The sequence below is a fragment of the Eschrichtius robustus genome, chromosome 2 (assembly GCF_028021215.1).
Source record: "Eschrichtius robustus isolate mEscRob2 chromosome 2, mEscRob2.pri, whole genome shotgun sequence".
NCBI classification, from domain to species: Eukaryota; Metazoa; Chordata; class Mammalia; order Artiodactyla; family Eschrichtiidae; genus Eschrichtius; species Eschrichtius robustus.
The window spans coordinates 77672354-77816532 of record NC_090825.1 but is presented as its reverse complement, the minus strand read 5'-3'; the positions used below and the strand labels follow the sequence as shown (position 1 = coordinate 77816532).

Below are 144179 nucleotides of genomic sequence, written 5' to 3'. Positions count from 1 at the left end.
CACTTCAGCTACCCAAATCCTCTTAAACACCATTTCCAAGTTAACAGTCTCATGATTTTCCTTCAGTCTTATCACTCTCCAACTCTAAAATCTGTAATGAGTCAAAATTATTCACTGAATAAACTATAACCCCTTAACAAAAAAGCTGTTTCTTCTGGTAGTTAGCTCCGTATTTCTAAATGATACTTTAAAACTTCCTGATTTTTGACATTACCTCTTTGCTTCTGTGATGATGAATGAGGATTTACTTCCCTTGCATGATTCCGATTCCCCTTTCCCCATTTTTTTCAATAGAATTATACTTGCTATGTTAATTGGTATTTCCTTATAAGAGTTAGTAAAATGCTAACACTTTCAAATTCTTATTCCATCAACTACAGATAATATCATTTGACTTTTTGTGATGTGAGGGAATTAGTGCTCCTGTTCTTTATCTCTTCTTTCCACTTCTACCTCCCACTTTCTGTCTTCTGTACTTGTTCTATTGATAAAGCAAGGTTGATACTATTTACCATCGGTTCTGTAACAATAATTAGGCTTATGTTGATTCTAAAAATTGCAAGTCAGTAAAGTGCTTACATTATTTTGACATCACATCAATGCAGTTTTCATACTCTGTTACACTAAAATCTATTGATCTCATGCTTTGAGGAGCTCTTTTGCTCATGTGTGATATAAAACCACGCACTGGTTATTTAGAAAATCTTGATTCAATGAGTTATGCAGGTCTTCTAAATGTTGATACATTTTATTTTACAATATCAAAAAATAATATTTGTTAATGTCACCACGGATCTCATCAGGAAGGTCTTTAAGTGTCGGGAATCTGTCAGGCTCATAGCAGTGGATACACGTTTTCCAAAATTGTCATTTCTGCTTGACACTTTGTATTTTATCAGTGGCAATAAATACTATCAGTTGTTTTCTTTGAAGCGACAGGCTCATTTCATTCATTTTTAGGAAATGTCTGCCAAAACTCTAAGTTTGAATAACCATGGTTTGTCTATCAGTTGTTCAGTCAAGTAAAAATAGTACTTCATGGCAAAAGCATCTAATTTAGCTCACAAACAGCTGCACAAGTGCTTGTCCCCAAGAACACCTTTAAACTGTGGTAGATAGAGGATATATATAATGCACACTCGTTTTGATATAAAGAATATTAAAAGGACATGTGCTCAAGGGTCAAGATTAATAAAATTAATAATTTTAACTGCTTTGTCAATGACATTTTAAAATAAAAAAATTTGTTGTTGTTGTTGTTGTTGTTGTTTACTGGCGTGCACGGTAGAGAAGAATTCAGTGCCTGCTGGTACCGCTTGGTAGCACCACACTCATTTATGCTAAAGTGTCAGCAGTTTTAACCATCTTTGCTTATGCAAATGTCAAAGCAGTGCAAAAGGCATATCTTAGTATTATTACGAAAATAGTGTTGATCTCACTGACTCCCTGAAAAGGTCTTGTGTTCCCCAGGGATCCCTGAAGCCCAATTTGAAAGTCATTACCAATTTGAAAGTCATTAATGTAGTCTGGTCCTGGGGACTTCCCTCTGAGAACCCTCTAACTTCCTTCTCTCCGGGCAAAAGTCCTAGACTTCCCTTCACAGTCATGAGTTAGAGCTCCTGTTTTCTGGATCCCATGCCATCTTTCTGTTGTTGTTTACTCCTTGGTTTTAGTACCACACAAAAAAAGTCATATGGGAGGGAAAGTTTTCTGAGTCCTTGCATATATAAAGTATCTTAATTCCACCTTCACACCTGATGGTTTAGCTGCATATGGAATTATGGTTTGAAAATCATTTCCCCTGAAACTTCATGTTACTCTGCTGTCTTCTAGCCCTTGGTGTTGCTATTGCAAACTCTGATGAAAGGGTGATTCTTATTTCTTTATAAGTTGTTTCCCCCATACCCGCATTGAGAAAGCATTTCAGATCATGTTTATACTCTTGCTGTTTCTACATTTCAACAAGATGTGCCTAGGTGTGGGTCTTTTATTTTTTCATTCATTGCAGGACCTCTTTAGACCTTTAAATCTGTTCCTCTGAAATATCCTTGCATTATTTCTTTGTTAGTTTATTCTTTATTGTTTTCTCTTTCTGGCACTTCCATTAGTCAGTGGTTGGGACATCTGGATATATTCTCTAGTTTTCTTTCTACACTGCTAATTTTATTTGTAAATAATATTTTCTATCTCTTTGACTTTTTCTTCTACTTTCTGATATTTCCACTTTGATTTGTAATCCTTCTATTGAATTTGTATTTTGGCAGTCATATTTTATTATTCAAGACATCTTTCCTCTGTTTTGATTATTCTTTTTTTCACTGCAATCTTTTTTTGAAGATTTCTCTGTTCCATATATTAAAATTTCACTTCCTCCAGTGTCATCTTTACCTATTGATTCATCTTGATCTCTTTCTTTTGTGTTGGAGACTTTCTTAAAATCTAGTGATCTTTAATTGTCTATTCATATTTAAGAATGAGGCAATAAAAAGTTAATTGGGCACTCTGGGTACATGGGAAGACCTTGTCATCTCACAGATTTAGACTGAGATTAATGTGCTTATTCGGAAGGTAGATTTTTTAAAGGAGGTTAACTTCTAGAAGCTGAAGACTACAGGCCTTCAATTTCTAGAGAGGAGGTTTTATGTGTTTTTTGGGCCAGAGATTCAGAATGCAGGGGTGGGTGTGGTGGAATAGCAACAGTTATGTATACTTCCTTTCAATCCATTCCTCTGTGTTCAGCTGCTAGCCTCATTTCTGTTCTCTGTGGTACCTGGCACACCCTGGGCTCCAGGATTCTGCAGGGCAGGTTGGGTCTCCCCTTAATCCTGTCTCTTCTATGTGTTCTCTGAGCTGTGGCTTCCTCTGTCATACTCAGTCACTCCTCCATCCACTTTCCATCCTCCAGAAATCATTAAAATCATTGAAATGAAGTCACTGATGGCTCTTCCTGGTATCTTTGTTGTTGTAGGTTTATGTCTTTTCTAAAAGTTTGTTATCATTTCCTAGGTCTTGGTATAGAAAGGGGAGAGAGAGATGTGCTCATCATTCCACCATCCTTAACCAGTAACTCTCTTCTTTTGGCTTCTATGATATCCCTTCTCCCAGTTCTCCTGGGCTGTCTCTTTTACTGGCTCCCCCTTCTGTACTGACAGCTTAATGTTAGAGTTTCTCTTTTCTCTATACTCTCTTCCTAGACAATCTTATCCACTGGATCATTTTTAAATGTTTATCTACATGCTGATAGTTTCCTAGTTTGTATCTCCCTCCCTGACCTTACTTCTGGACTCCAGGTTCTTTATCCAACTGCCTACTTGAAATCTCGAATGTTTCACAGATACTTCAAAGGTTAGTTTCCAGTATCCCCCTCTCCACCTTTACCCTATCTCAGTAAAGGGCCATTTCCCTCTGCAGGGCTTTCCACTCCTGTTTCCTCTTCCTGAAATGCTGTTGCCTTCTCTACCTGCCTGGTTACTTTCTTCTCATCCTTAGGCAAAACTTCCATAACTATATAAAGCTGCTCCCTCCTTCCCACACTGTTATTTTGTCTCTTGGCACCCTGTTACCAATCCTCATAGAACTTTTCAAATTTGAAATTATTTATTCATGTTTATTTTTACCCCTTTCTTATTAGGTGGTAAGGCCCACTGCAGGTAGTGACTGTGCTGTCATATTTATCAGTGCTTTTCCAGCACTACCATAGTGCTTGACCCATAGGAAGAACTTAACAAATATGTGTAGAATAGTTAGATACAGTTTGAAATGAATGCTGAGATCTCAAAACACTTTCTTATTTATAAGAAAACTGCCTTAAAGGACTTCAAAAATACTCTAACAACTCATCCTCTTGCTTATTTAATTTTTAATTTTTTAAACTTACTTGCAAACTGAAAATGTAACTTAATTAAAACAGAATACTGTAATACTTGTGAATACAGTTTAGTCCAGAAAACGATATGAGTGCCTTTTAACTGGCATAGATCACCTCTTGAAGGACTCTTAGCCATCTATAGGCTTATAACTCCAAATGAATTTCCTCTCAGTCTTTTCCTTTTGTCCTTACTTGACCAACTTTATGAAATTATCATGGCATGTTTGATAAGGGCCATGAATGTTCAGTTCAAAATGAATTATGAATCATGACACCACCTGAGAACACAGGAATAAAAAAGAGGCAAGACTTTCCTGTTAAAGCCAGACAGCTCTCTATATTTCACTGCTTTAAACCTGCCAAATAAAATGTCATGAAATAGATCAGATGGATCTAGGGGATCTCGCTGTCATGAAGAGCCATATTCATCAGGTATATGTCAACTGTCCTGCTACAGATTCTTGGCTTGATTCCCAGTACCCACTTCTTCAGGGAAGAAACAGAAACACAAAACTGGTTATGCAGAGAACTAAGTCCTGTGAACTGACAGAGTAAGATATTATTAATGACTCTGGATGTGATATTTTGGCCAGTCTAGACATGACCACAAGATCCTTCTATTATCTCTGGGTACTAGAAATAATCACTTGGGCTAACCTTACAAATGCTATTAGCTATCAAAGGAAAAGAATATTTTCTATGCTATAATTCTTGGTTCTAATGAAAACATTCTTAGAAATTATCATTTATCCCAATTTTTGAAGTAAAGTACATATTTGGTTTAGTAATAAGAGCTATTTCTGTGTAGTAATAAGAGCTTATCTTATCACATCCAGAGGAAACCGACTGCTAGGGGAGAGCCTCTTTCTGTCTCGCTCATCCTGCAAGACCCTTGAAACATCCTGCAGGTGGCTCCTATCTTGTGGGAATGTTATTCACAGAAAATCATATCACCTTGTAAGGCCTTTCTCTGGTCTCAGGGAAGGTACAAAGGAAAGTAGGAGGGGCTGGACGGAGGGGTCGATGGTTGCCTGGAGAGGTGGCTGTTGACAGAACCACAGGTGGGGAGGAAGCTGCGCTAATTAACTGGATCTGGCTCTACAGCTTCCTTGGTCTCCTGAGCCCAGGATGACACCTGCCTCCCTCAGTGTGTCTGGCTAAGCTTAGACATGCTTCCTTAGGAGGAGACTGAATAAGTTTGAGTTTTGAAGTCAGACGTCCCAGATTTGAATACCAGTTAAGCCACTTCCTGGCTGGGCAACTCTACCAATTTAACTTAGCCTCTCTGAGTTTCAATTTTCTTACCTGAAAATGTGCATAAAATCAGAACCTCTCTTTGTGGATTTTTGGTGAGGATTAAGTGAAAAAGTTCTCAGAACTGTGAAAATATAAAATGAGTGCTAAATAAATATTGTTAGTTGCTGTGGGCATTGCTGCTATCTTTCCATCATTCACCCTCCTTCTCCTGGAAACTACCCCATTCTTGTTTGGGTTTGCATAACCACTTTTATAGGGTCTTTGTATCTGGAGTAAAACTCGACATACCCTTGGCTCAATATCCCTCTGGCTCTAGGCATGAGGCACCTGGCTCAGGCCTAAACTGATCAGCAAAGTCCCACCTCCTGGTCACGGTTCTCGGCCCTAGGGTGTGTTTGTGATCTAATTTGGTCCAGTGAGACTTGAGATGATTGCTGGGGAATTCTGAGGAAGAAACATCCTTGCTTTTCTGAGAGAAGTTTCAGAAGGGAGGTGGCATCATCATTATTATTGCTATCTCTTTTATTATTATTGTGGATGACAGTTCTAGGTTTTCTGGGGGCCCTGACGTTCACCTTTCACCACCTGTGAGCCTGCTGTGAAGGGAGGGAGTCAGACTGCACACGGAATAGATCCAAGGGGTTTACTAAACTTCTCCATGAGCACAGGGACAGGGTTAGAACCTCCACAGATTCCTCACAGGTTAGAGTCTGAGATCACAGCCAAGGAGCTGAGTAACCTGGGGTCCTGTGTTGTATTTCAAGAGCCTTCTAAAAATGTTTCGTGAATTTTGGGGGCGGGGGGGGAGAGAGAAATTAGGAGTTTGAGATTAACATGTACACACTGGTATATATGTAAAATAGGTAAACGACAAGGATCTACTGTATAACATGGAGAACTATACTCAATATCTTATAATAGCTTATAATTCTTTTCCATTGAAAAGAATCTAAAAAGGAATATATATAACTGAATTACTTCGCTGTATACTTGAAACTAACACAACATTGTAAATTAACTATACTTCAGTTAAAACAAAGAAAGGAAGGAAGGAAGGAAGGAAATGCTTCATGAATTTTTAACTGCAAGAGGGCAGCAAGTTATGTGCCATTAATGATCTTGAAAAAGCAAGTTCTCCAAGGTCCTTGCCTTCCTTCCAATAACTTGGCCACCAAAGAGGGAAATATTCTGATGTCTTTTTACCAGTTTCTAATAGCAAAAGCAATGGCATCTCAGAGAATACTGCAGTGGCAAAACTTGCTGTTTGAAACCTAGTACCTAATGAGGTACAAATGTAGGCACCAGCAATCTATGGCATGTGGGCCAAGTATGAGACAGACCAGTTTTCATTGTCAGGGGATCAACTGCCTCTCACTTTTTCTTTTCCCACTGGAACCAAAGTTCCCTCTGATTGAGAGAACTATCAGGGGCAGGAAAAGTAGTAGCTGGCAAATGTCTCCAGCCTCAGGTTTGCAGTTGGTTTATCCATCTTGGGGAGACAACCTTGGCATGCCAATTTTCAAAGATTGCCAACTTTTGTAGCAAAGCACAGTAAAACTAACTGACATTTATATTTTGTTTTGTTGCTTGGTTCCCTGTAATGCTTATATTTTTCTTTAGCTTAACTAAATGATAACCAGGCCCAACATTTATTCATGATTAAGCAGAAACACCAAATTACAACTCATTGGCAAAAGTGAAGACCTACAAATGCATTTAATCATGCAGATAATATTTGTGTAAGGAAAGGGTAAGAATGTAACTAAGCCTGATTCTCAATAGCCTTTGGAAAATACTTCATGAATTTTTAACTGCAACAGGGCAGGAACTTGTCTTTATGACTCAGCTGAAGGATGAATCCTCATAACCCACTGGTTTCATTTGAAGTTCAGAAAAAAGAACATCATCTATTAAATCATCAGTATCAATGGCTATAACACTTTGGGTTTCCCTTGGAGACTTGGTTCTGGCGTATAAATCTATAGCAAGCCCCAGATTTAGGGAAAGAAACATGGTGAGCGCCCTAATGAATTTCAGCAGCCATGATGATATGAGGAAGGGTCGATGCAATGACAGGCTGTGTGAGCAATGGAACACACGTTGGTCCATGTCATAGACTAGACTGAGTACCTGCCTTCAAGGAGTTTATAGCCTAAAAAGTGACTAGGTAGGATTAAATCAATGCGGGAAAACAAAACAAATGATGAGCCAAGGCAGCAAGCTGAGGAGTTAGGATAAATCACTCTTCAATATCGCTCCCACTTCTATCCTTGGCCCTCAGAGACAGCAAAGCTAAGCAGAATACTACAAGGTTAATACCCAGGAGGCCCGAGTTCTACTTCCAGCTCTACCCTCATAGCAGGATAAATATTAACTGACAATATGTAGTTTTAAAAACACTATATTGGAAAATAAGATTCTCCCTAAGCTCATATCTGCCTGTGGTGGCAAATTCACACTCGATCTCATTTTAGGGCACTGCCTCAGCTTCTCTAGGGTTAAATGATAGTCTCAGTTCACTCGTGAGTCCGGAATACAGAGGGGCACCCTACTGTTGAGTTCCCCTTAGTCATGCTTTCCGGGAAATGGGCTGTTTGGGCAGAGAAAACATTTCCAAGCTTGGGAGGTGCTTTAGGGCTCACATCTGGCTGCCCGAGCCACATCACATGGTTGTTCTTCTTAGGATGCATGTGTGTCCCAGAGTGCTATGAATGAGCACAGCACGGGTCCCTACTAACTGCCAGACGGCCAAAACCCTGGTCCCTTCCGCCTCAGGGAAGCTTTAACAGCTCTCTCCAATCTACTTCTGCTTTCGCCAAACTTTGGAGCCCCTTTCCCCTTACAGACACTTTGCTGTCATTGTTTCCAGGAGTTTATGCCTTGAAAACAAAAGCTGAGGCCAGGTTTACCTGCCGGGTACCTGTCAACTTTGGCTCTTGGTACCACTACACGAGAGCCTGTTAGACATGGGGACACAGGCGGAGCTACCTTTTCATGATGGGGAAGGGAAACATACCAACAGCAGCAAGAATGAAACATGAATTAAATTATCAGTAGGATGCCCTGTCACACATCGGTGTGGATGGCACAAGCAATTCAAAGATCCGTTCCTCTTCCACAAACCAGTTTGAAATCTATAAAAAGAGCAGGAAAAAAAACCCTTCTCTTTGTTGCAGAGACTCCCAGCTCTCCTTGAATATATATTCTCTGCTTCCTTCTTGGGAGCAGAACTGCTGATGTAGCTGGAACCCTGGATACTTGTAGTAAAGACTAAATTTCCCAGCTTCTTTTGCAGCTAAATGTGCCATTGCAGCCAAGTTCTGGCCCATCGGAGGTAAGTGGAAATGTGGTATGTAAATTCTATGAGTGTAGAGTGTCCTTAAAGAGAAGGGCCATGTCTTTCTTTGTGCTTCCTCTTTCCCACTGGCTGGGATGCAGTTAGAGTGTCTGAGGCTCCAGCAGCAACCTGGGGCCCTGCGGTGGACACTGCATGTTGAGAATGGAAGACCAGAAAGATGGGTGTGGTCCAGGCCCTGGTGACCTCACTGAGCTTCACCACCAGTCCTGGACTGGCCTACCTTCAGATTTCTTCCACCCTAAAGAGAAATAACCTCCTATCTTGAAAAGCATAACTATTATTTTAAGCTATCGCAGCTGATGTTCCTCAAGGTAAACTTAGCTTTTCGGAAGAATTCCACAATGCCAACAATTTCACAATACCAGGGGAAAATAGAGCAATTTCACATTATCAGAGAAAACATGTGAGTTTTGAGTTCTCTCTGACACTTTCAATAAGGACATGTACCTATGTATGCATGTGTTTCCTTACGTTTGTAGAAGGGAAACTCGCTTGAGTGTTTAGGGTGAAGCTCTAGGCTGGCCCAGCGCGTGTATGTGCTTGAGTGGCTGTGGAGCTTCTGGGTCTGAGCTCATCCTAAGCAAGGAATGAGTCAGGTCCGCAAGCTGGTGTGGTCACTGGATTAGAGGGAGGAGTATGAGGATACTCCAAATGTAAAACTCAGCAGGTTTCCTAACTTGCTTGGCTTTATACTCAAGCCACAGGTGAGAAGGATCTAAAAGTTAAAACTAAAATACCTAGGTTCCTTAAAATGTTTGGTGAGATTGGGAATTGAGTTTTGGGGTCTGCATAGTATAACCACGGGCGTCAGGAGGAGGGCAATTCTGGTGGTGGGTCACGTTAGGTGGTGGCAGGAGGTGACAGCAGGTGGTGGCAGCAGCATTGGGAGCAGCAGTGGTGCAGTGTACAAGCAGACAAGGCATCACCTCATTGGCATCAATAACCCAAGAAAGAGCATGGCTTCAAAGGCAGCAAGAGGCATTGCTAAGCGTTGCCGTTTTCCAGGGGCATTGGGAGCCATGGAAGGTGGCAGAGTTGCCCTTTGACAGCAGGAGTTGTCAAACAACCTGGATGGCAGGAGCTGGGCATCTGTAGCAGCAGATACCCGTGGAAATGAGAGGAGAGGCCAGGAGAAACATGGTGGAGGCCATGTGGATGCTGAGAAGACTTACTGTTTTGAAACATTTTAATCATTTCTTAGGGCCCCTCAAAATTATCTAAGGATGGAAGAGAAGGTTTTACAAAAAGTCTGAGACCCTATAATATTAAGCAGGAGTCAGAGCAGAGAAACACTTTTTATTACTATTAATGTGAACTCGTTTTACCCTGAGGTTCACGCAGCCGGGGGAAAACATAGGTTACAATTTTTAAGAGGCTCTTTACAGCTGACTCTTGCTATTTTTCACTTTGCAACATTCAGTTAACCAATATATGGGCTTGAGACAGGCTAAAATGATCCTTTCCAACAACTACCTGAAGGCATTTTAAATTAGATAAGAGAGATTTGCCTTCAGGAAACTAATATCGTCTTATGTATGCAATGTGTAGGAGGCAATAAGTAGGTGACAGGACTGACATACCGCTCTGCTAGAAATGGGAAAAAACACTCCAAGGATGGATTGTTTACTCCTTTATATTTGAAAAGCAAGAGAAAGGAAGGGTAGGTGGTCAGCACTTGAAAATAAATTTTCTAATTTGCTTTCAGAATAAGACCTTGAATTCTACCTTCTGCAGAAACATTTAATAAACTAAGGTTTGACCCTTCTCTTGCCATCCTATGTAGAATAATGAAGAGTTGCAGAAATCTATTCATTAAGTCAAAAATTACCTTATCATCTGCTATATTCTAGGAGTTGAGATATACGCCATATGAAATTAGAGAGAATTCAAAGATCAATAAAATATAATTCTTGCCCTTGAAGAACTCAAAGCACATGCAATAAGTAGGGGGAGAGACAGACACACATAAATAGATGATTACAATATAATGTGGTAAATGAATCTAAGTGACTATGTGGGTACAGGAGTGACAAGTCCTAGGCATGAATATGTGATATATGAGGATGTGTGATCTTTGAGTTGGTCATGAACAACAAATAAGGTTGTATTAAAGGTAGACTAGTTGCGTAGAGCATTTTATAGTAGGTCTTAAGAAATTACAGAGAACATTGTTTTGGGAGCATGAGAAATAGTATGGTGTGGCTGGAGCAAGAGACGCATGACTGAGGACTGGGGAATGAGAGGCCAGAAGGAGAGGCTGGGGCCAGCCTGAAGGGCACTGTGTACCAAGCTAAAGAATTTGGACTCATGCCTTTAACAGTGGTGACTCATCAAAGGATTTTAAGCAGCGGAATGGCACGATCAAATTTGCTTAGCTTGACAGTTGTTCAGTCAACACTTACTGAGTTTTTCTTAGGTGCCCAACACTGTTAGAGGGATAAAAGGAAGAGTACAGCTCAGGGAACTTACAGTTCCATGGCAGAGGCGACCACACAAACATCCTGGGGTCATGGTCCATATAGGATGTGCTGGGCTTAGCCAGCCTGGGAGATGCAGATGAGGTTCAGGAGGAGCTACGCTGAACCTTGAAGGATTCATTCAGCTGATGCGTGTCTCTTACTAGAATGGAATCTCATGGAGTCTAGCAAGGGCTCCTGGCATACAGTAAATGTAAGAGAAGTGCTTGTTAAATTAAATACATCCTTAAAATGAGAGCAGGGACTTATCTGTTTTGTTCAGTGTCTGGAACAGTGCCTGCACATAGTAGGTGCATCACAGGTATTTGTTGAGAAATGAAGGAAGGCAGGAAGGAAGGGTGGACTGAGGTGAAGAAGAGCATTTTAAGTAGAAGGAACAATATGCACAAAAGCACGGAGGCATGAAAGAACAGAGGGTGTATAGCTGAAAATAAAGTTTGAGTATTGAGGACGAGAGAGTATTGAGGCAAGTGAGGTGCTCTGTGGTTAAAGGAAATACTACTCTAAAGGGCTGAGACTCACCAAGTAGGCCCCTGGAAGCCAGAAGGATTTCTAGAAAGGTGGTACCTTTCAGACAGCTCACTTTGGATACAGCTTGGAGAATGGGCCAAAGGGATAAAACTGGATTCTGTTCTGCTATAGCAATAAAAAGATGACACGGAATGCATAAATCTGAATATTTAGGATGTGGAATAGCTAAGGGCTTGGACATTTATTAGGTGAGAGAGACGAGAGAGGGAGAGCAGCCAGGATACAACACACTTTCTTTTTTGGCTATACAAGGAACACACACACACACACACACGCGTGCGTGCGCACACGTGCACACACATTTGGTGGAGGTGACGTGCTTATTTCGGACACTGTGAGTTGAGGCTCCTGTAGCACGTCTGAGTGTACGTGTTCAGAGGGCTGTTGGCGATACAGATCTGGACTGAAGAAGGGAGGAGGGGCTACCATGGGAAGATGACACATGAGCACATATGCCGTTCTTCCTGACTCACCTCTAGCAATAGCAGAAGAGACTAGAAAGTAAAATAAACTCAAATCAGTGCTGGGAAACGGCATGGAATACTCTTAGGGATTAGAAATCATGAGAGATCTTTGAGAGATGAAAGCAGATGGATTGGATTGAAGATGAAAATCACAGCTGACCTAAAACTCGGGGGAAAGTGGGAATAGTTTTGAGGGGGCCTTGAGCACAGGCTGAGCAAATGTGGCGACCGGAAGGGGCTTCTGGAATAATATCAAAGAGGCTGGGTTATCACAGGAATGGCCAAGGGGTTTGCTACTTTTTTCCAAAACTGGATTTAAGGATGAAAAGATGCACATAAAGCAGTGAGATGGGATACAGATAAATAGTTTTTAAAAGAAAGAAAGAGAAAATAAAGATTAGAAAGATGAAATGAGGTGTGTAGTATGTTAAAAATCATGCCATGAAATCCCACGTACTTGCTAGAGAGAGGTGTGTCATAAACGGGGCTATAAATTTTCAATCAGTGAGAAAAGGAAAACAGAATCTCTTTATATAATTACAGCATCCAAAGGGTTAAAAACATATTAGCTGCTTTTAATCTGATTTCCACAAGTTCAGTCCAGAATCTGTTCACCTTCAGAAGAGCCATGGGGTTAGCGGTAGTGGAAGAAATGAACTATCAGTTATAACATGTCTGCTTGGTGCCAGGCACTACTCCCATATTTTCTAATTTAACATTCAAACAACTTTGTTCTTAGTCCAAATCCAGTGCGCTTTACATTGTCCTTTGCTTCCCCTCAGAAAAAGAAGCTCCTGTGTACTTTGCTGTCTGCTGAGTACTTACTACAAACTGAAGGTTGATTCCCACAGTGTGTATCAATAATTTGTAAAGGAATCTTCCACAAGATTATTGATACTCACAGCCATCTTTTAAGATTACAATATATTCTGTTGATCCTTGTTGTCAGGCAAGGCTCAATACCACTCCTTCTCAGGGAGGGTTGATTGGCCCAACACAAAGCTTCCTGGAATCACCAGGAATCCCTTATCCAAAGCTTTGTAACAGAACAGCACGGCCATGGGATGCTGTCCACAGGGGTTCTACGAGGTATTGGAGCTTATAGAGAGAAGCCAGTGTTATTCCAACTGAGTCCAACCCTTGCGTCAATCCACCTGAAAGCCTAAATGTACATTTTAAGGTAAACTTGATATAAAGGCCTATTAACAGCCCAGATGTAAACTGAAATAGGAAGATGGAGTAATTTGGGTTCTGTAGCTTTCAAGTATGATTCTCTGATCCTCCCAAGATATCCCATGACTAAATTGATACCCTTTAGTATATTCCTTTTCTCTTTTAGCTAGCTAATGTGGATTCTGCTCTCTGCAACTAAGAACCCCAATGGTTGAGATATATACATATATATATATATGTATATATATATATACATATACATATATATATATATATATATATATACACATATACATATATATATATATATCTGTAGAGGAGAAAGAGGTAAAGGAATAAGATTCATGTTGGACATTAAGCTATAATTAAATACTAGGTAAAATGTGTATAGGTACTAGAGATACATATTGTTGCCCTGGTGTCATTCGTCATTACTTTATCTCCTTATTTAGATTTGAATTGCCTCAAAGACAAGGACGTCATCTTCTCATCAGAGTAGAGTATTTAAGAACATGAACTCTGCCACCAGACTGCCTGATATGAATCCTGGCTTCACCATTTTCTAGCTGTGTGACCTTGGGCAGGATACTTAAATTCTCTGTGCCTCAGTTTCTTCATTGGTAAAATGAGGATCATATTTGCATTTCCTTATAAGTGTTCAGATTCAATGTGATAATAAACATAAAGAGCTTATCACAGTCTTGGCAATGTGATAAGACTAAATAAAGACTAGCTGTCATTATTATCACATCCTAACTCTACAGAACTTGCTATAATGACAGTGACAGCCAGTGTCAGCAAAGGAGTAGAACAGTGAATGGAAATCATCTTAAATCGTGTAGTATTTTAGCAGCTGCTGAAACACACCCTTCTCACCCTCTGAACTTCGGGGCTTTCCCTGAAGGTTTTTTCCTGCTCACTGATGGAGCAATGGTGAGTGCAGAAACTGTCAACTTGCTTTGACATCCCTAGCCTTCTTACACAACTCACTCCAGCCATACAGCTCCATTTGTATATCCTCCTCCCCAAATCTCTTCTACATCTGATCTCACATGGAAATCATTACAGGCAGAGTGTTTATGCAAGTCTCCATGGTGACAGTCCATTCTCTGGTCTCCACAGTGACACTTGCAAATACTCATAACCTCTCAAATTCATTCTGTTTTATTTGAAATGTCTACTGATTTATCAGCCTAAGCCATGTATAACAACACAAATTTTGACTTTCCAGGAATAAAAAGAAAGGAGAGAATAAAGTGAAATAATATTTAGGGCACATGGGGATAATCCTCTAAAAAAATGTACAGGAAAACCAAAACCCAAATTTTTATGTCATCCCTTAAATATATAGAGAATGCATAATTAGCACTTACAATTATTTACAAATTATCTTTAATGGTAGAACAACTATAATCTCAGTAAAAACAAAGATGTGTGGGACAAACATCACTGAGTCAGTAATCAGAAGACCTGAAATTTAGACCTGATCTTAGGCTGACCAACCACTCCAGGACTGAGAGGTTTCCTGGCACATGAGACTTTAGTGCTAAAATCGGGACAGCCCAAAGTGTCCTCACTTTCTTCACGTTATTGAGGGGCTGGAGAAAATCTCTGCTGTGGTTCCTTCCGGATTGAACGTTTTGTGATTGTACAAAATAGAGCTGGGTGTTCTCCCTAGGAGCACCTAAGTTCACTGTGAACATGGTAAATCATGCTTCATTTCCCAATTATAAATGCATATTGGAAATAAAAGTGCATTTCTTTTAGAACTGAGTATGCTTAGATGTGATAGAGGTCAAGGAACTAGTCAAGCTGTAAATTCTAGCCAACTGCCTTAAACTACATGTATTCTTCTTACTTGGGTTTGTTCCCTAACATTTTCACCAAATACGGAAAATCTGTTTTGGGGATTGAGTAGGAGTGAGTAACATTTATTTTTCAAAGCAATTGTATTGTTTAGGGCACATCGGCCTTCCATTGCAAAACACCTCTAACCACCAGTAAGAAACTCACTAGTGTGCAGCCTTCCGTGTTCTCCTAATTCTGCCTGAGAAAAGAGAATGGATGTTAAAAGATGCAAGGTCAGTATATCTCTTTGCTTCATAGCAAGAGAGAAAACAACATGCGAAAAATAAGGAATTATTCAGAACAAATCTCCTCTTTTATTTTCCCACAGCTGGAAAGTTCACCATGTTATTCAGGAGTGTGGAGATAGGTGAGCTGAGCGGAGATATTTTGAACAGAAACAACCTACTGGTGTTTCCATTTCAGTTCACAGCATTTGTATGTCTTTTGCAACCATTCCTATGTGAAAAAAGATAATTGCTTTCGTAGAAAGCAAAGACTATGTGCAAGTTCTTTTATTTCCCTGAAATGCATGTTTACCATGTTAGGAGAGGCTTCTTTCTTCATAGATAATTCTTTTGCAAATTGGTGACTCTGATGTGAAGCCCTGCTCACCAGCACAGTTTCATAATTGATAGGCTGGGTCGTCCTGTAGGTTTATCTATCTATCTGTCAACCTCTAGCTGTCTGTCTATCTTAAAGAATGTTATTTATAAAACAACAGTTATACAGAGAAAGATTAAATGAAAAAAGACACTTTAATTATAAGGGTCTTTCTTAGAAATCCTTTGGACGTATCTATCTCTGTTTATTCCAATTCTATTTTCCCTAAAACTTTCTAAAATTAATTTTACTAATTTTTCCTCATTATTACAAAATTAATCCACTGCTTATTGTCTTCTGTAGCAGGATGGAGTCTGCTGTCACCTTCAATTCCTTTATTACTCCCCATTCTTGCCCTTGAAGGGAGAGGGCAAGAACATGCAGACACTGAAGTTATGTTATGAGAAGTGGTCAATATTAGCAAAAAGAGTTTTGTTTGTCTTATATAAGTGCTGCCCACTGAAGGATTTAATGATCTAGCTTTGTTTTCTTGGGCTAGAAAGAGGGACATGTCTTGCTGGCCTTGATCACAAGGAGCAGCAAAGATTGCAGTCAGGGCAGAGAATGCAAAGGGAAAAACAACTTTCTAGTGTAAGCAGCTGGTCAATTCTGTATGGTTTGAAAGGCAACCTGCATGGAAATAGGAATTGAATATTTGAACAATCTTCTAAACCGTTTGCATGTTTGTGATCACTTATGAATAAATTTGAGTTCACTCTTGTGATGGATTATACCTTACGAATATGGGAGGGGTGGCACTGTCGAACTACGGTACAGGGACTGGCCATGCCAAATGAAATAAGCCAGGACCGCTGTACCACTGTAGTCAAATGATGGGCAAACACAGTCTGAACTGTTGGTGTACTTGGTGTATCCTTTCATGAAAAGGAGCATCAATGGGGCAGGTGATCCAGCACTGAAAGTTGCTTTGTGGGGCTGTAAGATAAGAGAATGGAAAAGGTCTCAGTAGAAATCGAGAACTATGATTTAATGTGAAGCCTCATCAGTATGATTCCACAAAAGATCTCCTACAGAAGATGTTGGAGGAATGGAGCCTCTGAACTCTTGTATCATCCAATACAGAATTTAAAGAAGGTTGAATTAGTCCTCGGCAGGATGAAAAGTATACAAGTAGAATGCTGGAATTAGTGGGAGGGCCTGTCACCATCAAATCTGGCCTCCCAGCCTCCAGCACACTTGCCAGGACCCTGGTACAGGGAGTGGAAAAGCAAGGAATCCTGTGCTCCAGAGCAGCAGGTCCGAGACAGCACAAGCTGTAGATCAAGTGCCAAAGGAGGATTATATACCATTGCTTGAACACATTTAGGAAATATTCTAGGAATAGACTGTCTCAAAGAGCAGAAAACGTAGGAAGATTGTGGTGAGATGAGAGGATCCCACCCTCCACCTGGTCCAAGGGGCAAAATAGGAGAAGGAGGGTTCACATTGGATTGTCTGCTGGCTCCAAGGAGAGTCTCTGACAGAGATGTGATTGCCAACAGCATACACTAAGCACTGCCCAGCAAAGAGAAGACGAGACCTTTCAGTTTTGTTTTCTTAAATTGGTTCAGAAGATTCAGGAAAGGCTGCAGTCTGGCTAGCAGAAGCCACCAGTGGCCAGGATCTGTGGGCTTAACTGCAGCATCGATAGACCTTAGGTCTCAGAGGTTTCTCTCTGCTGCCTCCACGAATTCTGAAGGGAGATATAACAGGCAGGCATTGTGTTCAGCTGGGAGAAACAGAGTCCCTCTCTCCTGCAAAACTCAGTGGCTGGATCATTCAGTCAGAATATAGAAACTAGTCTTCATATTTCAAAAAGAGGCCATTTTATACAGGAATCTGTTACACAGATGATGAAAAAGCTGAGAAGCCAAACAGGATTCAGTGAGGAAACCTACTGATTAGCAGCTGGAGAAAGCCCCTCCCACTGCCAGATGCAGAGATGAGGGGAGCAGATGGTGATCTTGGGTCCCAAGAGTGGGGACTACTTGGCAGAGATGGAGGTTTCCCTGGGGAGAGAAGGTTGTCTGGGGCAAGTTAGTCCCTCGCCCATTGCTTCTCCTGAAGCAGAGAGAAAGGAGAAGACACCCTCTGGCTCTTCCCCTCCTTTTGCCCCCCGGTATTCAACCAGTGCCTCCCATTAGCTGACTTGCTCTGGAAAGCAGAAGGCAAGGGAGCCTGGGAAATGTCCTTCTCTGAAATACAGAGCAGAACTGAAAAGGGAAGGAGAAAACAGAAATATTATGTGCACTATGGTTGAAACAAATCAGAGGTTTGCTTTTCTTTTCACATGAAGGAAGTCTGAACGTCAGCCGTCCGATGCTATTATGGGAACTCCAAGATACTAGCAGGAAGGCAGGCTGCTTCTCTCTCGCCACCGCCCTCACTGTATAGCTTTCGTTGTTAACATCCCTTTATGGTCCCAAATGACTGCTGTTGCTCCAGTTGTCACGTTCACCTTCTAGCATGAAACAGGATGGTTGGACAGGACATAAAGAGCTTTCCAGAAGCCTGGCCCCAAGACTGCCACTTACATCTAATTAGCTAGTCTTGCTGGTCAAGTAGGCTTTAAAATGTTGTTTTCCACTGGGCAAACTGCCCTTGCATTCTGCCTTGAAGGAAAGGGAAGATTGGATATTGGGCAAACCACAGGCAATCTCGGTCACAGAAAAAGAAAGACTGGCATTTAAGATCGAGCAAAAAATAGAACAGCGTGGCTGAGCAGCATCTCAGGGCAGCGTCTCAGACACAAGCCCAAGTCTCATGATACAGAGAAGTCCAAGGCAGAGGAAGGAGGAGGGGGAATGGGGGTTAGCAGCAGGGGGTTACTATTACGGATAGCTCTGTTCAAATGTGAGTAGAAACTTGCAGAAAGTACTGAACATTGAGTACAGTGTTGATCAACTGCAAGTGAGGTTAGATTCTTTTTGTAGTAATAGAATAGCGTTCCAGATTATTGGGTACATAAAAGAAATATCACCATTCATTCATTTACTCATCATTTCAGCAAATACTTGGGCAGGCACTGCACTATGAGCTGGGGTCTCAGAGGTGAACAGACAGAGCCATGACTGTTCTAATCAAGCTTACAGTCCTTTCTGTAGGCTCCTTAATTTCTGGCCTAAAGCTCCCAAATGATTAACCTGTGAGCCACCTATATGATTTGTTTCCTCCAGAGTGTTAACTAATGCAGTATTTTTTAAATGCGTACTAACTGATAGCTGTTATGAGTTAAATTTTGTCCTTCCATGCAAAATACATGTTGAAGTCCAAACCCTCAATACCTTAGAATGTGACCTTATCTGGAAAGAGGGTCATTGCAGATGTAATTCGTTAAAATGAGGTCAACTTGTAGGACAGGCCTTTAATTCAATATGACTGGTGTCCTTATATGAGGGAAAGAAGAGACACAGATGCACGAAGGGAAAATACTATGTGACCACGGAGACTCAGACTGGAGTGATGCAGCTGCGAGCCCAGGAATGGCAAGAACTGTGGGCCGCCACCAGAAGCTAAGAGGCAAGAAAGGATTCTACCCAGAGTAGAAGAAGCATGGCCATGCTGACACCTAGATTTTGGACTTCTAGCCTATAGAACTATGATAGAATAAACTTCTGTTTTTTTAAGTCACCTGGTTTGTGGCACTTTGTTATTGCATCCTTAGAAAACTAATATAATAACTAACATTAAAATTTTTTAAAAGTTTTACATAAAAATCAGATTTCCTAACCTATAATGGAAAAGAATTGAAAAAAAAGAATATACATATATACATATATATGCACAACTGAATCACTTTGCTGTACACCTAAAACTAACACAATGTTGTAAATTAACTATACATCACCAAAAAAATAAGATTTCCGATTTCTCTTGGAAGATAGCAGATCTGGCAACACTGGACCCAAATCTTACATTACCACAGTGCTGGAGCTGAGTAACCGCTATATTCTCCAGTTACATCAATTGACTGGTTTACTTTTCCATGGCTCTTACAGGAATTTGTATTTGTACCCCACTGTCTCCAGCTTTATTTTCTGCTTTTGGCCACAGCCTTACCCGATAGACCTGACCTCTGAATTCTGTGTTGTCAAAGGGCAACAAGTACTTACTTAAATGTCATTGGAGATTTCTCTGCCCATCCTATTTAATATTGCTGCCCCACACTCTATTCTCTGCTTTATATTTCCATCTATCTATCTATCTATCTATCTATCTATCTATCTATCTATCTATCTATCTACCTACCTATCTATCTATGTATCTTATCTTCTTTACTTTTTATTGTCTATTTTCAGTAGAATATAAGTTCTCCAGGGGAAAGTATTTGTCTGTTTTGTTCAATGTGGCAGCCCCACTGTCTAGAGCAGTGTCTTGCCTATGAATAAACTATGGAATGCGAAAGCTGTAATGAATCCCATACATTAACTAATTCAATCTCCATTTTTTAACTCTCAAGGAAACTAACCAGGCCAAGAGAGGGTACACGATTTGACAAGGGTCATATAACCAACTGATAGCTGACTGAGTCAGGATTAGGACCTAGGTTTTCTGCCCCCAAGTCCAATGATTGTTCTGTGGTTCCAGGCTGACTCCCTACTGACGTAATCATAGTGTTTGGATTTTAAGTACAGAAGTATCAAAATGATAATAGAGAAATTATAACTTTTATGTATTCCATCTAATTATTTATCTGCTAAATGCTTTCAGAACTGAAAAAATCTTAATTCATGTTTCTGATATCTGAAAAGGTGACGGGAGATTTACTGCCTCTTTTATGATTAGTTGTATCAAAGATTTAATTGTTAGAGTTTAGTAAATACCTTTTTTTGTTGTTGTTGTTTTGTTTTCTATTTAACTTAATTTTTTAAAACATTTTTATTGGAGTATAATTGCTTTACAATGTTGTGTTAGTTTCTGCTGTATAACAAAGTGAATCAGCTGTATGTATACGTATATCCCCATATCCCCTCCCTCTTGCATCTCCCTTCCACCCTCCCTATCCCACTCCTCTAGGTGGTCACAAAGGACCGAGCTGATCTCCCCATGTGATTCAGCTGCTTCCCACTAGCTATCTATTTTACAGTTGGTAGTGTATATATGTCAGTGCTACTCTCTCACTTCGTCCCAGCTTACCCTTCCCCCTCCCTGTGTCCTCAAGTCCATTCTCTACATCTGTGTCTTTATTCCTGTCCTGCCCCTAGGTTCATCAGAACCATTTTTTTTTTTAGATTCCATATATATGTGTTAGCATACGGGATTTGTTTTTCTCTTTCTGACTTACTTCACTCTGTATGACAGACTCTAGGTCCATCCACCTCACGACAAATAACTCAATTTCATTTCTTTTCATGGCTGAGTAATATTCCATTGTATATATGTGCCACATCTTCTTTATGCATTCATCTGTCGATGGACATTTAGGTTGCTTCCATGTCCTGGCTATTGTAAATAGTGCTGCAGTGAACATCGTGGTACATCACTCTTTTTGAATTATGGTTTTCTCAGGGTATATGCCCAGTAGTGGGATTGCTGGGTCATATGGTAGTTCTATTTTTAGTTTTTTAGGAACCTCCATACTGTTCTCCATAGTGGCTGTATCAATTTACATTCCCACCGACAGGGCAAGAGGGTTCCGTTTTCTCCACACCTTCTCCAGCAGTAAATACCTTTTTTGATTTCAGCTTCAGAAGAGAACCCAACTGATTTCTTGACAGCTATATTCTGTGTTTCTTGTTAATGAGGTAGTTAAAAACAAACAAACAAACAACAACAAAAAAACACTACATTTCCACCCGCAGGTTTGAAATATAATATAATGCCAGAAAGTCAAATGATGGTTTTTCATTAATTAACCCATCTGACCTGTATAGGAAAATTAAGCCTGGTTGTTGAAAAGAGAATACCACGTCACAAAGAGGCTGGTATGTGTTCACCGCTATATGTCAGTCATGCATTCATTCAGCAAAAATGTAATGAGGTCTTGCTATGTGTCAGATTTCCCTAATGACTAAATCCAGATAAGGTACCTATTAGGTAAAGCTTATGTTCTAGAGCAGTGTTTTCCACAGTTGCCTAATGGGAGGGGTCTCCTTGGCACTTGTAAAACATGCAGATTCCTAATCTCCACCCTAGACCTACAGAATCAGAATCTCAGGGAAAAACTGGGAATCAAGTGTTTAGCAAGCATTCAAGTTCGCTTTTATCAGGCAAGTTTCAGCAAAACTTTTAGTGGGAGATATTGACATCAACAAAGTATTTACACTAATGCGTGTGTAATTTGCAAAATAAGTGCTATGGAAAACTGTATACAGCGATTGTTCATTAACTGTTTATTTAGTATAAAAATATTGGCACCTAATATGTGCCAAACACTGCTTTAGGTGCTGAGGATACAGCAGTAAACAAAACAGATAAGATCTCTGCCCTGGTGGAGTTTTCATTTTAGTGAGGGAAACAGACAATGAGCACATACTCAAATGAGATGGTTGCCTGTGGTTGTAAGTGCCATTCCCTTTGGGGAAGACTTTCTGTGCCAGGTAACCAGGCTAGGAGGAAAAGGAAGAGAAGGGCAAGAGTTTGGATATGAAGTGCTTCCCTGCCACTCTGTGGGCCAGGCCTCAGGGATGGAGGAGAAGCACTGATGTGTCTGAGCTGATTTCAGAACGAGTTCTGGTCTGTCCTCCTCTAGGCCCATCTGGAAAGAGGGCATGCTTCCCAGGGAAGCCCAGGGGGTAGCACTATCCACTATATCCAATAGGCACTGGGAGGAGAGCAAAATCGGCTGAGAAAAGTGCTTAAAAGATTATATGGAATGTCCTTTCTACTCCATTGATTCTCCACAGCTTTCCCCTGGAGTGTCAGGGATTTAGAAGTTTCTGTATGTCTGGGGGTGAGGAGGTGGCATGTGGAAATAACTGAAGGTATCAGCTGGTGAACTCACTGGACAAGAGGGATCGCTGTGGACGGGGCAATATGGCTTTGTAGCTGAGAGCCACAGCATGGACTACCCAAGCCAAAAATCTACTGGGAATCAAAGCCAGGCCTCAAAGCATCAGTAGCACAACCAAAAGCAGAGATAAGAGACAAACGGGCAAGAGGAAACCATAGGGCCTCAACCATGATGGGCTAACCTGACTCAATTACATAAATTACAGTCCCTTCAGAGGCAGATCCAGTTAGGACCCAGACAAGAGAATGCCTTGAGGGTCAGACTCTGTACCATCCTCTATTCCAAGAGGATATACTAGCCATCCTTACAAGGCACTATCTTGGAAAAGAGGAGAGAGAGACTGTTTTGGGTTAGAAGAGTTTTTTTTTTTTTAATTATGAATATTCTCAAACATATAAAGAATAGAATAGTATAATAAATTCCATATATCTATCATTCATATTATAGATTTTTGTCACTCTTTGTTTCTTCAATAAGCCAATTCTTTTTTTTGAAAAAATATTTTGTAGCCAATCCCCATGCCATTTTGCTTCTATGGACTTCAGTAGGCATGTCAAGAAATACGATTTCTAACATTACTACAATGCTATTATCACACTTAAGCAATTAACAGTCATTTCATGGATTATCTAATATGCAGTCCATTTTAAATGTCTCTGATTGTTTCAAATTGCCTTTATCAGTTGGCTTGTTTAAATCGATATGTAATCGAGGGTGACATGTTACGTTTGGTTGTTATGTCTCTTAAAGTGACTCTTCATCTAGAGCAGCTCCCCTGCAATCAGCAGAGTAAGAATTTAAGAACAAAACAAGATCAACTAGAAAAAACAAATCGTTATCCTATTTTGCTCACATGAGTCTGAGCGTGTATATTTTGACCCCAAAACAAGAAGAAGAAGCATTAATAGTCATGTAGAATCTCATCCAACTAGAAGGTGACTTCAGGAAATCTTCCTGGGTAAATTATACTTACTAAAAAGCAGCTAGAACTACTGGACCAAAGGCTCTTATTCAGGAAACATTTGTACGTACTATTCCAAAGGCCACTGGATGAACATGCCCCTCAATTTCTTACTTGCCATCCAATAAATCCTGCAAGACTCATTATCAGCAGCACCTACTCTGACTCACAGACTATTAAAGCTTATTGGGAAATAACTTGGACTTCCCAGAAAACTAATTTACGTCAGCAAGCAAAAGGATAATCACAGCCATAAATCTTAAACCTATCCATGAGTACAGCTGGTTAAAAAAATTCAGTGGTATTTTGTTACTGTCATCCAAAAGAGGACTTGGATTTTTTTTTTTTTCTTTTTTAATAATCCACAATGTCTTAAAAGCCATCCAGCTTTATTGCTGTTCCTTTCCTTCTACTGTGCAGGGTAACATCAAGTAAATTATGGCTGAAGGGCCAAAGTTCATTGTTAGCTTCCCTTTGTTTGGTTTTATAGGCTGTTGGGAAACCAGAGAATAAAGACTCGCAAGGAAAAAAAACAGAACTTAGACAATGGTACACAAAAGTATAGAGAAGCCCTCACACGAAAAAGTATTATCAGTCTTCATTTGTGTGAATTCCCATTTTTAGAAGTTGAATCCATTCCCTCTTACTGGTTATTGGTTAATTGCTACAAAAGTGCCTCTGGGAATGATCCCTAAAAATGGTGATTAAAACAATCTCCTGATATGCAGACTTTTCCCCTTGCCAACCCAGCTCATTCCTCTCCATGCTCACGTTACTATTTCTCTGGCCAGTGTCTGGCCAAAGACGGATTATTTATAGCAGAAACACCAGAGCTCAAAGCATCCTGCTTACCTTGTGTTGTCAAGGTAACAACTTAGATTTTTCCCCTTCCATTGAAAGGTCAGATTTCTGATGACATGAGTCACAGAGCTCAGGGGGATTGTTAAAATTGAGACAGCACTTTGTCAAAGCCAAATTAAAAACCATGGCTTTATAAACATCCAGACCATTTAAAATTGGATTTAAACCACTAGGTGGTTTACAATACATAATTAACCCTGACGCCTCCATGGTTGTGCTCTGAGGACACGTGGCTCAATCCCCTCCCCACCCACTGCAGAGCTCTTTTCAGAGACGGCAGCCCTCTCAGCTACTTACTGACCCTGTTATTTACAAACATAATTGCTATCTCTCATTTGCATGAGATGATAGAGATTCCTGAAAATGTTTTTTCTTTAAATTTCATATTTAGAAACTTCTAAAACTACTATGGGGAAGGAAATGTTGGAATCGACTTTGAAAAGGAATTGGAGACCAATGGTAATAATAGGTAAGTGCTATTTCAAGCACGTCTATTAACTAACTTAATTCTCAAAACAACATTCTAAGGTGGAAAATGTTATCATATCAAATCCTTTTTTACAAACAAGGAGGGTGCGACACAGATGGGGTAAGCAACTTAGCCCAGGTCATAGGAAAAATGAAGGGAGAATTTGCTCCCAACAACAGTTCAGCCGATGTCTACACTCTTCATGGCTCTTCCAGAATTCCTTTGTACAAGCTCATGTCTCGAATTGAGACACAGGAAGGCGCTAAGCTGGCATTCTTCTCAGGAGGGAACGAAGGGGAACTGTGCTACTTGTGCTTTCCTTAGATCCTCCAACTCCCCCAATACCCCCTCCAATATAGGGCCCCCCTGACTCCTACCTCCACCCTGCATTGCCCAATAGGACACCTATTATTTTAACACATAATAAATCGGGGATATAAATAGTTCAGTACCTCAATCCAACCTCATTCAAAACAAAGTTTTGAAAATTTAGGTGCATAATGTTAGCACTTTGTGAAAGGGATTGGCTCCTTTGAACTGACTATAAGCAATGATCATGAAAGGGAGTAGATTTTTTAGAAGGGTAAATAATCTTGGGCAAAAACAAGATTTACGATAACTGCTGGTTTCATTTTACTGTGTGTACATGGTTTTTCACAATTAATGGAAGGCCCAGTTTATTCTTGACAATGAACTTTGTGTCAGAGGCTTACAGAGGACAGGCTGAGGAGTACAGGGCATCCTCCAGAGCCCTCTCAGAGGAAGATAACCACAGACCCATTCTTCCTCCCTAAAGCCAAAAGTAACCACCGTTTTCTGCAGCATCTCCAGTCTTTAATATTCAAAGAGGGATCAAGAACACCAAGGAGTTTTAGCTAAAACTATTCTTTTGGTTCTCCCCATATAGCTACACAATAGAGGTTCATTCTTATTTATAAAAGATTGTTTAGATCCTAGGAACATGTCACTCATGTGTGTTTGAGATCTGCATAACCACAGATAAGATTCGACTGGATACACCAGTTTTATACATCAAAGAAAAAATTGTTATAGAGTGGTGGATTATTACACAAATTTGGATGAGCCACAGCAGAAGTCACTATAATTAGTTAAAGCCTGGTGTAACAAAGTGGGGGGTGAATGAACATTTATTTAGGTTGTGTGCGCTACCCCTCTCAACCCCTGCCTCCTGCCCTTACTGTGGCCGGCTCCTCTCAGCCCGAGTCCTCAGCTCAGATCTCCGCTCTGAGGGCGCGAGCTTGAGCACTCAGGCTAGTGCAGGAACATCTTGCTATTCCCTCTCCCCAGACTCTGCCCCCCCTATCCACCTGGCACTTTCAGGGCCCTCATCATAATTTGCAATTATGGATTTATTTGTTTGTTTATGGTCTGCCTACTCAATAGTTCGCTCGCTTTTATGAAGGCAGAGGCCACATCCACTCTAATAGCAGCATAGAGGAGTTTGGCTCCTGGCCAAAAACCTGTGTGTGATTTTTCAGGCCCGACCACAGGCATTTACAAAGGCTCTACCTGGAGGGCCTGATGAAGAAAGGCTGCCCTCCACACACCAGACTTGGTGCACAGCCATGTACTTGGTGCACAGCCTCTGAAGGGAGCTGCAGTCAGTGTCTCAGGCCCCCCTGACCAGTCAAGCTCTTACACGTATTTGTACTCACAGCCAGGTGATCTTTATTTGGAGGCCTCTTTATCAAGACCCTTAAGGAGAGGTCTTGTTAGGTGCCTCTGAGAGCTGAGAGTGGGGTTGGGGGGAGGCCTGGGGGAGTGAAAACTTGAAGACATTTTCTTCACTCTACTCAGTACTCAGTGCTTTTTCTCTTCCAGCTATTTCCCCTCCACCCTCATCGCCCTCCCACCCCATGGCCCTGGGGTCCATAAGATGGCAGGAGTCTTTCGACCAGGACTCTTGAGAGTGAGACAATTCTCCATGTCTGTGCTGATCCATGTAACCTCACTGGTGTCATTCTCTGGGGAAAATGGAACAGTGGGGGAATCGGTGCTTCCTCTACTGTAACCTCTTGCTTATGCTATCACAGTAAGTGATTAAAGGCTAGACCATTTTGTCTAGCTACTCTGATACATGGTGGCTCAGTTTAGCTCTTGACAAACATATAGTAGGTGCTCAATAAATATTAAACAAAAAACTGAATGAATGAATGAATAATCTCTCCAGGTATCATGTATTATGCTAAGTACTTTAGCCAGTGTATAAGCATTTGCTGAACACCTACTATGTGCCTGGCACTGTTCTAGGCTCCTGGGATTCACACAGAGATTTCCTGCCATCAAAGAGCTTACCTTATATGCATTCTATCATTATCCCAGTTAATCCTCACAGTAACCCTGTCAGGTAAAAACTGAAAATTATAAAGGTTAATCATTTGCTTAAGGTCATAAATATGTCAGTAGCAGAACTGTAGTTGAAAAATCTCTTCCTCTGTGGCTATGGCCCTGTCATCCCAAACTACCTGGGCAGAGACAAGCTTCTCTTCTGATCTCAGGGGTCCAGAACCCATAGTTACTACAAGAGCAGGGAAATCCTAGCTTATCACCTCCGAGGCATTTGGAAGGCTGGTGGAAGGAAACCCAAGAAGCCCCTGAGGTGCCCCGCTGAGGAAGTGCCTTCTAGCAGCTTTCACTTTGTCATTGTCCACAGGACTGGCAAGATCCACGCATCCAGAATCCTCTGGATTCTGTTCCTGCCCCCTGAGGAGGCTCACTTGATCTTTCTTAGCCAAAGAAATCTGCAAGTGGCACTTTCAGCGGTGGGCCCATGGAGGCAGGGCAAGGAAAGTAGGGACAAAAGGACTGAGAGCCAGTGATGATTCTTTACTTTTCCTTTGTCAGCAGAATTCTAAAGACCTCTTGGCTGAAGACTGAGAAGAAATGGAATAGGATTTAAGACTACTCCCTTTCCTTAGTTCTGTTACTTGTATTGTCCATGATTCCAATCCTAAAAACTTTGCAAAATGATGCTCAGAATTGTGATTTATTCTTTTAGATTAGGTAATTTCATGGCAAATGCAACCTTAAAGATGAGAATCAAATGTTTTCTTTAAGAATTTGTTTGACAGTTTTTGAGAAAGTTAAACAAACACTTACCATATGATCCTGCAACTTTACTACTTGGAATTTACTCAAGAGAAATGAAAACATGTCCACACAAAGACTTACATGCAAATGTTCATAGTAGAGATACCATAGACAAAAAGTTGACACAACCCAGATGTCCCTCAGCAGGTGACTGGGTAAATAAAATGTGGTATATCCACACAATGGAATACTATCCAGCCATAGTAAAGAAAATACCGATACACGCAACAGCACGGATGAACCTCAAAAACATTATGCTAACTGAAAGAAGCTAGACAAAAAGGACTGCATATTGTGGGATTCCATTTACAAGAAACATCTAGAAAAAGGCAAAACTACAGAGACAGAAAGCAGATCAGTTGTCACCTGGGTTGGAAGTGGGATCGACTACAAGTGGCAAGAGGGAAGTTTTGAGGTGATGGAACTGTTCCAAAACTGGATTGTGGTGATGGCTGCACAACTACTTACATTTACCAAAACATTTCGAACGTTATGCTTAAAATGGATGAGTTTTATGGAGACATGACACCTCAATAAAGCTCTTAAAAGAGGGAAGGGGAAGAAACTGTTTAGGCATGGTCTTCCTTTAAGATAAAAAAAATATTAGACAAAAAAAAAAAAAGGAGTATCCTAAACACAAACTATATTCTTGGGATATGATTTAAATTTAAAATCTGTTCATAGAGAGATTAATATTTGCTCAAACACAGCTATCATCTGACATTTCAAGCTGGTCTCTGTGTGGGTTGAAATATGCAAGCACGTTCGTGTTACCCTCTTTTTGGAATTCTCTGGAGGACTTTTTGACAGGATCAGAGGATAAATTGCCCCCATGCATGGGAAATGAGAAAAGAGAAAAGAGACAAACAGGAACTGTGCTGAACTGGACGTGCTGGTGAAGCCCTTGTAGAGAAGCAGCTGATAGGGCCAGACGGAGTCGGGGAGGTGGGGAGAGTGATGGGTTGGGGGCTGGCCGCACGGTTTTAATCTCCTCCTTACAACTGACCTGCTAAGAGGGCTGAGAGACAAAAGCAGCAGAGCATGTGTCATGGGCCCTGCATTTGAACGATAGTCAACTGGTCCTCAAAGAAATCAGACTCTGGTCAAGGTGGCGTTTTAATAAAAGCAGACAGCTGCCTCGTGCCCTGCGTGTCAGCCGCCCCGCAGCCTCGAGACTCACTTTTCTCTCTCTGTGGGAAAGCCTGCTAGAGGCATACTGGCTGGCAAGAGGAGGTTTCTTTTGCTGTTTTTTTTCTACTTTTTAAAAACCAGCTTGAAGCTCATTAAAGTTAGGAATGTGAGTGAGACACTCTTGTGAAATATGAAAAGTGGGGTGCAAGGTGGGGGAAGAAAAGACAAACGTGGAAGTGTGTGAAAAGGTGGGATAAAAGCGTGGTCTAGGGGAGGGCACGAGTCCTGTCATTTTGCCTTCTACGCTTGGGGCTTCTATTCCCTCCACTGAGACTAGGAGAAGGAGTCCACATTGTTCAGTAGAGCAGCACGACCTTAAGTGGATGGTTCCTGAACATTGGCACTCCAGACTGCAGGGTCTCTGCAGGTGGGTTTTGTGCTGTGCTCTTTGGTTGCTGGAGTACAAATCCCACATGAACTGTGCAGCAGCAGCAGGCTTCATGGATAGCAAAGAGGATTATGTGATGTGGGGAAGTGCTTTTCTCCCCCTTTATTCTCTTTTCCTTTTTTTTTTTTTTTTTTAAAGGGAAGCATTCAACTTCTCAGAGAGATGGAACCATGCCTTCACAGCCAAAGTGAAAGGGAGGTTTGAGGCAAAGCTCTAATAATTCAGGCCAAAGAGGATTGTGCTGGCCAAACCCCCTACCCCGCCCTTTATTTCCATCTCACATAAAAGAATATACTGTGAACAAGTATTTCTGAGACAAAACAAAATAGAAAAATGGGCAAAGAATATAAACAGATAACTCACAGACAAAAATATATAAAGTACAGTTAATATATGAAAAGGCCTGGCACCCCTGGTAACTAGGGAAATGCAAACCAAAGCAACAATGGGGTATCAGTTTTCACATTTTAGATTGACAAAAATGGAAAGGTACAAGAGTACCCAGAAGGCAGGGAACAGACCTTTCAATACACTGCTGTGGGAATGTAATTTACAACAGGCTTTTGGTAGGGCAACAAAGAACTAACTTTTAAAGTTAAAAAAGGACTCCCCAATCCCCCCTCTTAGTAACTTATCCTACAGAAATGAAAAGCACCCGTATGTTGGGTGGCAGAAAAACTGGAAACAACCCAAGACCATGAGTCAAGGAGGGATGAAGAATTACGGTGCATCTATATTATAAAGTGTCATGCAAATATCAAAAGGAATGAGTTAGAGTCACACGTGATTTAATCTGGAAAAAATTTTCATAACCTGTTAAATGTGGAAAAGTTTCTAAGTAATGTATATAGTGAAAAAATATATAGTGAAATATTTAGTGAAAAAATTCTTCCCTCCCAAAAAATGATATTAGTAAATAAGTTTGGATAGATAAATAGATATACAGACAGACATAACTAGGTAAACTTAACTGCCTTAAAAGGGAGGGAGAGAGAGAAAAATACTAATTTTTTCTTTACTCATCTCTGGATTGCTCACTTGTAACAATGAACATATATTATTTTTTCATTAAAACAAATTTCTTTAATTAATATTTAATTTAAATAATTTAATTAAAAAGAAATTCTTTAAATTGTGAACTCAGCCCTTTGCTGAGATGCTGCTAAATTTAGAACCATATTTCTGCCAGCAATCAGCTTACACACTACTCCAAATAATATGAACAAAGATAAAACAACCAGGGAAAGATAAATGACAATGTACGTCAAGATATTCTGTACCTTTGGAGGCTGGACAGCAATGTAAGCCAAGGCAAGAGGGTAGAATTCTGTGTTGTTTTTCTTGGCGGGGTAAGGGACAGAGCCAGGAACTTGAAGTACAGGATTTGTGTTATGGGTACTGTGAGAAGAAAAAGGTTAAATATACATGGTGGGATTATTAGATCAATCTAGCTAATTGTGTTTTTCCAAATCTTCCAAATCCTTACTGATGGTTTTGTCTTAAAAAAAAATACTGAAAGAGGTATATTAACATTCCCTACTCTGATAGTGGATTTGTCCATTTCTTTTTGAATATTATTTAAACTGAGTGGTGGATACAGGGGCTGGTTCATTGCTTGGTTGACCTTTACACCTTACACAATAAACATTCTTTGGTATTCATTTGACATGTATAGAAACAAAACAGATTTTCTTCTGGTAAGTTTTTACATATTTTATGACTATTATAAATTCAGTATTTTTATATCTTTCTGGTGAATTAAACCTATTATGATTATGTGATTACTGTTTTTATTCCTAGTAATGTTTTTCACCTTAAAATAAGTTTTGTCAGATATTGATGTTGTTACAGGTGTTCTTTTGATCGATATTTAACTGGGATGACAAATTTATGCCTCTTCACACCTGTCTTTTGGGTATGTCTCTTGTTAACTGTTTATAGATAAGATTTTTTAAAAGTTTATATTTCTAATCTTTGTCTTTTAAGTGAAGAGTTTAGTTTGTGTACATTTATTGTGTTTACTGACATATTTAATTTTGTTTTTTCTGTATTATTTTCTTTGTATATTTGTCCCAAGTCTTCACATTTAATAACCTCTTCCCATGTTTGATGCCTCTGGTGTCTGAACTTTGTCTTTTATCTGGATCAAGCCTCTCTGCCTAAATTTTCAGGTTGACACCTCAGTCAGGTTGACACTCTACCTAACTCTCTTTTAGTTATGACTTTGTTAACTTTCTTCTTATTTATACTTGGTACTACATTCTGCAGCCCACTCCACCCCATTCCACATTGCCCTGGGACCTCATGAGGCTGGTTAGATCCAGTACCTGGGGCTACAGCTTCTCTGGGAGGAGCTGTTAGGCACTTCTTGTCATCCAGGCTCTAGTTATTGGATTCATCTTCACTTCTACCTTTTGCAGTCAACAAACTCTGACCACTGTTCCTTTAAAATCTCTCTTCCATCCCCTATTTTCATAATCACTATCACAAATTGAGTTTACGTTCTTAGTGCTTCATAGTTATGCATTTAATAGCGACTACAGTGGCTCTGCTAGACACAGTATTTTTCTTCTTATGTCACAGCCATCATGCTTATCTTCTATTATAGGGATCTGGTCATATCACTACTGCACGCAAAAACTTCCTATGGCTCTTCAAACAACTTAAATCTGCCCTCAGTGTAGTATTCCTAATCTACTATTTCAGCTTCATCTAATTATTCTCCAGTTGATTTGCTAGCATTGGTCCTATCCCCAACCTAGATTATAAGCTTCCTCACCATAGGGAACTCTGTCTTGTCCATTTCTTTGTCTTGTCTTCCCACCTTGATTTCTTGCTCACCAGAATCTTGATTATATCTCAAAACTCTATTAGATTGTGAGTTTCTTGAGGGTTGACACTGACGTCTTCATCATTGTATCTTACCATGACACAGAGGACAGGAACAGAGTAGTTACTCAGAGAAGATTAACTTACACACTACTGTGTAAGTAGTTGCTTGTCCCACTGTGGGAAACAGGACTGTCATTGCCATAGTTAATGTTTATATACCTAGTCCCAATATCTACCTGTAATAATACCTGGTAAATTCCTTAATTCAGAACTTTATGAAAGTACTTGTGGCATATGTAGTCTGTTGTCATTTCAACAGGCAAGCATCCCTTTTCTCATGTTAAGAGAACCCCTGTTTTGTTTAGATATTAAGAGACATGGCACATAAGGGAGGTGGCCCAGCCCCAAGGGACAAATCATGGTGAGTCTAGACCAGGAACGGTAATCCCGTTCTCCTCATCAGTGATTAGTTTTATACTTACGCATATGACTTTGTTCTGACCAATGAGATACAGCAGGGTTGCTGAGAGATTCTCGGGAAAATTTCTAAGAAAAAGAGACACATGAAGAGAAACTGGCCTTCCTGTCTTGGGGTGTAATTGCATACAGAACAGATGCCTGAAACTGAGATCACCATCCTGTGACCATAAGGGATCAAGCTTGAAGAAGAAAAATCAATATGCTGAGGATGAGAGCAGAAAGGTAGAAAGAGTCTGGGTTATGAATAAAATCAGTCCTGGAACCAGCTACATCCATATTCTGTTGTTTCTGCCAATTATAGGCAAGTATTCTTCTACCTACAGCATGAAAACAGAGTAGCTTAGAATGTATGAGCACTCACTACAGACTGAAACTATTTTAAACACATTACTATACGGTTAACTTAAAGTAATTATATAAAGAAAAGCAGATTATAAGGGAGTTGATGTTCATTTTGATACTAATTTCGCCCAATTTTTCCACACTAAGAAAATGGTTAAAAAGGTTCAGCAGGTGTGCTTAAGAGGACTGTTTCTGGTTTCATTCTGTTCTTCTTGCTGTTCCATGCTCTCCAATGCCATTATGTCCTTATATTAGGAGTATAATTTGCAGATAAAGACAAATCTCAGCCCCAACTCATGTGATTACTCATATTTTATTTTAAATTCTAGATATTTTGCAAGTATGGATAAAGATGAGTCCTCAATACATGCTGAAAACTACCCAGCACAAGGTACCATTACCCTTGTATTGTGCTGCTACAAGGGAGCTCAGAATCCTCAAAGAAACCTGAGGGTCTGTTCTTATTCTCTTAGCAATGGTTCAGCCTGTTTGCTTGGCCTTGCTGTTCTTGGACTGCCCCTGATCCTGCCCTGTCTTCTACATCTATGCCATGAGTGCTTAGCAGAAGTTCAGATACTAGTGAAGAGTAAGAAAAGAGTTGTTTTATATTTTAACTCTTTTCTTGGTTAATGTCAATGGATTTCATTGCAAAGAAACATGGATTCTCTGCTACTCCAGTGTAACATCATTAAACCTCCTCCCTGCCGTGTTTCAAGTCCAGTGCCTCAAAGTATGCACAGCATGAGCCTTGGGGTCAGTGGGGGTACCTACTGGTTTAGAATTTCCAAGGGACTGAACTACATTTGAGGTTCATTTTTGCAGCTTGCCCAACTTCTAAGCAGGGATTGTAATTCAGTTAGTGAGGAAATTGAACCTACTTCCCCTTAATCTCTCTCTGGTGAAGAGGCAAGATGGAGATCGATTGTGGAGACAAAGGAAAATTTCACTTTGCTCCATACCTGGGAGAGCAGGGTACTTTACCCAGGCTGAAGAGGAGGAAAAGTGAAGAAAAGTTTAAGCCTGAAGAGGAGTGAAAACAGTATAAAATGTTATAAAAAGGTACATAAAAACAATAATTTCAAAGTAAAACTAAATCAGAGTTATAGGTATTTTTACATATAGGGTTGTGTGACTTCTTGAAGGGCAACCATTCTCTCTTGATGGTTTTTAAAATAAATCAGTTTTACAAAGCACTGTTTCTCTCCCCTAATTTAGGAAGAATATTTTGGTACACTGAAAATAAAATTATCTGTAGTTTTACTTTATTGATCTTTTAAAGCATTTCTTGATTTTTTTGTGTGTGTGGTAAAAATAGGGTCACCTCTAGGGGACATATGAATTAAAAACAAATATTTTCTCACTCCCAAATCAATTGGGCTGTTATTTTGGACTCTAACCTGCCTCACTGCACTTCACTGAAATGTTTGGGGGCATCTCTATTGCTCCACTCCCATAATTAATCACTTCCTTTTCGCTGATTTGGCATGGGGCCTCTCATTAGCTTGACACTTAGTCTCTTCTCGCCTCATATTCTTTAGTTTTATCTACATCCTTACACATTCTTCAGTGAAGTTTATACTTGTCATTAGGTCATTCATTAGGCTCTGGCACTGGGATGGAAGAGGATATAATTGGCTGGTGGGAGTCTCATGTGAGAGGAAACGGTGAACATCTTTACTTCCAAGGAGAGAAAAACAGGACACACAAAAACAAACTCTCCAAAGATTCAAGTGAATTGGAGGAGAGCTTTCCAATGTGAGCAAAAAGCTTTGGTGATGAGGTTTCCTTAGGGGGCTAACAAAATAGACAGAGTAGAAAGAGATTTCACTTGCTGCTGATTTGATTTGGTGCAAATCAGGTTTTATATTCTAATAGATTTTTAGGAAAAAAATTGTTTTATTATGGAAAATTAAAACCAAATACAGAATTAGAGAGAATAATATAATGAAATCACATGTACCCATGGTCCGACGTAAACAATTACCACTCTGCAGAGATCTCTTTTTTCCTTCTAAACAGGGCTTCCCTGCAGCTTCCCTTGGCTAAGCCTGAAGAGAACCAGGGCCTCCCTCAAACAAGAGTAAGTAGCAGCTTTGAAGATCCCTTCCTAAAATGCTTTTTTTTAAAGTGAATTATTTTATTCGAACATTGCGTACATAAAGAAAAGTGCACAAATCAACTGTATAGCTCAATGACTTTTATAAGCTGGTCACACCTGCATAACCAACACCTAGGTCAAGACGCAGAATACTACCAGCATCCCAGAACGTCCTTAATTACTAGCCCCTTAATTACTAGCCCCTCTGGAGGTGAGTATTACATGGACTCTGTCCCAGTATGTTAGTTTTGCCTGTTTTAGAACTTTATATAAATGACTGAATTGTATAGTATGTACTATTTTGTGTTTAGCTTCTTTCTTTCAACATTGTGAGATTCATCCATTTTGCTTTGTGTAGCTTTAGTTTATTCATCTTCGTTGCTTATAGTGTTCCATCGCCTGAATACATCACAATTTATTTATCCACCCTACTGCTGATAGACATTTGGGTTGTTTTCAATTTGGGGTTATCACAAATGCTGCTACTATATATACTCCCATGCACATTTCCTATATATGTATTCCTGTTGGGTAGATACCTAGGAATGGAATTGCAGTGTCATGGGTTTTGCTTATAATCAGTTTAAATAAATATTGCCAATGAGTTTCCAACCTGGTTGTTTCTATTTACATTCTCACCTGCAGTACATGAAAGTTCAAATTGTGCCACATCCTCACCAGGATTTGGTATTGTCAGGCTTTTAAATTTCAGTCATTCTGGTGAGTGCACAAAGACTGCACTCTGTAATTTTAATTTGCATATCTCTGATGACTACGGTTGAATAATTTTCCATGGTTTACATCCTGTCTCATGTAAAATGTCTTTTTTGAATCTCTTACCCATTTTTTTTATTGGTTTGTGTGTCTTTTTCTTTTTGAAATAGAGGGATTATATATTTTTGATACATATGAGTCTTTTGTCAGACATTTGTACTGCAAATATTTCGAATCAAGTGGCTTGCCTTTTTACTATCTTAATGTTGTTCTTTGACGAACAGGTTTGTTTTTGTTTTTTAATAGCTGGTACTTTCATATCCTATTTAAGAATTTTTTTGTTTACCCCAAAATAATCTCCCATGTTTTCCTCTAAAAGTTTTATTGTTTTTCACTTCATACATAGATCTATAACATCTAGAGTTGGTTTTTGTGTATAGTATGAGGTAGGGGTCGAGGTTCATTTTTTTCTATATGGATGTTCAATTAATTCAGCAACATTTGTATAATGACTATCTTTTCTCTTCTGCACTGCAACATGATATTTGTCATCATTTGTATCCATACATGTGTGGGTCTGTTTCTGGGCTCCCTACTTCTGTTCCATTAGCCTACTTGTATATGATTATGCCCACACCACACTGTCACCATCACATTATAATATGCCTTGATAGTGCATATTATATCTCCTCCAGCTTTACTATTCTTCTTCAAGACTGCCTCTGAGGTGCTATTCCTGGCTCTTTGCATTTCACATGCAATTTGGATCAGCATGTCAATTTGACAATTTACATACACACACAGACACACACACACACACACACACACACACACCCCTCTGCTAAAATTTTGGTCGAAATTTATTGAATATTTGGATCATTTGGGTAGTGGCCTGTTACGTTTTCTATGTATAGCACATGAGAGAGTGGGAAGAGACGAGACTGGAAGGTACATGGGTCTAGTAAGGCAGGGCATAATAGATCATGTTAGGTATTTTGAGCTTTGTTCCAAGAGCAATGAAAAGCCATTGCAGGGGGATTTGATAACCACCGGTGATCCTTATAAGGCCCTCACCAGTGGTAGGCTCTGTGAGGATACAGTTCTGCTTTGTAGATGTCTAAAGCACCCAGAGAGCACATCCAGACGTCATCTCTTATGAAATCTTATCTTCAGCTGCATTTTCCTCTTCATTACTGTCTCAAATGACATAGAAGTGACTTCTAGAGGTCATTGAGTCCATCTCAAAGGAGTAGATTCTTTCTTATTCAGAGCCTCAAATTCATTGTTCCTGAACTAAGTGGCACTAATAAGCCATAGTCAGTTTAATTGCCTGTCTCTATGTGACAGGAATCTCACCTCTAAGCCCAGCTGTGTGAAGAGAGGGTGGCATCTCCTAGAGGCTGTTGGGGCCTATTATCTAAGTGCTATCATAGCCTGTCAACAAACAGGAGGGTCCACATCGCCTAGACACTGTTATTATTGATAGTCTTGGGATGGAGGAGGGGGTGAGGCTGGAAAGGGCAGGAAGTAAGAAGGTTAGCACACAAATTGAATCTTATGTCTGATATCCACTCCCAGCCATGACTCCTACATGATCATGTTGCCCCAACACATGATGCATCCAGGAGACCTGGGAGTAATGCTCTCTCTTTATTATGGATTTGTGTACTGTGTGCATATTACTTATTATATATTATAGAATATATTATGAAATATAACATTATACAATTTTGGAAATGTAGTGAACTATTCACAAACTGCATCACCAGGAGAACCGTTCCCTTTGTAATAAATGAGGACGTTATTTTCTGTGGTTGCTCATTACCCAATCTGCACATTTTAAAATGGTAACCTTCATGTCATTATGAGTTTCTTTATCCATGGCAGAAGAGGGGCTTGACCTCAGAAAAACCTAACCCTTGTTACTCCCTAGTTACCCTCAGGTCTGCCTCAATTTGGCTTAAAAAGCAAAACAGAAATTGTTATGCCTATGAGTCTCTGTTGAAACCTAGATTTATGTTTGCAAAGGCAGGACAAATATTTGTAATTATCCTCTCAAAATCTCTCATTCCCTTACTCAGTCTGTCAAGAGAGCTTTGGTTAGCTGTGCATGTGTCATATAAAGTAAAGGTGTTTTCCAGGAGTTTTGCGAATCCAATTATTGGGCACAGTTAAGTTCTCCTGAGGTCAGCTCTGTACAAAGGTGGCAGGTCTGATATTGATCCTGTTCACCATATTATGCCCCCTTCCTTTATGCCAAGTTACTCTTTGGGGTCCTTGTTGTCTTTTTCTGCCTGAAAATCTCAGTTTGTGCCATGTCCATACATTGGAGAAGTTTGAATAGAGTTAAACCTCAAAAGGAAAGAGTTTGGGGTCTTGTCTTTTTTCTCCCCAAAAGAACACTGTTCTCTAAGTAAATTTAATAAACTTTTCCTAGTGCCAGGGACTTTGGGAGGAGAAGCCTTTGTCAGCTCACAGAAGGTTCTACTACATCCTTCCTCCAAGATAATAGTTACCACTTACTTCCTGTACATCTGCATAACTTCAAAAATCTAAGAAATGGAGCTTTCTCCAACAAAGATCTACTCTAAGGAACCTGCTACCTCCATCTAGAAACAACAATCTGGTGGCTTTTCTGGATTAAAAGAAACATTACGTCTCACTAAGCACTCTGCAATATGTAAAGCATTTGGCAAAGTGCCTTGTTCACAACCAGTATTCAGACAATGGCAGTTATCATAAGGCTGTTTGTTATTATGTTGGGGTCTTGCGTTTTTTCACTATTCAGACAATGGCAGTTATCATAAGGCTGTTATTATGTTGGGGTCTTGCATTTTTTCCCTATTCAAACAATGGCAGTTATCATAAGGCTGTTATTATGTTGGGGTCTTGCATTTTTTCACTTTGGAAATATATTGTAGGATGTAACAAAAATAAGAAAATGGTTCATCAATGTTCATTTTGCAAACACTCAGTTCTTTTTGACTGTTGCTTTTTTATTCTGGATATCATTAAGTACTGGTGATGACTTCTTACCATTCAGGAACATATCTAAGTTCTGTTTGTCACAGAATACTGAATTTGCAGGAAAAGGGACTAAAATCCTCTAACTCTTTTATAATCACTTCAGCCCTGGATTAGACTATTGAATTAAGGGCAACCCTTCCCATAACACATTGTATTAGCAAACAAATAGCTTTTTTCAAAGGGATTGTTTTTCCTAACCCCACTTGGTTCTGCTCTGAAGCATAAAGTTGCTTAATAATTATAGTAACAGGTGATATTTTTAGCCATGTGTCCAATTCTATTAAAATTTTATGAGTTAGTCATATTCTATAAGATTCTTATAAGTTACATAAAAGCAAAAAAGGAGGAGGTTATTAACAATGAGTAGAACGCTAGAGAAAAATCTTACATAAAAGTGTTTGTATTTTTTGTTCCTAATGTATAACGTCATACACCTTAATCCTCTGTTTACATTACATGTTTCGTGCCATTTCCTGATGCCGTCCTGATTCACAGCAATGACCGAATATAAATTAAGTTTCATTCACATGCTTTCAAAAGTCATACTCTGGAATTAAATTTTTAATCTGCTCTTGTCTAAGTACTTTCTACAAGAGGAATGTGCATGTTACAGTTTGAAATAAGGTTCAAGTTAAGGCAGTGATGTTACAAGCAAAGGCCAGCAGGTTATCCAGAGCCTTGTACAGTGGCTTATACTTTGTGAGTTATCCTTGATCTAGGAGTCCTTTGTTCTACAGGCTCTGAAGCCTGATTCAGTGCCTGAGAATAGATCTGTCTCACAGACCAACTCATGAGATACCAACGTCTAAGAACCGGATGGCTAATATATTAATTTACAATGAGACTACAACTGATATAGTGAATAGAATAGTCATCAACAGATCCATATGAGCTTCTAAATGATGCTCAGAAAGTATGGAATTAGGACATAGTGATTTAATTGTATGTTTAATGTTATTATGCTATGACAATATGATGTATCAATCTATATAAACAAATATCTGCATTCTCTAACCACTAGGGAGAATTCCAGGAACATTCCCCATGATTTTACTATGTTAAGAGAATAGACCATTTTTATGCAGCATTTTTAAACAAGTATGGTATTAGCCTTCTAGTGGAGAGATCCAATCTCATTATACAGAACTGTCTCACATATTACAGATGTTTTGCATTCTGGCTCTCACTAAGATTACAATGATATTCCCCAATCGCTATAACAGCCAAAAGCAGCCTCACATACTTTTCAATGCCCCACTTTTCAATACCTCAACTCCTGGTTGAGATGCACAAGTTGGCCTTTGACGGAAAGAATCAAGAATTTTAAAATCTCTACCTTGTGTACAGCATGCCCACTTTTTGATTGGCTTATTTCTGAGATACGTGACTTTGTGTTTCTCTTTCTCTAGAGAATCTCATAGAGGTCCATGTCATAGATAAGATACCAAGGGGCTTCAATTGGAGGCCACCTGGGGATCAAGGTAGAGCCCACCGGGAAGAATCCAAAGAGCAGACTCTAATGGTTGACTTTATCAATACCGGTGAGTTTTTGTACACTTTTTAGGTGCAGAATCTGTCCCCAGGAGATCTTATGTAGAACTTCAGTGTAATATACAGATGAAAGTGAGCTACTCTGGTGGAAATGGTGATGGGGTAGAGGGAGAAGCTCTGGCTGCTCAACTTCCCTGGCACTCCCTGAGGCAGCCCATGGGATAATTGTATGAAACCTAGGGTCCTGAGGAACACAATTTCATTGCCTAGGCCCCTGGGTGGTTTGGTAGTGCCCACTAAGGTAGACAATCACATATGGATTTGAGGATAAAATCCTTCTTAGTAAGAGAGTGTGTCTCCAACCAGAGTGTGTGCTCAGGAGTCTGCAATGGCAGATGACTGCTGTTGCTGGAATTGGGAATTCAAAGACCTGGCTCCCTTATTCTCAGAGGCATGGGTTACTCCTGCATTGGAAAGGGGTGCTCCTCCTTTCCTGGGACTGTGTTTCTAGTTCTGTACATTGATCAACTCTAGCTTTAGAAGTGGTACTATCTTCATTTACTGCTCTCCTATCTTTGGAGATATTATCTACCTTTACGGTGGCTTTTATATATCTCTGCTTTGATGTAGTATATATTCTTCTTATTGTTTAACTTCATAAAGGTAGTATTATTTATTTTTGACTTCTCTAGAAGTCCAGAGGTGTTCTACTAGGGCCTCAGGAACCACCCATCTAACTTCTGTGTTGTCTCTAGGTAAATTAGAGGAAAAAAATGCAACAAAATCCAAGAGCTCAAAAGAAAATCTTAACTTTTAGTTGCAGTGTACTCTTTGTATAACCCCAATGATTGGCATGATGGAGAGTTTATAAATGAGGATGAGTGCTCTGTTTTCCATACAGAAAGGAAAACCTTTGACTGAGGTGGAACTGGGAGAAGATGCACTCTCTCTGGGCGTTCTCCCTGCCTTCATGAAACAAGTTCACTGATATCTCACTCCACTTCGGGTAATCAGTGAAGAAGTTAAACAGTTAGTAAGACTCTTACTAAGAAGATTCTGCTAGAGGGAATTCCCTGGTGGTCCAGCGGTTAGGACTCAGCCCTTTCACTGCAGGGGCCTGGGTTCAGTCCCTGGTCAGAGAACTATCCCGCAAGCCACGCGGTGCAAACAAAAACAAAAACAAAAAAAAAACCCCAAAAACAATTCTGTTATACCTTAACTGACTTCTAAGGCCAGCCCAAGGCAAATCATGTTTTTCTTCAATGGTCCTAGCTTTGAACTGTTCAGATTTGGGTGTCTCTTCCCCCACTCTCCTTATACTCCCTCTCCTCTTTTTGTAGTCATTGCCTCCTTACTCTATTCGTTAAGCCACCAAATCAGCTCTCTGAGCATTTTTAAACTGTATTTTATTAGCTATAAAATATTTAAAATAAAATTCTGAACAGATTGTTAGTAGAGCTTCAGGCATTAGAGAGTTAAGAACTATGGATGTAATAGTAACTTTCTAGAACCCTGGATATTGCTCCACGTGGACACCTACTCTCTTTCTTCCTCCACTAATTCTACCCCGTCCTAGATTCTTCCCCTTCTCCAAGGGAAGAGGGATTGATGATCTGATTGGTCAACTTGGACAACATTGACTTAGAGTGTTTGTGTTGTCCCTGCATGTCACCAATCCAGCTCTCACTCTTCCATCCAGGAGTCTAAGTGGATTCACAGCCTAGCCTTGGTGACCCTGCAACTGTTTCTCTTGAGACAAAGCAGAAACTGATCCACGGACCAGAAAACTCACTCCTTTCTTCCCTCTGTTTCCTTATTTCACGCATCTAGCCCAAGATTTCAATTTAAGCAGTCCCATTCAGGACTTAACTCTAACATGCTTACTCCAACTCCTGCCTTCTGAAGAGAGCTACATTTGAATATTGGATATTTAAGCAGCTACTAACAAAAGTGTACTTTACTCTCATTTGGCTGTTTTCCTTTGCATAGAATTCCCCTTGGGAATTTTATTGACAGTACAGAATAGGGGGAGGAGGATTGTGGGAAATGGGCTGCATTAATTGGCAGAGCAGGAGTAGAAAAATCCTAGATCTGTGGCCATAAAAACAATGATGAGTCTCCTAGCTCTACCCTAATATCATGGGCTCATGAGAGTTCATTTTTCAATCCCAGAGTGTCTTGAGGGCCACAGATATTCTCTGATCAAGGAGAAAATTTCTCCTCTTTTTCTCCTTAAATCGTATGGGTTAGAAAAAGAAATTTAGAAAACTGAGCTAAACCAAAATGGTAAACCTATCAATAGAAAATGAGAATCATGAATGGTGGAGAAGTCCAGGCTTATCATTATTTAATATCAATTTACCATCTGTTCCAGATTGAATAACCCATCTGGTGTCTACTGCCAAGAAGTATCAACACATCTTCCAGATGCCTCTGCTGAGAATAATTATTAAAGTTTATACTTGATTTAAAAGCAGATGTAACGGGGCAAAGTATATATGTTTCATCACAACTGAAATTGTTATGGCTTCACTTTTCAGACAACTCCAATCTAGTCATACAAAACCATTAGCTGGGATGAAAGTGTGCTTAAGAGTGACAACTGGTGTGTGTTGGGGGAAACTTAACAGTTGTGATGGTGAGTACAGCCATTGGTAATGGTAACCATAGGCATAAGGGAGGAATAGGCTCAGAGAAATTCCAGGCTCTCATGAGAACCAGAGAATCCTGGTAATGTAAAAAGATGGATAAGAGTCCTCAAACACATGTAGAGACTATTAAACATGCATGTATGCAGATTCTGTCCTAGCTGCTAAAGCTTGAGCACAAGAAGGTGAACACAGCACTAAGAGAATTAATTGTCAGTAAGGCTGGAGTCTACCCCAAATAAAGCCTGGCCTTGACTTCATATCCGCAGCCAAGAGGGTGCATGGTGTAGAGAGAACATAGCACTGGATTTGAAACCATGTGATTTGGGTGTGAATCTTGACTCTGCACTTCACTGGCTGTCTGATTTTTGGCAAGTCACTTGACCGCTCTGGACTCGTTTTCTCATTTTTCAAGAGTTGACACAAGAATCCTGACAGCTGCTTGTAAATTATAAATCAAGATAGAGCTGTTTCATATCCTTCTGGAACAAGTCAGGTACAAATGGATTTTGCAATCAATAAAATAAATTTATTTTTTAAAATAACTAAAGTGTTATTTAATCAAAAGAAAAATAGTGAAGATCAAATTTAAGTCAGACAACATACAAACTGATCCACAAAAAACTGAAAAATCTTCATGGGGGAAAAAAGTCAGAATAATTATTTTATAAATCCTCAAATTGATCATTGTTAATTCAACTTCTTTTCCTAATTAACCTCACTTTTGCAAAATGAGCAGGTTAACACAGTATGAATTCAATGCAATGAATATTAATTGAGCATTTACTATATATAAAGTTCAATGCTAGACATTACAGAGAAGTGTAGGACTGATAATCATCCTGCAAACACTGTCACAACTATTGCACTTGTCTGTAGTCAGCACCCATTCTTCTGGTCGATGCTCGTTCCGTACTGATTCTTAAAGATTTTAAGGATTAGCTCTGAATACAAATATGAATAAAACATAGTTTCTCTTAGCCTTTGTCCATGCCTTAGATTCATCTCAGTTTTCCAAATGTACAGTTGGTAAGCGGCACTAGTTAAAGCACAGATAGTTGAAGTACTAGTTAGGTTTGACCAACGTGTGCTGTCTGATTCATTGGTTGACAACAGGAGTTTGGTCATTAGAATCTAACTTAAGTTTGGATTTCACTGGGGAATCTGTGGCTTCCCATCTTGACCCACGGTTTCTTTAGGGATGTTTTAATTTTCTTGACTGTTTATAACAGTTTCTACTTATTATTAAACATCAAATATATACTGGATGATATAGTAAAGTTATCTCTATTATCTAGAGAAGTCTGCAAAGTTGATAATACTGTTTTAATAGCCATTTAATGGGCTGACCCAGGGGCTCAGAAGTGATGGGTATATTTCCTAAAGTGTGGTGACTAGGAAGTGCTGAAGAAGTTGACTCTGGGTCTGCCTGACCTCAAGTCTGGACATTTTTACCATTCTCCATTGAATGATAAGCACGATTAGCAGAACTTCTTTCCCAGCATGGGCTCTGTTTCTCCTTGAGCTATACTTTTCTCTCCAACACTTTCATTCCTCACCTATCAGATTATACTTAAAAATTAGAAGCCCACATTCACATGGTGAAAAAGAGAAAATTTCCTCTCTCATCATAGGTATAGAGATAAATGACATTTGTCCTATGACCAGGCTGGAACATCTCAATCATTAGAACAGAGTGGGTAGTGAACTCCTGTCACCATCAATAGAGAAGAGCTCTTTCTTCATTGCAAAATCTTTTGCTACAGAATGCACAGAATTCTGGGGGTTACAGGACAGGAAAATATTATGAATATCTATAAATCAAGGCTCTGAATCCTCTAAGGATCATCCAAACCAAAACAGATGCAAGGATAATTCCTAGAAGAGGGGTGGGGGAATGAGAGGCAATTCTCATTGCCTTATTCTATTATATGAGTCCCTTATTATACGTGGGCACTAGACGGAGGACTTTCATCCATTGGTTCATGTAATTAGGTGGCTTAAATGTATTTCTTATCCTCCTTATAGACAACCTTGTGACTCTGGTTCAGTACAACTAACCATGTGCTAACCTGTGCTAACCTTTATGGGTCCTGGTTTTTCTCATTTCCTTTCTCTTCTCCTCTAGTACTAGCATGATCGTGTTTGAAAGATCATATTGACAGATTGCTTCCAGGGGATATTTTTAGTACTATGGATAAGAAAATCTCAGCAAAGGTCAGATCTTTCTGTTTTAATTAAATTGCAGTAGAAGGAGATTATATCATAAGGGTGGCCAGCCAGCTAACTCTACAGCAATATACACAAAGCCATCACAAGTCTCCTTTGTTACCATGTGTGCGTAAGAGTGACGTGGGCACCAGGGGCAGGTTTTAATTTAAAATGAGGCTCGATAATTACTTAGAGTTTTTTTCAAAATTGTTGTCAAGGGATATTTAATAAGGTTTTGTAGATCCACGGTGATTGTGATTATTACTTTTTATTGGTATGATATTTTATTACTTCCCCTTTGGACATGAGTAGGCATTTTTTAACCAATAGGATTTTATGATTAGTCATTGAATGCCACTAATTTAAATCCTTTCAAAAATCCTTTCAAAAGTATTTTTCCACTTATTTACCTTTTCATGTACTCTCCAGATGAGAAAATTATTTGAGTTCATCTTGAAATCAAATACCTTTCACATATTTCCTCATAAGGAAGGATGCTTTAGTGCAAGGGAGAGAGAATATTAAGGACTGTTCCTGAAATGTTATGGCTATGAGGGGGTTGAAATATTGATGCTTTGTAAATAAATACAAACATTGTCACTTACGATACACCTGTTTCTTACTGGACCCCAAGGAGGCAATAACCCAGCTCCACAGACGATTCAGCTCAACCTGCCTTTTAGACTGAATGAGCAATAAAGAATTTTTAAATTGGCTTCCTCAGGTTACAAATTAGATATCAGTATATTTACTTAAAACGCCAGAAAATAGTCTCAAAACTGCTTTTAACGGATGTAAAAGAAGGCTCTGATCTCCATTAGAACTACCTGTCATTTGGCTCTTGTAGCTTCACAATAAGTTTGATTTATTAAGCAAAGAGAGAAGCAGTTGAGCAGAATGTGACAAATGAGAATTGGATATTGACTGTATGAAAGCAAGAAAGTGCTATGGTTAGCGGCTAGGAGTGATTATTTCTTCTGATGAGGAGCTCCTTTTGTTCTAGACTAGAGAGTCTTCTTAAATGGAATGTACAGTACATACAGGAGAGGAGTAGAAAGGGAGGCAGGGAGCAAAGAGAGAGAGAGAGAGAGAGCACGAATCGAAACGTAAATCTATTTGCCTTTTTCTGCTTATTAAAAATGATGAGAAGGAGCCCAACGTCCCTTCACTGCTTCTTTCATGCATATTCTTTTTTCTGGTTGAGAGCTCTCTCTCCTCGTGCCATTTTAGCTGTAGGCCTCCCTCCAGAAATGACTATGAAAGGTATCCATTAGCTCCAATGAATTCAGTTTCAGTGACCGTCTTGTTCTTTGGAAGGCTATTTGTGGTCTAAATCTGGCCCCCGTCTAACTGCTGTCCTAATTGTTTCTTCCCCTTCATGGCTACAATTCTTGAAAGAGTTATTCCCACTATCTCCATCTGCTCGCCACCCTCGAATCTGCTCTCTTCTAATCTGGCTTATGCCTGTTCCATTTCACTGAAACTGCTTTCAAAATGTCACTGGTTACTTCTCTGTGAACCCTGACAGTATAGACCCCCTGTCCTTCCTACTATAAGCTCTTCTCTTGGTTTCTGTGGCACCAGACATCTGGTTTTCTTCCTGCCTCTTTAACCACTTCTCTGTCTTCATGAAGTTCTTGTCCTCTGCTCATTTCTTATATGTAATTGTTGCTCAGGGTTCATTCCCAGGCTATCCTCTTACCTTCTCTGGGTGATCTTATCCAACCGCCTAACTCCAATTCCTAGTACGGTAAATGTCAATGATTTCCAGATCTCTGTCTCCGGTTCGGCCTATCGCTGGAGTACCAGATCCATTGATACAATGGTCCACGAGTCATATGAACTTAGATGTATCTGTAGGCGCTAAAAAGTCAACCTGCCCAGAACACGATTCCTCCTCTCTATTCCAGCCACATCCACTCCAAACATACTCTCCCTGTTCCTTATCCATCATGATTTACAACAGCTTACTAGGATTCAACCCGGACTCCTCTGTACCTTGTTTCTATACTCATTTCCCTTCTTCCCATTTCCACTGAACTACCTCAGTCCAGGCCACCAAGTTTCCCTGCCTAGACTCCCCATTGAGTTTCCTAATTGTTCTAACTCCTGCCTCAATTCCCTGCAAACCACGCTCCACCCTGCGGCCAGAGTCAACTTACTTTCCTGCACATCTGATCATGTTTTTTTCCCCACTTCAAGCCGTTAATGTCTTTCTAAAGCTCTCAGGATCAAATGCAAACTCTGTAACATGACTTACAATTGTCTGCTTGTTCTTGTGGCTTCTTAATTCTCCAGCCTCTTCTCCCGATAAACCCAGCATCCACCCCCCATAAAGTTCTTCAATAGAGCTCGGCTGCCCCTTACCTTGGAGGAGCTGCCCATGCTTCCCCTGCTTCCTGGAGCGCTCCTGCCTGCCTCTTCGCCTAGTAAGCTGTTTTTCTCCCTTTAGGCCTCAGCTGTATTTTCCTTCTTATAGTTTATTGTGATTTCCCTCCCCCTCCAAAATATGTAAGGGTGTTTGGCACATGGTAGTTACTGAGTAAATCTTTCTTCAATGATTGAATAAATTTCAAAGGCTAACTTCACAGCAACTTTCTCCCCAGATGTTCTCATTATGCGCACTTACTTGCAAAGAGATCTGTTGAACTAGTGTTGTTAAGTTGATTGTCTGGTGCCACCAATGATAGGAGTTCTATCAACACTGATGTCTGAGTTCTCAATCTACTATGGAAATGAGGTCTCTAAGTCACCTGGGAAGAGACTTCACTAGGCAGATGTTGACCTGCAGGATTCTAAATGCAGTCTCCTCCCAGATGACTTGGAGACCTGGCTTGGGTTCTGTTAGACAGATATCCTGCTCTGTGTGGATGCTATCCGGTGCTCACTTGTTACTTCTTCAATTTCCACTATTGTTCTGTTCCCTCAGTTACATCCAATTAGCACCTTACTTCATTTCTCACCACCTTTACTACTATCACCAGTCATGCCTTATATACCACCTCATGTGTTCAATTGGTTCTATCAAAGATGCTGTGAAGTAGTCATTACTTCCCCTATTTGATAAGGAAGAAACTGAAGCTTGTAATCATAAAGCTGTTCAGTGGCCAAGTCGGGCTCTAACTCCAATGTCAGTACTCATTTTATGGTTTCTGGAGGGAAAAGAGCCTTCTTAATATTACATCATTGTCACCAGTCATGCTCATGACATAAAGTAAGTACTCAGTGAGTAGCTGCTTATTGGATAAATGCCAGTAAATAAATTACGATGTTAGAAACAAGAAAGAGTATTCTTTCTACTTTATGTTAATCCATTTTAATGTAAACCGTTTCTTAATGACTATGTGTAGGTATATTAAGCACAATCTACGACCACACTCAAATAATTAACCAGATGAAACTGCAAAGAGTGAAATGGTTTGAAGTTTCACCTTGACGAATAGTAAGGACCAATGACTTTCCAGAAAACTGACAGAAAACCAAGAACCGAGTGTGACAAGAAGACTGGAAACAATTAATGGGACAATTTTCACTTTGCATCTAAATCCTATCATTTGGCCAATGTGCATTTCTTATCAAATGTGCTTCAACTGATGTGTAATATTTAAGATACATAAATTTGATGTGGGGCAAAATGAGGCATAAAATGCACTTATTTTTTATTAGTTTTTCACAGCAAAGAATTAAACCAATATTTCCTTTATTGGAGGTACAATTGGCTCCTATTGGACCTTTTCAGGATAGATGATATTCTCACTTATTTAGAGATAAGGGCATGTGAAGGGGATTAATACTTTATTTTGATAAAGCAAATTAAAATAAGTTATAAAAATGGTGAACTTTTAGAAACTACAAATGATTTAAGTCTCTTAAAAAGAAAAGTGAGATATTGGTCTAAAGTCATCCATTATCTGGAAAATATACTTATATCACTGCTTAAAAAGGAATGCTTAAATTAGCAGTGTGAATAAGGGGCATGAAAACAGGTGTTTGAACATTTGGTTTGTGTCTCTGAGTAGCACAAGCTCTGGATCCCATGCCTTCGAGCCTAGCTGTCATCTCCAGCCTCTGTGCCTGAAGGGCCCTTCTTACACAGTTTGCTTGATGAGGAAAATCAACAAGCCTTCCTACCCTCCCACTTTCTCATCCTCTCTGATGCTCTTTGTCCTCATTTTAGAACCCTTGATTATATGTTCAAATCTGGCACTTGCAACCTGGATAACTGAATCAAATTGGGAGAGAAAATGAATATTTTCACCTGCAAAGACTAGGAAGAAAAGACATGCAGGTTTTTGTGTTAGCATATCTTAAAATAGCCCAGGGGTGGTATTGAGAGCATATACAGCCTGTACCATCAACCTAGGAACGCTGGACACCATCGTTGGATGTTGAAAAACTATGGGTCAAAATATAATGGTGACTATTGTAAAAGTAATTGCTGATGATAATGTTTGTGAAAGCAAATTGTCAAGGCGATTGTTGAATTATTCCGAGAGGTAACTATTTTGTAAGAAGGCTTCACAAAGGCACTATTTACCTAGGTTGATGGATCCATTTGAAAGTAAAAAGAATAAATGAATGGGCCAAATACAGAGCCAGTCTAGAGATCCTCATATTGTGTGTATGTGTGCATGTATCTCTAGCTCTCTCTACCCATATATCTCTCTATATATGTATTCCCTGATGTAAACTACAAAAATCTCATTAAACTGATAAAATAATTATCCTGCCTAGATTAAAGAGATCCTGCAAATTTTCAGCAGAATTTGTACATGTTTGCCTTATGAAACATAAAAAGTAGTCTTTTGGGTTTCCTGATACTGTGAAACTTCTGTTTTTTGACACATTGATCTACCATTTACTAGATCAACAACTGTGAGGGAAATAGAGATTGATGTCTAGCTGGGATCTTTGGACTTAATTAAAAGGGCTCTAATAATAGATTTTTTTTTTTTTTTAGCTGTCCACATCATGACTGGCATTGAGATTGTTTCTTTCTATGCTAAGGCAAGAGATGTCCACTTATTTTGAGACAACTGTGAAGTGTATATGCAGGAAGATGTGTTACTAGAGTGTGTATGTGTGCGTGTGTGCGTGTGTTTTTGAGAGAATGAGAGAGGAAAGAAAAGTATCATATTGCACAATTATCTTCCTGTCTATTGGAAGTTGGACTAATTTGCCATGAATATCAGGACTGTCCTGAGGGATACCCACGTGGGTAGTCTTTCAGGCTAAGCACAGAGAAAAGGCTAGCCAAGGAACCGATGTTTTTGAAATGTGTTTATAATTTTCCTTGGAGCTTCCATTTAAAATGTTTCAAGTGTTTGGATGAAATTAAAAAAGAACAAGAAATGAAGAGGCAGAGTGATACTGTTCTGTCCTGGCTTTAAAAATTCCTGAGCGTAGCTCTAGCTAAAACATCTTTCTGAATAATTCCTAGCATCACTTTAGAAGCGCTGCTGGGAGTGATGGTAAGTGGTCAACTTGGCATCAGATAACCATGACACTCTTTCAAGTTAACATTGTTAAGAAATAATCAAGTCAGGCAAACAAGCATGAACATGGGGAAAAATAAGTTTGGTGCTATCCGAAAATAAAAACAAAAAACCACTGGCATGAAAAAAATCAACAAAAATAAATTTTAATGCAAAATGTAGTTGCACCTTAAATTTACCCACTCTAACACCAAATGTGCACCCAACAAAGCAGCTTCTTTATTTTCTATGGCTGAAGTGATTTTCCTTATGAGGTCCTCACCAGCAGGGAGAAGACATGCCAATAAATAGTATTTTACTTTCTTCTAAATGTTCCATAACAAGTAAAGGAGGGTTTAAATGGCCTCTTCTGGATGACTCCCTTTTCCTGCCCAAGATAAAGCGACGGAGTTCTGGTATATGAAGGGAAACTAATTGTGACCCTATGGCAGGGGTAGCTGGAGTCTTAGATCCACTGACCGTCCCCTGGATCCTCACCCATCTACTGTTCTACTCTCTTCCTGCACTGCTGACCCTTAAGCTGCAGTTGGTTCAGTCTGGCCATTCAAGAAGATAAGCTGCCCCCTACTCTTGGAGGTGTAGTCCTAGAAACTTCCCCCCGTTTCACAATCTTTTTTGCAGCAACCTCTTACTTCACCCCCAAACATCTGCCAATCCACATCCCCTCACTGGAGGGTGTGGGAACTTCCGGGACCCCTGCTTGTCACTCATGGACCAAGTGGATTTGCCAAAATAATCTGTGTGGTCAATAGGGCACAGCCTGACCACTACTGCAGCTCCTTCTCCACCCGCCAACCCCGGGGCACTCAGCCCCTTTGACCTGCTTTGCAGCATCTGCTCATTATTTAACAGGAAAAGCAGCTGGGCCTAAAAGCTGCTAGAGTCAATATCCAGGTTCCCTTCTCGTGATTTGGTGTGAGATGGAAAGGAGAATGTCCAGAGATTTTCATTATTTATGTCTTCCTGCAACTAGAGCTGGTGCTTAATCTTAGCGGGATTTAGAGACTTCAGTTCCTCAGCGGCAGAGGGAGGAAAGTACCATGGTAATAAATCCTTATGAATTCATTTAAGATGAAGATGCTATTATGAGAGGTAAAGCTGGGGAGGCATGATCCCAGGTCCTGTCCTCAGCTACTTACTCACCCTGGTGCTTGATTTCCCTACAGGTTGGGATGAGGGTTCACTCTGACAGACTCACCACTGGCCAGGAAGAACCGTCAGATTCTGGGCAACCAGAATGGCCAAGGGACTCTGGGAGGTAACAGAAAGGATGTACAGGGAGTACCTGAGAGAAAGAAGATGACTGTGGTCAGGAAGGGGGTGGGGAGCATTTGAATTTAAGAGGAGGAATTGCCCTGGGGTCTGGTTGGGGTCTTGTTCTCCGGGAATGAATGCTGTATTTAGGGCTTCCTCTGGGGGCAGGGGTAGAAGTGGGCTACTGACCATCTCTTCTGCCATGGGGAGTAGACAGCTGCTGCCTGTGGCCCAGAGCACCAGCCAAAGGGCAGAAGACAGGTGAGGTCTTGCTCCCTCTTCTCTTCTTCTTGTCCAACAGCACAGTTTTTCTTATTGTTATTGTTTTTAAAACAGGCACAGAAAGGCTAAATATCACAGTTGTCTCATCCCACAAGGCAGCCTGGCATAATCCAGAAGACCTAGTTTCTGGTCTTAGTGTCCACACCATCTCCTTAGGCAAAGGCATTCTCTGAGAACGAGATCCTAACCAGGCCCCAGGGTGGTTCATCTTCTTAAATTCAATCTCCCCCCTACCCCACTTCCTGACCACGGTCTTCTTCCTTTCTCTCAGGTACTACTTGTACATCCTTTCTGTTATCTCATTAAGTCCCCTGGCCATCCTGGTTGCCAGCATCTGAAGCTTCTACCAATGTTTGGGGGAATTTCTTGGTGAGAGGAAGAGCCACTTCTCATGTCAGGAGGCAAAAAAAAAAAAGCCAAATATTCAGACTTCCTTGAAAGCTGGAATTTAGGCCCATGACAGGGGCCCCAGCCATCAAGATCTCTTGCACAGACTTTGAGTTGGGAGTTGACACAAGTTGTACTTAGCAAGGAAGTTCAGGAGGGGAGCCTTCCCGGGCCCCCAGAAGAAGGGCTTCGGGGGTGGCATCTCATGTCTGCTGGGGTCAGCGTTCAGCAGCGGTAGCCTCACGTATCTGTTCTGCATTCTAATTTGGACCTTCTTCCTGACAGTGCAGCCCTATGTGGTTCTTTAGGTCTGGAAAATTCTGTGAGCTCCCTAAGAACATTTTAGTACTTTCACTTTCTGCTTGAAACAGCCGCAGTTGGTTTCTAATTGCATCCAAAAGCCCTAAATGATACATATGGCTTACTGGACCTTTTATGATTTGACCACTACTTTCCTCCCTAGATTTATCTTGTAGTGTGACTTCCCACCTCATACGCTGCAATTTAGCCATATTTAAAGCCTTTCATCTTTTCTTGCTGGCTCTTTCCTTCCTCCAGAACTGTATAAACTCTCTGCCTTCTGTCTGGAAAACCCCTCTCTGCCCTCTGCACCTACTCATTCTTTGAGTCTCAGTTTTGGCACCACTATCATTGCGACAGTTTCTATGGCAGAATCTGCTAGTTCCCCTCCTCCCTCTACATCACTAACAGAACCCCAATTTTACACAGACTGCTGTGGGCCCAGTTAGTGCTACTCACCTCCTTAGTCTCTCTGAAACTATGAATGGCTCTGTGACTCAGTCCTGGCCAACGAGTTGCAAGTAGAAGTCGGCCAAGTGGGGCCTCCAGGATGTAAAGGGTCAGACTCAGTCTACAGATGCCTCTTTCCCTGCTCCTTCCCTTTTTACCTGTAATGCAGACCTGATGTCCAGCATTGAAACAGACGTTTTTGTGGCCATAAGAATAAGAGGCACACTGGAGGAGAAGGAAATCAGAAGGAGCCTGGGTTCTCAATGACTTCCTGGTACAGTGGCGCCAGATATGAACTGCTTACCTCCAATTTCTTGTTAAGTAATACAAATAAATCTCTATTTAGTTAGGTCACTGTTGTCAGCCTTCTGAGTGCAATTCTGAGTCCCTTAGGCACTCTGGCTAGGTGCTCTTTTTAGTTGTTCTCACAGCATCCTTTACTGCCCCTATGAATTTCCTATTTACTTGTCTGTATCTTCACTCTCAATGGTAAGCTCCATGAGGACAGTGATTAGAGTGGGTTGAATTGTGTTCCCCTAAAAGTTGTGTTCTGATTCTAACCCCTGGTGTCTGTGAATTGGGATCTTATTTGGAAATAGAGTCTTTGTAGATGTAATCACGTTAAGAAGCATCTTATTGGATTAGAGCCCTAAATCCAATGACTGGTGTCTGTATTAGAGAAAAGAGAGGGAGACTTGGATACAAAGACACATCCAGGGAAGAAGGCCATGTGATGCTGGAAGCAGAGATTGGAGTTATGCTGCCACAAGCCAAGGAACACCCGGGGCCTCCAGAAGCTGGAAGAGGCAAGGAAGCCTCACTCCTAGAGCCGTCAGAGGGAGTGTGGTACTGCAGATACTTTTAGATTTCTAGCTTCCAGAAAGGAGACAGTATAAATTTCTATTGTTTTAAGCCATATGTAGTCGGTAAATTGTTACAGCAGTCCTAGAAATCTAACGTCGTGCCCATGCCTGCAGTATTAAGATTGGCACCATGCCACCTTATGTTAGAGTCACCAACCCTAGTGTTTCTCTTAGAGCAGGTCAGCCCTAGAGCTATAATGTGGGGTGGATCAGAGCCAGAAGAGATACTTGGTCTGCTTTGTGAGCTAACAATTTGTTAATTCTGTATTCTGTGTCTTGGCATCCTCACAATGAAGTCAGCATCTAAGAACCCGGAATCCAAGGATGGCAAACAGATTTTATTTTGATTGCCTAGAGTACTGTTGTTGCACAGGATTCTGAAGCTGCATTTGAGTCATTTATTCCACTTATTCAACAATTATTTATAGAATGCCTACTATGTGAATACGTGAAGTACTGTTCTAGGTTCTGGGAATCCAAAACACACAAAAGAGCAAAATCAACCAATCTATCAATCCTTGTCTCCATAGAGCTGATCCTGGAAAGAGTGTTCTGATGAAGTAAAGATGTCTTCCATAAACATGGGAGGGAAGAATTGAGGCAGTTTACCTTCAATTTGCTATCTTTCCAAACCCTCAGCCTTGGATTTTCAGGCAGTTCCACAGTTGTATGTACCTTTTCTTTGTTTTCATATAAAAATTTACTCCACTCGGGTCTGCTGGTAGCTCTTTCTTATTTTGATGTTGAAAGAGCACAGGAGTGGCGGACCTCAGTTTGAAGAGAGGGGCTGAGTGCTTGGTGCTAGATGAAACAGACCGCTAAAACCCAGGGGAAGAGTTAAGGACATTCTCTTGCCTAAATCAGAATCTCAAGAAATTCAGAGTGTACCTCAGTGAAGCAAAGAATTTCATTTTCCATTATAGAGTAAAAGCTAGAGGTTGGAAGGTGTTGTAGATAACTTTAAGATAATAGCTCTGGATAGTTGTCCAGAATAAGGCTGGTATGAGGTTAAATGTGTCTTTAGTTGAACTTCTGAGAAATAATGAAAAAATGCAAGCTAAATTTAAAGACTTAACCAGTCCAATATGCAAATGAAAAGTTCACACACACACACACACACACACACACACACACACACACATACACCACATTCAATTTGAAAGGATAACTTAAGGTTTTATCTTGGTCTCAAAGAAGCTGGCTCTAAAATTTGGTGAGAGTCAGGAATCCACTGGAAACAGATGCTGTGTAAGCAAATCCATTTTCCAGATTAACAGAATGTCAGTGTCTGTAAGTCCTAAATTCTCCAGTCTGTGTAGAGCAGGCATTTTTATATCAACATGCCAGACACCTCAATTCATGTTATACCACCTCCTTTGACCATACCTGAGGTCTTTTTTTCAGTCATTTGAAGCAAAATTATGTCTTTCATTGTAATTTGATTGTGAAAAGAGAAAATGGAACATAATTTTGGCTGGAGGCTGAGAAAATCTGAGCATATTATGGTAGTCTCAGGAGGACACTTTGGTTCTGACACAGACAGACAAGAGTACAGCCATTTTGGAAAAGGACTGGGGACCGGCCTTGGGCAATACAGGCCTTGCAAGCTAAAGAACAAAGACCCTGGGGGCCTGACTCCCAGAGAAAAACAACTAAGCTTGCAGGGATAAAAGATTAACTTTATCTCAGTTATACTGATGAGTATACCTAGTTGCCACAAGACAAGAAGCTCAACTATAAATTTTCACCTTATCTGTTCCTGTGCTTTCTTGCATAAAATTATCACGCATCTCTTTCTCCTCACAGAAGCACTCCCTATTCCTGACAACCACCATGGGGCCACCTGCTGCTGATCAAAGAAGTGCGATGATTTCTGGAAATTATCAGTGATCATGAGATAAACCCTCTCTTTTTTTATAAAAGCAACCTGTCCCTTCTACTCGAGGAGCTGTCATTTTTTTTTTCCACCTTCTTCCTTGTGCACAAGCTCTTTTAATAAAAAACTTTACTTGCCTAAGAGTCTTGTGGAAGCGATATTCATTTCTATGGTATTGCTGTCCAAGAATCTGGAAAAGGGCTGGTAACAGTTCAAGGTGAGGTATGGCTTGAATTTTCTGGTAAATATTCTGGCAAATATTCTATTCTCTGTCAGCTGATATCTGAGGAATAGGACTCTGGGAGTTACTGATTCAACATTCAGAAATTATGGAACTGTGCAAATTTGACCTGTCTTCCACCTGGCTTGCGATATCAGTCAAGTCACTTACGGCTACTGTAACCTTCAGGTCCTAACACAATTACAAAGACCTCCAAGTCTGTCTAATTCGGCTGCAGACTTACTGGAAGGAATGTCCTCTCTCCACGACCTCAAAGCCCTTTTCAACTTTGTTATGTATCTTTGTGCGAAGAGGCCCTGAGGTCAGCCCAACCAGTGACAACTGAGCACTGAATCTCATTAAGCTCTTAACAGTGTGAAACTCTCTGACCAAACAATTTGTGACATCTGCATACACTAATTTATGGCTGCTTTAAAAAAAATATGCACTTTCCCTTTGGCCATGTAACCAATGACTCTTAAAGTAAGCTCCAAGGCCATAAGTGGATTACTAATATATTTCACTCTCTCGAAACGTACATCCTTTCTCAGTTCTTAGTAAGGAATACACAAAACTGTAGACTTTTATTTTCACATAGGACTTAAGGCTGTTTATGGCTAAATTAATGGGTGAGCTATTAGAGTTACTTAAATTTGATATTTGCAAAATTAGCACATTAACTAAGCATACCGAGGACTTAAATTCAGTATTATACTATGAAGACCACACTGTGCTATCAAATGTGGTAGACTTTGAATATTACATGCATACACATAATTTGAATGCCAGAATCCTGGTATTGCTGTAGCACCACTGTTGTCTTAAAATAGATGTCATTTTAGATGCTGTTCTTTTTGCCTTTCCATTCTAATTTATCATTATTTTAGCTCCATTATTATCTGTTTATTTACTGTGGTAGCTTGGTTAATGCTACAGTGTATGGTGATACATATGTGCATCAACAATATTTTTGGCCTATGACCCATGATTTCTGTAATGACTAGACGTTATGCATCTATGTTACGTGGTTTCAGTGTGAATCATCCCTTCTACCATTTCTAAAATCAGAATGCCTTCTCTCTCTGTCTGTTTTTCTCTCCCTGTATGTATTTGCTTATATAGTGATACTTCCTTTTCTTCACCTAGTTCTTTTTCCTTTTGAGAAGTGGGAAATGGGTGGGGGGTAGGCGTGGCAGGGGAATCCTGGGTCCTGCCAAAGAAGGCCACACTGAAGAAGTCTGAGATATAATAATACAGACTTGAACGCAATGTAATAGAACAAGGTGGAGGTAACATAGATTTATAAAAAATTGATACTCATGTTTTATATTTTAATTCACACCATCTTTATAATAATTTTAAAGTTCTTGGAAAGTTTATACAAACACAAAATACATATATCTATTTGTTCCTTTCTCCCCTCTTATTTTGTGAGGGATGCTCCTTTACAGAGATAGTTTTCAAAAGACTACATATCACCACCAAACTAGAAAACAGTGTCTGATGTAAATCATATGTATACATGTATACACGTAAGTGCATATTATTTGTATAGTATCTTGATGGTTATTTCCAATGCATTCTATTTTCTCCATTAGAATGAGACAAGGGATGGTCTTATCTCAATTTGTATTTGACTACTTAAAGTCACCTAGCTGAGAAATCACCCAACTGGAATAAAGTGACCAAATTTTCTAAAGGCAAAGTTGGTTTCTAATCTTTAAAAATTCCTAGATAAAAGAAAAAAAAAAATCACCTTGGCAGTTGAATCCTTTTTGGAGGAAGGAGGCCACTTCGTATTTTACTTTTTAGTCAAGAGCCTGACTGTCATACACCATCTCACCACACAAAACATAATCATGTTCAACATATTGTGACAGGTGTTTTTGAACATCTAGACTCTCAAATTAGAGTTGTACAGGCTACATGATGATATTGAGGACAAACACTTGTTCTTGTGGGAGTGCATTTAATCACGCTGATGTACTTTACCACCTATTTAGAAATTTGAAATCACTCAGTGGTTGAGCTGCCACAAAAATTACTTTTAGACACAATACTTGTGAATGAATCATAGCTATGGTCTCCCTGTCACCTGCTGCCTGCATCAGTAGTGGAGTAAGAGACAGAGACAGAATTCTTTTGTAATGGCTTCTAAACAGTACATGGGCTTTTAGCATCAGTCTCTTTATTGAAGTCAATAGTTGGGGAGACATTTTCTGGCATAAAATTTAAGTTTGTGTGTAAGTCAAGCACATATTATTTTTAGCTTAACTGGAACTCAAAAAGAATCTCTTCTAGAAGAGATTCCCCTTTATCTTTTATTTTCTCTAATTAGCTTTGGAATGCCAATAAAAAGATGCTTTTTCTATCCTTCTGCTCCATTTGACATATTCTAGGGGAGGATGTTTTGGTGTGGGCAACATACTAACATACCCAAAATTTACCAAACACACAAACAACGGCTCTCTTTTCATCCTCATTCCTAATTTTCTTCATAATCTGTCTCAAAAATTATCTATTTCAAACTGACTAAAATCAACTCTAATTGCACTTTTAGTTTTTAAGTCTTCAGTATTTTTATCAAATATTGGTCTATAAGTGATGTAAAATAGTTTTATGAATATAGTGATTTATGACCCTAGCTGGGTTATAATTTTTGCATGTTTGTACTCATTACCATGGGATTGGATGAAAGAGGCACACCCCTTAGCCTAATGCTTCTTGGGGTTTGTCTTCAAAATAACACATGGGCTTGGGTAGAATGCAGATTCCTGAACCACACCAGACCCACTGAGTTAGAATATCCAAAGGATAGGGCCAAGTAGTCTGCCTTTTAGCCAGCATGCCAGGAGATTTTCATGAACACTAGTATTTGAGGACCACTGCTCTAGAGTGTGTTTCATCTAGATACACTGAGCCAACAGACAGTAACTCTTTAATAGGAAGGAAATTAGCATTTATTAAGTGCCCAGTGTAGTGTATAGGTTACATCATTTAAGTTGCACACCAGTACTTTGAAAAGTGATATTATCCACAATTTGCTCAAGAGAACATGGAGCCTCAGATGTTAATGCTCTTTTCTGTTCCAGGATCCAATTCAAGGTACAACACTGCATTATAGAAAGATGGGCTTATAAATAAACAGTGCTAAGGAAACTGAGTAGCCATTTGGAAAAATATAAAACTAGACCTACACACAAGAATGAACTCCAAGAAAATTAGGGACAAATACTAAAAACAGTATTATACATACATTCAAAAATAAAACCATACAAATACTAGAAGAAAAACATGGGTGAATTTCTCTTTAATCTCATTGTAGTTTTTCTAACTACGTCTTAAAATCTAGAGGGAATAAAAGAAATGACTAATAAATTTGATAACAACAACAATAAATATTTGTATGTGTCAAAAAAAACAAACAAACCCATAATCAAAGTCATAGGAGAAAATATTTTCAACATTAAGAGAAAATATTTTCAACATATATCATAGACCAAGGACTACACCCCTAATGTAAAAAGAATTCTTAAAATTTGAGGGACAAAGATGGAAAGCAAATAGGAAAACGGGAAAAAGACATGAAAGACAGTTTACAGAAAAAAAATAATATAAAATAGCCCTTCAGCATATGAAAAGATGTTCAAAATTACTAATAATTAGATAAATAAAAATTAAAACACTAAGATAATATTTTTTGCTTATAAGATCAACAACTATTAAAATGTATGACAATGCACTCTTTTGGCAAGGCTGTAGGGAAACAGTCTTATACACTGCTGATGCAAACATTAACTGGTACAACCATTCTAGAATTTGGCAATTTCTAACAAATCTATGTATGCATTTACCTCTTGACCAAGTGACTCCACTTTTAGGAATTTACATCTTCAACAATACAGAAATACATGCATACGAGGTTATTCATTGTTGCATTGTTTGTACTGCAACATATTGGAGACATCATAAATCTCTTATAGAGTACCTGAATAAATTATGGGGTACTGTGCAGCAGTAATTAGAAGGATGAGGAAGAGATTTATGAATTGATATGGTGTGACTTCCAGGATATATTTTTAAATATAAAAAAACAAAATGTAAGAGTATCTGTGGTAAGCTATCTTGTTAAGGGAAATGAGATATGAGATAAAATGTATTTATCTGCTCATCTGTGCAAAAAAATACAGAAAGGCTAAAACAGAAAATAATGAGATAGGTTATCTCCAAAGGGTGGGTGAGAACGGGATGGAAAGAATGGGAGAATTGAAACAGAAAAGAGGAATGATCAAAGTGACACTGCTCCAAGTGTACCCTTTCATACAGTTCTGGCGTTTAGAACCATGGTAATGTTTCACAACCATTAATTTAATCTTATTTTATGTCAAAAATTTAAATTCATTGATGTGAATTTGTGAAAGCAACTCCAAACAGAATACAAAGAATAACAAATGTGCCTAACTATAAAACAAATCAACAACAAAAAACATCACACTGAAGGGGGTAGGGGAAAAAGAAAAGGAACCTAAGTAACTTTGTAAAACAATATTTTCACAGTAACTCCAAGGCTAAGGACAAAAGAAACTATATACAAATATAGTACTCTAGTTAGTAAATTTGTTTTTTACAGGGTTATGGGTTAGAAAATCTAAAACTACTTTATGTGTGTTCTAGGATTGAAAAAATAAGTAAATATATTTTGGATAATGGGATCCAGGTTTTTCTTGTTGGAGAAAAAATTACAGATAAGGCAAGGAGGAAGGCTAGAATGAACCCTGTGGAGATGAATTGGAATTGGAGGTACCAGTTATGAACTCAAAGGTGTATACACACACACACACACACACACACAGATGGATATAGAGATAGATATAGATTCATGTATATGTGTGAGTATATCCATCCATACCTATATTTCCTAGGTCTCTTCACTAAAAAGGTCTAGAAGCAAGGAGACTCCAGTAACAATGAGCACCTTAGCACCTAGATCTTGACAAAATTCAAAATCCATCATGATTAAAAAACTAAATCCCATAGCAAATTAGGAAAAAAAACCCAAAACGTCCTTAGCTGGACAAAGATTATCTATAAACACCTATCACATACATTATGCTTAATGATAAGAATATTGAAAGTTTCCCTTTCAAGATAGGAACAACACTTCTACTTCACATTGCACTGGAAGACCTAGTTGGTATTGTAGGGCAAGAAAAGAATATGTATAAGGATTAAAATGAAGAGCAAAAATTATTATTTATAGATGTATGGTTTTGTACATTAAAAAATCTAAAGGAATCTATAGTTGGGCAAGTAGCAGGATAAAAATATCAATGCACAGAAATCAATTTTCTTTCTAAATGATGAAATATAAAAAGAGTAAGATAAATAGAGATAGCATTTACAGTATTATAAAATATCAAATATCTAGGGGAAAAATTTTATCAAAGTGCGTCCAAGATTTCTGCACATAAAATTATAAAATTTTATGACACAATTTTTGTAAGATCAAATACCCTGGAATAAATCTTCTAAAGCATATGTCAGACTTCTACAGAGATCATTCTAAAACTATAGGCTTAAATAAATAACTGATAAATATACTATGTTCTTCATATCAATCTATAAACCCAATGCGATCCTAATGAAAGCCCCAGCAGTATTTTTGTTAGAACTTGAAAACCTGTTTCTAAAATGTAAATGGAACAACAAATGGTGGCGAAGAACTAAGCCACACCAGAAGAACAAGTTGGGGGTACTTGCTCTATTAGATGTTGTCTCAGTCCATTTGGGTAGCTGTAACAAAATATCACAGTCAGGAGAGCTTATAAACAACAGAAATACATTTCTCACAGTTCTGGAGGTTGGAAGTCTGAGATCAGGGTGCCAGCATGGTCTAGTGAGGGTCCCCTTCTGGGTGGCAGACTTCTTGTTGTATCCTTCCATCGCGGAAGGGGCTAGGGAGCCCTGTGGGACCTTTTTTAAGAACACTAATCCGTTCCTGAAGGCTCCACTCTCATGACCTAATCACCTTCCAAAGGCCCCCAACTACTAATACCATAACCTTTGGGGCTAGGGTATGAATTTAGGAGGGAGACACAAACATTCAGACCAGAGCAGATGTCAAGATTCCTAAAAATCTATAGCTGGCAATGTTATATTTCTTGATCTGCGTCATGACTACACAGGTGTTTACAATATACATTAAGCTATACATCTAGGTTTACTCACTTTATTGTGGAATAGATGATTTCTATTGTGTTACGTTTCACAATAAAAGGTATATTTAAACAACGAAATTTGTTAAAAAAAAAAAAAAAAAAAAAGGTTTTCTCTTTCTGTCATTCCAACCAAGATTCATTTGTGGGTATTAAGTATTTGGACTGCAAATGGCTCAAAGCCATGTAATATGTGACTTGGTATTTTGACTATATGCTCTTTGACCTGAGTGGAATCAGCTATGGCAATCTCAAGTACAGTGACATTAAGATGTAAGAAGGGACTATGTAAAACCTAGGACTTTTACCAAAAGGAAAACACACACACGCACACACACACACACACACACACACACACACACAGGGTATAGGGCCTGGTCCTTGAATTCAGTAACTACTCTTAGCATGAAACCCTATTCAAATATATCAGAGAGAGTATGTACTGCCATTTTTGGCTGAACAAAAGAGCTCACAAGTAATAATGGGAGAGGAACAACCTAGGGAAATACTTTGTCTGTTTCAAAGAGGAAGTGAATTTATTAAAAAGCCAGATAGCATGTTTCTTTTACCAGGATATTTTCTGCAGTTCTTTTTCAATGTCGGGAAAAATGTGTTGATGTCTAGCCTGGGTACTTTTTCTATAAACACTCTATCCTTGCCTTCCCAGAAAATGTGTCACATATGTTTCCCTTAAGTACTTTGGTAACTTGTCCTCTCTTTCATTTTATGCTCCTCAATCACAATTAACTTTGTTTCTACATCTCCTCCAGATTTTTCTTCCCACCTTCTACTTTTTCCTCCCTTTTCTCCCTATCACTTTCTGAGTCTTCATGTTAAAATAGAATGGTTAAAGAGGCAAGAGTTTCAGAAAAAAAATAAGAGATGGAGGTGAAGCAAAAGTCAAGTGATCATAGAAGGTAAAACAAAGAAAGATAAAGGAGAAGAGACATGGAAAGTTCAGTCTTGGGTAGGGGAGGTGAAAGAGGAAGGAGAAACACAAAGATAGATTGGGTAAATTGGGTGAAATTTACCGATGGGGGGTCAACCAAGGCACTATTATCTATGCTCCATTAATCCACTTATGACTGACAAAGCCATTTAGAAAATCCTTTAACACAAATCAGTATCAGTATGAATGAAGGGAATCTGAGTAACAGCCATTTTCTCTAACTGGAGGTTTACTATTTTCAAGAAAATACTTTCAGAAGAACAGGAATTAATACTGTGTTTCCCTCCCAGATTAAGATCAGGGATTCACAGAAAGGACTGGTATTTTTCCTATAATGTGGTTCCTCCAAGGAGCAATGTGCTCTGAAAGTTACTCTGGGATTTGAAATGGTCTATGGTAATAACCTTTTCTAAATCAAAAAGCAACCAACCCACAGGATTTGATTTCACCAAAAAGGACACGACATTTTCTTAAACTTTTCTAAACTCACCCTAATATTTCACTCTGTATCATCAATGTACAAGAGAAAAATAAAGCTGAGTTCCAAAACACAAATGAATTAGAGAAAAATATAAATTATCAAATGGAATTTTGTCTCCATGAATGAAATTTGGGCACTTCCATTGTTATCAAGCTCCTACATACATGTGTCAACCATACCACTTTCCCCAGGAATGAAATATTCAGAACCACGATGGGTAGGGATTATCATGCTAACAAACATATTATCAAAATATTGGCACTGAGAGGCATGTTAGAGAGACGCTCATTCAGACCTTTTTAATTTTTATTGAGAAATTGATACCTCAGAGTGAGAGTCAAAATAATGATAACAATGAATATTTACTGATTGTTTACTATGTGCCACCAATTTTAGGGTGTTAACTTATATTTAATTTAGACCTTATAATGACACAATTAAGTAGGTACTACTAATATCCCATCTTATATTTCACAGATAAGGAATCTTACCTGTAGAGAGACGTACTATTTAGGTAAATGATAACACTCCATTCTAATGTTAAGTTGAAGATGTAGTTCAGTGACTTGTACAAGATCTCTACAATATTTACTAACCAGCTGCTTGAAGTCAAGTACTGGGCTAAAGCACTGAAAATGAAATGGTAGACACAACAGAAAGGATTCCCTGACCTCACAGAGCTTACAATCTAGGGGCCACAGGCAGTCAATTAAGGAAGCAATAGTGTAAAACATTTTAAGTGCACTCTTAGGGTCAGTATGGGGAGAGTATGGAAAGCAAAGAGCAGACATGTCTAACCTGGTAGGAAAGAGTCAGTTCTGGGGAACAGGGTAGGATACAGTTCATTCACAGAACTGAAATCCAGATCCCTTGAATCCCAGGCCAGGGCTCTTTTCAATACCTCATGTTGTACTGCTTCATTGTACCTCCATTAGAAAAGGCCTAATCATTCATTATTAAGGTTGTTTACCTGTGCTGCTCTGTTTGGTTATTAAGCAGTTACAGTCAGTATTGGCCACACCCCAGCAGATGGAGTGCTTATCTATTTCTATTTGGTTATCAGCTTAATCAGTTGGTATATGTCCGCACTTAACAGAAAACTTGACTTTGCAAATGAAAGTATGCATGTATTATGCCCATGATAATTATTAAAACATGACCCATATTAAATGATATCCACTAATGGTTTAGTCTTGGGTAAAACCAGCCCCAAATTAGGATAAAATATATATTTTTAGTTTAATTAATTTAGTCTGCAGCCCCCAAATAATATGGATTAGATGGTAAAACCTGATGAAAGACCCAGACCTGTTCTACCTGTACTAGGCCATTCTGGAGGGCCACTAAGAATCATTGTGTCTAATCACTTCATTAGGATGGCTATAATCAAAAAGATGGACAATTGCAAGTGTTGGAGAGGACGTAGAGGAACTGGAACCCTCTTGGAACCTTCCTGAAGGGAATGGAAAATGGGACAATCATTTTGGAAGGCGATTCTGGATAGTTTCTCAAAGAATTAAACATTTAGTTACCACATGATCCAATAATTCCACTCCTATGTACCCAATAACTGAAAACGTACGTCCACACAAAAGCTTGCACATGAATGTTCACAGTAGCATTATTCATAATAGCCAAAAAAAAAAAATGGAAACAATCCAAATGTCAATGAACTGATGAACAGATAAACAAAATGTGAGATATCCATACACTGGAATATTATTCAGACCTAAAGTAATGATCTACGCTAAAACATGGAGGAATCTTGAAAACATCATATTGAGTGAAAGAAGCTAGACACAAAAGATCACATATTATATGATTCCATTTATATTAAATGTCCACAACAGACAAATCCATAGAGACAGAAATCAGATTAGTGATTGAAGAGGTTGGGGGCAAGAATGGAGAGTGACTCCTACTGGGCATAGGGTTCTGGGGGAAGGAGGGATGTAATGTTCTAAAACTAGGTAGTGGTGAGAGTTGCACAACTCTGGGAATATATGAAAAAGCCCCACTGAACTGTACACTTTTAAAGAGTAAATTTTACAGTATGTGAATTATACCTCAATATAACTTCTATCTAAGAAATTATGTCTAACGACATACAGTTTATACGGAAGTCATGAATATAGTTAATATTTTTATATAGTTCTCTCCATTCAAAACAAAGTATAAAACTGAGGAAAAGATAATTCAAGCCTGAAAATACTTTTACCATGAATAGGCAGCTACTTTTTGCAAGCATGGCTTTTTCCATCCCATTGCCTCTGTTCTCCACTTCATTTCCATTCACAGACATAAACAAGGCTACTGGATACCATGTTCCATTCTTATCTACTTCTTTGGACTTGAGTTTTATTTCTCCTCTGATCATGTTCTCCTTGCAATTTTTCTGTCTCTATGCTCTCCATGTCTTCAAGGAACTCTTCCCATTCTTTTGTGCTTCTCAGAACATCCTTCTTCCGGGCTAGGTCATGAAAACATTCGTCAAAGTGCAGCTAATACGCACGATATTGAAAGTCCAAACACTCGAAACATATCCTCGCACTGGGTCAGAGCCTCTTCTACTTCTGTGACATCAGGGCCATTGTCAGCACTTTCAATGTTTAGCTGTTACTGTGTATATTTTCCACCCCTTTTGGTTGGATAGGTCTGGAATTGTTAACCAAACAAAAGAAGGCTTGTTGCTAAGCCTGGAAAAACCAAAGCTGTTCACGGACAGCTTCCTGTTTGCCCTGCATGATGTGGGCAGAGGGTAGGGCAAGGCCTCATTCTGCTTACGTCTGTATGTACAGAAGATGAGGAACGTTTTTTGTCTTGCTTACTCAGACACACTCACTCAGAGCTGCTTCCAGGACCCATCTGTGGTAAAATCTGAAAATGTGCTATGCACAATTACACAAGCAAACACAATGTCCCAAGACAAATATGCCCTATTAGTAAGCAGGCCAGAACTGAAGTAAAAACAGGTGTTTCTTATATTGGGTGTGATTGCCTACATGTGTGGCTACTCTAAAATTATTTCTTAATTACTTCAAAGGTTTAGCTCCAGCAGAGAGGGAGAGAGAAAACTCTGCCGGAGTCCTGAGGGCTCTTTGGTGCTCTGCCGAATTAAAGCTTAAGCAGCTGAATCCTGCTGTAATTAGTTAATTTTTTTTTTTAAAAGAGCCATCACGGCCCATTTTTCCTAAGCAAGCAAATTATATATTTCAACTACTATATTAATTTTCCTCTCAGTAAGCACAGGCTTTATTGACCCAGTTACCCATCTTGATAGGAACCTCACTTGACTTTGTGTCACATGGTTGATATGCAAGATGCCCCTGACCTTGTGATCTATATTATATGACCAAAGGAGAAATGAATTATACAGAAAGAGATAAAAGGAGGCATTCTGCCATGTTTGCATTGCCAACACTGGACCACCCTAAGCAGGCCTGGAGAGCAGTCATTTATTTCTAGTAAGTAGAAAAGACTGATGATTTTATTTGTTTCTCAACCTCAGTATTTTCTGTGGATAAAGCAGAAGAGACAGTGTGGAGAGCCAGGAGCCTGCTTCATCAAGAGGACTAACTGTATACGGTATAGGAGCACTAACTATATTTTTGGTATCACATTAGGCACTAAAAAATGAAAAAAATTGTAAGTTGTAGTCTCTGCCTTTGAGGATATTAAAACTAATCTGGTACTCGAATGCATAAATAAAGGTGATGAATAATAAATGCCAGAACATGGGCTACATCTTCATGTTATAGGCATTCTCAGTACGGTGAGATCTGAGGATGTGAGCTGGGTAAAGATAACACGGCAAAATGGGATAACCTAGAAACTTGTCATTTTGTTGAAATAATACTAAAAAAAGGATTAATTCTGAAAATGTTTATGACATCCCTTAAATTAAGGAAATTAAAGATTAAAAGGGTAAAGTAATGAGGCCTATTTCCCACATATAGAGGAAACTGGGCTCAAACCAGTTGGGTTTAATTCTAAGGCCCCATGCTCTTAAATGCACAATATTTTCCTTATTCTAAGAGTATGTTCATTCTTGTTTCTTTGGGCTATAATACATTTTCTTTTATTAAATTCTGGTGATAACGGCAACACTTGCTTAAGTGTCTTTACTTGGTAAGAAACTACAAGTTGGCAGCTCTGTTTATTTACTCTCCTCTCCAATTCTTTAATTTTACTAATCCAGGAAATCCCAAAGTCTAGTAATTACTTCTCTAGATTTAAATTTCTGTAAAATCTAGATAGTAAATATTTTAGGCTTTGTAGACCATATGATATCTTTAGCAATTACTCAACTCTGCTATTGTAGTGAAAAGCAGCCCTAGATAGCACCTAATCAAGTAAGTGTAGTTGCTTTCCAATAAAATTTTATTAATGGACACAAATATGAATTTCATAAAATTTTCATGTGCCACAAAATATTATTACTCTTTTGATGTTTCAACTATTTAAAAATGCAATGACTGTTCTTAGCTCTCAAACTGTATACAAATAGGTGGCTGAGCAGATTTGGCCCTTGGTCCGTAGTTTACTGACGGGAGACTGGACAGGCTGTTAACCCATGAAAACAGGGAATAAGACTTATCTTGACAATTTCCTTTCATGTAAATATACATCATGAAAGGAAATTTAAAATCAATTTTCCAGAGCAAAATCAGTAACATAAGAAAGATGAAATGCATTAAGTTTTAAAGCCCAACTGTAAGCTGCACAAATGAGTTATAAACCCAGCACAGAGAAAAAGTACAGCTCCCTACCTAGGTGACCTTCGTCAGGTGCATGTCCCAACAGAATCCCTTTGCTGGGAGGGCTGGCTTCCAAATGGAGGACAGTAACTGATCCATTCTGAGTTCGGGGAGACAAGGGACCATTTGATCCCTTAAAGGAAACATGATTCAGATAGGAAGGGAAAAGAGTCAGGACTTCTAAGGGACTCACTTGTATGAAGTTGTGCAGGTAGGAACACATGCTGAGTTTGAAAGACAATTCATAAGTCATAGGATGGGATTTGGACTCAGGAAGAATTAAAGATAAAGTTGCAAACATGGTTAGTGGAGAGCTTAAGGAGGGCTAAAAACGTGTATCTTACTGTGGAAGGCAGAGGTTAAAAGGGAATTGTCAGGAGCTACACCTATAATGTGGTTGTTTTGTTTAGTCTATATAGCATTTTTATAAATTTGAGGCATCTTTCGAAATCCAGTTTCTCTTGAAAAATTAGAAGATCTGCCAATACCAGCCCAGCATTCCTGTGACCTTATAACAATATGCATAACCCAGCTTTCCACAGTTCCAAACTCTTCTTACTGATTTATTTCTATCTCATTTCATTCATTTTTGCTATAGCCATATAGAAACTTCTCTCAGATCCTTGAAGCTATCATGCTGTCATTTGCCTCCAGGCCATTACATACACATTCACACATTCACATTCACACACACACACACACAAACACACACACACACACACACACACACATTCATCATCCCTCTATAGCCCAACATCTCCTACTTATCCTTCAGGGCTAACATTAAATGTGGCCTCTTCCAAAAAGCCTTCCATGATGTGCCAAGTCTGGGTCAGATATTTCTAGAGCATCCTGTATCCAAGGGTGATTTTTCTATTGACCATGACAGTCTGAGCGGGGTCTGAATGTGTAACTGTTTCCAGTGTATATGGGGTATGATTCATCCATTCACGGACATTTATTGAGGACCTATAGTGCCAAGTACTGTTCTGGGTACTGGGGATGCAAAAGTATACAAAATTAAGTCCCAGTTTACTTGGAGCTTAAATTCTAGTGCAGGGTGACAGATATTAAGTTAATAAGTAAGTAGTATGCAAGACAGTGACAAATGTTATGGAGAAAAGTAGAGCAGGATAAGGGGGCTGAGTGCTCCTTCTGTAAAGTGTTTAGGGCAGGCCTCACTGCCAAAGTGACATTTGAGCAGAGACCAGAAGAAAAGTGAGGGAGCAAGTCATGCGGACATGTGGCAGGAGAATGTGCCAGGTGGAGAGAAGAACAATAGCAAAGGCCCTGAGGCCCACCTGACAAGGAATAGGTCCATAATAATCACCAAAACTTGCTTTCAAGAAAGAATTTGGAATGTTTTTGTGTTAAACTAAACTCACTGGTGAGAGTTAATACATTACCTTTCTTGGTGAAGGTGGATTAATAGGAATCAAAACTTTTAATTAAAAGAATCAATTACGTATGGCAAACTGAAATGAATCAGCAGAGCTCGTGGAGACTGCAACATGAGGATCCATTATCTCTGAAATGATGTAATTGGGTAAAACAGGTATTACCTTGGGAAATAACTTGGCACAGGCTAATCTCAAACTGTAAAAAATAAACGAGCTTCAAAGTGTTATCAGGCTGTATTTATTTATTGTTTACACCAGCACCCCACTTATTCAGAGGTCATTTATCTGGAAACTGACTAGACTGATCACAACTGGGAATGAAGAAGAAAAGAAAGTAGTTCTTGGCAGCTAAAACAAATGTCACAAAGCCCGCGTATTAAGCTCGTGCAGCACTCTACTAACCATGTCGTGGAAAAGCGTCCCCCTGCTTCTCCAGAGCACTGGATTCCAACCAGAAAAATTGTATGTGTATGTATGTATGTGTGCATACGTGTGTGTTTATATGTATATATATTTATACTTACATATCGCAGAATTCTAACAAGCCTGGTTATCTAGAAGCAGCCATTCTAGAAGGTTTAAAGAAGTCTGCTGAAGTCAGGTACTTTGACAGTGAATGATAATGATACCTGACAGTCTTGTAACAATGGTAGAGAAAGGAAAACATTAAAAAGTAGTGGCAAGAGTTTAGAGGGCTTATCAACCCGGGCCATTTGGTGAGGGAAACAGCTTCGTGCTCATAGAACCTGAGGAGGTCAGTGTCTGTGTAGCTGCGCCTTAGTTATTTAATTTTCATACTGACAACCGTAATACATAGAGGTAATGCGTGTCATGCTATAGACAGTCTGCTCTGGTTTAGAGATTGCGGAGGGGTGAAAAACAGTACAGGATGATTTCTGTCTGGAATGACTATAGAAAATCAGGAGCTTAAGTGGCAGCCTGCGTTAATTCAATCAGCACATATTCAGGACTGCTTCCACATGTTCCAGTGACAGAGACAAAATCCCACCCTGACGGAGCTGACACAGGAACATCAGCACGCAGAAGGTGTTTAAAGCCAGATGATGGGGTGAAATCACCAAGCTTTGGATCTGGGATGTTTGCTTTAGTGGAGTGTACATTCTCGGCTGGTGTTGGGTAGGAGGGCCATCATTAAGTTGCCCATATCTGCATCCTAAGGAGAAAGTTTGTACAGGAGGCAAGATGCACCTTAGTTGTGACAACTAAGTGGTAGATGTATTACCTGCTTATTCTGGTTTCAACCCCTCAAGTGAAATTCTCTTAATTAGTAGAACCATGATGTCAAGCTTTATTATCTGTATCTTTTTATAAACAACTTCATCTTATTTCCAGGGGTTATTTATAGTTTGCCTAGAATAAAAGTCACATATTGGTCACTCTGTTTATTTATGACCGTGAATGAGGCTTACAGGAGTAATTTTTTTTAACGCACAATTTCTCTCCTATAAAAAAGAACTGCCCACTTGTTAATCTCTATAAAAGAGGTTGGAGGTAGCTTCTCCCTACAACTGAGCAGGGGCAGGCCTAGTTCAGGACCTACTGCAGGTTGGGCTGCCTGAGACCCTGCCTATTCTCTTTTGGTTGCACTTCAGTCCGTTTCCAGGGTTGGCTATCTTGCCATATCATTGTACTATTTTTTTAACATGTATTATCACCATATGCCTGTATTATTACTTTTAAAATATCATTATTTCAATTGGCTCACTTTTAGCCTAAATTCATTTAGAAAGGACAATTTATATCACTATCACAAATGGAAAGTTAGCATCAGTTGTCATAAATAGAAGCTACTAATAAAATAAATGCTCTGTTGCTTGCCACAACCTCTGAACCAAATGCCTGCTTTCACTTTATTTGTAAAAGAGATTAGCAGGAGCTTTAAAAGCATACTAGCACCAAGCTAAGCCATTCTTCTTGATGATTATTGGAAGGATAGAAAAGGGAATACAATATTCCCTTTGAGATTCAATATTACTTAATTCAGGGGTCAGTGGACCACCTAAAATCATTTCAATTGCCACTGGTGAAACATTTGGGAAATAGGGGAATTTTTCAAAGAAACAATGTCTATTTAGTGTACCAAGGAAGTGGACTGGACATTTCAGTGTTTTGTGTGTCCCATTAGGCTCAGCACAGAGCTGGGAGCAGGAAAGACACCCATAATTGCCACCTTGACATCTACAACTACAACTGCACCCTGCCTCTGCCAGACATCCACAAAATTGCTTCTTTTGGTTGCAAAGATTTGGGCACAGTAAGATGGCTGAACTCCTGGACAATAAAATCATAGTGCTGAGTCTGTTGACAGTGAATCAATCACCAACACCTCTTTTGTGTTATAACGACGTGAAAGTAGCACTGTAGAATTTTTAAAGGGAATTAACTTTGGATCTATGTTCCAATATATGCTTAGGAACTCGCTAGTTTCAGACCTTGGCCAGGTTATGTAATCTCTCTGGCTTTGGTTTCCTTGTCTGTAATATGGGTCTGATAATACTTTTCTCATAGAGATGTTATCAGGACTAATGAGGTAGCACATATATTATGGTTGTCACATAGTAGGGCTGCAGTAATTTGGAGCTATTTTTTAGGATACCACATAGGTAGTCTACAATAGCTCCAAGGCCTCTACTTACATCATAGTTGAGAAAGAAAAAATTATATTTAGAGAATTAGGCAAAGTCAAAAAAGCATTTCTAAGGATACAAATTGGAGAGAAATCTTGAAGAAATTATGCAGGCATTCCAGATCAAAAATCCTGCTCATTAGAACTAAGGAAGGCCGGTTTGCATTGTTTTTTTATTGTCTTGATTCATCTGGATGATTTCCTGAATTCTCTCTTTTGCAGCATGGATACAGCTGTGGACCAACAGATGCATCACTTTGCCCATTGTGTTTCATGGATGTTTTTGCACACTGAAGAATTATTTTTAGATTTAGGTTTTTAGTTGCTGCCAAAGTCTTCTATTAGATCAACATAGTGCTTTTGATTGAGTCTAGTTACCTGAAAGGTCAATGAATCATACCCCATATACACTGGAAACAATTACACATTCAGACCTCGCTCAGACTGTCATGGTCAACAGAAAAATCACACTTGGATCTCCCCCAACAGTGCTTTATGGTGAGGCCCCAAATACCTCCTGCAGCTGCACTGACACATTATTGTAATATAGCCAGGATAGCCATTTTCTTTTTTATATTGTTCCACTCTTGATTTCATAAAGGAATTCTATTCCCTTAAATAGAATTAAAATTCAGAGTTTCCTTTACTTACAGTCCTCTCTAGAAGAACTCTGTTAAGGTTCACCACACATAGGTAGTGGCAAAATAAAGTTAATCTGGAAAATAATTTCGTACACCAATTATAAACCTTACTGCTTCTCCTTAAATACAATTAATAACTGTGCTTGAGTCAATGCGAAACAGGATCAAAACTGGATTTATGCATATACGTGGTGAAAAATAACAGATAATTATTCAACTGGCATTTAAAATTTTTTTAAATTGAAATATAGTTGATTTACAATGTGATATTAGTTTTATGTGTACAGCATCGTGATTCAAAATTTTTAAAGATTATATTCCATTTAAAGTTATTATAAAACAATGACTATATTTCCCTATGCTGCACAATATAACCTTGTTCCTCATTTATTTAATATATAGTAGTTTGTATCTCTTAATCCCATACCCTTATCTTGCCCCTCACCCCTTCCCTCTCCTCTCTGGTAACCACTAGTTTGTTCTCTATATCTGTGAGTCTGTTTCTGCTTTCTCATATACATTTGTGTTATTTTTTTAGATTCCACATAAATGTTAACATAGAGTATTTGTCTTTCTCTGTCCAACTTATTTCACTAGGTATAATACTTTCTAGGTCCATCCATGTTGTTGCAAAATGGCAGAATTTCATTCTTTTTTATGGTTGAGTAGTATTCCACTTTCTATACATACCACATATTCATTTTGTTTTATACTTTATTTAAATTTATTTTGTAACATTTTGATATTTTCAGTGTACAAGTCTTGAACATCTTTTATTTAATTTATTTCCAAGTATATTATTTTGGGTGCTATTATAAATTGAGTTTTTTGTTTCATTTTTTTAATTGTTCATTCCCAGTATATAGAAATATAATTGATTTTTGTATCTTCAACTTCAATAAATTCCCTTATTCATTCTAACCAATTTATACATACCTTAGGGTTTTCTTTTTTATTTTGAATTTTATTTTATTTATTTTTTATACAGCAGGTTCTTATTAGTTATCTATTTTATACATATTAGTGTATATATGTCAATCCCAATCTCACAATTCATCCCACTACCACCACCCGCCCCCCGCCACTTTCCCCCTTGGCGTCCGTAAGTTTGTTCTCTACATCTGCGTCTCTATTTCTGCCTTGCAAACTGGTTCATCTGTACCATTTTTCTAGATTCCACATATATGCGTTAATATACGATATTTGTTTTTCTCTGTATGACAGACTCTAGGTCCATCCAAGTCACTACAAATGACCCAATTTTGTTCCTTTTTATGGATGAGTAATATTCCATTGTATATATGTACCACAACTTCTTTATCCATTCGTCTGTCGATGTACATTTAGGTTGCTTCCATGACCTGGCTATTGTAAACAGTGCTGGAATGAACAATGGGGTGTGTGTGTCTTTTTGAGTTATGGTTTTGTCTGAGTATATGCCCAGTAGTGGGATTGCTGGGTCATATGGTAATTCTATTTTCAGTTTTTTAAGGAACTTCCATACTGTTCTCCGTAGTGGCTGTATCAATTTACATTCCCACCAACAGTGCAAGAGGGTTCCCTTTTCTCCACACTCTCTCCAGCATTTGTTGTTTGTAGATTTTCTGATGATGCCCATTCTAACTGGTATGAGGTGATACCTCATTGTAGTTTTGATTGGCATTTCTCCAATAATTAGTGATGCTGAGTAGCTTTTCATGTGCCTCTTGGCCACCTGTATGTCTTATTTGGAGAGATGTCTATTTAGGTCTTCTGCCCTTTCTTTCATTGGGTTGTTTGTTTTGTTAATATTGAGCTGCATGAGCTGTTTATGTATTTTGGAGATTAATCCTTCGTCAGTTGATTCGTTTGCAAATATTTTCTCCCATTCTTAGGGTTGTCTTTTCATCTTGTTTATGGTCTCCTTTGCTGTGCAAAAGCTTTTAAGTTTCATTAGGTCTCATTTGTTTATTTTTGTTTTTATTTCCATTACTCTAGGAGGTGGGTCAAAAAAAATCTTGCTGTGATTTATGTCAAAGAGTGTTCTTCCTAGGTTTTCCTCTAAGAGTTTTATAGTGTCCGGTCTTACATTTAGGTCTTTAATCCATTTTGAGTTTATTTTTGTGTATGGTGTTAGGGAGTATTCTAATTTCATTCTTTAACATGTAGCTGTCCAGTTTTCCCAGCACCACTTATTGAAGAGGCTGTCTTTTCTCCATTGTATATCCTTGCCTCCTTTGTCATAGATTAGTTGACCATAGGTGTGTGGGTTTATCTCTGGGCTTTCTATCCTGTTCCATTGATCCACATTTCTCTTTTTGTGCCAGTACCATATTGTCTTGATTACTGTAGCTTTATAGTATAGTCTGAAGTCAGGGAGTCTGATTCCTCCAGCTCCGTTTTTTTCACTCAAGATTGCTTTGGCTATTTGGGGTCTTTTGTGTCTCCATACAAATTTTAAGATTTTTTTGTTCTAGTTCTGTAAAAAATGCCTTTGGTAGTTTGACAGGGGTTGCATTGAATCTGTAGATCGCTTTGGGTAGTATAGTCATTTTCACAATATTGATTCTTCCAGTCCAAGAAAATGGTATATCTCTCCATCTGTTTGTATCATCTTTGATTTCTTTCATTAGTTGTCATAGTTTTCTGAGTACAGGTCTTTTACCTCCTTAGGTAGGTTTATTCCTAGGTATTTTATTCTTTTTGTTGCAATGGTTAATGGGATTGTTTCCTTAATTTCCCTTTCTGATCTTTCATTGTTAGTGTATAGAAATGCAAGAGATTTTTGTGCATTAATTTTGCATCCTGCAACTTTACCAAATTCATTGATTAGTTCTAGTAGTTTTCTTGTGGCATCTTTAGGATCCCACAACTTCTTTATCCATTCACCTGTTTGTTGATGGACACTTGGGTTGCTTCCATATCTTGACTATTTTAAATCATGCTGCTTTGAACATTGGAGTGAATATATATTTTCAAATTATTGTTTTTGGTTTTTTGTATACATACCCAGAAGTGGAATTATTGAATCATATGGCAGTTCTATTTTTAGTTTTCTGAGGAATCTCCATACTGTTTGCTATAGCAGCTGCACCTATTTACATTCTCACCAACACTGTACAAGAGTTCCCTTTTCTCCACATCCTCACCAACATTTGTTATTTGTAGACTTTTTGAGGTTTGACAGGTGTGAGGTGATATTTCACTGTGGTTTTGATTTGCATTTCTCTAATAATAAGCAATGTGGAGCATCTTTTCATGTGCCTGTTAGCTAGCTGTATGCCTTCTTTGGAAAAATGTCTATTCAGGTCATCTGCTCATTTTTCAGTTGGGTTTTTTGATATTGAGTTGTATGAGCTTTTTATATATTTTGGATATTAATCTCTTATTGGTCATGTCATTTGCAAATATTTTCTCCTGTTCAGTAAGTTGTCTTTCCATGCTGTTTTAATTACTGTAGCTTTGTAGTATAGTCTGAAGTCAGGGAGCATGCTACCTCCAGCCATGTTCTTTTTTCTCAAGATTGCTTTGGCAATTCAGGGTCTTTTGTGATTCTATGTATATTTTAGGATTATTTATTCTTGTTCTGTGAAAAATGTCATGGGTATTTTGATAGGGATTGCATTATATCTGTAGATTGCTTTGGGTAGTATGGATATTTTAACAATATTTATTCTTCCAATCCAAGACCATGGGATATCTTTTCATTTCTTTGTGTCATCTTCAATTTCTTTCACCAGTGTTTTATAGTTTTCAGAGCATAGGTCTTTCACCTCCTTGGTTAAGTTTTCAACTGGCATTTTTAAATAGCTGTTTCTGCTATGTTTTGAGATTCAGAAACAATGACTTTGAGGATTTACATTTCATCATACTTTGGAGGCCCATTTTTCTGTATTCATTCTTTCTTAGCTGAAATAAACAGTTGTTTTTTTTTTCTCTATAGTTGTTGGGGGTCATGGTTGTTCATTGGCTGAAGTCATTCCTTAGCTACTTGTTATTTCTGTGACAGGATTTTTAAAAATACATCAATTTCCTCACTTTCATTTATTCATTCTTTCAACAGACGTTTATTAAGAACTATGTAGTGGTAAGCACTGAGTTAGATTCTTGAGTTATATGTAGGTAATAGGTGGTACGCAAAGATGTATGACTAGGTCCTTGCCGTTCAGGGGTTTGTAATCTAAGCTTATGTAGAATTCATATAAACAGTTAAATATATGCCACAGAAGTAAATGATAGGTGCACTGGAGTACTGCAGGGAAAGAGTAGAAGAATCAGAAGAGAGGACATAGGTCAGATCTTGGAGGAAAGGCAGAATATCAGTAAATGAAGAAGGAGGGCATCCCAGCAGGAGAGAATTTTCTTAATATGAACTCCTTCAGTTTAGTCTGATTCAGCCATCATTTGCTGAGCAACTGCTAAGGATAAGATACCTGGGACTCTGAGAGATAAAAATATGAATATGAAATAATCCCTGCCCATAAGAATGACCAGTCCAGGAGGTCCAGCATCCAAATAACAGATAGAAGTCCCAGAAAGAGAGAATAAGGGATATTGATGGCAAGAAAATGAGTTTCCATATTGTCCTTCAGATTTCGTGACACACATGAGTTTTCAGATTGAAAGATACACTAAATGTCCAGTACAATGGATGAAAATAGATCTGCACTGAGGTACTTCACTGTGAAATTTCAGAACACTGGGATAATTTTAAAAAGAAAATGTTAGACCTCCAGAAATAAAAAAAACAAACAACAGGAATCATAATAACTTTGAACTTCTCAACAAAACATTTGGCAGTAGTATGAAATTAGAGTAATATTTACAATATTCCAAGGAAAACATTTTTCCAACATGAAACTATACGTCCAATTAAATTCTTAGTTAAATGTGAGGGTAAATTGAAGGCATTTTCAGACACGTACTACACTTTTTCAGAACTGTATTTTAAAAAGTACTCTATAAACACAAGGGAAAATACCAAGAAGGCAAAAGAGACAGAATCCAGGAAATTGGCTCCAACTCAAGAGGGTGGTGAAGAGAATCCCTGATGATGATGAAAGTGTACAAGATACACCAGGCATGAAGAGAAGAATCCTGTCCAGACAAGCCAGGCGGCTCTGGGAGAATATCCCCAGGAAGATGAGATGGACAGATTAGTTGATGCATCTGAACATAACAAGAGGAGATTTAGACAAATGGGTGAGAATTTAGAGATGAATTGGTGATAAACACATAGAACACTAAGCAAAGAACACACCTGGCAAAGTGTATAAGAAGGGAAAAGTAATCATAGTAGACAATATGCCTCATGGGTGAAAAGACTTTACACAGTCTAATCATGTAAACACTGAATATGTGTTTAAACAGGATTGTGATATAACTGTATGAAGAGACAAAAGTTACTGCGTATGGCTGGAGTGCAAATGTGGTTAAAGAAAACTAGGTGCTTTTAGGCTAGATAATGCTTAAAATGGAAAAAAAAATCAAGAAAGAGGAAACTAAGATAATACAGAGATGTGGAAATAAAATGAAGGTAAAATACTGAAAGCTAAGAAAGCAGAAAGGGTTGTTTTGGAGGAACTGGAAATGGGACAGACCAAGGAGGGCAGAGGACTCCTCATTTCATAATGAGTCCAGCAGAAGTAGTTGATCTAATTATGTGTATAACTTAATACAAATAAAATGCCAAATATTTTTAAAGGTACTATTTTTCTTCACCATTTATCAAGGAGTTAGGTCTAGGGAATGGTTGCATTTTTAAATGGCATATGAATCAATTAAGCAGCAAACAGAAATGCTTTTGAGGGTCTCTGCTGGCCTACCTTTTTTGATCAGTGATACGATCTTTGTGTCCCTGTGTCTTAGACCAGATTCCTTCCTCATGTGAACATGACAACCTGGGGAAGCTCTAGATATTTCGAGTTTCTGGGTTGATCTTTCCGAAGGGACTAAATGCACTAAGAGCTTTGAGAATTTAAGCACTGTTAGAAACACATCCAAATATTCACAGCTTGTTCTGATCTGAAAGGGCAGCAAGCAGCAGAAGGATCTATAGTTCCTAGGATATATGTAAAGATATCATAGTCAATTGAGGGCAGGGAAACTATTTCCAAGCACAGTGCTTGGTATTTGGTGAAAGCATAATAAACATACGTTGAATGAATGAATGAATGAATGAATGAAATATAGCAAATTCTTTTGGGACGGTTGACAGGATGGTCTGCATATGCCAGAGTAAAACATTTGGTTACTTGCTATCACTTCTTTAAATCCAGCAAGGCAAGGACTCAGATGAAGTTATAAGTCCAAGGGACATAATTAGAAACATTTTATGCACAAATTTCCTGTTCCATTTGGAATTACACCTAGGCCTTTAAGATTAATAGCCCCAGGCTTCCCTGGTGGCGCAATGGTTAAGAGTCCACCTGCCAATACAGGGGACACGGGTTCGAGCCCTGGTCTCGGAAGATCCCACATGCCGCAGAGCAACAAAGCCCGTGCGCCACAACTACTGAGCCTGCACTCTAGAGCCCGCGAGCCACAACTACTGAGCCCACGTGGCACAACTACTGAAGCCTGCACGCCTAGAGCCCACGCTCTGCAACAAGAGAAGCCACGACAACGAGAAGCCCGCGCACCGCAACGAAGAGTGGCCCCCGCTCACCGCAACTAAGAGGAAGCCTACGCGTAGCAACAAAGACCCAACGCAGCCAAAAATAAATAAATTAATTAATTTAAAAAAAAAGATTAATAGCCCCCACACCTGTTAATACACTCTCTGTAACACACCCAGCGCCGCAATAGTAGAGCAATAGTTTTCGAAATGATGTTCTTTATATAGGGGCAGTCCTATCCCATGAATATACTCCAGACAGATGCCCTGAGTTGCTTCCTGGTCCCTCCTCTCCACTCAGCCAGGAGGGCCCTGCTTTTATCTTTTTTTACAGATGAGAGTTCCATCCAGCAGGACATCTCTACCGCTTAAAATGAAACCACTGATGTAGACATGTGCTGTTCTAGCAGAGCAGCCGTTCTACTTCTTGCTGCGTATTTTCTGGAGAGATTGGAACAGATATGTGGTCTCACCACACGATGGAGAGCATGTGAGTCAATTTAATTAGAATCTCAAAGAACAGGGCCCCTCAGCTGACATCTGGGTTTTATATACATGTGCACGTGTATGTGCACACATACACCTGATTAGGCACCCAATGGGTAAAATACATCTTTATTTATCTGTAAATAAATGTAATGTCTATCATAAATCCACATCTCTGTCTAAAAGCAGAAAATTTGATCAAATTTTCCTAAGTGGATAGTAAAATTATTGCTCGGCTATTTTAATTTCAAACTCAGACAATTTTAAGGTTCTGCCTTTCTCTATTTTCTCCCCTGAATGATATTTAAATTCTAAAGAGTGCTTGGCAGGGGTGTGCATGTGTGTGTGTGCATGTGTGTGTGGTCAATAGGCATTCTTTATTCTCTGCTGGCATCAGCTGCTATTTAAATTGTCTTGCCTATCCTTTGGAAATAGGCCCTTATGCTCCTTACTTCTGATACTGCCTGAGGCCCTAACATGGGTTCAAGCTTCTTAGAGTCCACTGGTGTTCTCAGCCACTTCCAAGACCCCTTGGGGCTGCACACTTTCAGCTGTCACCATATTACTGGAAGCCTGAAAGAAACTCAGAGAGGTATCTCATGCTTTCTCATGCCTTAACTTTTTAATTTTATTCCTCTCTTGCCACTGTCCTGTGAAACACATACGCAAGGCTCTGCCACCCTGAATTCTCAAATGGGAATCAGGCATTACTGCACTCTGTCCAGGTCTGTTATTTAGCCAACATGCACCAGAAATGATCAGTTGGTTTGATTGTGTATCTCTTCTAATTGGCCAATCTTTGTGCTATGTTAAATACTTAGAATGATGACTATACTCTCAAATCTCCGAAATGATAGAAAGCTCAGTCACCTCTTCTCTCTCTTAGATGTTGCTCTGATGGGGACAGGAGCTGAAGTCTCATGCCCATATTCCACTGTTGCTTTTTCTTCAAGGTAACTTTTTCCCCTAGCCTAGATAACCTTTATCTGGTCTCCAGGATAGGGCACTCAGACTCTTTCTGTATTCTCTTTCCATTCTATTGTTTATAGCACAAACTTTATGCCCAATTTCCTTCGGGGCTTGGCCTCTTGCAGCTCAAAAGAAACTGGAATATCTATACCCTTGACTTTATAGATTACCTTCTTTGTAGTGAGGTTGAAATTTTATTTTTAGACATTCAAAAGCTGAGCACTGACTGCTTATTTTCCTTTTGTATTCTTGGTATAAAACCCCACATCTTCTGTGAAGCAGTGCTTGCTACTGACTGAATAGGAGAGGATGTTGGACCCTGGCTAATATCTCAAATTTTATCCTGCCACACCCGTAAGAGTGATGGGCCTACCCAGTCCTTTCTTTTTTTCAAATATGGAAGAAGGCCAAGAAATTAGAGAGAAGCAACTGGCCATGGTACCCTTCAAAGTCATGTTAATGGTAGAGTACTTTGTGATGTAACCCAGGGTCATGAGTAAATGGTTCTTATACCATAATAAAGAGTCAAGTTAACAACAGAAGGATGGGTTTCTTATGTAGACTCAATGAAGGGTTCTGGTAGGGAGGTAATCCTAGGAGTTCTCTGATGTTCTTTTGGACACAAAATTATTTTGCAATTCCAAATAGAATCCCAGCACCCCTTACTCCCCACTCCAATTTCACACAGAACAACGAGAACTGGGTTCATCTTTTCTCAGAACCCAGCATGTTTCTTTTCATTTTACAGAAATTGAATCATATATTATAAACTTGGCTTATTAACTCTACAAAATAGGCTGTGACCAGACCTACTTATGGAGAGCCACTAAATACACATAAGTGGAAGACTCCCACAGTGCAGGTGTAGAATAAAGTAAATCACAAAAGTGTGTCATAATAAGAAACTCTGGACCTAGAACCTGGACATAGCCAGGTAGCATGATTGCTAAGTATTACCTTACATGGTAGAATAAATTGTTTCTGGGGATTGAAATGGCCTGGAAAGCATAAAAGGAAATAAGCCTGACCACTGTTTGCCCTGGGCCTCTCAGACTTGTTAGATTTCTCACCTACTCAAGCTGCTGACCACTGCCTTATCCCTGGGGGAAGAAGAGGAACACCAGAGGCTATACTTGGTCAGAGGCATCCTTGTCAATACTGTTCTCATACCCTTTTGACGCTGGATACAGCTTGTGAATAGAATTCATTGGTGCCTATGAGTTCTATTTCTGTCATTTTTGAACCCAGTTACAGTCTTCTCAAATCTGGGCCAAAGATACTGTGACCTTGGGCAAATTGCTTAGTCTGTCTAAGCCTCAGTTTCCTCATCTATAAAACGGATAATAAAGATAGTTTCCTTATAACATTTTTTTTGGTGAAATTACATGAAAAAAATTCATTAGGGGCCTTAGCAAAGGGTGAGGACAGGGAAAGTACTTTGTTAGCTACTATTATTAATGTTATTAATCTGTCATTTTCCACATGGAAATTGATATATTTCTATGTCAATAACTATTCATTGGCATAATTTTTTAATGATTAGATAATCTTCCATTTTTTGAGAGTCCTAGGGTTTATTAACTAGTCAAATATTGGGGGTCATTTAGATTGTGTTTATTTGTTTGGCTATTATCCTTTCAGGTAAAGTTAGCTGATTAAATGCATGTGTCTACATGCACTCCCTCCCCAAACCCCTCAAAAACTACAGGGAAGGGATTTTTTTAAGGCATAAACTCATTGTAATTAGAACAGGAGTGGAAGCAATAGCAATAAAATTATGGAAGCAGAAAAGCAAATACTTTGGCGGACCCAAGAAAATTGAATCTTAAGCCAGCAGCAGGGAAAACTAAGAACTAACCCTTTCTACATCTCAGAATTCCCCTAAGGCTTGGGAATTGATGGCACCAAATGGCTCTGGAAGCTGAGATGTAAAGAGATGCTAAAATAAAACGGATTACTCTAAAGCCTGCTTCTGAAGCAACTATACCCCCAGATCCCCTTATCACTACCAGGAATCCACTCTTTCGCCACCCCAGCCAAAGACTAAAGGTTTCTTCCCTACAGAGAGTAAAACAGGGATTTACCAGGACACAAGCACAACTAAAGGTGGAGTCTTCCTATGGAACTAAGTGAGGCATAGTGGATGCTGAGTTCCCCAGGGTTCTTTTCCCTCTGCAGCCACCCCCTCTTCCTCCAGACTGGGGGTTGGTGGTTGGAGTCTTCTCTGTGGCACCTGACCAACCCAAGAGGAAAGACTTAAAAGACTCCGGCATCAGTTTTCTCACCTCGGCTATCTACTAGACCGTCCTATAGCAAAGTTCTCACTTGTCAGTCCCCTTTGAAAGGATCACAACTTCCAACCACCCTTTCCTTGCCTCACTCTTAAACAAGGTCTGGCAATCAAGGATCGCCAGATATCTGAGGAATGCCTTTGCTTTGACAGAGCAGAAACAGAAAAAAACAAAAAACAAAAAAACTTAGTGGGCTGCACAGGGTGAGGAAACTTCAAAAAAGCAAAAAACTGACATGACTATTCTCAAAGATATGAGGACATTTTGCAACGATGAGAGAAAAACAAGGACAAATAAAAAGAAACATTCGTAAAACAAAAAGGATCTCTTGGAAATTAACAATATGATGGCAAAAATGAAAATGAAGAACTCAGTGGAAGAGCTGGAATATAAGAAAAATTTTCCAGAAATAGTAGTGAAAAAAAAAAGACTGTAAATGAGAAAGAAACGATTTTTCTTTTATCTATTATAGACAATGATTGGGTGGAAATCTTTGAAAGAAAGATTTTAAATTATATAAGCCAGCAGATTTTGCAGCATGAGATAAAATCAGAAAAGAATTCAACTTCTAAAAGGTCTTTAAACTTTAAAATATAGAAAACAGGAAAAGTTTATTCCCAAGTGCCAGAACATCTAGGCAAACAGCGAGTACTAGAACTTTATTAGTGATCTTTCTAAATAAAACAAATTTTAGCACCTACAAAGTGAAAAATCTGTTACACGAGGCATATTGGCAAATCATGATCTCAATGCACCTATTTTCAACGAGAGCTGAAAAGGCCTAAGCCAAAATTGAAGACCAGTGTAAAAAAATAGCCTCTTTACATAAATCTCTCCAGCTAATCTTCACAAGCTCCAGAAAGGGTGAGGTGGGGTGAATAAACTCTCAACTCCTTCTGGCTACTTCTATGACTACTCTGATTCAGCCATGAGAAATTACTGACCAGCAGACTTAACTTGCTTTTTACCTTCATTCTTCATACTGCTAAGATTCACGTGGAATGTCCTTGAAGTTGCATATGTTATTAGGTGATAAGAGTATTTTGACAAGGTCAAGTACACCCTAGCAAAATGAAATGGAGAACTGAGGCAGTTAAGAAGTCCTAAACCTAATATTTCACTTTCCCTAAAATATGCAGGAATTGAGACTAAAACGTTCTTAAAATTCTCTGCTTTATTTTACTTCTAATCTTAATCCGTACCTATGCCTTACAGAGGGAGGCAGAGAGCTGCAGTTGTCAAGTAAATCTGATCTGTGTGTATTAATAACCATCCCGTGATGCTCAGTAGATTTCCTTCCTAGCATGCTCTGGGACACACTAATTCAATCACAATCTCTGGGTGTGGGTCCATGGCATCAGTATTGTTTAAAAGCCACCTAAATGACCCAAATGTGCAGCAAGAACTGACAACCACTGATAATCACATCTATAATTTGGGCTAAAAACACTTTGAAACTCATGCTTTGGATTAGCTATTTATATTTCTTTAAAAGTTGGTAAGCGCTAAATATCTACTTTCTTTGAAGCTGTACAGATATAGTATCTGAATAGGTGACCCTACTTTGTTCGTTTAAGTGGTTTATAGTTGGCACTTGGCTCTCTTTTCTGGTTTCTCAGCAATAAGGTTCAATAAGGTGGGAACTGGGATGGGGAGAGAGGACCAAGAACATATTTCTTGGAATGCCTGGCTGATTTGAAGCAAAAATATCAATATAAATAAGATTCCTATTGGATTGTATGGATAATAATCCTATACCTAGTTATGCATCTTAATAGGAAAGACTTTAAAACTACTGTCAGGGCATTAAATTTGGTTCTAATGTTAATAAGCTCCGGAAACAAACATGGGCTATTTTACTCTTTGTGAGAGGGCCAGAGCCCTACAGCGATGTGAGAGCAAAATGATCACTTCAACTAAATAATTGTCTTCCTAATTGGCTCCAGGGAAGTTATATATATATATATTTTTCCCTTTGAGTAATTACTCTGTATTTTTCCCCCAGGTTCAGTGGCATTTTCTCTAAAGAGATAATAATATAGCTAGCTTAACAGTGGAAAATAACCTCAGGCAGTCTATTTGAAAGGCTAAAAAAAAAAAAGAAGAAAGAAATGAGAAGATAGAGAAGACAAGGGGATGAAGAGGGTGATGATCACAATGACAAAAACAAAAAAGGAACAGAAGGAAGAGGAGCAGGAGAAGGAACAGCAGGGTGGGAGTCAACACTGGTTAAGGGCCTTTCAGAGTTTCTTATGACCTCCAAGGGTATTTGTTAAAGTTTGCAGATTCCTACACCCCACACTCTCCAAGAATCAGAATGGGAGGAGGGATGCTTAGCAATCTGCATTTTAAACAAGCACCCCAGGTGAGCTTTATGTAAAATAAACCGTTTGAAAATTACTGGCCTAAAATATGCCTGGTACTAATGCCAGGGATGCTGTCCAATTTAACTCATTTATTTTTCGAGCTCCCAGTCTTGCCAAAGCAACAAAGGGTAATAATATTTTAAGATAATATAAACCTAGGGACATAGTGTTTCTAGGATTACTCTCAAACCATGGGCAGTTCTCTTTGATTCAAGGCCAAGAAAATGACCAGAGAGGACAGACTAGCAGTCATGACAGGCAGCCTTTACTGAGCACTTACCATGCTGCGCCAAGCCCTGTTCTAAGCGATTTACATGATTGAGTCACCTTCAGTTCTTATAAAGAGTAGTCAGTATTATTTCCCCTACTGCACAGATGAGGAAGCTGAAGTTTCAGTTTAAGTAAGAGGACTCATATCCTCAACTGCTCAAACTATTAAACATCAAAATATTCCATGCAAAGGAAGACAGAAGTACTGCACGCCTGAGTTCTCATTTTAGCTCTATCAGATTAATTATGCAAACCCTGGTGGCCTCACCTGCCTATGACTTAGGTTACTCGTCTGTAAAATGGGATTGGTGGTATTGGTGTAGTGAGAAGCTAGTAGATGTTAACTCCTTATCAAGAGTATAAGGTACCATATAAATGCCAGTTATCATTACACTCCTGTAATCATGGTGCACGTGGGCCAGATCTAAATCTTCCCCCATGAAATTAGAAAATAGAAATGAAGTAATTTTGTTACTATTCAATCACAGAGGTAGAATCATAGGTTGGTTCTAAATAGCAGGAGGACAAGGTGGAGGGGTGAAGTAAAGTTTTTAAAAAGGTGCCCCTTTGACTGTTTTCTCTGTGTGCCTCAAAATCTGACCACTACTCCTGATATTGACTGTAGAATACACTGGCTCAAGCTTTCACACAATACATTTTCATCATACTTAACAGATCAAGTCAACATAGTGCCTCATTTTTTTAAAGTGCCATTTTTAGAGACTGTGTTTAGAGGAGCAACTTTCTAGTTCCTCCCAATACCCTTAACTCAGCGACTGTTTATTCTCCACCATGAAATCAAATGCCAAGCGCTCAAAGAGGAAGGAGCTGGTACCCAAAGTCAAATGTGTGATGTCAGCTGCATGAGCCCAAAGTAAATTACCTCACTCTTCTGCATCTCAGTGGAGTAGAGTTAATCAAATCTGTCTTGCTTCTCTCAACAGGATTATGGGGAAAATCTACCGAGAATATGCAAGACTATGATAGAAAGAAGTAAAAGAGGGAGGGGAGCACACTGGAAACCAGTGAGTAGGAACAGAGGAGAGAGTGATACGCGAATTGGGTGCCAGAGCCCGGCAGGTTTAAGCACTGAAATCACACAACCAGTGTGCTTCCACACCCACGCAACCTCCTCCCCATTGAAAAGACACTTTTATAACAAGCTGTGGGGGCTTCCTTGGTGGCGCAGTGGTTGAGAATCTGCCTGCTAATGCCAGGGAACACGGGTTCGAGCCCTGGTCTGGGAAGATCCCACATGCCGCGGAGCAACTAGGCCCGTGAGCCACAGCTACTGAGCCTGCGTGTCTGGAGCCTGTGCTCCGCAACAAGAGAAGCCGCGATAGTGAGAGGCCCGCGCACCGCGATGAAGAGTGGCCCCCGCTCGCCGCAACTAGAGAAAGTCCTCGCACAGAAACGAAGATCCAACACAGCCAAAAATAAATAAATAAATTTAAAAAAATAATCATAAATGTTCAAGTACAATTGGTGTCTTTTTTTTTTTTTAAACTATACTCCATGTTAAGAGTATGGAGGGGGATTTTTTTTTAATTGTTTGTTTGTTTGTTTATTTATTTATTTATTTATTTATTTATTTATTTATGGCTGTGTTGGGTCTTCGTTTCTGTGCGAGGGCTTTCTCTAGTTGCGGCAAGTGGGGGCCACTCTTCATCGCAATGCGCAGGTCTCTCACCATCGTGGCCCCTCCTGTTGCACAGCACAGGCTCCAGACGCGCAGGCTCAGCAATTGTGGCTCACGGGCCTAGTTGCTCCGCGGCATGTGGGATCTTCCCAGACCAGGGCCCGAACCCGTGTTCCCTGCACCGGCAGGCAGACTCTCAACCACTGCGCCACCAGGGAAGCCCCAACAATTGGTGTCTTTAAAAAAAAAACAAAAAAAAAAAACTGTGGTATATCCAAAGTGCCGTTTTCTCAATAAAAATAACTATCATTTACTTGCACTAGGTATATTATATAACTGCATCAGGTAAGTTACTATTATAGCCCTTTTTACAAATGAAGAAACGAAAGCACAGAAGGGTCGAAAACATGTCCAAACATCACCAGCTAATAAGTGGCACAACTGGGATTCAAACCCAGGCAGTCTGCTCCAGAGCCTGTTCTTACCTCTGTGCTTATTGCTTTTCAAAACAGTGTCCATGTAGAGTTTGGGGCCAGTCTGTCAAATGGTGTCAGTTTTCCAGTCAACTCTCAACTAACCTTGCAAATAAAATTAAAGGCCCTGCTTCTGCTTTCTCGAGCGATAGAGTACCAGGAAGGAGAAACTGGATCACCAGCCACGACACCCCACAAAACACTTTCTCATGCCCATTTTTCCCAGCTTTCCCAGTGCTTAAACCCCACATTTCCCCATGTGTAGGTGTGACCCCACCCTAGAATCCTGATTAATCTGGACTGGAGAGTCAGAAAACCATGAGCAGCCTTGAATTGACCCCTTCACCTTGCTAACATACCTTCCACCTCCATCCCCACCAACACACCCACCCCCAAGTCCATCTCTTTCCCAAGTTCATGGGCTGGGAATGAACTCTTGCCACCTATTAGTTTCTTCCTGGGATGTAACAACCCAGACCTGGCCAATTACACCTTTTCTTAAGCTATTGGACCTGCTGTCCTTTGCCTCTTTCTTGTCGTGAGTAAAGAGCTATGGCTGCAGTGTGGCCAGTTCTGGACAACACAGGAAAGAGTCTTCAGGAGGCTCCAGGGAAAAGGTTGAAGACGCAAATACTCAGAGGAGACAGGCAGATACCATAGCTGAACGAGTAAGTCAGGCATAAGAGAAAGTTGTCTTTAAATACTTGATTCCTTCTGCTGTGCTTTGTTTTCCCACTTTCGATACAGTTAAGGATACCTGAACTCTGTCATAAGAAAACAAAAGCGGGGGTAAACGTAATGGCAGAAATTGACACTTTGTCTCAGTGTCTGAGAATGGTGGGAATTCAGACACATATTTTCTAGTTTTTAAAAGAAGCCAGAAAACCCTATTGCATTAGACATCTCCTGAGCTTGAGCGTCAGAAACCAGTTCAGAATTTTGAAGTAATGTGCTATGGACAGATTCTGCTTTCACAGATTTGCTTTCTCTTTCCAGTCAGAGAGCGGTGGTCAAAGAGGCCCAGGAGAGCAGCTGAGAACTGAGTCATCTGCGCTAGGGTGGCAATTTAAGACCCTCCTCCATCCCCCAGCATCAGCTTTAGGATTGGTCATCCTCAGGCTGTCTTTCTAGCAGGGCCAGTGAGGGATAAACAACAGTGGACTGAACCTAACTTTTCCTTTGCTTCTCATCGCCCTCCAGTGAATGCTGGAATTAATCTGCTTATTGTTTAAACAAATGTAATCCTAGAAGGACTGCACTGAAGCTGCTGTAAACAGGTAAGGAAAAGCAGGCCTCAGACAATAGTCTCTAATTGTGGTTATAAGAGTGGGCCAACCCTGATCTCAGACATGACAAGCAAGAAATACAATCAGTAAGGCTGAAAAGCAATCTCCTGGAATGTGGAAAAATAAATAACGAGGATCATAAGTACAAGTGTCCGTGGAAGTGAAATTATTTTTATTTTCTCAAAAAAATAAATTTGGATATTATTAATTTACTTTGGTTCTTTTTATCATGACTTCAACAATTATTTTTGCATTGAAATAGTCTTTCTCAAATAGTAACTTTATCGTGGAGGATAACATGGCCAGTGCCACTTTACTCAAGTGATCAGAGATAGCATCACTAGTAATTAGACATGTGGATATCTGTACCTCCTGATACCAGGAATGAAAATGACAGAACATCACTTCCTACTAAAAAATGCATAATTCCAATCTAATCATGAGAAAATTTGAAGAAGTTCTGTAGAATAGTTAATAGTATTGTATCAATGTTAATGTCTTGGTTTAGCTAATTGTACTATAGATACCTGAGATGGGAAAGCTGAGTGAAGGGTACATAAGAGTTCTATGTACTGTTTTTGTAACCTTTTGTAAATCTAAACTTTCAAGATGCAAAGTTAGGAAAGATATTATCTTGTTTTTATAACCTTACCCCTAAGTCTTCTTTAAACAATTTTTAAGGATTTAAATTTATCACATGCTATATTTATATTATTTTGTCTAAATTAATTAATTCAACATTGATATTTGCTTTTAAATGTTGAATGATGCTTAAATGCATCAATCACGGGACAGATAATATGCAGAATGGGAAAATATGAATTGTCAATGACTATTCTTTACTTGCTTTCTGCCTACTGAAGGGCATGGTGATTGTTTATGTTTCTAAACACTTTTTCTCCTTTTATGAGGGGAACTTCCTTTTGTTTCTAAACACTTTTTCTTCCTTTATTATAGGGACCTCACCTTCACCCTTCCTTTGGGGAATTGCTCTTTCCTTACTGAAAACACTGAAATAATGATGCGGCTACAAGTCGTAGTAAAGCTAATACCCTCCTCTCACTTTCAAATACAACGTTGGCCACATGGCCTACATGTGGCCAATCACAACATTAAAACTTCCTGGCCACAGTGATTGGCCCAGGGCAAACATATCACCCAAACCTACCAAGCACCCAGAGTTTTGCTCTGAGACTTTCATGTTGAGGATGGAAAGGAGGTCCTCTTTTTCTCCTTGGTTTATGAACTGCAAAGCTGTGATCCCAGAAGTACCAACAGTTGTGTATTTTACCCTTTGGAAAAGCCTGAGAAACGAGAGCTAAGAAGATGTAGAAGCTGAGAAGTGAGGAGAGAGGGGGTGGGGAGGACACTCGATAATGCTGTTTAAGTCTCTGATCCCAGTCTTCTGGGCCAGTTCTATCTTTCTTTTTTCAAGCTTTAATAACATAAGCCAATGTATTTCCTTTTTCTTGTTTAAGCTAGTTTTAGTTAGGATACAGCTCTTTGTCTTTTGAAACCAAAATAATTTTGATTCATCCAAGATGACTTTTGTTTTGATAGACAAAAATGTTACATGTATCAGATGATTCTGTTTATACCACTACTACTTGGGACTAATTCAAGGGAAGGGGACAGATAATATGGGTAAACTTCAATTAAGAATAAATTTATTCTAAAAGGGAGACACCTGAACCAGTGTCAAAGATCACTGAGGAATACCAGAAAGCAGAATAAAGATCAGTACTGAAAGACGAGAGAGTCAAAAATGAAAAAGAAGTAAGTTCTATGAACTAGATCAGTGAACTACCATCAATTTCAGAACAAACTATTAAATTTTTGGTTTTTATTACTCACAAAATAAATTTTGATCACTGACACCCAGCATGACATAGAGTCAGTCCTATAGCCACTATATATCTGGACTTCTGCATATCATGTGACAAGGTCTTTTTGCTTTCCTTTTAAACAGTCACCGGCAAGATAAATTTGTAACTGATTCTAAAGCATAATGATTATTAAATCAGTTAACTTGTAGGGAAGTTTCTAATGGTTCCATCTTAATTAATTAAAATCTTTTTATTAATAACTTGAATGAAGATACTAATGGAAAGTTGACTACATTTGTATATAGCATAAAGCTAGGAGCAAATCAATGGATGAAAAAATCAAGATTCCAAAAATCCTGAGAGGCTGAAACTCAACAAGGAAATCACTTAACCCCCTGCCTCTATATACACAGATAACAAAAACATAAAAACTGTGCAAATCAGGGTGGAAATGTAATTTAATAGCAGCACATGTGACTACAAATAGAGATTCTAGTAAATTATTTGTTCAATAAGAAAAAAGTAAAGCTAACTACGTTTTAGGCTATAGTGGCAAAAGGATAGTTTCCAAAAAGAGGTAAAATTCTTGCTCTAATCAACACAGGTTTGGCCAACTATATTACATTTAATTCTGGGTGCCATATTTTTAAAAGTATGTTAAAAAGACCCTGTTCAGACAAGAGTAACCAGGATGCAAAAATCATTAAAAAGATTGGGGCTGTTTAACCTAGAGTAGAAAAAACTTAGACAAGACATAATAATCTGTCTTCCAGGTCAGAAGAGCTGTCATAAAGAAAAGAGCTTGAGACCTATCAGTGTCGTACTATAGGGCAAAGTTAGCATGACTAGAGGCAGATAATGAGGGAAGATTTATGTCATTATAAGGAAGGGCTTTGTAACTATTTGAGGCAACCCAAACCAAAGAATGGGCTGTTTTGGGAGACCTTGAATTACCTAACCACTTGAAAGAAATATTCCTTTTCTTAAAAATTTTAATTTTATTGGAGTAGAGCTGACTTACAATGTTGTGTTAGTTTCAGGTGTACAGCAAAGTGATTCAGTTATACATATACATATATTCATTCTTTTTAGATTCTTTTCTCATATAGGTTATCACATAATATTGATTAGACTTCCCTGTGCTATACAGTAGGCCCTTGTTGGTTATCTGTCTTATACATAGTAGTGTGTGTATGTTCACCAAAGCTCTTGATTTATCCCTCCCCCCTTCGACGTTTCCACTTTGGTAACCATAAGATTGTTCTCAATATCTGTAGTCTGTTTCTGTTTTGTAAATAAGTTCATTTGGATCTTTATTTTTTTATTAGACTCCACATATGAGTGATATCATATGATATTTGTCTTTCTGTGTCTGACTTACTTCACTTAGTATGATAATCTCTAGGTCCATCCATGTTGCTGCAAATGGCATTATTTCATTCCTTTTTATAGCTGAGTAATATTTCATCATATATGTGTACCACATCTTCTTTATCCACTCAAATCAATAAAATTAGAAATGAAAAAGAAGTTACAACTGACACCACAGAAATACAAAGGCTCGTAAGAGACTACTACACAAGCAACTATATGCCAAAAAAAGGGACCACCTAGAAGAAATGGACAAATTCTTAGAAAGATACAATCTTCCAAGACTGAACCAGGAAGAAAGAGAAAATATGAACAGACCAACCACAAGTACTGAAACTGAAACAGTGATTAAAATACTTACAACAAACCAAAGTCCAGGACCAGATGGCTTCACAGATGAATTCTATCAAACATTTAGATGAGAGTTAACCCTATCCTTCTGAAACTCTTCCCAAAAATTGCAGAGGAAGGAATACTCTCAAGCTCATTCTGTGAGGCCACCATCACCATCACACCAAAACCAGACAAAGATACCACCAAAAAAAAAAAAAAAATTACAGGCTAATATCACTGATGAACACAGACGCAAAAATACTCAACTAAATACTAGCAATCCGAATCCAGCAATACATTAAAAGGATCATACACCATGACCAAGTGGGATTTATCCCAGGGATGCAAGGGTTCTTCAATATACACAAATCAATCAGTGTGGTACACCACATTAACAAACTGAAGAATAAACACCATATGATCATCTCAATAGATGCAGAAAAAGCTTCTGACAAAATTCAACACCCATTTATGATAAAAGCTCTCCAGAAGTGGGAATAGAGGGAACTTACCTCAACAAAATAAAGGCCATAAATGGCAAACCCACAGTTAACATCATTCTCAATGGTGAAAAGGACAATTCCTGAGGAGTGTCAAGTATTTAGGGATGTGTTAACTAGATCAGTGCTTCTCAAACTTTAATTGCATGTGAATCAACATGGACTAATTAGAAAAACTGATTCTGATTCAGTAGTTTTGGGGTGGGGGCTGAGAGAGTAAATTTCTAACAAGCTCCAAAGTGATGCCTATCATTTGGTATATGGACCACACTTTGAGAAGCAAGGAACCAGAGAACTGTTAAGGTTACTTTTTGATACTGAGAGTCTATAATTTTCATTAAAAAAAATACACTTCAGGAACAAAGAGAGCAGTTATGTACTGTGTTTTCCATATGAAAATGGCAGTGTTTGAGCGCATAGAGGAAGCAGGAGCATTGCCTGGAAACAGAAGCAGCCATACTCCAAAACTTACTCAGTAAATGCATATTTTTAAGGAACCTGTTCTAAGGTAAGAAAAATTGTTAATAAATACTTGTATATGACTACATTTAATTATCCACTTTCATTAGAAGTGACGAGTCATGTTCAATAATTAGAATAGCACTCATTTCTTCAATTTTAATAATCCAAATCTATATTAAATTCAAGACTTTATGTGTTTGTCTAGTTCATTCAACAAAAGTCCTTTATAATTATCCATCCACCCCAGAGCCTTTCTGTGTACTGACTTTGCTTTATTATTCTCTTACCTTCATTTCTATAGATTAGGGCTTTCCAGCTGGTAGAATTATAGATGTCCCTCAAGATATTTGGTCTTCTTATCCTTTGGGAAGGTCAGGCAAGTAGCTTGATCCTGGGCTCCTGGGAAGAAGACCCAACCAGGTTGGCAATTAGTCAATCATGATTAGTGAGTGACACCTAGCACTCATTAGTCTGGCCTCAAGACATTGAGCTCAACCAAGCCAAGTGTCTATCACATTGATATGAACTTCAGCAACTTGCTGCAACCATATCCATTTTTATCTTAGGAGAAGGATCTGTGGATCTGTTGGAGAAGTTCACGTCTTAAGTGCTTCACTAGCATAGCATGCCCACCAAAATTTGGCCATGGGAGGATAGACAATGAGAAAGAAAGAGGTTTTTGGCAGGTGTATCTTTAGGTGATGACCCCAATATCAGTTTTCCCATACATTAAATACTTTTATCCATTTGTGGCAAAGTAGGTGCATGGTAACATCTCTAAAAGGTACGTGTATTTTTCAATTTAGAAAAATGATTTTGTAATACTTGACAAAGTTTAGGTAAATTCTAAATCTATAGCATCCTCTTATGAAATTCCAATGGTAAATTTGGCAAGGAGCTAAAAGGAAGGGTTGCTACATTTAAAATCAAATGTTGCAAATTGTTTAATGGTTGTAAAACTTGTTTCAAAATTTTTATTCTCTTGTACGAAATTTTTTTTTCATTGACAGCAACCATCAACAATTCAAAAAGCCTTACATGAAAATGTTTTGATTAGAAATGGTATATAGGCTTTCAAGCATAAAACCTGAGATAAAAAGTTACATTGATGATGGGGCTTCCCCGGTGGCGCAGTGGTCGAGGGTCTGCCTGCCAATTCAGGGGACACGGGTTCGAGCCCTGGTCTGGGAGGATCCCACATGCCGCGGAGCAACTGGGCCCGTGAGCCACAACTGCTGAGCCTGCGCGTCTGGAGCCTGTGCTCCGCAACAAGAGAAGCCGCGATAGTGAGAAGCCCGCGCACCGCGATGAGGAGCGGCCCCCACTCGCCGCGACTAGAGAAAGCCCTCGCGCAGAGACAAAGACCCAACACAGCCAAAAATAAATAAATAAATAAATTTATTTTTTTTAAAAAGTTATATTGATGGCAGTATATTCACAGTTCTCAATTTAATGTTATCTATATTCAATTTTAATATATTGCTCCAAATATTGTATTTTATTTTCTTGTCAAAACTGTATCATGTAAAAATATGTAATGAATATCTTTACTAAGTACTAAGTACAGATATTCCCAAATTTCCTCCAGTTTTACCCCAGTGTGTCATACAAATATTGTAATTTTCTACTTGGGGGAACACTGCTATAGGTAGATTTCCCTCTATAATATGTTCCGTTACCAAATATCTTCTAGTATACAGACTAATTAATTATATATTTGTCTTAATATATAACTACTATTACCCAAAGAAAACAGGTAAGTCTACATAACAATTGGAAAATGTTAAACCTAAGTTATTTCCTCACTCCTTCTCCTATGCCTCTTGAAAAAACACCTGGAATATTATACTGGAGGGCTAGCAATGCTCTTTTTCTTGACCTGAATGGTTACATAGTGTTCACGCTGTGATAAATCCTTGAGCACCTGGTTTTGTGCATTTTAGTGTACATAGTTTATTGCACTGTAACAAAAGGGTTAAACATTTTGTTTTCTAAGACTAAAGAGATACGGTCATCTCTGAACATATTCTTACTTCCTGTTCATAATAGCCTTTCTCTTATTACTTTCCAAGAAAACCTAATAAATGATTAACTGTATCACTGGGCAGTTGGGAGCAGTCATGAAAGGCATGACACTTACTTAATAATTCGTAATAGAAACACAGTCCTCCTCGGTTTCTGAATTATCCTGTTTTCTACATAAATTAATCAGATGAATCAAATGCTGTTAGAACCAACTTAAGGGTGATAATTGGCTCTTCTAATTCATGATATAAAATATGACAGTGATGGGCCTGGAGGTTATTACTATCATCCACATAGCAGGATAAGACTAGCCCTTGATATGACAAAGTTAGGATGAGTTCTACATCTATTTGCACCCTCCAGCCTTGGTAAACACTCATTTCTTCTGCATCCCAGAAACTGTGCCAAATAAGGTCCATCAGATAAGATTCAGAGAATTTCAAAATAAATTACTGACATATATATATATACATATATATATATATACACATATATATATACATATATATGTATATATATATATACAGTATATCGTTTGGATGGGGATATTATCTTTTTACTGTGAGAATTTAGTTTGCCGTATTAAATATATCAACCAAATGTTTATTACAGGTGTGTAGGGTACTCCATTTAAGACAAATTCTTCATTATTGAGACATTGGCCTCGCTAACGATTTACTTGAACTGTCAAACTGACAGTAGATATTTAATAATATTTATTAAATAATATTAAATATTTTAAATAAATAATATTAAATATTTTAAAATATTTAATAATGAAGCACCATTATTAAATATTTGCCACAAGTTTCTTTTGCTTTGCTAGCACACAGCATCTGTCTGTTGTGAGAATGAAACACCCTAGAGAGCTTGAGGCCACAACTCAGGCTGAGGCACGAAGAGAAAAGAAGACAGTTCACCCAGCCATCAACATTCACACATGTGAATTTACAGAGCTGACAGAAGAACTACCAATCTGAGCCCATTCTACAGCACCTCATGTGACAGTTACATTATAGTAATAGACTTAACTGCACCACATGGCTTATTAACGTTGGAATGTGTTTTTGTTAAGAAGCTTTAGGTTTAAAGAAATTATCAAGCTACTCCACATTTCTGCAAACATGGAGGCAAATGCATTTCTCAGCCTTATCCTCCACCAAGCCTCCATCTCATTTGCTTCCGGTAAAGAGTTATCTCTTGCTTCCTTTCTCCACAAGCTCGTATGCTTTCTTCCACTCTTATCTCTTTTCTTCTTTTAGAATAGGCTGCGCCCCCCGGCGGCTGGGAGCTTAAAAAAAGAAAAAGACCTTTCGCAGGCAAGACTTTGAATCCCCTGCTATTTTACTTTTGGGCTGAGACCGTCACTTTCCCGCGAACTCCGACGCAAGTAGTCACGATCATCACCTAACCGTACTTCTCCCTTGAGGTCAATTTCTTATTTTTCCATTTTAAAGAGAGGAAAGGCACCAGTCAAAAGAGAAACAGTTTGGTTCTAGGCGGTTGCGGGAGGACGACAGTTTTTGGAGCTCAGAAGGGCAGCTCCAGCAACCAGCGCTTGTGGCGCTGTCCATCCCTCGGTGCTGAATGGAGATCCTGGCATTTCCCGCCAGGTTCAACCCCTCAGGATCAGAAGAGGTTCAGCCACAGTGCACTGTACCCATTTCCCCGTTCTGGGATCGGGGGGGAGGGGGGGTGGCGGGGAGAATCATTTAGACGTCTGCTTATTCTCTTTCCACGGGAAAACACTCTCCCACAAAAAGAAATTGTGCATTTTATGGGAAAGTAATGGCATAGCTTCAGTTCAACCCCAAAGTGAAGAGCTGAAGGAAGAATGGAAAGTTCAGAGCGAATGAAACCTGCTCTTTCTCTCCCTGAGTCAACACAACAGCACTTGGGCCCCTACACTCCCTTGTTTATAAATAAAGGAAATAATTTTCTGTTTTTAAAAATCATGTGAATAAAAATAAATAAAATTTTAAAATCACGAGATTAATCATTTTTTCTGATAAGGACTGTAAAGTGGGTGATAGTGGGTCCTGCAATATCTGGGATAGAATTTTAGATATTGTTTTACTGAGGTTGAGAAACAGAGGAAAGAAGGATGTAAACTTGTTAACTAAGGTGGTTTGAATGGTTAAAAATACGTTTTTAAAAGTATTGCTTTAGCATTGTCTTCCAGAAGTGCTCATTTTCCCAGACAATTTAGGTTAGAATCCGGGCAGTAGAAGCTTCCCTTCTTCTCTCTGCCCTCCCAGCCTCTGTCCGATTTGAAAGACTGAAAAGCCCTGCTCTTCACAGCAGGCGCCGATATCCACAGGGCCGTTATAAGAATCCTCCTCCCTCCCTTCTCCTCTTACACAAGATAATCAAGTAAAGATAAAGAAAACGGACAGAAGGGAAGGAAAGTGTGCTGGACTCCAGATCTTTGATTCCTGGTAGTTATATTCAAATGGGGCACTTCTCTTTGAGAAGTGAAGGTGTTTCTCACGGCTACAGAATTTACAATCAGAACGGGAGCAGACTTAACCGATACGAGCAAACGTTTCCTTCCTTTTCTTCTCTGCTGCTTATTTTAGCCGCTTCTCCATCCCGCTGGGAATACCATCCAGCTCTTAGTCCAGGTAGATCTGACGTCAAGAGATGGCTTTCGTAGATTTGACGTGTAAACACTGATTTCCATTCCGACTCGGAAGGGCTGGGGCTCCACTCTGCCGGGAGACCGGGAGACCGGGAGACCGGGAGACCGAAGCGCTGCACTGAGCGCTCGCCGCCACCCAGCCTCTCCGGCGCGTCTCTCTGTCTTGTCGCAGAACAACCGGGAGCGAGAAGTGGTCCAGAGCCGGAGGGTGGAAGGGGCGATCCTTTCTGGCTTTTCTATCTTGCTTCTCATCCCCCCTCTCCTTCCCACTCGTGTGCGAGCGAGTGGGAGAGCCATGGAGCCAAGAGCCTGGACTCTGCAGTGTACTGCTTTCGCTCTCTTTTGCGCTTGGTGTGCACTGAATAATGTAAAAGCGAAGAGGCAGTTTGTGAATGAATGGGCGGCGGAGATCCCCGGGGGACCGGAGGCAGCCTCAGCGATAGCCGAGGAGCTGGGCTATGACCTTCTGGGTCAGGTAAGAGTTTGCACTTTCAGAAAACTTTCCGGGGTTCGAGGGGGCTGGCGGGACTGGAGCGTAATCTCCCGTGCGGGAGTCCCAGGCTGCACTCTCCTGAGCACAGTGGCGAAGAGCACGAGCATCTCCAGCTCTCGGCCCCGGCGCGCTTGGAGACGGCTTGCCTTATTTATTGTTTGGGCTGGGCGCAGCCAGGCAGAACCAAGCCGCTGCAGCTGGGTACAGCTTAGTCTTGTTGTTGTCCGCTCTGGAATTGAAATCCATTCCCGCGCGGTATGGAAGAAAAATCCCTCCACGCTTGTTCACGGAACTTGAGATGCACGGAGGCTCTTACCAACCAGTGCCCAGAGGAGAGGCAGAGCGCTCTGTCCCCTGGGACTCAGCGGGTCTGCGTCAGGAGCTGGCTGTTTCATTCTTTTCAATATGGCAGCATCAGATCCAAGTCCTAATGCAAGGGGTCAAGCAGGCTTGGAGATGTTCGCCGGCAGCCTTCGAGGATACGCCCAGGGCATTGGGAGAGTGTCAGTGGCCGGGACTCGCGACCCGGGGGCTCGGGGGCTACGGAGTGGTAGATGAGGTGGGTGAAAGACATGGGACCAACTCTCCGGGCCTCTACCGGGAGCTCTGGATTCTCAATGGAAACTTGCAAAGTCCGAGCTTCACAACTTTGCTTCGTCAGTTCCCCTGAAGGGTCAAGCTGCCGAAGTGACTGGGGAAAGGATTTCTTTCTTTCTTGTTCCCCAGCCAAATGCGTATTAGCTTTCCAGGGGTTTCATCTTGTGAAAAAAACTGTTGCCCGTCCAAGCAAGGCCTTGGTTAATAGACAGCTGGAGGGCGGGGGGGGGGGGGCGTTAAGGCATTATGTAGGGGGCTCCTTAGCTGTGCGCCGCAGAGGGTGTGAGTTCTAATCTGAGCTTTCCTTTCCCTTGGCTCAGAATCAAGCCCTCATTCCTTGCCTTGTAAGTTGCTGTGCATGGAAACGGGGGGTGGGAGGGAGGAAAGAGTTGTAAAACATTTTGGCGCGTTTTTTCTAGAGGTGGTGGTAGAGATGCAGCTGAAGTCATGGATGAGTAATGGGGTGTGGGCGTTGGCAATTCCATAGATCCAGATGCACTGGGGGATGTGCCTTTCCTTGCCAGAGGCTTCATTCTCCAACTTCATGACCAAACTGTCTGGAATCCCCAGCAGGAAAGTCAATACACATATTGAATTCTCTTCTCCGTGTCCCAGTAGCAGACCCATACTTTTGCTTTTACCCAGTCCTTGTTCTGTGCTAGGCTCCGTGTTAGGGGCTGAGGAATAATAGGAGGAAAATAAACTTTCAAGGAATCAAGAGTCTAGAGACTGGTTTAGAAACAAACGACTGCAATTGCAAGCAATTGGTATAGCAATAGAAGCTGTTCCTGGAGTCTCAATACTTGTTGACTGAAGGATTGAGGATGGAAGGGAATTGGGGAGGGGTGAAAGAAGACAGCCCAAGGAGGAAACACTTGCACAGGTTTAGGAAGAAGAATCAAAGGTTGCCCTGGAGAACATGATGACATTGGAGAAGGCACTCCAGGCATAGAAAACAGCTTGTGGGAAACCAGGGAGATAAAAAGAAAGTGACTTACTTATAAGTCTGGAAACTGCAAGGCATTGTTGGGATCTAAAAAGAGAGTGAGTAGTGGGCGGAACTGTACGGGTGGGTACTGTGGGCATCATGGAAATCTTGTGTGTCCTATGAGGAAAAAAAAAAAACTGGGAACTTAATCTTTTGGGCAGCTAAATAGCATTGGTAATTGTGTGAAAGGAGATTGGAGGAGAGAGCAAAAAATAACTCCGTTTTGGGGCTTCCCTGGTGGCACAGTGGTTGAGAATCTGCCTGCCAATGCAGGGGACACGGGTTCGAGCCCTGGTCTGGGAAGATCCCACATGCCACGGAGCAACTAGGCCCGTGAGCCACAACTACTGAGCCTGCGCGTCTGGAGCCTGTGCTCCGCAACAAGAGAGGCCGCGATAGTGAGAGGCCCGCGCACCGCGATGAAGAGTGGCCCCCGCTTGCCGCAACTAGAGAAAGCCCTCGCACAGAAACGAAGACCCAACACAGCCAAAAATAAATAAATCAACTAAAAAAAAAACAAAACTCCCTCTTAATTTTCTCACCTTATTAGCCCCAGACATACATCCAAACCCGGACCGTTCATTATGCGGACTGTCTTTCAAAATCACAAGTCTCAATTAATAAATAAGTAACAATAAATCAGTACTCTTGGTAGGATCTTCGAGGAAGGGGTGGCATAGTCACAAGAGGCTTTAGAAAATAGTGGGAAAACCTATCTATACTTGCATGTGATTTGCATATGCATATTCCCAGCTAAATGGCATTACTAATAAATGTTTTTAAAATAATAATTCTTTGTAAAAGACTGATAGTGCTTTCCTGGCTCTGCTTATTTCTTCCTTTGTTTACACTTAACTTAGCATCACTATCTTGAGCTCCTTAAGGCCTCAAAAGCTAGGATTGGGGGCAGGGGTGACAAGAAGCAAAACCAGTTGATAGCAGAAACAGAGCTAAGCACTGGTGGTCTTTTCTTATGGCTAATATTCTCTCTCCCCAACTCCATGTAAAGCTTATAGCAGATTCACCCCCTGAGGTTCATGCTTGGAGCAGGGCCTAAGCATCTCTATTAAAAAATTCTCTAGGTGATAAGAAACACCAATTTAAAGAATGTAGTTCTTCTGAAATAACCCATTGTCAATTGTTTGGCTCAGTTTAAAAACATACAGGGCATCTAGAGAATTTGGTAGGTTCAAATTAAGTATGATTTTGAATAAAGGGAAACTAGCTTAAAAGAATAATGAACTTCTAAATGGACCAAATGTATTGATAGTCACCCAGAGAAGTTTATACCCTCTAAGGTGGAACACCTGTCCTAAATGTGGCATGCTGGCTTCTTCCTCAAAGCCTTGAACTATTGGAAAGTCAGATGGTCACTACTAGTAGTATAATAATTATCACTATGGATTCAATGGCTATATTTCATAATAACAACAAATTATTCTAGCTGAATGTGGCACTGCCTATATATCGTACCAAAGGGTTTGCCTGCCTTCCACAAATTACTGTTCTCTGACAGAATAAATATGACAAAATGAATATTTTTTAAGAAATGTCTATCTACACAATAACATCACCTAGAAAAGCAAATGTAGTTCCTCTGAAATATGTGAAGCAGAAGCATCAGCAGCTCCCAAGTATGCTGTGAGCCCAAGTGACAATATCATGAAGCTCATCTCACTCAACGCACTGAGAGGGAAGGCTTCTATCAGTGTCTTCCTCATGAAGAAAAAAGTGAACTTCAATACAAGAAATGGATTTAACAAAAGCTGCCTGTCTCCAAGTTAGCTGTGTTTCAACCTAACCTATAGATACTTATTTTGGAAAGAGGATTTTTATTTTAATTTTTTCTCTTATAGATTGGCTCACTTGAAAATCACTACTTATTCAAACATAAAAACCATCCTCGGAGGTCTCGAAGGAGTGCCCTTCGTATCACTAAGAGATTATCTGATGATGATCGTGTAAGTGTTGTGCATTTGTCTTCAAACCAGTAACCTGACTTATCTGCCTTCTTTGTGATTGCTAACAAGAGCAAAAGCAAATGTGATTTTTTTTAATTGTGTTCACACAATCTGTAGTGTTTGTTATTATTTCCATAGAGTTATAATTGCACATAATAATAACTGGATCGGATTGAATTGGTTGACTAAATTTTATACATATAAATATATATGAAGTATATATATATATATATATATATATATATATATATATATATATACACACACTATATATATAAACACTAGCTCACAAATCCAGTCTAAGAGCATGAAAATGAATATTGAGAATCAAGTGGCAGCACTGATGAACTGTTTGACAGTACAATCAATCAACAGACTTTTATTATATGCCTATTATGTACCAAGCACTTTGATATCTGATGTGATGATGCCAAAGAAATATAATACATAAACCCTGTTCTTAATAACATTTCAGTGTAACTGAAAAAACATTCTGTCATTCTGTCTGGTTTGGTTATGTAGGGAACTAGTGCTTTGGAGGGAGCTTTAAATCCATGTCTTCATGAGGCAAATGTTTCTATAAGTATTGTATAGTCTGATCCAAAGCATTTGATCTCTTTTTATCCTGGTTTGTATACATATTCAATGATTAGGCAACAGCAGGAAATGTCTAGAATGAATATAGGTAAAGTGTGGAGCCAATTTCATGTACATCTAATGTACCTTTTGATTCTGAAGTCTGTTTTCAAGGTCAGCAAACACACCAATAGAATGTTGATATGAAATGGAAATTTGAAGTATTGGAATCTGCATACACAATGTTGCCTTTTCTCAAGAATGTGCCATACTGGTGAAAACTTATCCTGGCTGGCCTGATATCTGTGTACATGATTTCTGTTGTCTAGGACATTCTAAAGAATTCTGGAAGCTTTGTGAGAGATAAAACACATGCTTTCAACTTCCCATAAAGAAAAGTATAAGTGACAGAAAGGTGCTAGAACTGTTGAAAGTACAGGAATTCGTGAACCCTGTAAAATAATTTGCTATTTTATTTCTTATGCAACTGATAAAATTTAAAAAAGAAGAAGAAGAAAAGGAAGACAAATTATGAGAGTAGGAAATGACTGGGCCTGGGTTACCAGTGTTCAAACATGAAAGAAGCAACCAAACCGAGACCAAGAATGCTGTATCAGGACCACAGACAGCAACACCACAGCTCACAAACAACCATTGCTGGCTTTTACCCAAGTTAATGGCTAGAAGTGAGAGACCTAATCAGAGGCCCTGAACATTACTTTAAACGTTTCTTGTCCAGTGAAATCTTCTCTTTTCTGTCCCAAGGCAGATGGCTAATTGTATGTGGGCTTTGAAAGTGGGGCAACTTCTAGCACTCTGGCTAGGCTTAGTCCTTGGGCAAAACAAGAGAGAGATTTCCTTGTCTGCCTAAATGCATGCCTGACACTAATGCACAAGAAAGTCAAACTGACCTTCCTTCTCATCTTAATAGGAGGAAATTGGATAGAGTGGAGCAGACCTGTTACTATTACTCAAGTATCTCACTAAAATGAACAGATGGCCCAGTTCTATTCTTTAGATGTTTCCTTAATAATTGATTTGGGGGAGAAATCTCAGAGCATAATGAAGAAGAGCTAAGAATTTACTCTCCAGCATAACTTCATAAAAAAGGAGTCTATATAATCCTATGAAAAGTTGTCCCCAGAATAACTTTAGTTCAGGAAAAACCCTAGAACACACTGAAGCTCGCAGTAGGAGGTTAGACTAGATGATTTTTAATTCCCTTTTCAAATCAAAAGGATTATTTACAATTAAGTACATGATACTTACTATATACATAATAGAAGGACACCATTAATTTGCTCTGTTCCACTTGGTCTCCTCTTACAGAGATTAATATGGCATTTGGAGTTAATGACATTAATCATAACACTGTTTCCAACAATTGGATGTTTATCTGATCAGATGACAGAGTGCCTCCTCTTATATTCCATTTTTTAAAAATTGCTTTTGATTTTCATTTTCTTGCTCCTTTTTTTGGATAGGGATGAGATTCTTTCAAATTAGCACTCTGAAATGCAGCAATAAGCTATCTTTACAAGTCTGTTAATGAAATCTCCAACTGTAAGTGACTCTCTCCCTCAAAGATTAGTACTTGTTCCCTAGCAGCCAATTCCCAAAGACCAACTCAGAAGACAGGCAGTATATTCCAAGCATTGAGGTATTTTAAGCCAAAACACTTAAGCTTGAAAATACAGGCACTTTAAAAATAAATTATAGTGACTGATTTCCAACTCTCAAGTCCCTCCCAATGTTTATAATAGGTTTGCAGTATATTTTCTAATTGGAAATTCAGGACAGTCTTAGTGGACGGTTTTATCCTTTAGTTGCAAATTATTTTTCAGTTTTTATTTTTGGATCTGACTCATTAGTATTCTCACATTAACAATATCCTATCACACCACGGACTATCACCATGTGTACAGAAGAGAGGATATGTTTTGGGTAGGAAAGAGTCATGTTGCTCAGCAAAATTAGAGCATGGTATTATCTCATAATGAATATAACCACAAGGCAGCCCCTCACCCTGTCAGGGCCTCAAGTATAATAGGATTACGCTGTAAATGTGGGGAAGGTAATTTTTGTACTGTCAGGTGTCTTTGCATAATACATGAAACTAAATCAATGGTAAGTGTGCATGTCCAGTAGTGCTCATTCATCACCCTGGATCTGTTTCTCATATTAAATACGCTTAAGCAGAAGGTTGAAGAATAAAGGGGGCAGAATTTCAAATCTGCAAAGACGTAGCGCCTTTCTTGTCTTTTGTCACATTTGCAATTTCTATTTTTCTATATAAAGAAAGAGAAATTAAGCTGTAAGAGCAACATAACAGCAGTCTCTGGGATCTCTTAGCTTGTTGACTCATTCCATGAAAATGGACAAATTTTCTGCCACAGAACCCTGGAACCTCAATATAAAAGTGAGTAATATGGTCCATTTGCTGATGAAAGCAGGCTGAACTTTTACTTCCACTGTAATCACAGTGTAAATAATTTGAGGGAATCATCACTTCACTGACTGCTTCTCCTCCCCCTAAAGGTACATTTTACTGTAATAGAGGAAATGTTCATCTCCCCAGTGGGCAATCCCTTCTTCTCACTGAGCTGCCAGTTTGATCTATAGTCAAACGAAAACACTGTGGAGCTGCCTGAACTCTGATGGAGAGAGTACTAGAGCTAGTTAGAGGGAAGATGATTACACCAGAGGTGGCTATTTGTTGATTTTTTTGCTCTAAAACTCCTTGTAGGTGCTATGGGCTGAACAACAGTATGAAAAAGAGAGAAGTAAACGTTCAGTTCTAAGAGACTCAGCACTAGATCTCTTCAATGATCCGATGTGGAATCAGCAGTGGTACTTGGTAAGTACCTACAGGAGGACTGTGTAGGACCTGGGTTATTTGTTATATCTGCACAATAGATTTTTTTAATGATAGATAATTCAGCAGAGGGCTGTGTTACCTAGAGATTAGGGTTGATGGGACCTTCCATGATCTGGATCTTCTGTTTTACTATGTGAGGATGTCTGAAACACAGATCTTTATCTACTATGAGAGGAAGGGTTTTTGCCTTTTGTCTTCTTAAGTTTATCTGGAATAAGTACAGAAGAATCATGTCTTGCAAGTTAGGGGTTCCAAAACAGTACTCATGGCAAAGAACATATTTGATCAAAGTTACTCTTGAGAACACTTTAAATCACCCAAAGAGTACAATGAACATGATTCAGTATATATAGCCCTGAGATGCAATTCTTACACGCTTACAGGTGAGAATTTCTGAACTAGGCTAAAGGAAGGAACACAAGGAAAGACAAAAGGCATCTATCTGCAGATGTCTAGACTTGCGAACCAGTTCTACCTTTAAGATAGTTATCAAATCCTTGTTGGAATGTAGGCACTGAGTGGAGAAACTGTAAGTGTTCCTGCTTGCCTGCAGAGTGCTCTCCTCTGTTTTAATGTTAAGCCTCTATCGTAGTAATACATGTTAATAGAAGTGTTTATTGTTGAGAATATTATAAAAGAATATTTAAAAACAATAAAAATATTTTATTTATTATAAAAGATGAATTTTCATGACAACCATAAGCTAAGGCTTAGACATCCTTGTTGCATAATGGATGGGAAAGGAGATCAATTCCTCTTGAAACTCTCTTAACCTAGGTAATACCTCCTCATTGCAGCAGAAGAGACTCATTAGCTAACACTGGTGCATTTGCTATGTGTCAAATACTATTCTAAATGTTTGACATGAGTTAACTCATCTAGTTCTCACACAACATTTTGTTGTAGATATAGTAAGTACACCCATTTAACAGATGAAGAGACAGAGACATTGGCAAGTTGAATAACTTGCCAAAATCACGTAATTATAGTGGAGGGGCCATAATTCATGGCTCCAGAGGCCATACTCTTAACAACCACACTCTATGATTGTTCTTCTGACTGACAGAGAGTCCTTCTTCTCCAGCAATCTGTGTGTAGTTCCAGCCGCCTGTGATTCAGCTTCATGTTGGCCTAGGAAATTCTTGTTTTGCCCCACCTCTTTCTGAGGAGCATCAGCCAGGGGCCAGTGCATTCACTGACACTTTTGATTGTTGTTATTTATAAATTTCTTGTTGACCTCTTCACTAAAAAGCTGGCATTCTTCTAGTGCATCTCTCTTGAATGCTTGGGGATGTGCTCATATCCGTGTTCCCTTGCTGTCCAGCTCTTCTTCCTTACAGTCCCACATCCAGTAACTAACAGAAAAGTTATCTGAAAAAAAATCCCAAATCTTCTCTCACAGATACTTACTCCCTAAATCACTCATACTTGGAAATAGGCAGTTAGATTGCAAGTCTTGGTAAGACCACAGCCTCCTGGGCATTCCAGGTTCTGCCTTTTCTTTTAGAAAATTTATAAAAACATCCATGAATAGCTGTGAACCAGACAATATAAAGTACATTCAGTGTGGCAGTGGAGGCTCAGGATTCAGGGGGAGATGGAAACATGGGACGTCAAATAAAGCTTTGGTAGATGAAAAGCTTGAGCATGCAATTATAAATGAAAGCAACTTAGGGATGAACTTCTTCAAAGCCACGCAGCTCAAAGACAAGGGGCACAGGGTGAGTCATCCTTTTGAGTGACTTTCCATTGGAACAAGTGGAAAAAGAGCAGCACTCTGATGATTCACTTGGTCCTACCCTTAACTTTTTTTTATTTCACCTAATTGCCCGCTTCTAAAGAATAGAGTGACCCCGGGAAGAAGAAAGATGGGTCTCCAGACTGGAGCTTCAGTTCTTATTTTGCAGCAAACAAATCATGGTTTTACCAATGCTTCTTTGTTTTTCTTTATCAGCAAGATACTAGGATGACTGCAGCCCTGCCCAAGCTGGACCTCCATGTGATACCTGTTTGGCAAAAAGGCATCACAGGCAAAGGAGTTGTTATCACTGTACTGGATGATGGCTTGGAGTGGAATCACACAGACATCTATGCCAACTATGTGAGTCTAAGCCCTCCCATTGCTGCAACTTAGGGAGTTGTCTACACTGACACACAGTTAGGGCTTTGCTTCCCTCAAGCAGGAGGCTACTCTGATGTCAGCCCTGGTAATGACGGGCCACGGTTTTGCCACTTCCCTCACCCTTCTACCAGTGCACATAAACTTTTTTTTTTTTTTTTTGTATCACTGGGCATTGAAAGAATTCGCTGGAGCCAAGGATTGTACAAAAGCATGTGTGTTGGGGTAGGGGGAGGCACTTAACATCAGCTAAATTATTAAAAGCCATTCAAACTCTATGCCACACAGTATTTGGGGACATGAAAGCAATCAAATCAAGCCTGACGTCTGAGACCATTTTCACAGTCTTCCTGCTCACATCCCTTATGGGTCAATATCTCTCACATTGTGAAGTTATGTGAATGTGATTCCTTCCATGCAAATCAAAGCATGCACTACACAATACAAAAATGACAAGCTGAGAAAAGTTTACTAAAAATGGGAAATAAGTAAATGAAAGTTATTTACTTAATTGGTTATGAAGTTCTCCATAATATTTTAGGTCTTTAAATCAGTGTTTCATCTTGAATATTACCCTTTGTCTTCCTCTCATCCTTTCTACTCAACCAACATTCCCCAGCTAAAGAGCAAAGGAAACAGGAAGGAAAAGAAGAGATGAAAAAGATTAGGAATTATTAAAAGATATGGAAAATATAGAGACGTAGCAGTAGTAGTGATACAATTCCTACGTGGAAGATGTTTAAGTGTAGCAATCCGATTGCAAAAGGGGGTGGGACCTGGAAGCTTGCCTTGAATTTCAAGCACAGCCTCTTTAATTAAATTACATGTTTATTTTAACTGAGGAGGCTGAAGGAGATCACTGTAGACCTGAGCCCCAGCCCACAGCCAGCTCTTTGCACCTGTATTCTTAAGAAAGATGAGCGTCAAAGTGTCTAACTAGTGCTCTAACTTAATTAAGCCATTCAAATTCTCTGGGCCTCAATCTTCTCATTTGGAAAATGAGGTGGTTGAACTAAGTAAACGTTGACTCCTTCTGTTCTAATATCTTATGAGAGTCTATGAGCTATGGCTTTGGAAACATTCACTGAGAATTGGATGATGGCTCACTTTTCTGTGTACGTCACCTCTGCCTGGTTTATGGGTATGATAAATGATCAGCAACTGGGCCAGAAACTCTAAAATGCAGACTTTCGAGCTATCAGCCAGGATGAGAAAAGAATAGGGATAGAAGACTCGGAAAGTACTGCTTTTTTTATGATGCTACAGTGTTATTTTTGTTTTCTCTTTAGGATCCAGAGGCTAGCTATGATTTTAACGATAATGACCACGATCCATTTCCCCGATATGATCCCACAAATGAGAACAAGTGAGTAAATGTGGGTTTGGGGGTGGGGGTAAGTGCTTTAAAATGCTTTTATCTCACTTGAGAAAATTACACTATAAATATGATCCACATTTTAGCTCTCAGAAAATGTTCATGTACACCATCCATACCACAATATTTTGTTGCTTTTAAAACAGAAACAAAAGGTTCTATTTATATATATTCCTTTGGGCTTATAGAACCATATTTCAATTAAACTTTCTTCTTACATTATGAAATGTTCCCCTCAAATGTTACTGAATAGTTATGGCTTTAGAAAAAATTGTTTGAGACATAAAGAATAAAAATCTGAGTCCATCCCCCTGCCCCCAATTCCTCTATGAATCGTTTATTACTAGCAACATGCTTGGTGTTAGTCATGAAGAGAAATATAGATGACCAAGGTAACAAATCCCCACGACTTCCTATGTTGGCCACAACCATGCTCACTAGTTCCCTCAGAAGAATATGGCAAGACACCAGACGAGAAATATACCATGGGCTTGGCCCTCAAATCCAACACAGTCTCCAGGGCATTGGGCTAATTAGTAGCCTGTTCCAGAGTTTCTGCTGGGTATTCTAAAGCTAACGGGAAGAGAAAAAGGACATCTTCTGATTCCTAAATTAACTCTCCATAGCAGCCACAAGGTGATAAGTGAGACCAAGAGCCAGACCCACCAAAGCAAGAGGCCAAATAAAGACCCAAAGGCAAGAGACATTTTAACCTTTTTTTACTTAGCTCCAAAGGAACTTCACCCTCTAGGCACACAGCCTCAAGTGTCCATGCCCATATGAAAACTCATCTTTGTGCATAATGATGTCTCTCACAGACTTCAAGGAGACATTCACACTTTCCTCTTCATTTGCTCCACCCAAAAGAAACTTGCACCAAAGCAGATGAAAGCCAAGGCAAAATGAATGCTGCTACAAGTGGGGATGGAAAGAGCAAGTGGTGAAAAGCTCTTTGTGGATGCCACGTAAAGTGCTTCCCTTTTCTTTCTTCCTCTCTCAGATTATTAACCAATTAGGGTCAATAGAGTTCTCTCTCTCTCTCTCACTCTCAGTTTCCCTCTCCCCTTCTCCTTTATTTTCTCAGAATTCCCATGTGGCTGGTGCAGTAATGTTGACCTAAAGTTGTTACTTTGGATTGTCCTCCAGAAGGCCAACAAACCCCAGGAAGGGAGGCTGGGGCTCAAGGATTTGGCCTCAACTTCCAAGTGTATATTTCTTCCTTGAGGGGAAGGGGAGGCTTGAGGAGGGTTCTTTCAGTACCATTTACTTCTTTTAGGGTTTATCTCTTAAAGGGGTTAACAGCAAACAGCCCTTGAGGTTAGAACATTCCAGTAACAATACAAAAGGAACCATGAGAGGGCACCCTTGGAGGAAAGTGGAATGTCTCAGGAACTTAGAGCAGGACACCCCAGACAAATGTTCAGCCGTATTTCTGAGTGAGGGCAGTGCAGGACCAGGAGGAACACCTGTTCTTTTAGAGCATGACCTTGTAATGTTAGCCTGCCTGGTAGTGATGGCTTTGCCAATTACCAGGAGGGAGGATGACCTTGAGGAAATCACTCATCTCACTCTGCCTCTATTTTTTATTTCATCTCCTAAAATGGTGACAAGGTATCTGTTCCCTACCCTCCTAAAAGAAGCTTCCTAAGGAAATGGGCAATAAGTGCTCGGAAGAAAAGGACACTCTTCCTAGAATGAAGTAAAAATGACAACTCTCATTCCATCCCCTTGATCAAGACTAAGAGGGAAATCTGCTCCCGACCACACGGGCACAGCTGAGGAGACTGCTAGCTGAAGATGTCAGCCTCCTTCTTAGGCAGTGTCCGGCCCAGGATCCAAAGAGAGTGATAACTTGTGTGGTAGATGCATGATAGGTGAATACCTGGTGAAATGACATTCTCTAGAGTTTTGTACTCATGAGAAGGGGAATTCAGATGTCCCTCTTCCCTCCCCCCAAAAAAAGGGACTCTCAACTTATGGTACTGATAATAGCCACATTTCCCCCAATTCACAGAGTTCCAAAGGCCCCAAGGAAGCAACACATACAATTGTATGTATTTTGTGTCTGAAAACTCTGAGCTTCCAGAGCATAGCAGACCGTGGACCTTGCTCATAGCAGAGTTAGTGTAGCATGGCCAAACAAGAGAGCACAGACTTTGCAGCTAGATTTAGATCAAATCTTAGATCTTCCACTTAATATTTGAGTGATCTTGAGCAAATTATTTAACTTCTTTGTGACTAGTTTTATCATCTACTAAAGAGGTAATAATAGTACGTACTTCACTGGGTTCTTAGGGGGATTAAATAAGTTTATATATGTAATTGGCTTGGATAGTGCCTTGCATACAGAAAAAGTTAAATGTGTGCTATGATGATGATAATGATCAAGGCTTTTCATTTAGCAACTAAGGTAGACCTCCTTTCACTGAGAAAAAAAGCATGACAAGAATAGAATAATCTGATAAGAGCAGAAGCAGAGACAATTTTCTAAGCCAATTCAGAATCTGCTATTTGAAAATTACACAATAAGCAGCTATGTCTCAGGGTACTCTTGACTATCAACCAAAAAGCTAGCATCCCCATCATTTATCAAAAGGTATAATAAAAAGTAGAGTTACCCTTCTAGCATATTGTCAGAAATAAATCCCTTAGGTTTACAAAATGAATGGCCCCATTTTGTCTTGGCCTTTATAGCAGTTAGAGACCTATTATCTCCCAATTCCAAGGGCATTATCTCTCCAAACTATCTGTGTTGCTGCTGTTCTTTATTACTATGTAAATGAGGTTAATAAAAGCTGCATTTGAATTCTCCTCTGCAAATCAAATGAGGAATCACTAAATAACAAAATCTTAAAAGTGCAGGTAACTCTTACTACTAATCTGGCATGAATTTGTGGTCAGTATTTCAACACCAATTACAGATTATTCTTCTATTTTATAACATGTGTGGCAAGGATATTTTAACTAGTACAATAGTAGTCTTTAAATTATCTTCTGGAATAATTTTTTAAAAATCAATTTGTTTAAATGCCAGTTATAACCACTGTTCTAAGATAATAGAGTGTTCTTTTATCTCAGAGCCTGATTTAAGGAAAGAAAACTGCAGGTCTAGGAAGAATGATATAGAACCACTTTGATAAAGTCTTTTTTTCTCAAGGTGTGGAGGTGAGAAGTGAGGATAAGAGGAGGCAAAGATATCAACCCCTATTTGTACCATGATCCTGCACCTTTTAAGAAAATAGTACTATGTAAAGAGAGATAAACACTATATAGAGATAAATAATAGGTAGTGTCATATTGCATCATTTTTAGGACAGAGGTACAATGCTGGAGATGTTTGCCAACAGGTTGATTCTGTAGGCTCTACCTGGAGACTTTGCTATCTTGGATGCTGTCTTCCATCTTGTGTAAATGGAAATACAGGTGGTGGTGACTTCTGGTAGCATATTTCCCCGATGATGGCAAATGAATTTTCCCTTCCACAAAAGGAAAGAAGGCTAATCCACAGGCATAAGGTTGACTCTATGTGTTCAACATGCATGCATTTCTCAGAGAATGGGTGTGTTGGTCAGGAGAGCTTCAGTTGCAAGTGAGAGAATCCTAACACAAAGATTAAGTAAAATGGAGATATTAAAATATTTTTACCCAAGAGATGTTCAGCTTCAGGCATTGCAAGATCCAGAAACTCAAATAGTATGCCATCAGGACACCAATTACTCTGTATCCATCTCCTAGTGCTGCTCACCTCTACTTAGCTTCATTCTCAATAGAACACTGCCTGGTAGCAAGATCCACATGGCTCACGTGGAACTTAAAGAAAGAATATAATTCTTTCCCCCAGAATCTGCATCAATTCTTGAAATGCTCTCTGGGAGGACAAGCCTCATGATAGGGAATCACAAGATGTGAGCGAGGGCCACTTCCCAAAAGGGGGAAATGCTAGAAGACCAAAAAGAAGTGGGTGTCTGCTACATTAGGGAAGACCGTGAATTAAAGATAATTACATTGTTCTGACTTAGGACTCCTATCCAGTATTAACATAAAGCAGGAACATCATTTAGTGGAAGGAGAACAGGAAATCATCTTTGGTATTTTAGGAAAAAAAGATAAGAGAAACAGGCTTATTTTATTTTATTTTTTTTCTTAGGAATTATTTTTTCTTTAATTCATAATACAAGTATTAAATAAATCAAGTATCAATATTTAGATTTTTTTAACTTTTTTTAGTGGTTTGAGAGATGGCAATTTTTAAAAATTAATTAATTAATGTATTTATTTTTGGCTGCATTGGATCTTTGTTGCTGCGCGGGGGCTTTCTCATGTTGCAGCGAGCAGGGGCTACTCTTCATTGCAGGGTGCAGGCTCCTCATTGCGGCGGTTTCTCTTGTTGCAGAGCACAGGCTCTAGGCATGTGGACTCAGTAGTTGTGGCGGCTCACGGGCTCTAGAGTGCAGGCTCAGTAGTCATGGTGCACGGGCTTAGTTGCTCTGTGGCATGTGGGATCTTCCCAGACCAGGGATTGAAACAGGCTTATTTTAAATGACCCAGTCAATTTAGGATTTTTATATTTCATGCTGGGCTAAATTAATTGATGTCTAGTACAGTAGTGTTCAAAGGGAGCTGGCTGACAGAGTTGCTCAGAGCTAACCCTTCCTCTTTTTCCCCTCTATGTCAGCATATCTGGTCAGTGGCTCCTCCAAAGCACCAATAGCCTTCATGCTGCTCCCAGGAGCTTCCACAATGGAATAGAGTCATGAAGTAAACAAATTCACATTAAAGTTTCTCTCAACTTATTGACCCTCCTGAGGTCAGGGAAGTGATGGGAAAAGACAATCACTATCCCCAGAATTTCAGAACTGATACTTTAATGGTGGACTTTGGTCTGTTTTAGAGATGGATTTTTTTTTTTTTTTTTTTTTGCCCAAACACTCTGAAATCATAAATTACCCTCATTGTCCCTAGTTGCAAAACTAGTCTTGTTCAGGTTTCTGGTCCCAGTCAGAGTTGCAGGAGCACCCTGGTTTTCCAAATAGCCTGTAGCATCTTGTTAAAATTTCAAAATCCTCTTGGTACCAGGAAACCTTCAGATGTTTTAGTCTGGTATATGGTTAGAGGAGGAGAGGAGGGCTTGAGAGGGGGCTCTGTTTTACATTCCTACTAGGACTTGTACAGGTTAAACTAATCCAAGGAAGTCACTAGTGAGGGGAAGTGAGGAGTCACTTTAACACCAAAATTCTGGTGCAGAAACCATTTCTTTGAGATGGTATCGATAGCTAACACTTCCTGGGTTCTTACTATATACCAGCCACTTTTCTAAGTGTTCTGCATACAATATTTCATGGGATACCACAATTCTTTGAGGACCAGTAACTTACCCAAGGTCACATCACTAGTTTGTGGCAGAAGCTAGAACTTGAACTCATATACTTGGGCTCCAGTACGTGTTCCCTTCATCTGATACCTACACTTCATCTAATACTGATGGGAAGAAAACCAGCAACAAGCCTGACAAAAAGTTAACATATCCATGTACCATGGATTCATATGCAACACCAATGACTGTCCTCATTTACATTTTATAAATCCTATTTTCTAATCCTCAGACATGGGACCAGATGTGCAGGAGAAATTGCCATGCAAGCAAATAATCACAAGTGTGGGGTCGGAGTTGCATACAATTCCAAAGTTGGAGGTAAAGCAAAGGGTTGTTCCTGTAGTTTTGCAATTTAATTTGAGTCTTGCATTACCTGGTGTAAATGGGGTGGTGCGGGGGGACTTTTCAACAACCAGAGGAAGAAATGAACTCCATTTCATGTAGCAAAATTTGCTACATGACTTGAATGTGATTTGTAAGCAAATCAATGGATCTGGATTCTTAGAAAATGATAGCTGAATATAGCCCATACATCTTTGTTGGGGGGAAAAGGAAATGTTGAATAGCTTTTGAAGCAAATCTAATTTTCTCTGTGTTCTGATTTAGAAGAGTTTGTTATTGAGTGCTTGCTAAGAGAACAGAAGGAGGAGGTAAATTTAGGCAAAGATTTTCCCTGCCTCTCAATTCTGTAGTCCTTTAGTTCATAACAAAGAACAGTTAAAAACAATAAAAAGAATACATACTTCTTATAGTAAGAAGCCAAAGGTTATCTGTGGTAGCAAAAATTTAGAATCTCTGGTTGTTTCAGTCAGTGTCTTTACAGGTAAGCATATGGTAAGTTCCATCAGGGCAACTTAATAAAGGAACTATTTACAAGAGTTAAAAGAAACCAACAAGGGACTAACTGATGTAAGCAGATGTTACCACCTTTAGACTTAATGAAGCAACGGGAGGGAGTAGTCACGGAAAAGGGAGAGAGAAAGCTGTGACCACATGAGACAGCCACTGTGGCCATGAGTACAACAATGGAGCTGCTTCTAAGCAGGGGGGATCCAGGAATGAGTACCTCACTCTCCCCTCACCCCCCAAACCTCCTGCTGCTGTTTCAGTTGGCTGAAACCAATGGGAAGACAAAAGAACCCACTGCTGTCATCCACGTTCCCGTGAAGAAGGGTGCAGAGTGGATCTGCAGGGGCTCACAGAGAATAAAACACTTGTCTCTCCTCTTCACACTAGCCCTGCCTCAGGCTCTCATGGTTATACTATGAACTTTGCATTTAGTTTGTTTTCTAAAACCACAACAAAAAAGATTCATTGTAGAACATGGCAATGACAGTAAAACTCCTTTAAGCTCTACCTGAGTATACCTTGAATTTGGCTTTGTATTCCTTTTCAGAAATCAAATAAATATACATCCTAGCATATAGAATGCATCTCTCACTATTACAGCACACTCCTAGATTTTAAGGGTCATTCTTGATTCCTTTATACCAGCGTCGTCAAAATGCCATGTTAATTCAAAGAAAATGGAGGCAGGAGCACAAATTACATAATCACCTAGAAAAAGAATGCACTTTTTAAGTAATGATGAACTAAGTAGCTATAGTCTGTGAGAGAATCATCTCATCCCTTCATTTTATAGAGGAGGAATCAGAAGCAAGATTCTCAAGGAAACCAAAACACACCTACTGTATGTCCATCATTTACCTTCCAAGACATTATCCACATCCTGGAAGTTAACAGGATGGATTTGAGTGTCAGATTTCTGGGATTCAAGTCCCAGCTTCCCAGTTGCAAGTTGTGTGGCCTTGGGCAAGTCCCTGTCCCTCTCTGGCCTCAGTCTCTCTCCCTGTAAAATGGGGAGAATTACAGCACCCACCTCAAATGGTTGTCATAAGGATAAATGAGTTCATACGTTTAAGGCCTGTGCAATGGTAGCTGCATATAGTATATCCCCAAGGCACATGAGCTGTTATCATCCGCATTTTACAGCTGAAGAAACTGAGGCACATAGAAGTTAAGTGGCTTGTCCAAGATCACAGAGCTAGTAAATAGCAGAGCTGGGATTTTTTTCCCAAATGCATTTTAAACAATTTTTAAAAAATAAATATAACTTCTACTAGTCATGTCAACTACATGTTCTTTTACCCAAGCTCCATAGTAAATAATAGTGTGAAAATCTAAAGCTGTGCACTCCACTGCATCATTAGCCTGAAGCCAGGAATATCCAGGTAGCTGCCTGTATCTGTCTAAATTGCTTTTGCCTTCCTGGCTCTTGAATACATGAGTCTGATGATGGGTGACAGCCTGTTGGAAAGCATAAAGAGCCACTGCATCTGCCTTCTCCTGATGAAAACTGATTCCCCCTCAGGAGTGAAATCCATGGCAATGATTTCATCCTTGAGATTATTTAGAAGAAAAGGAAGCATGTTCCTTGAAAATGTTTCTTAGCAAACACATAAAAGAATGGCCTCTGGGTTATTTTTAATCAGTGCTTAGAAACAAGAGTTCTTTCCCTATTTGTGAGTTTCCTATTGTAAGTAGATCTTTTCAAGCTGCACAGTTTCCCGTACAGAGTCCTTTGTAAGGCACTGACTGGGCCACAGCCATTCGTGGTATAGTCATGAGCAGGCATGTTGAGAGAGAGCTGTTTGATGCCTCTTTCTGAAAGCTATCCTGTCATTTTCAGGTTATCAGGGCAGCAGAGGGAGGGGAGACATTTTGTAAGCGACAACAACCATGGCCACAGCACAGCACATAGAGTTATCTCTAAAGGGCAGATAAGGAAGCTTATGGAGGCGGTGACTTGATCTTCCTGCTGTGCTTTTAGCAGCTCGGTCACAGGCATTTAGGACATACACTGGTTACCTGTTTTTGACTCTTTTGGGAGTCCTTTTAAAAAAATGAATATTAAGAGCATCGTGCCATTCTACATGTACACACTGACATCAACATATGTATTTGTCTGTTTCGCTATTCAGGGATAAGAATGCTCGATGGCATTGTGACAGATGCCATTGAAGCCAGCTCAATTGGATTTAATCCTGGGCATGTGGATATTTACAGTGCAAGCTGGGGCCCTAATGATGATGGGAAAACTGTGGAGGGGCCTGGCCGACTAGCCCAGAAGGCTTTTGAATATGGTGTCAAACAGGTGAGATGCTTAACACAGACCCACTTGAAATGAAACCTGACCATTTGAATATGAGGAGAAGGGAAGAACACTTAGTTTATATGCAAAGAAATGGTTGTGAACTTCTTGTTATTGTTTATGATTTGAAGTGCATTTAGAGAGCCAGATCGTTCTTCAGAGGGATGGAAGTTAAGGGTTAAGAAAGTTTTCCCCATTTGGGTCTGACATTCAACAGATATTCATTAGCTTTAGAATATTTACTTTCAAAAATACTCTGGATATGTCCTTTCTCATTTTCCTGCTGCTTTTGGATTTCTACACGAGGTAAACTACTACCCAGACTTCTTTCAAATACTCTGAAAATGCATCCTTAAATATAGCAATGTGTCACCTCCCTCTCTGCACGTGCCTGATGAATACTTGTGCCTTGGTTGTGTTGCTCTGTCACTGGGGTTTAGTGCATTCTCGCCAGGATTCTAAGGCCTCGTTCTGCACAGGAGGAAACAAAAGTAGAAATTTTGGAGAGCACAAATTGAAAAATCATAGAAAGGGTAGCCTTGACGAGTTCCATTCAATTGAAGAGTCCCTTTTAATGCAGCTGCAAAGCAGATCTGAATAATGCCTGATTTTGTCATTCTATCAGTCAGCCAGAAGATTCAAGCAGAAAGAAAGAGAGGAAGTTCAAAGATTCAAGCGTAGTGACATAAGCCAAGGGAACAGTGAAAAAATTCGAGTGAGTGCTGAAGGCCAGATTATGAATCCACATAACAAAGAAAAAAAAGAACAGTCCTCACTCAGCGCCGTCCCAGAGAGGGCCCGGATGAAGGACTGGCAAACCAGAGCTCAGTGGCTTATAACACACAGTCTCGTGAGAGTTCCAGCATCGATGCTGGAGGACCTGGAGTTGAAACAGACTCCAGATTACTGTTTCTGAGAACTTCATGCATGCATCTATATATTTGCTGGGGATTTTACTGGGATGTGACAGTGACCCCAGTGATGATAATAGACGTGATATGTTTTGGCTTTTCCTTTAGGGGAGACAAGGAAAGGGCTCTATCTTCGTCTGGGCTTCTGGGAATGGGGGGCGTCAGGGAGATAACTGTGACTGTGACGGGTACACGGACAGTATCTACACCATCTCCATCAGCAGTGCCTCGCAGCAAGGCCTATCCCCCTGGTACGCTGAGAAGTGCTCCTCCACGCTGGCCACCTCGTACAGCAGCGGCGATTACACCGACCAGCGAATCGTAGGTTGCTTTTGTCTAACTCTCTCTGCTTAGGTAGGAGAACGCGGCTTGCCTTCAGAAGGATCCTTTGGTCAAACTGATTTGCTTAAGCTTCATGTCTCAGTTGGGGAGACTCACACTTTGCTCACTTGAAGGGTGGGTATATATCGGGAAGCTTTCTCTCCCAGGGATAATGATGCTTCTGCCAAAATGATGTCGCCTCTCAGTCATTTTTAAACTCAGCCCTGAGAAGCCACCAATCTGTCATTACATATGGCCGAGACTCCAAATGTCTGTTCAGCTTGTGTGATGCCTCCCTGAAAACAGCCTTAAAGGAGATTTTAGGGTTGTTGGAGCTTTGTCACCCTTGTACTTGTTGATCCTTTAATAGCAGGGAAAATGTCTGACTTGCCCTTTAGCAGATGATAAAAATACAGAGCATACACCAGCTATGTCTCCTAAGGATGGACGACCTACAGGAAAATAACAGTCTAAATTTCCCCTGAGGTGAACTTCTCAGCATCCGAATAAGCAGCTTAGGAAGGTTATATGCTCAGAGAACATCTCCAGCCCGCCGCTTGGCTGTGCCTTCACTTCCATGAGTCAGACTGCCAAGGGCAATTACTGGATTTCCCTTCAAGGGCATGATGATGAAGGCCCATTCGGGGGCTTTGAGAACAAAGAGAGGCACTTCTTTTTTAATAAATTTATTTTATTTATTTATTTATTTTACTTATTTATTTTTGGCTGCGTTGGGTCTTCGTTGCTGCACACGGGCTTTCTCTAGTTGCAGCGAGTGGGGGCTACTCTTCATTGCGGTGCGAGAACTTCTCATTGCGGTGGCTTCTCTTGTTGAAGAGCATGGGCTCTAGGCGCACGAGCTTCAGTAGTTGTGGCTCGCGGGCTCTATAGCACAGGCTCATTAGTTGTGGCACATGAACTTAGTTGCTCCGTGGCATGTGGGATTTTCCTGGACCAGGGCTCGAACCCGTGTCCCCTGCATTGGCAGGCAGATTCTTAACAACTGTGCCACCAGGGAAGCCCGAGGCACTTCTTTTAATTTAAAAATTGAAAGCCTCAAACTTAACTCCTGACACAGAAAGAACCAACCAGCTAAAGTATGTAGATCCTAATCTCAATAAAAAAACAGGTCATGATCCAATTAGATTGTGGGTAACCTGCCTAATAATTAGCCTTTGGAATGTGTGTAAAATTCATATTAATGGCATCTCAACAAAATTGTCAGAACTACGATCTTCATGCAGGATCACTCTTCTGGAACTGCCTGTTTCTGCAACCTACTCTAGTTTAGACAGTAGAACTATGGTCTCAACTTAGAAGCCCTGGCCTACCTCTCATGCCCATATCTTCAATTACTCAAAGAGATAATAACATTCTACCTAGGGGTTCTTTACAGCAGGTGTATCTTATACCCTGCTGTAAAGGAGCCTACCAGACATGTGCCCCACTTGCATTCACAGCCCCTGGCTCTTGATGACCCTGTGGGTGTTCCGAGTGGCTTTTCAAAAAATGGCCTGTGGTCCATTTCAGAGTTACCACTTCGTAGACGGTCCCTCATCTGAGCCACTCTGCTGTGAAGCAGGAGGAAGAATTTCCATCTTTGTAAAGATCCCTCCTTAGGTAAATGAGCCATAGAAGAGACAGCTGGTGGATTCTATTTGAGACGGTCGCACTAACATAGCCTTTGTCTTACGCAAACCTCTTCCTCAGCACAGTCATCTCTGGGGCTTACTTGCGTCAACAGGTAAAAAGGGCAACCTTGCTTCCGCAGCCCCCAGAGGAACAGGGCCACCAGAACTTGAGATATTCAGCGACTCCAAGTGGGAAGCCAAAGGAGGTGATAATAGAACAAACTGTTTTTTTGCACCTCCCTCCCACACATTGAAATCTCTAGCTAAAAATCATAGTGTGAGAGCCTGGGTGGGTGTCTTGTTAGCAATCCTTTGGCCCAAGTACTTGTTCAACCAACAACACTGTGGTCCTCAAGGCAGACTAATCGGAAGTCTCTTTGGTTTCTTCCCTTCATCTCAGCAACCTCTTCACTAAGCTAAAATTAGCCTGGGTAATTCCTTATGTGCAATCACATTGTGTGAACATGCTTTCACAGACAGGATCTCATTTCAGCCTCAGAATATGAGTCAAGAAATATAAACCTCATTTGACAGATGGGGAAACCAAGTGACTTGCCCATGGGACACATCTACTGAGTGGCAGGTTTAGAATTTGAGCCCAGATCTAAGTCCAGCCCACTTTCATTTGAAAAAAACTCGCCATGTTCATCAAAGTACAAATGTGACACTAACTCATGGCCATCAGATTACATCAACAGTGAGTGCAAGCTACACACTAAACACGTTTTGTGCAAATAGTTCAAGTGGCCCAAATCAGGATGGCTTTACCTCCTCGTGCTGAAGAGGCAGTCAAATGTCAATCTGAAGGCAAAAGGGAATTGTGCATGAGGCAAAATTTCTAAATATGCCAGGCCAAACACAATGGACCTGATGATTAATGGGCCAGCATGATTCACAGTGATTTTGAAACAGTCCCTTTTTTACAGACAGCATTTCATTTGGGAATCTCAGAAGAGGAAAAAAAATTCGTAGTGGGAGGACTTCATCCCCAGAAAAGGCACTCTGATGCCAGAATTATAGACAAGTTGCATATAGAGGAGAGTGAGCTAAAATATCAGCAGATGGCAAACATCCGCCTGTAGTTTAGAGGAGGAAGTAGGGAATCGAATCAGCTGGGCTTCCTGATCCTAACAGATGCAGCCCTCGGTGGGGTTAACCCCCGGGGACAGGATCACACTCCTCACATGTTCTCCCATGTTTCTTTCTTTCCTGGTGCCCCTCAGACGAGTGCTGACCTGCACAACGACTGCACAGAGACCCACACAGGCACCTCTGCATCAGCACCCCTGGCTGCTGGCATCTTCGCTCTGGCCCTGGAAGCAAAGTAAGGCCCAGGAAGCGTCTAATCACCCGTAAAAAGCTGTTTCTCTTCCTTTTTCATAGCATATATTTTTTTCTGAATATATGGTTACAGTGGAAAACTACAAAAAATAATAAAAAATAAGCTCTCTTCCTGTCAACATCTCAATGTAGATTTAATACACACACTTATCTTGCAAAATTGGAATCTTAATTCACACAATATTTTGTAATTTTTTTAATCCACCTATATTAAGAGCACTTTCTCATATCTAAAGCAATCTTCCTTGACTTTTAAAAACTCATGCTCTCCTCCCACTCAGTCCTCTCCAGTCCTCCTACCACTCAGCTATAAGGCCTTCTCACTTCTGTTTATTCCCACCAAGAAAGACTTTGTCCAGATAATTTCTTGTGGGTAGTGTTAGGAATAATAAGTTTAAAAAACATCCTTTTTTTTTTAGATTATATAAGCCCCACCCTAGAGCTGATATAACACATCAGGGGACATGAGAATTAAAAACAGGACTTTTATCTTTTTGTAGTATACCATTATATAAATGTAAATTTTATTAAGGCCATTTCATGCTCAAACACCCTTGTCCACAGATATTAGTTATCATTTCTGATAATTTCCTTAAGATAAACACTTACGATTGGAATTTTTGGGTCAAAGGGCATGCATGTTTTAATGATTTTGATACATATTGACAAGTTACTGTCGATAAAGACGGTACCATTTTGTATTCCCACCAGCAGTATATGTGTGAGAGTGCCAGTTTCCTAAACCCTTATCAAACCTACTTTTATTATCTTTTAAAATGTTTGCTACTTTGATAGGTGAAAATGGCATCTCATCTCTATGCTTTTACTTCATTACTAATGAAGCTCAATATTTTATATTCTTTTGCCATTTATCATCTGTGATTGTTTATGACCTTGATTTTGTTTTATGGCCTTAGTTAGAAAAGCTACTAATGCTTGGTTAGTTTGACATTTACCTTTTAATTTTATTTACATGTAATTTTTAATGTAATGAAGTTAATATGTATACAGTTATCTTTGTCAGTCTCTTTAAGGTTTTTTTCCTTTTTATACTCGGAAAAATCTTTACAACTCCAAATTATATACACATTTATTTATATGTCTTTTATTATGGTTCCTTTACCATATTTATGTTCTAAATCCCCCTGGAATTTATTTTAGTGTATGTTACCAAAAAAGAGATTTAGCAACATTTTTCCCTTCATAATAGTTATTCAATAGTCTAATACTTCATACAGAGGAAAAAATGTTCTGATGTTGTGTGGTGAGAAATCTTTAAATGTTAAGTCAGGTGCTATGGTTGCATGATAGAGGAAGTGTTAAAACTTGTAAATTACTATTATCCTTCCTAATAAGGAAGTTATCTTAGAAGAACATCCATATTCTCTACAGAGAGGACAGAGCAGTTCCTTCATGTCATGTTCAGTAGATGAGGTGAGGTTCACAGTAGTAGAAGAACAGAACTCCTTGGCCCGGGCCATAGCTGGAAAAGCCCTGCAGTTCCTGAGGAGAGTCCAGCATCGTTCCAGGAGCCCTGGAGCCACCTGTGGAGTTGTGGTTTAGTCCCTGGTATCTCAGCTATGAAACGGCCACAGCGGCTAAGAAAGATAGGCCTAGTAAGGCTTGTATCAAGAGTCTACCTACTTGGAGGGGCTGGAAAGATACTGATAAAGGAAGAGCAAATCCAGATGCCCAATCAGAAACAGGGAAATCTGAAGCTCTTGAATCCAACAGAAAAGCTATGTTCAGAATCTGAGTCCAGTTGTAACAGGAAGGGGATGGACAGAAGGCAAAGTCTAAAGACACAAGCTATGACTGGCATCAGCAGACCCAAACCAAATTTGAGGAAAGATAATCTAAGCAGTGAAAAGTGCAAGGAACACCTGGCTTCAAGTTCTAGGCGTATCACTAGCTATGTGACCTTAGGCAAATTAAGAGGGCTCAATTTATCATCTATAGAATGGAGGGGTCAGATCAGATCATTTTTTTCAAACCTTTTCCCTTTATAAAATCCTCCAGCTTGAAACTGAAGGTATCAGCATATATAGATCATCTAACATGAATTGCTGAGGTTGGTGGTAAGAGGACCACAGTGAAAGAAATAAGGTCCTATAAAGGCAAGTACTTACACACAGGTAGTGAAACAAGATCATGATATTTATGATTTTAGGATACAAGCTTTTAGCTCCAGGGAGCTTTTAAAAGAAAACCATCTTTAAAATCTTGTCTTCCCTACCCAACACCTATCAGATGCATGCAAATGTAACTAGCCAGACCTAGCCCATCCTTGTCTAGTGACCAGAATAGTGGAAACACCCATCTAGCTGAACAGATGTAATGTTATTTTGACTAAGAACTGAAATTTTAAAAGTCTAATCTCTAACTTCTAAAATTTCAAACCTTCTATTTCTGTATAAGGAGAAAGTGATCTAAGAATGATCTAGCCTCATTAATCTCAGTTAATTCCTAATGGACTATTTATAAAGCACGGGCTCCATGGATTGTTATGAAATACATGGGGTCCATGAACTTCTTTGAAACTAGATGCAGAAATGTTTGAGAGTGCGTGTCTGGCATTTTGGGGGGAATGGTTTGTAGGTTCCATCAGATTCTCACACTGCTCATGATTTAAGAGACATTAAGAGTCTATGATCTCCCTGGTGCATGTAATAGGAATTTAATTCTTTTCATTTTGATTCAATCATCAGTAAGATGGCCATAATCTATCTTAACATTTATAAACTTCCTGCCAAAGTACATACAGATTATTGGGATGTCTGTTCTCAAATGGGCAGTTTTCTTAGCTCCATTCAACTGTCTATACCAAAATGACTATTCCAGAAAATCTGAATGCCAGAATTTCTAGAAGAGTCCCTAGACAATCAAGATTGGAAGAATCATTTAACCATGTGCTTCTCCTCAAGGAACAACTATGGAGACTGAAGAACAACTCTGGGCTAAATTTGTCAAGAATAATAACATTCAGTATTTATCAGGCTCTTACCATGGCCAGACACTGTGCTAACCTCTTTATATACAATACCAACTCTAACCCTTACAACAGTCTTGTGACACAGAAATTATTAATTGCATTTTACTAAGGAAGAAACTGAGACTTAGAGAGGTTGAGAAATGTAACCAAGATCCCACAAAAGATTCAAACTTAGGTCTGTCTGACCCCAAAGCCTGTACTACCAGCAGCTACAGGACACTGCCTCCTATAGTCCTGTGAGGGAGGGGAAATTTCATCCCCTCAAAGAAAGAGGAGCTAAGAAGATTGAGACTGATAAAGAAACATCTTAACTCATATTTATGAGTTCTGAATAAAAGCCTCCTGTCATGCAGACTACTTACTATGCTGCATTAAATATGGGAGTCTGGGGAATGGGAAGAGGAGAGGGAAGGAGAAAGAATGATTTCTGGCTCAAAGAATAGTTTCTGGATCAAATGTATAGAGGAATATTTTCCTTCCCTAGAAGAGTGTTTCTCAAACACCAGCATACAGTCATCACCTTGGATGTTTATTTAGTTTGCAGATTTCCAGGTCCAATTGCCAGCGACTCAGATTCAGAAGTTTCTGATATTCCAGGCAATGTTCATGCTGGTAGTTACCTTAGCCAAAATTTGAGAAACAGCTGCTATGAAGGGTTACCTTACAACTGTATTTTCCTACAACCTCATTGGGCTGTGACTGTGAAGATGCCCATTAGGATACTTAATAGGCATATCCTGGAAATATATATATATATATTATAAATAATACACACACACACACACACACACACACACACACACAAAGAGAGACAGGAATTCCTTGGATAAATGCCTGTGGTACTATTATACTTAAGAAAGATGGCAGACAGTAACCTGTCTTTTGAGGGGAGAGCAAAGAATCAGAATAATTTTTAATAAAGAGCAAAAATTGAAACATTGAATCCCTTCACACCTTTGGAGGTATTAAACAAACAGATGAACCAATCTTCTGTTTTCATTAAAGGTTAGAGGATGGGAAACGTACTTTCAAAGTTGCATGAAACCTTTGGATAAATCACATCAAAGAAATCCTTGACTCAGTGGATTGTGAAATGTTGGAAAGTCTCTAGGTTAGAAAATCTTCAACATCTAGGCTTATCTAATTGTGATTAGAGGCTAAACCACGTAGCCTTTAAGATTTTTCACCTTAGAATTTTGTCTCCAGATTACTTTACCTACACTCTTCTAATTAGAAGCAATGCTTAATTTCAGTGTTTAATTCCAAAGCCCTTATTTTCTATAAACACATCCTTGATTAGCAACCCAACGTAGTTTTAAAAAATTTAATTATTCTGGATGCCATTGAGGAGTGAGATGCTAATTAACAGAGGAAGACTGTCAGGAATGAGATGCACTATTGTTAGAAGCTCCTTTTCATTTATGAAATGCAATCACTCAAATGAAAAATAGGCTTAATCTTCCTAATTGCATGACAATGAAGCCTCTGAATATTTTGCAAAGAATAGGTAAAAGAAAATTAAAAAACAATAAAATCTGCAACTAAATAAAAAACAAATTCTCTAACTAATGTAGAAAATCAGCTTTGTGTTTGATTATCATGATTATGAAGACCATGCCTCCTTACTACATATCCTCATCCCAACCTACACACACACACACACACACACACACCTGCCCACACTGAGAGTCCAAGTGGGAAATTGGTGTGTTGCTCAGAGACCCCCTTGATAAGAGGCTTTTACCTAAAACTCTCTTTAAAAGACTGGAAGCAAGAATTTCAATAAAGTGCCATATGGGCCAGAACTAGTTTCCACATTCAGAAAATAAGCCATTTCTGCTCAGCTGGTAAATTATTCCTCATTGTGGGATGGCCAGTGTGGAAACAAGATCTACAATGAAGTATATATGATATTGGGCAGATTGGAGTTCTGAATAATATGGAATTTTCAAGATTGTCATACTCAACAACTCATCTTATAGATGAGTCCACTCAGGCCCAGGGAGATGAAGTGGTTTGCTTAAGGTCATACAGGTCTTTGGCAGTAGAATATAATTTAATGTGCCTTCTATTACTCCCTATTCTGACCCCTAATTGTCTTAATTAGTTATATGCTTGTATTCTTTCTTCCAACTTTATTTTAGGTATAACATAAAACTGCCTAGACAGTTTTTTTCAAATATACATACAAAATCATGCCCTACCCTCAGATATTTTGATTCAGTAGGTTTAGGCCTTTATCAGTCACTCTCTGTGTTGTTTGTCAGGAGCTCAGCTGAGCAGAGAGAAAGCATATTGAGCTGCCAGGGGTCAGAGTAGCTTTAAAGCAACAGACCAAAAATGAAAGAGTTAAGCCTTTCATCACTTACTGTGATGGTAAAGGCCAGAGTCTAAAACCAGACAAAACACTGACTCTCCCTATTCCATTTTCCCCCATGGAAAGGTGCACCAGCTGATGGTCAGCTGAAAGCATGGAAATGGGGGTTGTCTCACTGTTGAGGAAGCCCCAACAGAAGGCTCTGGTAGTTTTATGGACTCTGGGGTGGGGTGAGGGGGAAGGCTCGGAGTGGAGAAGTACTGGGTACTGAGTCAGAGTGGGGAGAAGTATCTTCAAGGTTCCTTCTCCTCCCCACATTAGGAGGCCTTGGCTGAGGCGCCTGAAGAAGAGCTTTGCCCAAGGCCTCAGATAAGGAGACCTAGGAATGAAGGCGCAGGGCCTAGGAATGTAAATATGGGAAGAGCTTGATGGGGGAGGAGGGCCTGAGTCCTTGACTGCAGCTCCCTTCAGAGATGGTGATGCACGGGCTGTGCACTCAGGCTGGCGTGGAGAGAGGACAGCTTCCCCCTGAGGCCCACCAGATAGAGCCTTTGCAATGCTTATGATGAGGACGAGGCTTTTAGCCAGCAACGGACTCCTCAGTGTTTAGGAATGTGTATTGCCTCTTGCTTGTCACCAGGGGATTGTTAAACCAGTCCATTATGAGCTCTGGGGAGAAGATAGCAAGTTGAGGCAGATTCCCCTGATGGTTGTTTCACAACCTAGTGGTAAGATAGAAACCTTGAAGACTCAACACTTAGGCATTTATTATTTAATAAATAATGCTTGATTGGCTTGATAGAAACAATGCAGGTCTCAAAGCTAAGGAATAGCTTGAGATCATGAAAGACTCTAATGACTAATAGCAGTAAGTTTTAAAATTGTATTTAAGGCTAGTTAACACTTAGACACATTCAATCATCCAACCAACCGATATTTACCCAGCATATATACCCTGCACCTGGCATTCTTCTGAATGCTTGGTACACATCAGAGAACAAGATGGATAAAAATCTCAGCCCTTCTCCCAGCTGATTCTAGCAGGGGAGACAGACATTAATAATACACAAAGCAAATGAGTTGCTCAGTATGTTAGAAGATGATAAGCACTATAAAAGAAAAATAAAGTATAGCAAGATAAGAGAGCTCAGGAGTATTTGGGGAGAATTGAAATCTTAAATAGGGTGATCAGGGAAGGTTTCATATTCATTATAACAGACCTGACAATCCCATGCATCTCTGATTTACCTTTATATTGCTGCTAAATTAATTTTGCCAAGACTCCTCATTATACCATTTCCTTGCTCAAAAATCCTTGATGGCTCCCCCTTGCCCAAACGATAAAGTATAAGCTCCTTTTCCTGGCATTCAAGGTCCTCACCATCCGGCTCAGTACTCCTGCTCACCTCTTCCTTGCTCCAGTAAACCAGATTATTCACTGTACTCTGGCCACATCCTATCCTTCCCCCGTCAGAGGTTTTGACCCATTGCCTCATCCCCTGTTCTCTCTCTTTCCACTTTTTGACATTCTACCCACCCTTTAAAGATCAACTCAAATATTTCCTCCTAGAAAAGCCTACCTAGATCTTTCCATCCCAAAAGAATTCTTTCTCTTCAAAGTTCTACAATACATTATGCTATGAATACAGCATTCAACAGATATATTATAGTTATTGAAAGACTTAGTTTCTTTACTTGATTGTACACTTCTTAAAAACATGAACTACCTCCTTGAATATCCCCACACTATTCAGCATGGTGCCTTGTAAGAATGATCTCAAGTAGCTAAGAGCTTCTTGACACTTTTGCTATATAAAGAAAAGAGATAAAAAATATTTAAGAGTAGGTAGCCAGCCCATGTCTAAATCTGAGTCTTCCTAAGAAGGAAGTCAAAAGCTCAACTGTGGGTTCATAATGCTGAAAATACTAAGGCTGTTAATGAACAGCAGAAGATTGGAGGGCACAACGGAAGTGCTGTCATTTTTAATTTTTGCTCCAGTTAAATGTAAGTACATAGGAATCAGGGGCCTAGTTCTACCTTTCTACAATGCTGAAAACCAATTTTACTCATGCTAAGATCTTAACTTATGCGGTATGAGGAGAAGTTTTCAAGACTGTACTTTTAATTAGGAATGAAAGACATACCAATAGTGATACACACAAAAATTACATAAGTACAGTTGCAAAAGATACCTCATCATCTCTGGATGGAGATGATTGTTTTTAGCACTTGCTTTTGCAAGGAAACTTCTTTTTGTCCCTGAAAGACTCTTTGGGTCACTTCCTCTCCAGTCCAAATCTCACCTGGCGAGATATGCAGCACTTGGTTGTCTGGACCTCTGAGTATGACCCACTGGCCAATAACCCTGGTTGGAAAAAGAATGGAGCAGGCTTGATGGTGAATAGTCGATTTGGATTCGGGTTGCTAAATGCCAAAGCTCTGGTGGATTTAGCTGATCCCAGGACCTGGAGCAGTGTGCCTGAGAAGAAGGAGTGTGTTGTAAAAGACAATGACTTTGAGCCCAGGTAAGCGTCTCCAGGAATTTTAAACAAATGTGTGCCCATGGCACTATTTGAGTATGACGTTTGTCACTCTGCCTAATTTTTCTCACCTACCCTTCTGAAGTAGATGGAGATGGCATTTGTCAGTGTTCCCCGTGTGTCCATGAGGAATCACAGAGATCAAAGATTTGCAAATCATGTTAACATATTTGTATTTTCCTCTCATAGCCTACCAACCAGATAGCAGTAAGTTAATGTGCACCATTGTTTTATATATCACTAAGAAAAATCATTGCCAGTTAAACTATTACCAACCATCAGTTCTTTAATATTCATTCCAAATTCAAAGATGTTAAAATGTTTTTTCTAACGCATCTTAGAAATGATGAAATGCAGTACTTGCCAACCAGTGTCACCCCAAACCTACTTCCAAAAGAACCTCGCTTCATGCCACAGTGCTTTGTGATTCATGACTTCCCTTCTGTGAAGGATCTTTTATCATATGGCTTTCAATTAGTCTACACCTCTCCCACTACATCTAGCTACGGAAGCAGAATCTCATATCAAGGCAACTGCAATTATACTGAAGACCCACTCACACAAAATACCCAAGGGTGGGAGGCTTGGAGGGCCTGCATTAGGGAGAGAAAATCATTTCTTAAGAGGGTATATTTCAGTATTGGACCACTTTTTGATGGGTATAAGGCAAATCTGCTTGAATTCAATGCCATGGCAAATAGCATTGTATTTAAGTATCTGTGTCTTCCTTAACACTTTTTCCCCTTTTTTCCCATTTTATTTTATTGTGTTAAGAACTCTTAACATGAGATCTACCCTCTTAAATTTTAAGTGTACAATACATAATTGTTAACTATAGGTACAATGTACAACTGATCTCTAGAACTTATTTATCTTGCTTAACTTAAACTTTATGCCCAGTGATTAGGAACTCTCCATTTCCCCCACAAGCCTCAGGCAACCAACATTCCACTCTTTGATTCTATGAATTTGACTGTTTTAGATACCTCATATAAGTAGAATCATGCAATATTTATCTACCTGTGACTGGTTTATTCACTCAGCACAATGTCCTCAAGTTGTATCCATATTGTCACATAAAGCAGAATTTCCTTCTTTTTTAAAGCTAATATTCCAATGTATGTATGGAATATTACATATTCTTTATCCATTCATCTGTTGATGAATATCTAGGTTGTTTCCACATCTTGACTACTGTGAATAATACTACAATGAACATGGGAGTGCTAATATCTCTTTGAGATCCTGATTTCAATTCTTTTGATAAATATCCAGAAGTGAGACTGCTGGATCATATGGCAGTTTTATTTTTTTTAGGAAACTTCATACTGTTTTCCATAGTGGCTGCACCATTTTGCAGTCCCACCAATTGTGCAAGGGCTCCAATTTCTCCACATGCTCATCAACACTTGTCTTTTTTTTTTTTTTTTAGTAATAGTCATCTGACTCTTGACAGGTGTTTTGATGTGGGTTTTGATTTGCATTTCCCTGACGATTAATGATGGTAAACTTTTTTTTTTTTTTTCACATACCTGTTGGTCATTTGTATGTCCTCTTTGGAGAAATGTTGATTTAGGTCCTTAGCTCATTTTTGAATCAGGTTGTTGGTTTTTTTGCTATTGAGTTGCAGGAGTTCTTATATATTTTAGAGATTAGCCCTTTATCAGATATTGTCTACCATTCTGCAGGTTGCCATTTCAGTTTGTTTCCTTTGGTGTGCAGAGGCTTTTTAGTTTGATGTAGTCCTACTCATTTATTTTGTGTGTGTATGCTGCCTGTGCTTTTAATGTCATATCCATTAAATCACTGCCAAGACCAATGTCATGAAGCTTTTTCCCTATATTTTCTTCAAGGAGTTTTACAGTTTCAGGTCTAATGGGTGGGTTTATTTCTGGAATCTCTATTCTGTTCTTTTGGCTTGTATTTCTGTCTTTATGCCAGTACTATACTTTTTTTTCTTTTGAAGTATAGTTGATGTACAATATTATATAAGTTACAGATGTAAAATATAGTGATTTACAATTTTTAAAGTTTATACTCCATTTATAATTATTATAAAATATTGGTTATATTCCCTGTGTTGTACAATATACCCTTATAGCTTATTTTATACCTAAGAGTTTATACCTCTCAATCCTCTACCCCTGTATTGCCCCTCCACTTCCCTCTCCACACTGGCAACCACTAGTTTGTTCTCTATATCTGTGAGTCTGTTTCTTTTTTGTTATATTTACTAGTTTGTTGTGTATTTTAGATTCCACATATAAGTGATATCATACAGTATTTGTCTTTCTCTGACTTATTTCACTTAGCATAGTACTCACCAAGTCCAGCCATGTTGTTGCAAATGGCAAAATTTCATTTTTTTTAATGGCTGGTTAGTATTCCATCGTATGTGTGTGTGTGTATCACATCGTCTTTATCCATTTATCTGTTGATGGACACTTAAGCTGCTTCCATATCTTGGCAATTGTAAATAATGGTACTATGAACACTGGGGTGCATGTATCTTTTTGAATTAGTGTTTTTTTATTTTTTCTTCAGTACCATACTGTTGTTTTTTTTTTTTTTAACATCTTTATTGAAGTATAATTGCTTCACAATGGTGTGTTAGTTTCTGCTTTATAACAAAGTGAATCAGCTATACATATACATATATCCCCATATCTCCTCCCTCCCGCATCTCCCTCCCTCCCACCCTCCCCATCCCACCCCCCCAGGCGGTCACAAAGCACCGAGCTGCTCTCCCTGTGCTATGTGGCTGCTTCCCACTAGCTATCTATTTTACATTTGGTAGTGTATATATGTCCATGACACTCTCTCACCTTGTCACATCTCAACTCTCCCCCTCCCCATATCCTCAAGTCCATTCTTTAGTAGGTCTGTGTCTTTATTCCCATCTTGCCACTAGGTTCTTCATGACCTTTTTTTTTTCCCTTAGATTCCATATATATGTGTTAGCATACTGTATTTGTTTTTCTCTTTCTGACTTACTTCACTCTGTATGACAGACTCTAACTCCATCCAACTCATTACAAATACCTCCATTTCGTTTCTTTTTATGGCTGAGTAATATTCCGTTGTATATATGTGCCACATCTTCTTTATCCATTCATCCGATGATGGACACTTAGGTTGCTTCCATGTCCTGGCTATTGTAAATAGAGCTGCAATGAACATTTTGGTACATGACTCTTTTTGAACTATGGTTTTCTCAGGGTATATGCCCAGTAGTGGGATTGCTGGGTCGTATGGTAGTTCTATTTGTAGTTTTTTAAGGAACCTCCATACTGTTCTCCATAGTGGCTGTATCAATTTACATTCCCACCAACAGTGCAAGAGTGTTCCCTTTTCTCCACATCCTCTCCAGCATTTATTGTTTGTAGATTTTTTGATGATGGCCATTCTGACCGGTGTGAGATGATACCTCATTGTAGTTTTCATTTGCATTTCTCTAATGATTAATGATGTTGAGCATTCTTTCATGTGTCTGTTGGCCATCTGTATGTCTTCTTTGGAGAAATGTCTGTTTAGGTCTTCTGCCCATTTTTGGATTGGGTTGTTCGTTTTTTTGTTATTGAGCTGCATGAGCTGCTTGTAAATCTTGGAGATTAATCCTTTGTCAGTTGCTTCATTTGCAAATATTTTCTCCCACTCTGAGGGTTGTCTTTTTGTCTTGTTTATGGTTTCCTTTGCTGTGCAAAAGCTTTTAAGTTTCATTAGGTCCCATTTGTTTATTTGTGTTTTTATTTCCATTTCTCTAGGAGGTGGGTCAAAAAGGATCTTGCTGTTATGTATGTCATAGAGTGTTCTGCCTATGTTTTCCTCTAAGAGTTTGATAGTGTCTGGCTTTACACTTAGGTCTTTAATCCATTTTGAGTTTATTTTTGTGTATGGTGTCAGGGAGTGTTCTAATTTCATACTTTTACATGTACCTGTCCAGTTTTCCCAGCACCACTTATTGAAGAGGCTGTCTTTTCTCCACTGTAAATGCTTGCCTCCTTTATCAAAGATAAGGTGACCATATGTGCGTGGGTTTATCTCTGGGCTTTCTATCCTGTTCCATTGATCTATATTTCTGTTTTTGTGCCAGTACCAAACTGTCTTGATTACTGTAGCTTTGTAATATAGTCTGAAGTCAGGGAGCCTGATTCCTCCAGCTCCATTTTTCGTTCTCAAGATTGCTTTGGCTATTCGGGGTCTTTTGTGTCTCCATACAAATTGTGAAATTTTTTGTTCTAGTTCTGTGAAAAATGCCAGTGGTAGTTTGATAGGGATTGCATTGAATCTGTAGATTGCTTTGGGTAGTAGAGTCATTTTCACAATGTTGATTCTTCCAATCCAGGAACATGGTATATCTCTCCATCTATTTGTATCATCTTTAATTTCTTTCATCAGTGTCCTATAATTTTCTGCATACAGGTCTTTTGTCTCCTTAGGTAGGTTTATTCCTAGATATTTTATTCTTTTTGTTGCAATGGTAAACGGGAGTGTTTTCTTAATTTCACTTTCAGATTTTTCATCATTAGTATATAGGAATGCAAGAGGTTTCTGGGCATTAATTTTGTATCCTGCTACTTTACCAAATTCATTGATTAGCTCTAGTAGTTTTCTGGTAGCAGTTTTAGGATTCTCTATGTATAGTATCATGTCATCTGCAAACAGTGACAGCTTTACTTCTTCTTTTCCGATTTGGATTCCTTTTATTTCTTTTTCTTCTCTGATTGCTGTGGCTAACACTTCCAAAACTATGTTGAATAATAGTGGTGAGAGTGGGCAACCTTGTCTTGTTCCTGATCTTAGTGGAAATGGTTTCAGTTTTTCACCATTGAGGACAATGTTGGCTGTGGGTTTGTCATATATGGCCTTTATTATGTTGAGGAAAGTTCCCTCTATGCCTACTTTCTGCAGGGCTTTTATCATAAATGGGTGTTGAAGTTTATCGAAAGCTTTCTCTGCATCTATTGATACGATCATATGGTTTTTCTCCTTCAATTTGTTAACATGATGTATCACGTTGATTGACCATACTGTTTTGATTGCTGTAGCTTTGTATTATATTTTGAAATTAGGAAGTGTGATTCCTCCAGCTTTGATCTTCTTTCTTGGGGTTGATTTGGCTATTTATAGTCTTTTGTGGTTCCATATAAATTGTAGAACTGTTTTTTTCTATATCCAGAAAACCTTATCATTTTCTTGTGCATTAAAATTACTTTATACCTAATCCTGAATTGGGTTCTACTCATAAGAGAGAGACAACAAGCCTAGCTGAGTATCTCCTCAAGAGTGTGGTGTACATATTTCCATAAAATGCAAGGAAGAAGAGGTACACTTTGTTCCGTGATGACTCTTTAATGTATTTAGAGCCCTGAAAGCTAATGGAGAAGTTATCATAGAAATTCCAACAAGAGCTTGTGAAGGACAAGAAAATGCTATCAAGTCACTGGAACATGTGCAATTTGAAGCAACAATTGAATATTCCCGCAGAGGAGACCTTCATGTCACCCTCACTTCTGCTGCTGGTAAATTTCAAAAAAAAAAAAAAAAAATCAATTTCTTCTAAATTATGTGTTTAAATTTTTCAGTATAAATTAAATGATTTCAAATCAATGATTGATTTGTGTTTATATATAGACCTAAGTCTTCCCATAGATACTTTCAAGTCTTAAAAAATATGTTTGTTTGGTTTTTTTTTTTTTTTTTTGCATCAGACCTCTGCTCTGCTCATTCAAACTGATCCTTACATAAGCAAAGAGTGAGGCCTATTCAAATAATACCAATTAATAAACCCTTCTGAGTTATGCATTTTCAAACCGTGCTCATTATCCCAGGTCACTGATCTATCATTCATTTCTCTCAGGTAACACATTAGTGAAAGTTACTCTAATAATTAAGCTGACAGATACATCAGTCTCATCCAAGGAATTAAGTGGAAAAACTGAGAATTCTGATCCATGAAAGAGAGTGAGGAGACTAACAAATTTTCCACAATTATATGATTAAGGCATATGATATGATATACGGACACTTGTCCTTTCCTGAAAGGTTACTAAGTCAGACAAGATCATAGATGGTAAAGAGCTTGTGAAACATAAACCACGATCCAACCAGGAGAAGCTGTCCTAATCCTTTTTCATGTTTTAGTAGGATTCAACTGACTAAATTTAATTCCCATAAGTGATGTATGAGAAAGATGAACTATCTCTATAATGCCCTTCCAGGATATGAACTTCCTAGAGGTTTGGAGTAAGTTCTGTTAATTCTGGAATTATGCTTCCTTAATACCTTGGAATTGGCCTGAAATATTGGCAGAATGCTTTTTCATTAATGGCCCTATAGTTCATTTGACACTTTCTCTTAAAAATATTATTTATTGATCTATAGAGAACTTGGATTTGAAAATTTAGAGTAACTACTCTTACAAGTAAACTACTCTTACTAGTAGCTTTTATATGACAAGAGATTAAATTATATATGGCTTTATTTTATTATGTCTATGCTATATTATAGACTCAGGCACCTATTAAATTTTCAAAAATTCCTCTTAAATTTCAAAATGATAGTTCCATTAATATGTATGTTAGGTCTTTGATGCTCTTCTTTAATGTAGTTCATAAACATAGTTCTCTGAGTTCTCCTTATTCAGATAAACCTTACTCAATATATTCATCCATTATTTATTTTTCTACAATATTTATTGACAACTTATTATATGTCAGGCAATGCACTAAGTACTGTGAATAAAAACTTTTTTATTTCCTGAGAATGTCTCCATCCTGGTATTATACTCAAAGGGAAAATTAAGAGGGCTAGTTTTTCCCGGCTTCCATTTTCAGTTATCAAATGCTAAAATGTGTCCTACTATCAGATCTGTTAGGACACTTGTTAATCTGTGATTCTTGCATGAAAACAGGAACCAGCACCGTACTGTTGGCTGAAAGAGAGCGGGATACATCTCCTAATGGCTTTAAGAATTGGGACTTCATGTCTGTTCACACATGGGGAGAGAATCCCATAGGCACTTGGACTTTGGGAATTACAGACATTGTAAGTATGAATGAAAGGATACAGAACCACAAGCTCACTTTTAAATACTCTGAAGCACTTTTAAAGTTAGTGCATAAGAAAGGGCCCAAAGGAAATTTGATCACTCCTTATAGAGGTAAGGAGAAAGTTTAGTGTTTCAAGCTTTGCCCACTTGGCTATATAGAAAATAAATTTTAAAAAATCAGGCACCAGTCATATAAGAAGGAAGAAAAGATATTTTGATACACAATGTGACAGACTGCGGGGCAAATCCAAGTATACCCATGTCAGAACACAGCCAGCCACATGACCTACTCAGCCACCAGAATCAGCTGTATTCACAACCATAGTTAAATGCTACACCAACTTTGCTATGACACTCTGCTGGGGTCATATGACAGAACTCTTACCAATATTTACTGCAGTGGCTATTTAAAAGTAGCTTACTTGTTAGATAACATATCTTATTTAATATGACTTCTTTTGTTTTGTTTCAGTTATGAAACAAAAGCATTTCTCAGTTTTCTTTCTGTTTGCTAACACTCTGATTTTCATCTATAATTGTAACACACAGTCCCAAAAATAAAGTGTCTGAGCAAAAAGCCAAATACAGTTGAATTATTTATTTTTATATCATTTCTCCAGCATTTTCTATAGGTGAGCATATAAATGAATGGTTTTTCGGGTCCAAGTTATTCTGAGATAGCAGTGTTATAAGTACCAGTAGCACCAGATTCAATGTCTAGATAACTTTTTAAAAATAAATGATTTTAAATTCCTGGAGATGTTAATTAAACTAATAAAAATTCTACAGTCATTGTTACCTTTTTTCCTCTGAGAATAGCTTTCACCTAAAGACTGCTAAAATTGTGATTTAGCAATGGAAGTTGTAAAAATTTCTGCTCCATAGGGAGAACAAGAAAACATTCTTAGTTTATGGTCCTGTTCCTGACCTTGGCCTCCATTCTTTAACTCAGTTTCACCATAAGGAAACTAAGAAAATCTGTTTACCAAGATGGGACTATTTTATACCAAGTCTGCAAAATCTGACTCTACAATTTAAATTTTTTTTTAAGATATTTTAGATTTTTTTAAAAGATATTTTAGATTTCAGCATTATTTTTCACATAATTGTTGAGCCTGTAAAAATTATTACTCTTCCCATAAATATACAGTTCTTAAGGACTGATTAATGCTGAAGGCTATTTAGATTACTCTGCAGACATTTTTTTTTCCCCAATGGAATGTTCCTACAAGTTGATAATTGATAAATATAATTCTCATTATATAAGATACAGTCAGCTTTTCAAGGACACACCCAATATAGAAAAGAAGGTTCACGTAGAGAGTTCTCCTTTTTTAATTGAAGGCGATTAATCAGTTTTTAAATCTTTGAACCTGTCAACTATCTATTTTCACAGCAAGAGTGAGTCCAGTGATTTATGTCTTTGTACCCAGAGCTCTACACATGAAATGCACAGAATTTTAAAATTACACTATAAAATTTAGCTATTTTGAAGGAGTTTCTATTGCTCAGAACATACACTAAAATTATGTATGCTTATTCATTAGTCTGGAAGAATGCAAAATGAAGGAAGAATCGTGAACTGGAAGCTAATTCTGCATGGGACCTCTTCTCAACCAGAACACATGAAACAGCCCCGAGTGTACACGTCCTACAACACCGTTCAGAATGACCGAAGAGGGGTGGAGAAGATGGTGGACTCGGGGGAGGTCTGTGTGGCTCTCTTCTTACTGGCACGTTCTTTTGTGAACTGTAGTAGACAACGTAGTGGGTGAAGCTGCCCCGAACGTTTAGGCAGGAAGCGAATCAAACATGGGTTGGGAGGAAAGGGAGTAGGAGTAAACTGTTTATTTTCCCCAGGAAATTGTTTCATTTACTCTTTTATCCAAAAGTGAGTAATTAAAATTAATGAATTCAAAATCATTCAGTTCTCTAACATGAATTTTCTCCACTTATAACAATACCAAATTTTAAAGAGAGCTGTCTTTTTGTATGATCACATATAGCTAACATTTGTATTGCACCTAGTTTGTAAGCATTTTTCACACTGTCTCATTTGACTTATAAGCCTTGTAACCTAGAGAGGATAGACCTCAATATGTCCATTTTACAGAAAGAAGACCAAGGCTCAAGTGACCAAATCATGCAGGCTTCTCTTTACTAATCCCTTAACTGACACTTCTTGGCAACTCCAAGGGGAGCCATAGAATCACAGTTTCTCTCAGAAAATTGCCAAGGACAGCTAAAGTCAGTCAGTTACATTCCTAGGTCTCAGCCTACTGAGGCTGCTGGCTTCTCCCTTATCAGATGGTGGGCAGAAAGCACATTTTCTTTATCTCTGTATCCCCCAGGCCTCTAGCACAGTGCCTCAGATGTAGTAGGTAGGTTATCATAATTTCCAGAATGTCCTTCCCTGAATAGGTCTGGCTCTGTGACAGGTGTTTTGGAAGGTACAAAGACATTATTTATTCAAGAAATTTATAAACTAGCTGTGAGAAGGCCTCAGCTCATATTATGGCCCCATTTCTATTCCACAGAATAGCTTTCCTCTGGGACTCCACCTTGGAGGCCTGCTCTTCCCAATTCTGGAGGCAGGTGGACCTTGTGGGTATTTCTTCCTCCAAGATTCCTTAAAGGGTATTAACAGGACCCTTTGGCTGTTAAAATATTGAAATGCTTCCACAACAGTTGACAAAGAGCCGCTTCTCTGATTTCTCCAGTTCCCCCCTTCCCCGCGCACCACCCCAGTCTCTTCCCAGGTCCCTTCTGACAACTCAGAGGCTGAAAGGGCAGCTCCTGACAGAGCCAGAGGCCTCTAGAAAGCTATTCCCACACGACAGCACTGTTGGTGCCTCTGTACGAGTTATTACCTATTTTATTATCAGCTCCTTCCCAAAACATGGGTGGGAGGAAAGGGAGTGGGAGTGCTAAACTGCTTCTTTTCCATAGGATGAAACCCTACTATCTTTTAAAATTTATTTTTTCATCCAGAATTCAGACATTAAAATTAATGAATTCAATATTGTTAAATTCCCTAACATGAATTCTACTGCAGCAGGCTGACAAGTGAAGGAGACCGATAGGTATGAGCGCTTACATACATCATCTCGTTCAGTCTTCAAAACCACCAGAAATGGAGGGATTCTAATTGCCATTTTATAGGAGAAGTTCACGGAGATTAAAAAGGTGCCAAAGGTGCCTCAGTAAACGAGAAAATGAGGATTGAACTCCGAGTTAGTGCGAATCCAAGCCTTGTGTTCTCTCGGCTCCCCAGACTGCCTCTCGAGGGGCAGGCAGTGGGCGTGTGCTGCAGCTGCCTTGCCTGCTCCTAAATAATGAGCCTTCTCCCCTTTGCCGGTGGCTTTCTGTGTTTCAGGAGCAGCCCACACAAGAGAACCTGAATGAGAACCCTTTGGCATCCAAAAGCCCCAGCAGCAGCGGTGTGGGGAGCAGAAGGGATGAGCTGGCAGAGGGAGCCCCTTCTGAGGCCATGCTACAACTCCTACAAAGCGCTTTCAGCAAAAACCCACCCCCAAAGCAATCACCAAAGAAGTCTCCAAGTGCAAAGCTCAACATCCCTTACGAAAATTTCTATGAAGCCCTGGAAAGGCTGAACAAACCTTCCCAGCTTAAAGACTCTGAGGATAGTCTGTATAATGACTACGTTGATGTTTTCTATAACACGAAGCCTTACAAGCACAGGGATGACCGGCTGCTGCAAGCTCTGGTGGACATTCTGAGGAAGGAAAATTAAAATGAGTGGTGGTCCTAAGTTGGAAATAGTCATGCTTCTTCCTTCCCGTTAGATATTGCCTGTGTCTGAAGTGGTTGTTTTGTCATTGATTCTTCTGCTTGTAATATCCTTTGCGGTACTTTTTCTTCTTCTCCCCAGCCTGGATAGTTGAAAGCTATGAGCTCAAGCAGTAAATCCAACTTCCTGAATTGATTATAGCTCTTTCAAAACACATCTCCCCTGCCTGCGCAAGTCAAATCTTTTGTTCTTTCTGGAGCCACGGTTCACACGTGGTCCTCATACCACATGAGAATGCCTCCTCAGGCCTCCCATTTCATGTCTGAAAAGAAAAAGCATAACCTGGGCAACAGGTAATTTGAAAAAGTAATCTGCAAAAAATGAGAGGAAGGAAGACTATTCTTAACAGCCTGTCCTCTGTCTTTGCCATGTGGTGATTCAAATTGTAATGCTAAAGAAGGGTTTGGAAAGTCTCTAATGAAGGAGTTCACAATCAGACTCACACCCTGGGTCTTTCTACTCCAAAGTACTGCTCGTTCAGGAAGTGGCCATTAGATCATTCTGGGGAAAGGCTGGGTTATTTAGATCCAGAAACAGGCCTCAAACCCTGCATTTTCTGGTTTGAGCAGTTTTAGAGCATTTTTCTTCGCTTGGTGTGCCATGGAGAGGCCTCCATGGGTCTAAAGGTGACTGTGACTCATGCTGTGAGCTCTGGCCTTCCTCTCTTCCTCATTACCTTCTCCTTTCTCAGCCGCAAACTAAATACTGAGAGAGCTACTGATACCACTTTCTTAGAACAAACCTATACTTGGGACTTGGCAAATTCCTAATCATAATTTTTTTAATAGTCATAATAGGAAACCACTCATAACATGGAAAACCAATAACAGGAAAATATTCATAATAAGGAGAGCCAATGGGAGGCTTCATTTGTTTTTTAAATTATGTTCATTAGAGCAGATTTTTCTGGATCTTTGAAGCTGAGTGTTCATTCCTTGACACTAAAGGCCCTTCTCCAGTCTTATAGATGATAGTATCCAAATTCTCACCAAATTGTCTCCAAGCTTCAACTCAGAGGACACAAGCTGGCAGCCCAAAGGCTAGATTTTGTTTGGCATGTTAAATGTTTCAAATATGTGAGTGATTATTGAAAATATGAGATTTCACATAAAACCTACTTCTCAGACCCATCTTCCCTCATCGCAACAGTTGGTTGGAGCTGAGTAGCAGCTGCCCAGCTAGACTTGAACACATGCCCCCATGATACCCTGTTCCATGCTGCTTATCACGGGCACCTTACCGGTCAGCATTCAATAGGCATTTGATTTTACCCTTTCCTGCACTAATGAACATGTACAAAGTGTAAATGCATTAGGAAAAAAATATCCCCAACTTCTTTCAGGTAGGACCTGTATGATAATCAATAATTATAAGAATCTGTCATGATCTAATTTATAGGCCAAAAAAAAAAAAAATGGTATTTGAGACCCCTGAAAATACCTCTGAAATTTTGTTTGACTTATATGTTTAATCTCACCTTACCCAGATGCTCATTTATACTAATTCATTAACTGCCAATCCCCTCACTTCCCACTCCCTATATGCTCACAAAGGTTCCAGTCCTCTACAATACTGGCATTCTCCCACTGAGTTTGCTGTTTGCAATTCTTCCATGAAGTCTGAACTTCATAAGGCCACACATGCACTGGACCAGGAAGAGAACTACATTGAACTAGACCAGGAAAAGAACCCTAGAGTCTGTCACTTGCTTTAAAGTGTGTTTGGTAAGACAAACTTTCACCCCCAATTCTACCATTTGAATTTGTGCAGAATGAGGGTATTTCCAGAGCAATACCCATGATGCATCTAGGATGTTCTCCTGAAAGAATTGCAGTATCACTCTGTCCTTGGAAGTATCACATGTTGTTTGATACATAGTGTTAGATAGAATTTTGAAAATTTCTGCACATCAAAAAGTATTAAATAAAGCTGAAAAGTACCAGAGAGTTATTAGATCAATTTTCAACTAAAAAAATAAAGCTAAGGCCCAGAGAGGCCAATAAACGGTAAAAAATGAAAACTCATCCTATCCCCATTCCTAACCTAGTGCTGATTGTATGAAGCTTTCTTTTTCATTCTTCTGACAGTATCTTTTCCTGGTTAAAACCCCAACCAACCATTGGATTGTAGCCAAAGGTTCAATCAAGAGAAGCTTTAATGTTTAAATAAAGTAATGTTTGAATGTTTCCAACCTGGAACATACTGTTCAGACATAAAATATTTTTGTCAGTCTTTCTTAGTGCCTGTGTGGATTTTTGTGAAAATGTAGAAAAGGAAACTTATATAATATTTCCCTCAGAATTTTAAACTATATTTTCTTTACAGGTATTTATAATGCTTTACCAAATGCTTTTATCAAACAGAATTTTAAAAGGCATAATAAATTATATCAAAAACCAAAATTTTCCTGAGAATAAGAGAGTTTCATCCAATAAAATATTTTTGAAAGGCATGTTCCTCTGTCAGTGAAAAAAAAAGTGTAATATATATGTGTTGTGGTATTAAAAATGACATTTGTCTAATAGCCTACTACAATGTGTAGCTGAGTTTAACATGTACAGTCTTAGCATTTTTAAAGGAACTCCCACATTATATACTTGATGTATTAACTAGAATATGTACAATATGCTTATAAATCAAAAGAATAAA

The 144179-nt window shown here is 39.3% G+C and overlaps 1 protein-coding gene across 2 annotated transcripts; it reads left to right on the top strand.

The window, feature by feature from the left end:
• The first annotated feature begins 98901 nt into the window (after positions 1-98901).
• Positions 98902-143798, top strand: PCSK1 (proprotein convertase subtilisin/kexin type 1). 2 transcript variants are annotated; one of them, XM_068535661.1, is made up of 14 exons: positions 98903-99577; positions 103037-103141; positions 106464-106574; positions 108550-108696; positions 110004-110080; positions 115693-115781; positions 118445-118617; positions 119634-119846; positions 122701-122801; positions 130420-130653; positions 136033-136190; positions 137582-137715; positions 139267-139428; positions 141096-143798. In XM_068535661.1, exons 1-14 carry the CDS (start codon positions 99398-99400, stop codon positions 141471-141473), a joined length of 2262 nt encoding a protein of 753 aa, XP_068391762.1. In that variant the 5' UTR covers positions 98903-99397; the 3' UTR covers positions 141474-143798. The 2 variants fall into 2 exon arrangements, with proteins under 2 accessions (XP_068391763.1, XP_068391762.1); XM_068535662.1 differs by lacking the exon at positions 103037-103141 and having other exon boundaries at positions 98902-99577.
• Positions 143799-144179: the final 381 nt, after the last annotated feature.

Bases quoted from the DNA above. Each gene is read 5' to 3' on its own strand.
- PCSK1 (XM_068535661.1), top strand. From the start codon at position 99,398: ATGGAGCCAAGAGCCTGGACTCTGCAGTGTACTGCTTTCGCTCTCTTT. The intron at 108,697-110,003 runs GTGAGTCTAAGC...TTTTCTCTTTAG, and splicing joins CAGACATCTATGCCAACTAT to GATCCAGAGGCTAGCTATGA. The intron at 118,618-119,633 runs GTGAGATGCTTA...CTTTTCCTTTAG, and splicing joins TTGAATATGGTGTCAAACAG to GGGAGACAAGGAAAGGGCTC.